At 33.8% G+C, this 144,179-nt stretch overlaps 2 protein-coding genes across 2 annotated transcripts; both read left to right on the top strand.

Annotated features, from left to right (window-relative positions):
• The first annotated feature begins 73,461 nt into the window (after positions 1 to 73,461).
• On the top strand, positions 73,462 to 121,010 carry LOC126776798 (leucine-rich repeat-containing protein 24-like). The gene is made up of 2 exons (XM_050499582.1): positions 73,462 to 73,590; positions 118,715 to 121,010. The coding sequence occupies exon 2, from the start codon at positions 118,750 to 118,752 to the stop codon at positions 120,505 to 120,507; it is 1,758 nt and encodes a 585-aa protein (XP_050355539.1). The 5' UTR covers positions 73,462 to 73,590; positions 118,715 to 118,749; the 3' UTR covers positions 120,508 to 121,010.
• A 13,090-nt stretch (positions 121,011 to 134,100) lies between these two features.
• LOC126776939 (uncharacterized) lies at positions 134,101 to 135,689 on the top strand. The gene is made up of 3 exons (XM_050499811.1): positions 134,101 to 134,262; positions 134,678 to 134,803; positions 135,600 to 135,689. The coding sequence occupies exons 1-3, from the start codon at positions 134,122 to 134,124 to the stop codon at positions 135,687 to 135,689; spliced, it is 357 nt and encodes a 118-aa protein (XP_050355768.1). The 5' UTR covers positions 134,101 to 134,121.
• The last annotated feature ends 8,490 nt before the right edge of the window (positions 135,690 to 144,179 follow it).

Raw genomic sequence — 144,179 nt, 5'->3', positions numbered from 1 at the left:
GTCTAAAAACTTCAATATATAAAAGCAGGAGTTAAACTCGATGTTTCCTAAACGGTCTTTAGAGATTGTAATTAAGAATTTCTCTTCGTTACCTTCATCTACTAAATCAGTAGATTTACAACTTGAATTATGGGAAAGGGTCCTTGTTTTTTTTTTTTTTTAAAAAAAGCTACCGAATTCTCTCTCTCGTATTTAATTTAAACTGGACCCTTATCTTGACGCTTTGAGAATTAACCTCACCTCTTTAAGGCGTTGACGTAAACTGAATAAAATTAAATAATTTCTAATAAATAGTACTTAAAAGTAAATAAATAGAAGTTAAAATGATATTTCGGTGTATGATATTATACAAGTTTTTCATTTAAATTAGAAGCGTTTTAAGCGATGCTATACAGATTTTAATGATTCTTTTGTTATTTGATACGTGTATGATAATGTGTATGATAATTATCGTCAAAGGACGCCCCATGTGATACATCGAGCTTTATGGCTATTGAAGTAATATATAATTACAGAAAACAAATAAATAAATATGAAGGAAAATAAATGAAATAAATTTTTTTAATAATAATTTATAGAAACGATGTACTTATATAGTATATACGCTACGCATACAAAAGGGAGTAGAGAGGGAGCATGACGTTGTTAGAAAAATTTAAGCCGTTCGGCGTCACGACATACGAGTCGTTCTTACTCCCAAGGCGTGCTAAAAAAATAAAAATAAAACAGTTGTGTTTTCTAGTTTTTTTCCCTCAAAGGTGGTAATAGTCCCTAGTAACTTAACAGTTTACTTGAATGAAATATATTTTAATTAATTATAAAAGTAATGATGATAAACATAAAATTACAACAATTTATTAGCCGTCGATTAAATTGAGTCACAGAAACAGGTGCATTTAACTGAATGCAATAAACCGCCTCGGACGTATTAATGTAATTGTTGTATCGAAATTGAGGCTTCGACGTAATGTGTATCGATAAACAGCATACGTTTGATTTGAATTTTTTCATGTGTCTAACAGCCGGGTTCCATTTAGGCAAAGATTTCTATTTTAATTCCTTAATTTTTTTTATATGAAAGGTCAGTGAGCTTATATTAGTAGCGTATTAGCTACAACCGATTGATGACAAGGTAGTAACAGTATGTATTCTGTGAAATTCTTGTAGTGTCATTCACAACGAACTGACAGTGTAGACAATATTGACACACCTGTCAATATTTCAGTTTCTTTTCCATTTCTACAATTATTGTTATTTTCAATCTGTTTCTTAAATATATCTTTAAAATGTTTTTTTTTTTTATTTTATAATTGAATTGAATATTAGTAATTATTAGTTTCATTTATTTAATCATCTCTATGTATGATTTGGACTGCCTTGTTAGTCTAGTGGCTTGATGTAAGGCCGGAGTACAGTGTGTACACTCCCGTGCCTCGGAGAGCACGTAAAGCAGTTGGTCCTGCGCCTGAACTCTTTTCAGTCGTGTCGGATAGCCGTCCCATCGGATTATGAGAGTTAGGGAATAGAGAGTGCACCTGTGTTTGCGCACACACTTGTGCACTGTAATATCTCTTGCATAGTTGGCTAATCTCTCTTGAGATCGGCCGCCGTGACCGAAATCGATCCGGAGGACATTATGTATGATTTTTACATTTTTTAGTTAATTTTATAAATAATATATCCGTAATAAATTCACAAAGTCAATTCACGTTTCGTTATTTATTTAAAATTTCTTCTTTTTAAAGTATGTCCAATCAATGTTTATTATCTAACAATTGTTTGAAAGTTTATATATAGAGCAATATTACGCGACATTTCGTTGTTATTGTGGACGCATTAATCTGAATAATTTATAACAATGGCTGACAATCTCATTAATATTCACGGTCAATATAACACAATAATAACTATTCTCTCTGCTCAGTTGTTCCAAGTGTAATTTATCACAATTAGCCATTATTATAATCTGTATCTAATTTATGATATCTCTATTTTGAATACATCTGTATTTTATTTTTAGGTTACTGTGGGTAACTTAAAAAATAAATATATTTCACTTCATTTCACTTCAACTCCCAGTTTTCGCCATCAGGTGCTTGGCAGTGAAGGAACACATCGTGGGAAATGATAAACTTCAACATGCTTATACTCGCATTAGAAAAGCGTGCTCCAAACCTTCTCAAAAGAAGAGGCAGGCCCAGTAGGCTCGGTGGGACATTTATAGTACTACTGGTGGTAGGGCTTTGTGCAAGCTCGTCTGGGTAGGTACCACCCACTCATCAGATATTCTACCGCAAAACAGCAATACTTGATATTGTTGTGTTCTAGTTTGAAGGGTGAGTGAGCCAGTGTAATTACAGGCACAAGGGACATAAAATCTTAGTTCCCAAGGTTGGTGGCGCATTGGCTATAAGCGATGGTTGACATTTCTTATAATGTCAATGCCTAAGGGCGTTTGGTGACCACTTACCATCAGGTGGCCCATATGCTCGTCCAACTTCCTATTTTTAAAAAAAAAAAATTGTCTCTTGCTTTACTTCTATATAAAGCGTTAAAGATAACCTACCAAATTTCAATTGAGTTCAATTTATTCAAACGTGGCATCCTCAATTCATTTCAGCGACTCGTTATAACGGTATCATATGTAATTGTCGCTTGATCTTTATTCGGGGTAAAATAATACGTATACTGGAATATAAGTTTACAAAACTGGAAATTCCATTACGTCGCTTTGAAATGTAAATGATGTGTGATGGACCGCTGACAAAAGCTGAGACGTTCGCATTCATAACGATATACTGATGACGTAAATGTTTAACGGTTTGTATTTTAAAATATTAAAATTGTTTCCCTTAGAGCTGTATTCCGTACAGTTTTGATTACATTATTCATAGACGACAGTATGTAATCAATTTGACCTCAAGAGTGACTAGCTAACTGCGCAAACTTGTGAGCAAACACAGGTGCACTCTCTATTTCCACACTCGTATCCGGCCACGGCATTTTGATACGTGTGTCCTTTAAATGTCATTATTATTACAGCCAATGTTGCATAACATTTTCTGTCATATCACGATAGTCGTCTGCGTTTTGGAATAGTTCTATTATTCAGGGCGATTAGTGATTCCATTTTCAAAAATTAGAAGACATAATAAGGGCTGCAAATATATTTATTTATATATTTTTATTTGTATATACAATTTAAACATATTAATTCGTACACGTACATAGATGTTTATATTTATTTTATACATATCATGTATGTATCGTAATAAAGCCTAATGACATGTGACCACACAATTTAGTACAGCGACAGTGATTTACAATGAGTTCATAATTAATTCAATTTAATTAAACATACAGTTATGTAGGACTGACAATCAGTTGTACGTGATTATTTTCGTTATAAATTGAAACGTTACGTTTTATTTTCGTTTTTTAATGTAATCTGTCCGGAAATTTTATTAATTTTTAGATAGTTTTTTAAATTCTTGCTTTAATGTCGTGAAAAGACGAAATTTAGATTTAATTTTTATAGTTGTCCACATTTTTTTTAGAAAAACATGAGGCTTACTAAAATATCTGATCACCTATTTATCCATTGATTAAAAACATAATTGCTGGTTCTTCTTTAACTTTGTTATAAAATTTATTTTAAAACAAGCGTCATATTGGATAATTTCAAACTAATCGGAACTGTGAACTGATAAGACCCTTTTATCGAGTAGTAAACGAGCTGATGATTCACACGCCTGAATAAATCTTCATGATTCATAGCTAAGAACCATCTCGACCACATCAGGTTCAAACATCAAACAGAAAAAAAACTAAGATGCCACAGACTCACAGATATAAACATAAACTTATAACACCCTTTTGTTTGTCGGGGGTTGTAAATACTTATCTGTCTGATTATAGGTATCCATGAAATTATATGAAGGTTAGTATTATAAGTGACATAACAAGATAAATTGATAAGTATATTAGAATCAAACATGTGGGACCTTCAAGATAATATTATATTAGCATAGGTACAAGCGGGTAGAATATGATAAATTACTCAGTCATTTACTTAGTTTTAAATTCAATTAAGTGATTAGTATGCTCCTACAAATAGTAGCGTACAATTACCACAATTAACTTAATAGGTTACTTAGATAGTTTTTACTTGTGGTAGGGCTTTGTGCAAGCTCGTCTGGGTAGGTACCACCCACTCATCAGATATTCTACCGCAAAACAGCAATACTTGATATTGTTGTGTTCCGGTTTGAAGGGTGAGTGAGCCAGAGTAATTACAGGCACAAGGGACATAAAATCTTAGTTCCCAAGGTTGGTGGCGCATTGGATATGTAAGCGATGGTTGACATTTCTTACAATGCCAATGTCTAAGAGCGTTGGTGACCACTTACCATCAGGTGGCCCATATGCTCGTCCGCCTTCCTATTCTATATAAAAAAAAAGACTGATTAATAATAATAATGCACATTATTTAAATTACAGGTAAAACAGCTTTCTCGGCTCATCCTAGCTTACCGTAACTTCTAGCCTGAACTAAAAATGTTTCTTTTTATTTATTTATGACTAAAACAATAAGTAAAATGCCCAGAAATTACAAAAATAACTCAATTGAGTTTTTTAATAAAAGTTCGTACAAAACTATCTGAAGCCGTTGCCAAAAAATAACAACAAAACATTTTTAGAAAACGTAACACTTAGGTAGCTATATATTTTGAGATATTGAGAATTAGTCATTAAAACTAAACTCAAAAACAACGTTACAGACACACACGAAACACGGATCAGATTTATTAAACACAGTAAACCAAAAAGCATGAAGATAAATATATAGCCATCTATACAAACTTATGTTAATAAGGGCGGTTCATGCAGCACCTGCCGCTTACGGCATATTTACATAAATATTGCAGCACGGCCATTTCGTGCGTTGTTCCACTCGGTTCTCGTCCACAGGTATTTAGAATAAATTTCACTGGCTTGTGTAATTTGAACATAGAGTATATTTGATGTAGAAAAATCATGATATTAGGAATTCTAATCGGAGCAACTTATATAGTGTTCTATATTAATATCATAAATGCGAAAATATCTCTGTTTGTCTATAACGCTTTCACGACAGAACCATTGAATCGATTACGATGAAGCTTGAACCCAAGGAAGGACATTTTATTACAATAATAATGTACTCCGGACCGATTTCGGCCACGGCGGCCAATCTCAAGAGAGATTAGACAACTGCGCAATAGATATTATAGTGCACAAGTGTGCGCGCAAACACAAGTGCACTCTCTATTGCCTAACTCTCAAAATCCGATAGGACGGCAGTCCGATACGACCGGAAATAGATAGGTGCAGGACCACCGCATTTATGTGCTTTTCGAAGCACGGGAGTGTATACACTTCCAACTTCCGGACTCCAGGCTGCTACTGAGAATTTTCGAGAGAAAAACCCATGAAGTTTTTGTTGGCCCAACCTGGAATTTATTATACTTAATACCTAAACCAAAAACCATGGATGAAGTCACGGGTGGAAACTAGTAATATTATATTTTGAAACGTTCTCCGTTATACTACTAATTTTATGTATAATGGCTTAGTAGTTTTTTTTTTGATAGGCATTAAAAAAACATCTTCTCATTTATTACTATAGATTTATCTGGTTCTTTTGGATAGCTTGTTTGTTTGTTGTTTAGTAGCAATACTTAGTATTGTTGTGTTCAGTTGGGAGGGGAGGGAAGTAGTATAACTTGGGTATAATGGACATAACATCCCGAGGTTGGTGGCACGTTGGTGGCCACTTAACATCAGATGAGGCATTTGTTCACTTATGTATTTTATAAAAAAACACAGGTTTGTGAGTTCAAACGCCAGGTGAGCGTAATAAAATATTTTAGGAATTATAAGTTAAAAAAATACAGTTTTTTTTAACACCGGGCGTGAAAAAAGGTGTTATGCTATTGGGATTGTCACACTCCCCACGGGCTCTATCTACGTTCTATAGGCTCCAACTCAAAAAAAAACATTGATATTTAGCATGATCTTTTAATTGTCGCATCGGATTGTCATTCTATGGGTAATCTTACTTGTGCTCTATCCAATTGCAAAGAGAACGTCACTCTTCGGCGCAGTTGGCTATTCCTTGAGATTTTATCACCGTGGTCAAAATAAATAGATATAGTATATTATGTATTTTGACCATATTTATTTATTTAATAAGCACACCAAAACTATATATTACACAATAAGACTCCCAAATACACATATAAACCGTTTCTGATATCTGTAATTATAAGTGAACATAACATTTATAGGTTATCTCGAAAACGTGATTTATAAAAAACAACACGAATTTAAAGTAATATTAAGTGGATCTATTTTAAACATTATTACCCATTATTTTGATGATGAACTCACCGACTTAAAATGATAGACGAGCGTTTTTTTTTAAAGTATTGTAACCGTCATGAATGATGTCAATGGCATGTTTACTTTTTGCCAATTCATTATGTTTGGCACATATATGCATTGTCGGAGCTAGCTTACCAAGACTAGTTTTCGTGATAGGAATATAGATCGGGGATATTTGTGGGAAACAGTTAAGGATATTCGATGAAGTTGGTCGCTGCACTTATCGTTGTTGTGTATAATTTTATGAAGAAAACCATAAAACCCAGAAACCTATATAACCCAGAACTACATAACCATGAAAATGATATGAAATTATCTATATTTTATATAAAAACCTTGTTTTAATTATTAGTTTATAAATTCTGACGAATCTATAAATATTTTACGTGATAAAACCGCAAAATAGCTTTCCCGCGATGGATGTATCTTAATATTGAATCCAAATATTTGTACCTTCAGATAAAAACATTATTTTCTTAGTATTAATATTAAATATTATGAATAAAAATACTCTTTATTCAAATAGGTTATTAAATACTTTTGAATTGTCATGTTACCGACTTAAATTTAATGTAAATCTGTTCAGTATTTTTGAAGTATATAGCCACTTAACATATGGTAAGGCATTTGCAAGTTCACCTATCTATTTTAAAAAAAAACACAGATTTAGATACTAACAAAACTTCGTTATATGTTTAATAAATTAAAGTAAGTTGGGATAAATCCTGCTGTCCTTTTTAAGAAAAAGATGCTTGGTCGCCAAAATTAAACCAACATTTGCGACATAGATTCGACGGTCAAATACTCAATTAAAAAAAATATATTGTTACAATATATAAATAAATAAATGTAAATCATAGTATGCTATACGTTATACGTCTATTTATTTACTTATGGATTTATATGTATGAAAAATTATATTAATAAATGTACTTGTATTAATAAATAATTTAGACCTTTCTTATATTTTTCTTCTCAATCCTTGAGATCGCCCTTTCAACGATAAAGCCGCATTTTGCACCGCAATTTCTATTTGATTTCTTCAAGCTGTGTATATTGAATTTAGTTCTTGCCCTTCACGCCGAAGGTTGTGTGCATGAACATGTCTGTTTCTCCTGTTTCTGGGTGTAATTACCTATATAAGTATGTATTTACAAAAGAAAGATAGTATATGTAGTATATCAGTTGTCTGGTTTCCATAGCACAAGCTCTGCTTAGTTTGGGATCAGATGGCCGTGTGTGAATAATATTATCCCAGGAATAATTAAAATATTATAAAAAAGCTCATATTGAATGCGTGGTTTTCACAGCTAAAACATTATTCGCTAACCCTTCTAAAATGTCTACTCTGTATAAAATATGATCTCGGCAGTATAATGCCTCTTGGACGTATTTCAAGGCGCCCACGTGCTTAAGATTCGCTCAATATTTCATCCCATGAGATTAATTAAACAGCGCCAAGTGGCTTTGCTGGCTAAGAAACCACTTCAGTGCTACAATTAAAATACATAGATACTATTTTTAGATTTGAAATAAGGAAATGGCTTATAAAGAAAAAATAAAAAAGTAAAATTGTCGCGGATGATTCACAATTGTAAGAACTTTTTTTCAATAATAAATTAATTATTAATATATTTTGTCAAGACATATAAATTGGGACTATATTATTTATATATATGTATATAAATAATACTTATGAATTATATTTTTTAACATGAAATTAAATTAATATTGACTATCTCTCCGTAACCGGTTGGCGTGGTTGGTGGATGCTTGCCTTTCACGCCGAAGGTTGTGGGTTCGATTTCCACCCAGGACAGATATTTGTGTGTATGAACATGTCTATTTGTCCAGAGTCTGGGTGTAATTATCTATATAAGTATGTATTTACAAAAAAAAATAGTATATCAGTTGTCTGGTTTCCATAGTACAAGCTCTGTACGAGCTTAATTTGGGATCAGATGGCCGTGTGTGAAAAATATTCCAGGATATTATTATTATTATAACTTACTTAGTAACTTGAGTAGTTACTATTTTAAATGTTGGCATAATCTATATATAATAAAATTAACGAATACAATAACTGTATATAAAACTATATTAAATATCGTGTAAAATACAAAGATAATATATACGACAACTTCTCAGTAAAGTTTCATCATGTGATAAAGTAAATTAAGTTTTAAAATATCAAAGATTCAACATAGTCGTAACTACGTGGAGCTTAATATTACATTAAATACCTTTGAAGCGTATAACATTATTCATTCTAATTTTAAAGATAAATTTTTATCTTTGAATTTATTTTGTTTTTTTTTTTTTATATGGTCGATTATAAGTTGAACATATGAGTACATAATATGTACAAAACAAAATAAAAAGCACGCATTGATTATCCCTTTTTGTAGAATCAACTCGATGTAGTTGAATATTTTAATGTTTTCATTAAATTTTAATATTTACATAATACGGTTTCGGTCACAAATTAGGTGCAAACCGAAAATTATTTAAAATTGTAATTTATTTAAAAAAAATATTTTACGTTAAACATAAAAATTAAATATATAATAATATAGCTTTCTTAGTCTATTTATTCAACCTGCTTTCAAGGCGTTCTAAGCCAACTGCATAAAATAAGACGGCGTCGTTTAAAAGAAAAAGTGATGAACTCCCTTCCAAAATTAATCAACCCTTAAGAAAAATCATGCAAATAATCCTTCACATTTCTTCGCTTCCTTTTTTAATTCGTTTAATTGGAACAATTTTTCTAAATTGAAATAATAATAAAATGTACATTTTAATGGGATGTACGTGGTGCATCCTGCCGATTAACAAACGAGGCTCTGGCGACTGACTAATGGCGGTATAACCATTCCATTAAGGTGTAGCTAAATCCTGCAGACCGGTGACGGGCAGCAGCGTCATCTGTACGATGAGCTACGCTCTGCGATCACCAACCCGCCTGCCCAGCGTAGTGATTACGGGCAAAACCTTTTATTGCACACACCTATACGCAACGGCCCCTAGTTCTCGGTCGCCCCGCTGTTCCTGGCCAAGGCGGTGGTCATGGTAAGGGTGGCGCATGGGGGTGCTAAGAATCCCCAGGTTACGGTAGGCCGCCAACACCGACTGACCCGGCTACGTATAACGGACGCACGCTACGGCTCGACGAACACCTGGCACAGCTCGAAAAAGAGCTGAGGAACATAGGGTGGCATATTTTGGGGCTATGTGAAATCCGAAGAAAGGGAGAGGATACCATAGCCTTAGAATCAGGCCATCTTATGTACTTCAGAGAGGGAGACCAACCATCCCAAGGTGGCGTCGGGTTCTTGATCCACAAGGCTCTCTCTGACAACATCTTAGAAATCTCCAGTGGGTCGGCAAGGGTAGCGTATCTTGTGATCAGACTCACCAAGAGATATAGCCTCAAGGTTATCCAAGTATACATATCCAAGTATAGCACCAACTTTGACACACTCGGACGATGAAGTGGAAGAAATGTACGAAGACATTTCTAAGCACACCACCCAAAAGGCTCACTTCAATGTTGTCATGGGGGACTTCAACGCTAAAATGAGAGTACATACTAGCAACGAATCGGTAGTAGGACAACACGGATTTGAAAGCAGGAATCATAGGGGGCAAATGCTCGTCAACTTTTTGAAGAAAGAGGGTCTGTTCTTGATGAACTCTTTCTTTAAGAAACAGCCTCAACGTAAGTGGACGTGGCGAAGCCCAGACGCTATGATTAGAAACGAGATTGACTTTATTATGACGGACAAGAGGCGAATATTTAGATATGTCTCTGTGATCACAAGGTTCAATACCGGAAGTGATCACCGACTTGTACGAGGCACTCTAAATATTGACTACAAGCTCAAGCGCGCCCGTCTAATGAGGTCTACAGTCCGACAAAAAGGCCGGATTTCGAAGAGGATACGGAAACATAGACCACATTTACACAGTGCGGCAGATTATACAGAAGACCGAAGAGTATAATCAGCCCCTGTGCTTAGCATTTGTGGACTATGACTCTTTTGAGCTTTTGACTCTATTGAGACCTGGTCTGTTCTGGAGTCCTTACAATGGTGCCAAATCGATTGGCGATACATCCAAGTGCTGAAAAGCCTGCATGACGCTGCTGTTATGACCGTCAAAGTACAGAATCAGCAGTCTGACCCTATCCTCTTGCATCGAGGAGTGAGACAAGGGGATGTCATTTCACCGAAATTGTTCACTAATGCATTAGAGGATATGTTCAAGACGCTGCACTGGGAGGGGCGGGGCATAAACATAAACGGCGAGTACCTTTCGCACTTGAGATTTGCAGACGATATCGTCATAGTGGCAGAAACCGTGCAGGACATGCAATATATGCTGAGCAGCCTGGCTGATTCTTCTGCTCGAATTGGTCTCCGGATGAACTTGGAAAAAACCAAGATAATGTTCAACGAACACGTCAGTCCGGAACCAATAGCTCTTAACGGAGTTCCTCTCGAAGTTGTTCAGGAGTATGTGTACCTTGGGCAAAATTTGCAGTTGGATCGAAACAACTTCGAGGGGGAAGCACGAAGAAGAGTACAGCTGGGCTGGGCAGCGTATAGAAAACTCGGTCAAGTCTTTTCGTCACGAATACCGCAATGCTTGAAGACAAAAGTCTTCAACGAATGCGTCTTACCGGTTATGACCTACGGAGCCGAGACGTGGACACTGACAGTGCGTTTGGTCCACCATTTTAAGAAGGTCGCTCAGCGAGCTATGGAGAGCGCTATGCTCGGAGTTTCTCTGAAGGATCGAATCCCAAATGTGGTGATCCGACAGAGAACCAAGGTTATCGACATAGCCCAAAGAATTAGTCAGCTGAAGTGGCAGTGGGCTGGACACATATGTCGCAGAACCGACGACCGTTGGAGTAGACGCGTTCTGGAGTGGAGACCACGCCTTGGCAAACGTAGCGTAGGACGCCCTCCAGCTAGGTGGAGTGACGATATACGTAAGGTGGCTGGCAGCGGTTGGAGATTAAGAGCTGAAAATCGAGCTCAGTGGCGTGCCATTGGAGAGACCTATGTCCAGCAGTGGACGCGAAAAGGGTGATGATGATGATGATGACTTTTTAATGTTTTTTTAGTTTTATTTAGGTTGTCTGTCTGTCTGTATACCGAAACTGCTGAACAGATTTTTGTGCGGTTTTCACAGAAACTTTAAGCTCAGCTTGGAGCAAAGTCAAAGTTAAAAATCTTTATTCAATATAGAAGATATATAGAAGCGTTGCACTTACTTATTGATTGTTATAAATCTACCGCCGGTTCGGAAATAAACACCTCAAACCTGAGAAAAACCGGCAAAAGAAATTCAGCGGGATTTTATTTTTATATCTTATACTTTACAATTACAAGTGGTATACAACAATAGCAGAATAATAAATATATATATTTAATTTGAAATACACTGGAGGCGATCGTTTCATTCCCAAGGTGTGCAATCATATAAAAAGTCATTTGTTGTGTAATATCCTTTAGCACACAAGCAACATGTAGGATTGTTTCAATGAAATTGGATGACAGTGGAAATAGTTGTCCTTATTTAAAGATGATTTTACATTTGTATAGAAGTTATACATATAAAAAAAACATGAGCAATATTAACAAAATTTATCAAAAACGAGTGTGGACTATAAAAACAGAGTAGTCAGAACACGAAAATGCATTTTTTTTAACTGTAATAAAACTCACTTTCAACCCGACGAAGTCGTGGACTCTAGCTAGTTGTTTTATAATCGTCATGTATGACGACATTGGGACTTGCTTTTTCATTACACGGTGAAGAGAATAATATTAGAGTTAAGAGAAGAAGGACGAATTTAGTGCTGTCAATTGCAGGTTCTGTTCGTGACCAATACGTGTTGAAACGTTGGACAAAAAAAAACAGAAATGGTCGCATTTTGGAGGGTGAGTGAGCCAGTGTAAGTACATGCACAAGAACATAACATCTTCGTCCCCTAGTTTGGAGGCGCATTGGCGATATAAGGAATGGTTAATATTTCTTACATCGCCAATGTCTACAGGCGGTGGTGACCACTTAACATCAGGTGGCCCATTTGCCCCTCCGCCTACGTATAACATAAAAAAGTAAGAATGATTTACTGATCTATTTTTATACGAAGTTTATTCAACGTTGATGTATTTATTTGTTTTCGTTGTTTGAACGTATTTCATCGAATTTTATGACCGATTTTTAGCTTTTGTTTATTTACAAATATGAACCTTACCTTTATGATAATATATAGTATTATCCATTGAATGTATTATTAAAGCCCGTCAGATAAAAGAACGCGGTAAAAATAAATAAAAGGAATTTCCAATATTATGCCCGGACGTGATATCAACGGTTGATAGTGAGAATTCACTACAATCGCGGCCACATAAAATATAAAGCTCTTTTTTATAATTTGCAGTTTAAAAATGGTATAGAATAAAATGAACAAATCCTTCTTTCTTAAATCATTATTAAATTTATATAATTTATCCCTTTTGCTTGTCTCTATTGGTATTTAAAACCATAAATATTTCTGACTGAACAAATTTAGAAGAATGACGTCAATAGTATAAGTTTACTTGTGGTTGGGCTTTGTGCAAGCTCGTCTGGGTAGGTCCCATCCACTCATCAGATATTCTACCGCAAAACAGAAATACTTTGTATTGCTGTGTTCCGGTTTGAAGAGTGAGTAAGCCAGTGTAATTAGAGGCACAAGGGACATAACATCTTAGTTCCCAAGCTTGGTAGCGCATTGGCGATGTAAGCTATGGTTAACATTTCTTACATTGCCAATGTCTATGTGCATTGGTGACCACTGACCATCAGGTGGCCCATTTGTTCGTCCACCTACCTATACTATAAAAAAAAAATAGTAAGCATAAATTCAAGCCAAGCAATCAAATGACAAATCGTGCATGACGCACGCCACATGCAAATCACCGATTGACACAGAGGTAAAATACATATAATAATTTTTTATTGACTTAAAATAGGAAAGAATAATATAATCTTTCAGTTGGATCTAAGTTATTATGTTCATTGAATTTATATTTAATTATAAGGCTCGTTTATCCCTTCGGCTGGAATAAATTCGGTTTAAAGGATGGTATATTTTGTGGACGCAATATAATTTCTAATATTTTAGTTAAATTAAAAAAAAAATGTGTGTGTATAGCCCCAGTTCATATAAAATTTTCTCACATTTTATATTATGGAGGGCCTTATAAACGAACCATGGAGCCATAGAGTTGTCTCATTTGTTCCGACATAACATATTAGTTAAATTTTTGACTTCCTGGTGATTTAGATACTTGAAATTTTGAATATATCAAAATGGAATGCAAGAAAAGAAGATACATACTGTTACTCCTTAAAAGACGGCAATGCGCCTGCAAACTCCTATTTGTTTATTTATTTATTGATATAAGAAACACCACAAATAAACATATTCACAAATATAATAACAAAATATTACGATACTAGGCTAGTACAGTGTGATACACCATTACAGGCATTTAAAACAACCCTTCGATCTTAACTTATGATATGTCTTATTACATAAAAAATCTACTAAATAACTCATAAATATCTCATCTATTTTTGAAATGTAGAAAATGATATACTATTTTGATGATTTCATCCTTTATTTCTCTACGCGACATTCGCTTGAACATCAAGCGAATGTCGCGTAGAGAAATAGCCCGGCGTCCGACGTATGTGAGTATGCTAGTAGTATATATATATATATATGTATATTTTAAAATCAGAAGGTAGGATACTAAAACCAATACGGACGCATCTAACTAACACAACGGTTTAACTAATATAAAAGGAACTATCTAACGACCGCAGCTAACAACTACCGCCAAAAAGTGAGGCTGAAGATGTCATGATCACTCTGACGTAGCTTCTTTCTTCGACCCGACACTTGTCAAACTTTGAAAAACAAATGGAGGGTAGAAAATGTTCAAATGTTCTCTAAGAATATATTTGTACTCTTAGTAAAGGGTCATCTTTTATTCATCATTTATTTTTTCTTGTTCTCACTGCAATATTAGAAGTCTCGTTATGAAATAAAGTTTGCGATTACTATTAAGATTTTAAAGTTTCTCCAATTTTCCTGTCTCGAAGTATAAGATCACCTTTTAGCTTAAGAGCAATTTTCATAAAGGGCAACGTAAAGGTTTTCATCGGAAATTAGGACGTGTTCTAGCACCTGTTTACTTAAACATACCTAAAAAAATATAGGTAACAAAAATTTCGAACATTTTTCAACTTTGTAAGTTAGTTCTTAAAGTTTAAAAAATCAGTGTTCCTATTTCAACTGTATATTATGTGTGTGTATTGAAATGTCACTTGAAGTTATCGCCGGGACTAGGGGGGTTCTCAGTACTCTGGTAATCCCCCCAGAGAATTGAGGCCTACATAAGCAGGCCGTCCGTCAGAGCGTCGCGTTAGCATGCGCAAGCGATCCCGTGGTGTTCCTCGTCAAGACGGAAAGGGTACCGATGTTCGGGGCGCACTCGGCGCCTCGCACATCGGCGAGCAAACTGTTTCCGTGGGGGAAACACGTAAAGCGTTTTTCCAGGGGTAAAAAAAAACATGTTACAAGATCATTTCTTACATTATCTGATAGGATTCAAATAAATTGAGTAACTTTATATACTATATCCATACATATGCCATTTTATAATAATATGTATAAAATTTGTCCAGTCGGATTACAAGTAAGAAGGAACAGAGACTACACTTGTTCTTGCTTATAATATTATAATTTATATTGCACATATGCACACGCAGTTGGCTAGTCCCCTATTAAAACAGTCAGATTAAATATTTCTGTTATTCTAAAATAAAAACCATACGGAACTAAAGTGATACATTTTACTTTTATGTCAAAGTCGGTGTCTACAAAGCCGCGATACTTGTGCTGAATAAAAGTTTAGTGAAAATCGCTGAGCGTGTTTCATAACGAGGCTGCTTATTTGTTGAATTAGTTTTATGTTTTTCATACTTTAACAAGAAACGTGGGAAATTCGAAACGCAGACAATGTATAGGTTAACTGGATGGGGAATTAGGTGGCGTGGTGAAGTAAATTACTACATATTTTTTATATTTTATGTTTAATTAATATTATCTATTATAATTATGAGAATAATATTTTGATAATATTTAGTTTTTTTTTTATTTACAGACGAGTTTGTATCATATTGACCTAAAGAAAAATGTACTGTTAGAATAAATCCAGCAGCGGAACGTGTACAGCTATTAGTAACTTTATTAATCAAATACACTTGTGAGTATCTATATTTTTGGTATTATGGTAGGCAGTCTGACAGGTAGGCCAAGTGATTGTTAGTGGTCATGACCGCCCATAGATATTGACATTGTAAGAAATCTTAACAATCCCTTACATCAACCACCAATCTTGGGAACTAAGATGTTATGTCTCTCGTTCATGTTATTCTGGCTCATTCTCTTTTTAAACCGGAACACAACAATAATAAGATGGACTTGCACATAGCACCAAGTATTCAATTATCACTTAATATTGAAGCTCACTTTTTGGTATTTAATTACAAAAAAAAAACTGGTCAAACATGAGAAGATCCGACTAAACAAAATAGAGGTTTTATTCTATTTTTTTAACTAGATCCGTGAGTACCTTAAAAAAGTTTTTTTCTTTTAACTACTTTTCGTAACGTAATTATAATATTGTCATTACTCATTATTCTATTTATATTTATTTGTGTAAAAGTAAAATCTGTGTTTTTTTATCATGATGGTAAAAAATTGTACGATCGCTTACCATCAACATAATTCGCCATTATAAACGCGACGACTGAGTTAAATTCTAAATGAATGTAAACAATTATGATAATTATGAGGTCCTCCTAATCGATTTCGGCCACGGCGGCTAAATTGTAGTGCTTACCTAAGTGTACGCAAACACAGGAGCACTTTCTCTTCCCCCACTTTTATAAGCCGATGAGTCGGTAATCCAATAGGACCGGAAAGAGTTCAGTCGCAGGATCAACAACTTTACGTGTTTTCCGAGGCACGAGAGTGTATGAATTTCCAACTTCTAGACTCCGTTGCTACTGAAAATCTTGAACAGAAAAACCCAAATACTTTTTATTGACATAACCTGAGGTTAAAACCCTGTCATGTTTGAAGCTATGTTAACAATAGAGAATGTCCAAATCATCAAATATTGTTGCCTCAATATGAATTGGACTGTATAGACTTTATTGAATTGTAATCAAAATACATCGCATTCCAACGCATTTAATTGTACGTACATATATATATTCAATAGCTTCGTAATTATACGCTTGTTTGAGTATAAGCTCTCCTAGATCTGTTCAGTTTAATATGGCAAATATCTAACAACTATCGAATGGCTTAAGCTACTTAAATATTTGCTACTTATATACCTGTTCGTTTGTAGAGATGATGATTTCGATTAAGCGTTTGATTATTGCAAATAATCAGGTACGCTTATTTGTTGGTAAAGCTGTTAGGTTGAAAGGCTGTAAGTTCTGAATAACGGTTGAAATCGCAAATCGGTTTAGTGAAATCTAGTTGGATCATTTCGAACCCGGAGTTCAGGGCAGTGATACACTGTCATGTCTCGGAGAACACGTAAAGTTGTTGGAGTGCTTGATCATAAGCCTTACTCAGGTTACACTTACGACAATTTTATGACATAGATCTCGTTAAGCGAGGATTTAATCTGAATTATATATTCAGTCGGAAAATTAATTTAAATAATATTATGAACATTCAAGTCTCATTTGTTAAAGAGAAATTTATTATAACAAGAGATAATCTTAATGAAACCTAATTTGTACTCAACAGCTAGTGCATTCTAGCTTTGTAAACAAACTAAGCCCCGCAGTCAGGAGAGGTAAACATTTGCATTACCCCACTATCAGATCCACCATATGCAGAACATTTGCGTCACACCACTTTTGCCTCAGCATTAACTACTGATCAAATTAAACTTTTGCCTAGAAATTACACAGATTCATCTCGTGTTAGTTACAGTTGGGTGTAATTGTTTATTTATTTGGACATACCTAAAGATCGGCTGTGGCTTAAAATTAGTATAAAATTTCTGTACGTTGTGTTGCTTTTAGAATTACTATTTCTAATATTTAGCAAAATAATAAATATTTGAACTGATTCATACTTTATCTACAAAGGAAATAAAAGATCTAAGTTAGAAATTTTCGAAATTCTTTATTGTTTCTTTAGACTTTCGTCTTCAACCAATGCGTCTTACCTGCCATGACATACGGTGCCGAAACGTGGACACTAACTGCGGGACTAGTACACAAATTCAAAGTCGCTCAGCTTGCTATGGAGCGAGCTATGCTCGGAGTATCTTTGAAGGATAAGATCAGAAATGAGATTATCCGGAAAAGAACCGGAGTCATCGACATAGCTTGCAAAATTAGCAGGCTGAAGTGGCAGTGGGCTGGTCACGTATGTCGTAGGACCGATGGCCGTTGGAGCAGACGAGTCCTAGAGTGGAGACCGCGGATCGGCAAGCGCAGCGTAGAGTGCCTTACAGCCAGGTGGACCGATGACCTTAAGAAGGTGGTGGGCACCAACTGGATGCGGAAGGAGGACAGGGAGCTTTGGCACACCTTGGGAGAGGCCTATGTTCAGCAGTGGACAATGATTGGCTGTTGATTGATTGATTACATAACATCCAAACAATGTCATATTTAAGTTAATAAAAAAAGATATATTTTACAAATTAAAGGGAAAATGACACCGACTTAAAAACATTGCTTAAATTATCGCTTTAAATAATTTAAACATTATTAATTGAAACCTTTATTTAAGACATGCTCAAATACTTTTTTAAAGTGAAAACTTTATTGATGTATTTAATTCAGCAATTCAATACGTATAATATGTATATTATAATTTAAATAAAATCTAAATATATATATTAAAATGAAGTAGACATGTTGTTTTATTTTATTTTTAAAATATTTATCTATATATAAATATCTTGGAATAATCTTATTTAAAGAAATTATTGAGTATGGAGAAGTCTAAAACTATTATAAGTAAATAAATTGTTCTAATCAGGTATTGTTGTGTTCCGGTTTGACGGGCGAGTGAGCCAGTGTAATTACAGACCTTACCTATACTATAAAAAAAAGATAGATTAGCCAACTTTTTTTTTTTTTTTTTTCTCGCTGCGAAAACACATTTATTTGTTTTCCCTACATGAGGTGGGGGGGTATGTGGGACTCGCCGGCGCTGAAAGTGCCGGAATACCCTCTAAAAAACCAGCGGTACCTACTCTATCTTGTCGGGGGACGTCACGGGATCGCTTGCGCATACTACCGTGCCGTAGATTAGCCAACTGCGCAGGACATTATAGTACGCAAGTGTGTGCGCAAAGTTTGTTCCTGTATGATATATTTTATTTATTTTATTCTATTAATAGGATCTCTCAAAAAGGAATACGCATGACAAGTTTTAAATACATTATGCGAGTTATAAGTCGTCTGTGCTCCCTCAGTTACAGGAAACCACAGCATCCATTGCATATCCAGCTATCATTCAATTCATACATTTTTGTCAGACATATAAATACCAAAAAAACGTAATCACGTTTTATCGGCTCGACCAGGGTTCAACTCCGAACCTCGGGATTTCCTATATTACAACAAGACCGATGAGGTAGCACCGTATTATACACAAAACACGCAACCAAAGAAAGTAAACGTCTAGTTCGTTTTATTAACACTCAAACGAAGTCGCAGTTCGCAAACACTTAAAACAGAAACAAACTAAACGTGTCATACATCTGGGAAAGTAAATGTTTGTTCTAGACTTTACTTTGCAGCTGGATGTTGCCTGTTTTTTCTATTTGTTTTTTTTTTCGTCTGAAGTTCTCCAGTCATTCGTCTAGGGATAGTTTAAAGAAATTGTACACTTAACTCTTGTGATGTTTTCATCACTTTTATATATTTTATTCTTCTTTAGTTTTTTTTTTTACTAAGCCTTTTTTTTTTTTTGTTATGGTTTGTAGAGAAATATCATGAAATAATTTGTTGCATTCAAATAACATACGTACATGAAAACGGGATTGGAGGCCTGGTGTCTTGTAGAATAGGTTTTCCTATTGTAAGCACCTTATTTAATTGGTAGCTAGTAATTCACATTATTTAATTGGTAGCTAAACATTTATTTAATTGGTAACTGTAACATGTCATTGTGTAAGCTTTCTGTAAAGAAATTAAATAAAATTATTTAATTATTATTCGAGTTTTAACAGCATTATATTTTACTAGCTCATCATCATCATTATCATCATCATCGTCCTTTTGTCATCCACTGCTGGACATAGGCCTCTCCAATGGCACGACACTGAGCTCGATCTTCAGCTCTCAATCTCCATCCGCTGTCAGCCACCTTGCGTATATCGTCACTCCACCTAGCTGGATGATCATGATACAGTAATTCATCTTAGTGAGCGTCTACGTCGTGAAAGGAGTAACTGTTCTAAATTTAAAGTCAATCATCAATATTTTCGATGATATCGTGATGAGAAAAAAGGTGTGTGATGTCTTTAGGTTTTATGTATGTATATATGTGAGTTTCTTTATGCCACCATTACTTTAAATGCCTGAACGATTTGGATGTATTTACACTAACCTTATTTTTATTACTTTTAAGTTCATTTTTTATTTAATTTTTGCCCTCGTCAGAATCATGTAACTTATAAATATTTATTTATTTTTTAGTTTGTTTATATCAAATCTTTCTGTATTAGATGCACTTCCTGTCATTGTTGAAATTGTACATGTTGGTTCAGTAAGCATGACATCTTTGACAAAGACGACAGAACTCCACAACAGTGAACAGCATAGACGCGAAATTTTGTATATAAAGCTTGTTTTTTTATTTATTTATTTTTACTATTTATTTTACTCGAAATTTCGAGAAAATTGTTACGACTATCACGATAATGAACTGACTGGAAGCTACTGTTCTCCGACGTCATTTTCTAAAAACAAACGTGTACTAAATATAAAAATAAAGAAGCTTAAAAAAAGTCAATTAAAACTCGAAGTTGATATCATTTTATTTCGAGTGTTATTTTATGTTTGTATTTTGTTTTTCTACAAAGCGTAATTCAAAAGAGTCCCAATAAATAAAATTTTCTTAGATAATATGGAATGACATTTTATGTGGTATTATTTCTTCATATTTAATAATAATAATAATAATAATAAAACTTTTTATTTCAGGACTAGCCCATATAGTGTTAGTAAAACATATTTTTTAACTTTACAAATTTTAAAATACAATACAATAATAAAAAATAATTACATTTTTTTTTTAGATAATAATATTTATCAATAACAATTTAATTTAAATAGTTTTTTAACATTATATTTAATATATTTTTTTTATTATTATAATTTAATATAAAATTTTTAATCAAGCAGTTATTTAATTTTAAACAAAAAAACCATAAATAAAAATATAAAAATAAAAACGGAAATTTAAACGGAAAGTACATATACTTCCCAAACAAAAAAAAAAAACAAATTTCATTTCATGAATGACTGAGGTCTGAGGTAAGAAACATAAGAAAAATATAACCAAATTGAAAACCATCCGCATTGCTTTTAGTTGGTTAAAAACGTTTCGTTTGTTTCGAAATCAAGTATATGACGTAAAACGTTATATTATAGTTACTCTTAAGTAAATAATAGGTTACTAATGTACAATAATGATTCGTACAATAAATAAATGAATTAGTATATCTCACAAAAAAAGCAACTTTTTAATCTATACGAATAAATAAAATTGAAGTATCTGTCTGTGATTCATTGAGTTAATATGCGAGTCCCCAAAACCAAAACAGTGTTTTTTTTGTCTGTTCATCTGTCTATTTGTCAATGGTAATCTTCAAAACTACTAATAATTATGACGGCTTAATTATTATAAGGAGTATTCCAAGGTACCCTTTATTTCATTTTGTGTATAAAGCTTGTTTTTTGCCTTTATTGAATCAAAATCAGTTGAGTATATAAAAATTACAACTTTTAGTTTACATACGTAACTTTGTTGTCAGTAACAGCCTGTTAATATCCCACTGCTGGACTAAGGCCTACTCTCCCTTTTGAGGAGCAGGCTTGGAGCTTATTCCACCACGCTGCTCCAATGCGGGTTGGTAGAACACACATGTGGCAAAATTTCAATGAAATTAGACACATGCAACTTTCCTCACGATTTTTTCCTTCACCGTCAAGCACGAGATGAATTATAAACACAAATTAAGCATATGTAAATTCAGTGGTGCTTGCCCGGGTTTGAACCCACGTTCATCAGTTAAGATTCACGCTTTCTAATCATTAGGTCATCTCTGCTTTTTCTTTCTTTGTTGTCTACAATTTTATAATTTATATGGCTATTTCCGAGTTACTAGCCTTTTGAATATATTATTATCAATAATTCAAAGATGCATTATGTAAGTACGTTATAATTACATATTTAACATTATGTATGTAGTAATAATGGCAGAATTTACGACAAGAATTTACGAAACTGAATTCCACGCTCGTGAAGTCGCGGGTTTTGCTAATATGATATATAATAATAATAGTCTTTATTTAACAATCTTATATAACACATTTTTTTTCAATTTTTTTTTGATACCAGTTTCGCCAAAATTGTCTTGCTTCCCAGCATAAGCCTCTCTTAAGCTTGCGACAAAGCACGTTCTTGCTGATATGACATATAACTGCGACTACATTCTAACAGGATTATTTTTCTTGTAATATCTTCAATGACGTTACGTATTTGATCCATTCTCAATTTAGCAATATTAAATTTGCATAGCGGTATGAACGAGTTACTTTTTTCCCGCTATCTCATTTTTTACGATGATAAGAAACGGAATTACTTTCTTACCCCTCTTTATTTTGTGAGGTCATAAAACCGGCTTCGAACACGAGAATGTTTACTCGACTCATGCCAACAAAATGCCTATGGTGTAATTTCTGTTCTAAGCTCATTTCCTCATATCGTTCATGGGGCTGACTTATTTTGTGGCATAAAAAATTGATCGAGAAAGTACTCAACTTGAGCCAAGTAACTGCAAATGATGTGTGATTTCTGTTCTTAGTGCGTTTTTTTGTAAGCTTTACATTCAGCTTTTCGACAGCCTCATTGGTCTTACGGCTAGATAAAAGGCTGCAGATTTCGAGTTCCCGGGTTCAAATCTAGATTGGCCAGATAAAAAGTTACTTGGTTTTTCTGTCGAAGATTTAAAATAGTACGGCGTCTGGAATTTGAAAGTGTTTACTCTCCCATGCTTCGGAAAGCACGTAAAGCCTATGCCTGCACTCTTTCCGGTAGTGTCACATTGGCATTCCATCGAATTATGAGAGTAAGGGAATAGAGTGTGCACCTGTGTTTGCGCACACACTGTGCAGTTGGTTAATCTCAATGAGATGGGCCGCCATGGCCGAAATCGATCGAGAACATCATCATATTCAGCATTATTAAGTCAAGTTTATCTTTTAATCATGTTATATTTTTCAAGTCTTTAATAAAGGTAAGGAAATTGATGTAGCTGAAGCGCTTCAAATATATTTGATAATCATTTTATTAAATTTATACTGCCGCTTGAAATTTATGAGCGAAATAAAAATGTAAGTTAGCAGGGATGAAAAATATATTAAGCAGCTAAAGTTTATTTAATTTAGTAAAACATATGACTTTATAAAAGCAACCTTCATTTAAAAAATACGTATTGAGATTTTTACTCAAGTTGTATAATCCATAGAAAAAGTTAAAGCGTGTGTAACAAATCGGATGAACACTGAAGTGTCTGGTTACTTCACAAATACATAAATCTATCAGCCTTTCCTTCCTGTGTCATAAAATTGAAGGCGGTAATATTTAGGTAGAAACTTTGTTCCTCTCTGAAAATGAAATCTAGTGAACATTTTCATATGCGTGCCAAAATTTTAGTGCGTCGACTTTTTTTCCGACTGTCATTTAAATATTCCCTTTTGTATCTGATTCGCTTGACATACGACGTAATTATTCATATACTTCAGTGCAGATTCGTAGGGGTTATTATTTATCAGTTATATGAACATAAATGCTTTATATACCAAGTGACTTAATAACAAGGATGTAGGAGGACCTGGATTAAAATCCAGGGTCAGACCAATAATTTTATAATAATAATAATTTCCTCCAGACCATTTTCGGCCACTTCGGACTCCTGCGTAGTTGGCTAATCTCAAGAGAGATTAGCCAACTACGCAGGAGATATTATAGCGCACAAGTGTGTGCACAAACACAGGTGCACTCTCTATTCCCTAACTCTCATAATCCGATGGGACGGCAATCCGACACGACCGGAAAGAGTTCAGGCGCAGAACCAACGGCTTTACGTGCTTTCCGAGTCACACACACTTCTAACTTCCAGACTCCGGGTTGCTCTGAGAATTTTCTGACAGAAAAACTTTATATTGGCTCGACCTAGGAATTGAACCCAGGACCTCCGGGTCTGCGGCCTTACATCAAGCCACTAGACCAACGAGGCAGTCAATATTATATAATAATTTTGTCAGTGAGATCTTATATGCCCACTGTCGAAATGGAAACGCAAATGTTCAGCTCTCTACCAAAACAACAGTGCTTGGTATTGTTGTATTTCGGTTGGAAGGGTAAGTGAGCCAGCGTAATTACAGCACATGGGACAGAACATCTTAGTTTCCATGGTTGGTGGCGCATTGGCGATGTAGACATCGGCATTATAAATTAAACGTAAAGTTGTGTTAGGAGTGGGGATTGAACCTGCGACTTTTACATCGCTAAGCGCTATTAACGCTTCAATTAAAACAACCCGTAATCAGTACTAACTAATAACAATATGATCAAAATTGTGTCTTTTTTTTACTTCAATTAAACCGTATGTATCACTTTCGTGAGTTCTCATTAAATTGGTTGATAGTATAATTAAATCAATATTTTTTAATTATCTCGATTCCCTTTTGGGTTAACATGTTGTACTTCAGTTGTTTAATAGACTTTTAAATCGATCTTTATACCGTCCAGTTTGTTAAGCCTCATAAAGCCAGCTTATTCATCGGGATTCAGGACTCTTACATGCCCATTTTGTGTTTGATACATTTTTTATAGTTTCTTCCAAAATTCCTTGGTGATAAAGCCATTTATTTCTAAATAGATTGACGTGTTTTATATGAAAAAAAACCGTCTAATAGAAATACCACCGAATAGATTACCACACGGTCGCGGTTCCATACCTATGTCGTATTATCTAGTATTAGTCGACGAGCTGGTTGGCGTAGTTGGTAGGGCTTTGTGCAAGCTCGTCTGGGTAGGTACCACCCACTCATCAGATATTCTACCGCAAAACAGCAATACATGATATTGTTGTGTTCCGGTTTGAAGGGTGAGTGAGCCAGTGTAATTACAGGCACAAGGGACATAAAATCTTAGTTCCCAAGGTTGGTGGCGCATTGGATATGTAAGCGATGGTTGACATTTCTTACAATGCCAATGTCTAAGAGCGTTGGTGACCACTTACCATCAGGTGGCCCATATGCTCGTCCGCCTTCCTATTCTATAAAAAAAAAAAAAAACTTGCCTTTCACGCCGAAGGTTGTGAGTTCGATTCCCACTCAGAACAGACATTTGTGTGCATGTCTGTTTGTCCTGAGTTTTACTGGTGGTAGAGCTTTGTGCAAGCTCGTCTGGGTAGGTACCACCCACTTATCGAATATTGTACCGCAAAACAGCAGTACTTATTATTGTTGTGTTCCGGTTTGAAGGGTGAGTGAGCCAGTGTAATTACAGGCACAAGGGACATAAAATCTTAGTTCCCAAGGTTGGTGGCGCATTGGCTATGTAAGCGATGGTTGACATTTCTTACAATGCCAATGTCTAAGGGCGTTTGGTGACCACTTACCATCAGGTGGCCCATATGCTCGTCCGTCTTCCTATTTTATAAAAAAAAAAGTCTAGGTGTAATTATCTATATGAGTATGTATTCACAAAAGAAAAGTAGTATATGTAGTATATCAGTTGTCTGGTTTCCATAGCACAAGCTTTGTATAAGCTTAATTTGGGCTCATTGGCTGTGTGCGAAAAATGTCCCAGGATGTTATTATTATCTCTTTAACCATTCGTCAAATTATATGCAGTAGAAGAGAAAAGTCTTTTGTTTTAAACACTTGAGACGATAAGTTTACTTATTTTGATAATAAATCATAATTTTTGATAATATTACCTAACGATTTAAATTATTTTTTTAATAAAAAAAACTACTTTTTGTGACTTTAATGTTAAAGTTAGACATATGCTGTTGCTAACTTTTTTTGTAGGCATTATCAAGCTCTACAATTTTTCTCTAGAACTCAATCATATGTCTCTCATAGTAAAGGCAGCGTTTGTGAGAAACGTTTTCGTTCGACAGTTTTTTCTCCAACTTACTTTGCAAATCCGACTACCACGAAAGTCTTTTCATTTTATGGGTTAATATATAGCCTATGACACTCAAAAATGATATGGCTTTCTATTTGTAAAATAATTTTCAAAATCGGTTAAGTAGATCCAGAGATTACCCCCTACAACCTCACAAACTTTACCTCTTTATAACATTAGTATAGATATTAACAAATAAACATGACTCAAATCTTAGAATAAATTTAGCATTAAAAAAGGTGTTAGATATTTTGTAATAACTTCTCATTAAATAGTCCACATAAACCAGTGACTTTCTATTTAAAGCGATAAATCGTGGGGGAAAATGAAGGCTGTGACTCGTTAGCCAGTGTTTTCGCCGCGACAACCTATGAATCAAAAATAAAATAGAAATGATATGCGTGTCTAATTTGATTTAAAGTATTCGTAAGTCATCCGTTTTTAAAAAATTGAACGTTCTTATATCGTGAGCATTTGTTAGGTACAGTAACAGCCTGTAAATATCCCACTGCTGGGCTAAAGCCTCTTCTTCCTTTTTGAGGAGAAGGTTTTGGAGCTTATTCCACTACGCTGCTCTAATGCAGGTTGGTGGAATACACATGTGGCAGAATTTCGATGAAATTAGACACATGCAAGTTTTCTCACGATGTTTTCCTTCACCGAAAAGCACGAGATGAATTATAACAGAAATTAAGCACATGAAAATTTAGAGGTGCTTGCCCGGGTTTGAACCCACGTTCATCGGTTAAGATTCACGCGTTCTTACCACTGGGCCATCACGACTTTGTTTTTTTGTTAGGTATACAAAAGTATATATGCCTTTCAAACTTGCTTCATAACAAATTTTATCAAAATCAATTCAGTTGTTTATTCGTGTAAGCGTTAAAAGTTACTTTAGTATTTATAATGTTCGTATAGATTACTCGGCTTAAATGTTTGTAAAATTCTAGCTTAAAATATTTAATCCAATTATTTGCTTACTACAATTATATATATCGGCGCAAAACTGATAACCTACTATAAAACAAGAATAATTGATTTGATTACTTTAAAAATATTATAATCTTCATTTTTGTAAAACAGCATATCTCTTATTGTAACATTTGTCTTATTTCAATACTTAATTTATTAACACGTGCGAAACAACGAACCATGTAAATACGGCCGCACTGTCGACACAGGGGCACTATTGCTCGAGCCGTTGAACAGTACGGACCTCTATGGAACATTGTTACGTTGCACGTAAAATATACGAAGCTCTACTAGTACTTGTGTTTTTCTTTATTTCAACGAACCAAATATGAGCAGTCGTGAAAAAGTTAACATTTGTGACGAAAGCATTGCTGACGTTACTCTTTTTAAAAACACTATGAGGTTCACATTAAGTTATTTATATTTCTAAAAAGGTAACTGTAATTTCCCTAAACAAGGCTAAGGCATCCTCTTCTCTAGAGTATAAGATGTTTGCGCTGCTAACCTCTAGAACTTTTCCTCTTATACTCGTAATTCCAAAGGCCGGAGACCAAAGTAGAAAGTGAATAATTAAAGGGTATTGTGGAAGCGAATCCATCACAACGCACTTCAGAGATAGCTGCAGGCTTCGGGGTAAGTGATAAAACTGTATTAATCCACTTGAAGCAAATCGGGAAAGTAATAAAACTTGAACGATGGGCACCTCATGAATTGAGTGAATCGAACTTGCAAACACGCGTCGACTGCTTTGTTACTTTGCTCAACCGACACAATAATAAAGGGATTTTAAATCGAATCATTACTTGTGATGAAAAGTGGTTACTGTACGATAATCGGAAGCGCTCGTCGCAATGGCTGAACCCTGGAGACCCAGCCAAATCTTGCCCTAAACGAAAATGGACTCAGAAAAAGTTACTTGTTAGTGTTTGGTGGACTAGCGCCGGTGTCGTTCTCTACAGCTTTCTAAAATCTGGCCAAATGATTACGGCAGATATCTATTTTCAGCAACTGCAAGCCATGAAGGAAGAACTAGCTGCTAAACAACCGAGATTGGTCAATCGCTCTAGGCCACTGCTGCTTCACGACAACGCAAGACCACATACTGCACAACAAACAACCACTAAATTAGATGAGCTACAATTGGAATGTCTGTGACATCCATCGTACTCCCCGGACCTTGCTCCAACAGATTATCATTTTTTCCGGAATTTGGACAACCTCATACAAGGAAAACAATTCAACTCCGATACGGCAGTCCAAACCGTCTTCAAAGAGTTTATTGATTCTCGCCCCCATGGTTTTTTTAGTAAAGGGATCAATGAACTACCTATGAGATGGTAAAAGTACATAAATGACAACGGTGCATACTTTGATTAATTAAATATATTTTACAAAAAAGAAATTGACTTTATATTCCTCCCGTACAAAACGCCAATTTCATATGTAAGGACCTTATACTTTGTCTATTTAGACTTGCCATTTCTATACAAACTATACTCTGTATAAACGTATAAATTACCATTTTATTCAAGTCAACGCCTTTGCACCGAATACGCTTATTAATAGAAAATTTATACGCTAAATTAACTCAGCTCATGGTGTTATATGAATGCTGGAGAGCTTCTGTACCCGGTACTTTGTTCTCGTTGCCTTTTTTATTTAAAGTAGAATAGCAGACACGCAAATAGCCAATTTGCCTGTCTGCTTTATCAAGGAGGCAAGCGACCTCTGGCATTCGAATATTGGTCGTAATTTGATTTAAAATAAACCAATACATAGTATTTTGAAATGATTAGTGCTTGTGTACTAAAGAATATTACGCAACTAATGACTTTTCAAATTTTTTCACACCTTGGGAATGAAATGTTTGCCTCTAGGTTATTTCAAATTAAAAATATATGGATATATTATTTTGCTATTGTAGTATATTATAATATATATGTAATTGTAAAGGATGAGATATATAAAAAAAACCGCTGATTTTCTTTCTCCGATTCTTCTCAAATCTGAGGTGTTTATTCCCGAACCGGTGGTAGATTTATGGCAATCAATAAGTAAGTGTAACGCTTCTATATTGAATAAAGATTTTTGACTTTGATATAATGATCGATGAATGGAATAACTATAATAATAATAACAATAATGTCCTCCAGACCGATTTCAAGAGAGACTACTACGCAGGAGATGTGCGCAAACACAGGTGCATTCTCTATTCTCTAACTCTCATTATCCGATGGGACGGCAATCTGTCACGACCGGAAAGAGTTCAGGCGCAGGACCAACGGCTTTACGTGCGTTCCGAGGCACGGTAGTGTACACACTTCCAACTTCCAGACTCCGGACTGCTACTGAGAATTTTCTGACAGAAAACTCCTATAACTTTTTACTGGCCCGACCTGGGAATTGAACCCAGAATCTCCGGGTCTGCAGCCTTACATCAAGCCACTAGATCAACGAGGCAGTCAATAAGTTTTCGATCTGCTGAAAGGTAGATCAACAATTGACAGTTATCTTGCTATGTCTATGGACAGAGATGACTATCAATTAGCATTTGCCTTAGAATATAAAATAATACCTAATAAAAACTGTACATGAAATTAATATTTTTATATAAATGGAACCTTAAATTGTATTCAATTATGGTTGAACTTTTTTTAGTCTAATTAACGTAAGTCAAGTGTCGTGGTTTTAATTTATGTTTTGTGTAAGATTTTAGAAAATAAAAATCAAGCGTAAAATAAAATGTATTTTTAAATTCAAAGGAAGTCGTTATACAGTCTCTTAGAAAAAATATTACAAATAATATATCCACTATATATTATATATAGTTATTCCATTCATCGATCATTATATCAAAGTCAAAAATCTTTATTCAATATAGAAGCGTTACACTTACTTATTGATTGCCATAAATCTACCACCGGTTCGGGAATAAACACCTCAGATTTGAGAAGAATCGGAGAAAGAAAATCAGCGGTTTTTTTTATATATCTCATCCTTTACAATTACATATATATTATAATATACTACAATAGCAAAATAATATATCCATATATTTTTAATTTGAAATAACCTAGAGGCAAACATTTCATTCCCAAGGTGTGAAAAAATTTGAAAAGTCATTAGTTGCGTAATATTCTTTAGTACACAAGCACTAATCATTTCAAAATACTATGTATTGGTTTATTTTAAATCAAATTACGACCAATATTCGAATGCCAGAGGTCGCTTGCCTCCTTGATAAAGCAGACAGGCAAATTGGCTATTTGCGTGTCTGCTATTCTACTTTAAATAAAAAAGGCAACGAGAACAAAGTACCGGGTACAGAAGCTCTCCAGCATTCATATAACACCATGAGCTGAGTTAATTTAGCGTATAAATTTTCTATTAATAAGCGTATTCGGTGCAAAGGCGTTGACTTGAATAAAATGGTAATTTATACGTTTATACAGAGTATAGTTTGTATAGAAATGGCAAGTCTAAATAGACAAAGTATAAGGTCCTTACATATGAAATTGGCGTTTTGTACGGGAGGAATATAAAGTCAATTTCTTTTTTGTAAAATATATTTAATTAATCAAAGTATGCACCGTTGTCATTTATGTACTTTTACCATCTCATAGGTAGTTCATTGATCCCTTTACTAAAAAAACCATGGGGGCGAGAATCAATAAACTCTTTGAAGACGGTTTGGACTGCCGTATCGGAGTTGAATTGTTTTCCTTGTATGAGGTTGTCCAAATTCCGGAAAAAATGATAATCTGTTGGAGCAAGGTCCGGGGAGTACGATGGATGTCACAGACATTCCAATTGTAGCTCATCTAATTTAGTGGTTGTTTGTTGTGCAGTATGTGGTCTTGCGTTGTCGTGAAGCAGCAGTGGCCTAGAGCGATTGACCAATCTCGGTTGTTTAGCAGCTAGTTCTTCCTTCATGGCTTGCAGTTGCTGAAAATAGATATCTGCCGTAATCATTTGGCCAGATTTTAGAAAGCTGTAGAGAACGACACCGGCGCTAGTCCACCAAACACTAACAAGTAACTTTTTCTGAGTCCATTTTCGTTTAGGGCAAGATTTGGCTGGGTCTCCAGGGTTCAGCCATTGCGACGAGCGCTTCCGATTATCGTACAGTAACCACTTTTCATCACAAGTAATGATTCGATTTAAAATCCCTTTATTATTGTGTCGGTTGAGCAAAGTAACAAAGCAGTCGACGCGTGTTTGCAAGTTCGATTCACTCAATTCATGAGGTGCCCATCGTTCAAGTTTTATTACTTTCCCGATTTGCTTCAAGTGGATTAATACAGTTTTATCACTTACCCCGAAGCCTGCAGCTATCTCTGAAGTGCGTTGTGATGGATTCGCTTCCACAATACCCTTTAATTATTCACTTTCTACTTTGGTCTCCGGCCTTTGGAATTACGAGTATAAGAGGAAAAGTTCTAGAGGTTAGCAGCGCAAACATCTTATACTCTAGAGAAGAGGATGCCTTAGCCTTGTTTAGGGAAATTACAGTTACCTTTTTAGAAATATAAATAACTTAATGTGAACCTCATAGTGTTTTTAAAAAGAGTAACGTCAGCAATGCTTTCGTCACAAATGTTAACTTTTTCACGACTGCTCATATTTGGTTCGTTGAAATAAAGAAAAACACAAGTACTAGTAGAGCTTCGTATATTTTACGTGCAACGTAACAATGTTCCATAGAGGTCCGTACTGTTCAACGGCTCGAGCAATAGTGCCCCTGTGTCGACAGTGCGGCCGTATTTACATGGTTCGTTGTTTCGCACGTGTTAATAAATTAAGTATTGAAATAAGACAAATGTTACAATAAGAGATATGCTGTTTTACAAAAATGAAGATTATAATATTTTTAAAGTAATCAAATCAATTATTCTTGTTTTATAGTAGGTTATCAGTTTTGCGCCGATATATATAATTGTAGTAAGCAAATAATTGGATTAAATATTTTAAGCTAGAATTTTACAAACATTTAAGCCGAGTAATCTATACGAACATTATAAATACTAAAGTAACTTTTAACGCTTACACGAATAAACAACTGAATTGATTTTGATAAAATTTGTTATGAAGCAAGTTTGAAAGGCATATATACTTTTGTATACCTAACAAAAAAACAAAGTCGTGATGGCCCAGTGGTAAGAACGCGTGAATCTTAACCGATGAACGTGGGTTCAAACCCGGGCAAGCACCTCTAAATTTTCATGTGCTTAATTTCTGTTATAATTCATCTCGTGCTTTTCGGTGAAGGAAAACATCGTGAGAAAACTTGCATGTGTCTAATTTCATCGAAATTCTGCCACATGTGTATTCCACCAACCTGCATTAGAGCAGCGTAGTGGAATAAGCTCCAAAACCTTCTCCTCAAAAAGGAAGAAGAGGCTTTAGCCCAGCAGTGGGATATTTACAGGCTGTTACTGTACCTAACAAATGCTCACGATATAAGAACGTTCAATTTTTTAAAAACGGATGACTTACGAATACTTTAAATCAAATTAGACACGCATATCATTTCTATTTTATTTTTGATTCATAGGTTGTCGCGGCGAAAACACTGGCTAACGAGTCACAGCCTTCATTTTCCCCCACGATTTATCGCTTTAAATAGAAAGTCACTGGTTTATGTGGACTATTTAATGAGAAGTTATTACAAAATATCTAACACCTTTTTTAATGCTAAATTTATTCTAAGATTTGAGTCATGTTTATTTGTTAATATCTATACTAATGTTATAAAGAGGTAAAGTTTGTGAGGTTGTAGGGGGTAATCTCTGGATCTACTTAACCGATTTTGAAAATTATTTTACAAATAGAAAGCCATATCATTTTTGAGTGTCATAGGCTATATATTAACCCATAAAATGAAAAGACTTTCGTGGTAGTCGGATTTGCAAAGTAAGTTGGAGAAAAAACTGTCGAACGAAAACGTTTCTCACAAACGCTGCCTTTACTATGAGAGACATATGATTGAGTTCTAGAGAAAAATTGTAGAGCTTGATAATGCCTACAAAAAAAGTTAGCAACAGCATATGTCTAACTTTAACATTAAAGTCACAAAAAGTAGTTTTTTTTATTAAAAAAATAATTTAAATCGTTAGGTAATATTATCAAAAATTATGATTTATTATCAAAATAAGTAAACTTATCGTCTCAAGTGTTTAAAACAAAAGACTTTTCTCTTCTACTGCATATAATTTGACGAATGGTTAAAGAGATAATAATAACATCCTGGGACATTTTTCGCACACAGCCAATGAGCCCAAATTAAGCTTATACAAAGCTTGTGCTATGGAAACCAGACAACTGATATACTACATATACTACTTTTCTTTTGTGAATACATACTCATATAGATAATTACACCCAGTAAAATGTATTTTTAAATTCAAAGGAAGTCGTTATACAGTCTCTTAGAAAAAATATTACAAATAATATAGTGGATATATTATTTGTAATATTTTTTCTAAGCTACTGTATCCACTGTTTATTAAGTCTGTTCCTTGTTATTGTACCCTGGAGGGTATTTAGTATTATTAGGTATTTCTAATGTCTTTATTTTTCATGGCGTTAATTAGATTTTATTCTTATAATAACTTACATTATGTATTGAAATGAGATCCGATTTATTTTTTCTTATCAATATGTTTGTGTATATGTCGGGTAGAGTATGGTTATCGTTATTGGAAATTTTGCGGCGAGTGCCCGCATCGCCCTATTTTCGAGCATGCAAAAGTCAAATAAAAAATTATTTTTAATTACAATAACTATTATTAAAATGAATAAATGTATGACAGTTCCTAGCGTTGATGATATTAGGCGATAGTGCTGCCAAAACTTCGGATTCAAGCCGCGCTTCATTTTGCGACGATATATATAATAATATATATATATATAATGTAGTATAGTTATATTAATTGTATATAATATAAAGTATAGTTCCCAGTGGTTAGAATATGTGAATTTTCATGTGCCTAATTTGTTTTTATTATTTATCACGTGCTCGGCGGTGACGGAATACATTTTGTGTATATGTACAGTACAGTTTGTAGCCTGTGCTGTATGTGTGCTCCTATCATTCTCGTCAAAAGGAAATGAGGCTTTAGGCTACTTTGACTTATTTAACTATTAACTTATAAGCTAGGTTTTTTTAAGCTTGTATATATTTATTTATTTAATTATAAAAAACACTAGCATTAACAATTTTCTCTTATATTAATTTTGTTTCGATACGCAGACGATACTGGATTAACCGAGAATAGAAAAACGTATATGGTTTTTTTAATTTTATTTCTTTTTGATTTCTTCAAGGGACATCTTTTTTTAGACGGAAAGACGGACCGATTGTTCTAAATCTTAATATTAATTTGGCAAATTCTAAGGATTCCAGCAGCTTATCGTTTCCAATGTAAATGGTTGTAACTTTTAACATTTTCATAATGAAACGCGATACCGCACGACCTTCCAGTGGTCGTGTAACGGTAATTTAACTACATATTACTATTAGCACTTGAGCTACGTGAGCTAAGTTAGTTTAGTGAGTTTTAAAACTGCTTCCAGAAATTTTCTACGTGCACAATTTATTTGCAATTTCCAGCTAATGTTTGACAGAAAAGCATGCACAAAGTTCTCAATGCTAGTGGCGCGTTGGCGATGTAAGGGTTAATATTTTTAACAGTGTAAATGTATGTGGTAGGTGGTGACCACTTACCATCAGAAGACCAATTTATCAGTCTGGTTACCTATTTCAAATAAATTAAAGAATTACTAATATTTCCATTTTCTTTTTGAGTTAATTATGATGGATCTTGCTTTAAAAGAAATAATATAGAAAATTATTATACCTCTATGAACTTGCGGCTTGCATATAAATGTGTTCTTTATACCATTGAGCTATTAAGGCCTTATTTAATTTGATTATGAGAACAAAAGCAACTGACTATTGTGGCTCTTGATTACCTAATCGTATGATTTATTTTGCATGCTAATTGAAGCTCGTTGAATCTATCAAAACCATTTGCAGATTGTTGATGTTTCCTAATTAATTAAATCTAAATTTAATAATAGAATAGAATAAAATATATATATTTAATAAGCTTACAACAATTTACTAACAAACCATAAATATTCCTAACCAGGATCATAAAAAAATACCAGCAATTTATTCATTCAAATACTTTTAAAATTCCAAATAATACTATGAATACTTAACAAAACACAATTCGCGCCAATAACGACTGTTCTGAAGTCAAAAAACAAATTGGTGTTTCTGCGGACAAAGAAATCTCCTATATATATATATATATGTTACTGTTTTAAAAAAATTGTAAAAGCTATTTAAATATTCCATTGCTGGGCTAAAGTTACTATTATTCAACCAGATTTTCGGAGCGTATTCCACAACGCTGTTAGCAGATTTTCATTAGAGACATTGAGGCGATGTTTTCCTTGATCGCCAAGCACATGAATAATAATAATAATAATCTTTATTTGTCACAGAAATGGGTGTATATGTGTTCTTACGAGCTCACCATCTCGACTGAATGCTCTATTCACTCTTACATCTTTTTGATATGTTTTTTAGTCAAAAATCGAGAAATAATCGATTCGAAGACATATTCAATATCTTTTCAAAATCTTGTCGATAGTATTCATTGATTTTCATACTGGATACATCAAATTTGTGGTGGTGGGAATAATTAACTAAGCCACCCAATATTTTTTTAAGTATAATATAGTAAGCATATGTATGCATTGCCAATGTGTCACCGACCTTAAAAACTAAGATTTTATGTCCTCTGTACCTGTAAAACTAGCCTCACATCCTTAAAACGAAACACAATAATAACAAGCATTGCTGTTTGGCGGCAAAATATCTGACAAGTGTATATATACTACATACCCCGACAGGCTTGCACAAGGGAGATCTACTACCAAGAATGGTTTGCAGAACCCACTTAATTTTACAAAGCTTAAACTTAGAACTTATTAAGATACTCTTTTTTCTCTTCTTATTCCGCAATACCAGATAAATTATCCTTACAATACCCATGTCAAGTCACATAAGATAATTATTAAGCGTAATTCGTTCGGTAGTCGGTGAACCTTACCACGATAGTGGTTGTCAGTTCTCGCTTGATTAGAATAGAGGGCGTACAAAACCTGCCATCAATTCCATTTCAGTTCACTGGCCTCGGTTAGAAGCTCATCGGATCATAATTCCTACGCTCATTTGTTATTCCGATGGAACTTTGGAACATTAGTCTCCGTATTGGATTAATTTAAGATTTATACAATAAGTAATAATCTGTTAATTACAAGATAAATTCATCTCTTCATATGTTTGAAGAATCATAAAAGGCTTGATCGACTATACATGTCTGCAAAGACTATGTCAAATGAATGTAACTACAGGCACAAGGGACGTAACATCATAGTTCCCGGAGGTACATAAGTAAGTAATCTTAAATATGAACAATATTTAATATTTCTTAACCATGTCATAAAAAACTACTCATAAAATTCGATAGATGTTATCAGGAGTCGGAAACATAGGGTACCTAACACCTGACTTTAACATCCTAAAAAGCGGAAGAATCTGAAAGCGGAAACTAATTTAGTTTAAGGAAGATTGATTTTTAAGGCAAACGTCAAAGCTTATACCAGTACACGAACTCGGCTCTCACGTGTGGGTTGAATGTTTTCTACGTTGCATTTGTAAAAATGGTAGACTTCCTGGCATACTAACGTAATTTTTTACGATAATTTCTGCGGCTAAATAATTTTAGCTCGGTGTTGCCAAGTTTTGGAATGGATGTAAATGTAAATTGCTATGTGGTGATACGCTGAATAGGAAGTTATTTTCTCATTTTGCGTTAGTAAGCTGTTTTAAAATGGACTTGGTGGCAGTATATCAACTTGTTTTACAATTATGAGTCTTATTCTGATGCAGGAAGTGAAAATATTTCGGTTCATGTGACCCTGGTACGGTGACGATCGTTAAACATTTTTTTATTTATTTTAATTTTATCTCCATTTGTGTACGTGACATTTTTCGAACGTTATTTTTTATGTTTTGAATTGTACATAGATCTCCATATTACATATATGGTTTGTTGTTAAAGCCCAATATTTAATGAGATGTTATTTAGATACAATTATTTGAACCAAACGTTAGCTCGATGCAAACGTTTTTTTTTCTATACAAAGTAATTAATCAATAATTGCTTAACTTCGCCATAATCCAATATACCAATAAGTGAGAAAAAAATAAACGAGTTTACATTTTAAGCACCCACAACCATTTATAACGATAAATAAGCAATTTATAAAAAGAACAATAAAGTCAAATTTCGAATTGTTGAAATGTTATTTATTTTGAGTAATCAGATTCATTATATGCGTTCGAAAATTAAATTTTTAAATGGATCGAGTGAAAAACGATTTATATGTCCCGTTTCCAGCCCGTATCGGTCAGGGAGCGTTTAAATATTAAATGCGACGAAATTCGAATTTCGTTTTCAATCACATCAACCTATGTAAAAAGTTTGTTATATATATTTATTCTTTTTTAAGAAATTCACCTTTTTTTAAATATTTTAAAACCACCAAATTCTTTGGAGAAATATTGGATTCAAATGGTAGGCTCAGTCCCGCGGTCTAAAATATAGCGACACTGTCAGAATCGTTTGTTTCAGTTATTTCCATAGTATTATGTCATACTCTATCCTTGTTTGGGGTAAAGCTGCTGATATTGATATGTTTTTCATAAAAGAGTTATAACGGCGATTACTAATTTAAATTGAATGAATTAAATGAAATGATTTAAAAATCTTCAATGAATCGACCGATATCGTAAATAAAAAAAATGTCTGTTTGCTACACTCGGAGACATTTTACATGTATATGTATATACTATAATATATTTGTAGTTAGATATAAGGCCGCAGATTCCAAGATCATGGGTTCAAACCCCAGGTCAGGATTTTTGGGTTATTCCATCGAAAAATTCCCAGCAGTCCGGAATCTAGCAGTTAAAAGCCAACACTATTCCTTGATTAAATAAATAAATGTTTTGTAAAATCGTGTATTAACTACACCATATCCTACACATACTCAATTATGTAATAAAGTCAGTGAACTAGCATCATTCCAAGCTCACGGTACGTTAGCAGCGTATCAGCCATGTCAAAGATTTATCCATTGCCTGTAACATTTTCAAATTCTTAATCGAAGTTAATGGGTAAGGGAACTGTGAAATTTCATTTATTTAAATTCGTGTTTTAAATTCGTAGGAACCTACATGTCATATCATGTCGGATGCAAATCTGTAGCGTGGTGGTATACTCTCCAAGTCCTTTCCTCAAAAGAAAACCTTAGTCATTTACTGGTCCTTAATTTTAGGTATAACCACATAATAAAATCAGTTTTTAACATATTCACTATTAGAATTCATTCTCATAATTACGTACGTGTTTTAAGAAGAAATAAATCATTTATACACAAACTTATTTATACACATTATTTTTCTCAATAACCGCAATAGAGTACGGTTCAATGAACTCTGAATCCCTTGCTTAAAAGAACAGACTAGTTTTGCCTAGCAATGGTATATTTACAAGCTGTACCTATCTTAATTCTTTACATACTCATATTTATATATGTTTATCTTTCATTTTAAGATTATAAGACATCATTTATTATTAAAATTAAAAACTACTCTTTTTAAAGCGTACTGTCAAAACCTATACACGTGCAGCTTTTTGCTAAAGTATACGCGAGGGCCTTCAATGCGCTGCGCGTTCAATATAACAATGCATTCAGGATACTGTTGGGATTGCCGTGCTTTTGTAGTGCATCACTGATGTTTGCTGAAGCCCGTGTGGATGACTTCTATGCCATCATTAGAAAGGGAGCAGCGTCTATAATGGCTAGGTTGCACGGAGTTTCTAACGGTATCCTGAATACATTGATGCTGAAAATGGATAATCCATTTGTTAAACATTGGGGGAACTTCATGTGTCAACTCGTTCTTTTAGACCCCTTATGTATGCTAAATAATAGTTAATATATCTACTAACATCGTTTTTAAGCTTGTAACTAACACTATCAATATTTATCTGTAAACATTTATTATTATTATTATTCGATATCTTTTTTCAACATAAATATTTACTATTTACTTGTTACTTATTACAGAGACATCCTGCATAGATATACTCATTTTTGGCCTTGTGTAATTATAGATATTAACAATAATAATAATAATAATATCCTTGGACATTATTCACACACAGCCATCTGATACCAAACTAAGCAGAACTCGTACTTTGGAAGCCAGACAACTGTTATATACCATATATTACTTTTCTTTTGTAAATACACACTTATATAGATAATAACACCCAGACTCAGGACAAATAGACATGTTCATGCACACAAATGTCTGTCCTGGGTGGGAATCGAACCCACAACCGTCAGCGTGAAAGAAAAGTATCTACCAACCACAAAAACCGTGACAAAGTCAATAGATAATTTAGTACTTTTTAATGATTTGACATATTCCTAAAATTTAATATTAAGGAATTTACGCATACAAACATTTAAAATAAGGCATATAAAAGTTTTATACAGATTAGATAAAAGACAAGTCTAGAAAATAAACACCGTACAAAGAATTGTTTTCTAGCATTTACTTATGTATTTATAACTATTTATAAATTAATCAGTCGTTTAGATTACTTTTATTTTATTTTTTATAAAATAGGTAGGCGGACAGGCTGTTCTACTGATATAAGTGTTCAGAACTGCGCATAGATATTGGCGTCGTAAGAAATATTAACTATTCCTTACATTACCAATGCACCAACAACCTTGGGAACTAAGAAATATCCCTTGTGCCCACTGGTTCACTCACCCTTCTAACTGGATTAAAACAATACTAAGTATTGCTGTTTGGCGGTAGAATGTGTGATGTTTTAGTGGTACCAACCTAGACGGGGTTGCACAAAGCTCTACGAACAAGTAAACACATCTATGTAATATATCAAGTACATTATTCACTGGTGGTAGGGCTTTGTGCAAGCTCGTCTGGGTAGGTACCACCCACTCATCAGATATTCTACCGCAAAACAGCAATACTTGATATTGTTGTGTTCCGGTTTGAAGGGTGAGTGAGCCAGTGTAATTACAGGCACAAGGGACATAAAATCTTAGTTCCCAAGGTTGGTGGCGCATTGGATATGTAAGCGATGGTTGACATTTCTTACAATGCCAATGTCTAAGAGCGTTGGTGACCACTTACCATCAGGTGGCCCATATGCTCGTCCGCCTTCCTATTCTATAAAAAAAAAAAAATTATGTATGTATTATATAAAAATATCATTTCACTTTGTTGGTATCATCTATTTTTCGATACCATTCATCCATCCATTACTTCTATAGAAGGAACTTTTATATTATATTAAAGATCTGCAGTTCTTTTTTCATTTAATAATGAATACTCATTTATTTTATTATTACTTTTCATTTAATCATTTAATTTAAATATTAGTTAAATAAACAATATTTTATAAAATATTATATTATGCTACGAGTAACAAGATGTAGATGTAGATGTGGCTGAGTAAGCCAAAATGGCCCAGTGGTAAGTACGCGTGAATCTTAATCAATGCTTTATTTGTGATTACTTTTATATATAATTCGTTTCGTGCTTATCGGTGAGGAAACCTGCATGAGTCTAATTTTACTGAAATTCTGCCACATGTGTATTCCACTAACCCGCATTAGAGGAGCGTGGTGGAATAATAGTCAAGTAAAAGTACAGTAAAATTCAGTAGTGCTTGCCCGGGTTTGAATCCACGATCATCGGTTAAGATTCACGCGTTCTAACTACTTGGCCATCTCGGCAACCATTAACATAGTAAATTTAATACAATTAAAAGTTTTGATATTTTGTGCAATTGTTATATTTTGGAACAGTTATAATGTTGTTCTGTATAACCAGCATAGTTAGATCGACAGAGAAAATCCGCTTTAAATCGCTCGCAATGAGCGCAATTTCGCATAATATTGAATTGAAATCACATTAAATGATTTCAATAAAGCACTAATTGATTAGAATTGTCGAATAAATTTGTCAAATACTGTATTATTCAATCGGCTTTCGATGGAGATTTTCGTTATGAATCGTGATTGAAAATACACAAATTGATCATTATTATTTTGGTAATAGTTTTGTTTGGATTATAACACTCGCTGGACCAGGTTAACACTTTTATTCGGAGATGAGCCAAGATAGCTTATCGAAGATTATTTTGCTGGTGGTAGGATTTGTGCAAGGTCGTTTGGGTAGGTACCACCCGAATATCAGATATTCTACCGCAAAACAGCAGTAATTGTTATTTTTATGTTCCAGCTTGAGCCAGTGTAATTACAGGCACAAGGGTCATAACATATTCCCAAGGTTGGTTGTGCATTGGCGATGTAAGCGATGGTTAAAACTTCTTACAATGCTAATGTCTATGGGCGTTGGTGACCACTTACCATCAGGTAGCCTATATGCTCGTCCGCCTACCTATTCAACCATCGCTATATTTCGCTGTGTTCGCTTTACCTATTCAATAAAAATAAAAAATAATATATTGTAGGAATATAGGAGGGTAGTAGTGGGAGGAAGTGTATTTAAAGGAGGGTGGACGGTGGACAGGTCTCTTTTTGCTATCGTGTGTTCGGTCGATTGGTGTCATACTGTGTTATTTTTGGTAATCCATTGCGATTAAGTTTGTTAGTGTCGTGTTGCTAGGGTTAGTTTTGAATTAAATTAGGAGAATTGTTGTTACATAAATTCATTAGTAAAAATTGTCGAATAGTTTGTGATTTTGTAAAATTGATTAAATTTATTATCTAGTTTTCTGTAATTTTGTTTTTTAAAAAAAATCCCTTCTGATCTGGTTTCTAAGAATATATATATGAGGATCAATTTAAAAAAAATATATGTAGGTTCAAATAATTTTAATGTGCTCCTTTTATTTTTTCACGTAATAAGCCGAGATGGCCCGGTGGTAAGAACGCGTGAATCTTAGTCGATGATCGTGGGTTCAAACCCGGGCAAGCACCACTGAATTTTCATGTGCTTAATTTGTGATTATAATTCATCTCGTGCTTTACGGTGAAGGAAAACATCGTGAGGAAACCTGCATGTGTCTAATTTCACTGAAATTCTGCCACATGTGAATTCTACCAACCCGCATTGGAGCAGCGTGGTGGAATAATAAGCTCCAAACCTTCTCCTCAAAAAGAGGAGAGGAGGCCTTTAGCCCAGCAGTGGGACATTCACAGGCTGTTACAGTTACAGTTAATTTTTGTAACTCTTATCGGAAACCTACATGTGAACAATCAGAATTCAGTAGCGTGGTGAGATAAATTCCAAAAGCATATCAAGAGGAGCTAGCTGCCTTAGCACAACAGACATTAATAGGCTGTTCATTTACGAAAAGTAATTTTGTACAAGCGATGTTAATATAGACGAAATGAAGCCATTTCAAAAACATCTACCTTAAAATTCTCGTTACCGTCTCATTCGTCAACTACCGCAGGTTTTAATAAAGTCGGCGTGAAAAATTGATTCAAAATGGAAAATCGGCGAAGATATATTAGTCTCATACTTCTACGACAGACGGAATAGATTCAATATCTATGGAGCTCTGAAATTAGGATTTCTAGGAAGAAAATTCAGAACATTCCTATTATATGCCATCCGTGTTCTATATTTGAAACATCTGGACTTTACGACCTTCGAAATTTATTTTCTATACATGCTTATTGTATATTTACTATTATATATATTATTCATAGTTTTACACTCACCTATACATGTTTATCAGGGGTGATTATTTAAGGTTTTTCTTCTTCTTTCAATGCCAAATTAATTATTAACTATTAGAGAAATTAATATTTAACTAAACACATAATTTTAAAAATGCCGCTAGTTTTTAATCATATTTTTTCACGTAATGTTTACTATATTACCTGTTTTAATTTAATTGTCCTATTTCAAGCCCCTTAAGTTGTGTGGAAGAGATCGCTTCTTAGCGATACGATAACATTATATAAAAATATAGCCATTTACACTGTTAAATTTATGTTTATATACTTTGTAGCAATATGTGTAATAATTTGTACATCAATATTAAGATGATTAAATATACTATTTAAATTAAACAATTAATTCCAAATTACTAAAAGAAATGTGTTTGCGAATTATTTATTTATAAACTTTATTGCACATAAACAAAATATTCACACATCGATATCTACATCGTCGTAGTACAGGGTTGATTATTTGATGTTCTCTCTAAATAATTTATATTTTATCAACTACGTATAATGCTTCTATGAAATAAATTGTAAACAGATATTCGATACAGCTCACGCCATCTATTGTTCATTGATAACATGACAGGAAACTTCATGAAAATGCGAAGAACTGTGCAAAGTTTCATCGCAAGCCAATGAACGATACGAACGTATAGAATTCGAACAAACTCAAGAATTATATTTATCTATCTAAGAATTATATTATATAAATTTGAAGAGTTGTTTGTTACAAATCGCTAATCTGAAAGTCTATTAGATTGATTTGAATATATATTTTAGCGTTAAATAGCCTACTTATTGAAAAAGGTATTGACTATAATATGACATCACGCTACTATGCATGGAGCCAACAATATAATCTTTCATTTGTATGTATAATTAATTTTTATATAAATAAGATATATCAACAATTACTGTCTCGTTAGTCTAGTGGCTAATTATAAGGTATATTTTGAGGTGACGGGTTCAAACCTCAGGTCAGGGCAATAAAAAGTTGGGTTTTTCTATCAAAAAATTGTTAGTAGCAGCCCGGAGACTAGATTTTTTTTTATAGAATAGGAAGGCGGACGAGCATATGGACCACCTGATGGTAAGTGGTCACCAAACGCCCTTAGACATTGGCATTGTAAGAAATGTCAACCATCGCTTACATAGCCAATGCGCCACCTACCTTGGGAACTATGTCCCTTGTGCCTGTAATTACACTGGCTCACTCACCCTTCAAACCGGAACACAACAATATCAAGTATTGCTGTTTTGCGGTAGAATATCTGATAAGTGGGTGGTACCTACCCAGGCGAGCTTGTACAAAGCCCTACCACCAGTAAATTATTATTAATTAGTGGCTACGTGCCTCGGAAAACACGTACAGACGTTGGCTTTGTGCCTATACGATTTCTGGTTATGTCAGAATGTCCATCAGATTATGTGAGTGAGGGAATAGAGTGCACCAATGTGTACTTGTGCACTATCCGAGTATGTCCTGCGCAATTAGTCAATCTTCCTTGAGATTAGCCGCCGTGGCCAAAATCTGACAGTAAGACATCATATCAACAAACTCGATAGGTTCTGTTTTGATAAAAATATAATCATAATATAATCTAACTAACAATATTGCTTAATCAATAAATAGGATCGGCCCAATGGGTAATTGATATTCATATATTCAACCAGCTAAGCTTCGGCTGTCGGAAGGCGATTCCATTAAAACTATGAAACCGTCTTAATAATAATATTTACATATTTTATTTTATGATTTATTTTATAATATGTACAATACAAGACAATACAAATATTCTTTGTTATAAATCGTAGAATAAAATAATTTACAGATATAAAATTAATGTTAAGAAAGAGTTATCGCTTAAAGACCGATTCCAGACAACCGCACTGTAGAGCACTGAAGCTTAATAGCCATGGGGAGTCGTGTACATTTTCTTTTTAAATACATACACAGAATATAGTCATATATAGACAAAATAAAAAAAAAAACAATAAAAACACAAATGAGTACAGATAATCATATAGCTAAATAATTTAGAATAAATATACTTTTTATCAATCACTGGGCTATATCATGTAGGGCTATTCTGTAAACTTAAACTGCGTAAACTCGAAACTCATCGCAGAAAACAGTCGTAAAATGTCATGAGTCATCACTTATAAGTCGGTTGTCAATATTTCACGGATGAGTAATGAAGTAAGTTCTTGATGAATAGCATTGATGGTCACCTTCACCCATAGACAAAAGCACTGTAAGAAACATAAACCAATTTTAAAATGCCAGTATTATAAGCCACCGATCATGATATAAGTAACCAAGTTTTTTGTGTAATATTAATTTTCGATTACTTTGGTAAAAACTATTATTATAGATGGTGTATGTAATTTGTGTTTAATAAACATGATATAAAAATTTAAAGATTGCCTTGCCTGCGTTTGAACCCGTTATCATCGGTTAAGACTTAGTGGTTCTAACCATTGTGTCGTCCCAGTGTTATTTTCCGTTAATCACTAAAAAATCCCTTTTTTTGGCAGATTAAAGATTTTTATATTAGAATGAGTAAAAATTAGCGATCTATTTTACGCGCTACGAATATTCACAGAGTTGAGGACTTTGCTAATTAGTTAATTGACTTTATTAATGCGATGAATACTTCTATCACGTCGCGAAATAATAATATGCGTTCAAAATTAAGAGTCACTTCAGGCTGTTATAAAATTACTCAATCTGCTCCCATTGTGGATGATTTTCATTTGGGTTAATTAGTCATTAAAAGTTACGCCGTGTTCTTAATTTTAGTCGGCTATAATTATTTATTTTTTACGCGATTGTTGTGAGTGTATTTGATATTAAGATAGATTTCGTGGGGATTATTGTCAGTATAATGTTGGGTTAGACATACCGTGATGAACGACATGACGCTCTTATATATCGTCATGACCTCTCTATATTGACTTTCTTGTACGTGGCATGTTTAGTATATACTTATTTGTTATGTATTGTTTTAGTAATAAGAAAAGTGCTACGTTGTCATAAAAAGCTCCATTACCTAACAACCCATATATTACTAAGACCTATCAGATAACAAAAGATTGTCTTACTTAATTAAAAATCATCTATTGATTTCTGAATATATATGCGCATCAAAGAGATTAACTTGTAGAAAGGCTTATTATACGTGCTGTGGTTGATATTATTATGTAAAATATTACTTTATTATTATAATTATAGCGTGCAGCTTATACTTGACAGAAGTGATGTCACAAATGTTCTATCTTGAAACGATGCATGTAATAACAGTAAGTACAGTAACAGCCTGTTAATGTCCCACTGCTGGGCTAAGGCCGCCTCTCCATTTTGAGGAGAAAGTTACAGCTTATTCCACCACGCTGCTCCAATGCGAGCTGGTTGAATACACATGTGGCAGAATTTCAATGAAATTAGACACATGCAGGTCTCCTCACGATGTTTTTCTTCACCGTCAAGCACGAGATGAATTATAAACACAAATTAAGCACATGAATATTCAGTGGTGCTTGCCCGGGTTCGAACCCACGATCATCGGTTAAGATTCACGCGTTCTTACCACTAGGCCATCTCGGCTTCATGTAATAACGTTACTTTAAAAAACAAACATTTATTTTTTTACTTTGGTAAAAACGATTATTATGAAAATAATTTTATTTATTTAATAGTCAATACTCTTGCATCGTCAGTAACCGATGATGATCTCCTAACCTCCTCAAATAGAGAACTTAGCCCAGGAGTGCGACTTCTTTTTCATTTCCTTTCTTTTAAATTAAAGCTTCCTGATATAATGCCCTTTATCATAAATTGTTCAAATGGATTCCTAAAGATCTAGTTATTAATAATATAAATATTTGTCGGTTATTGTGCCCACGTTTTTGAGGAGTAAAGAAAATCTTAACATTATATTATCATCATATTATTTTAATAAAATTATTCAAAAAAGATAAATAAATAACGCTTAGTATTATTTAAAATAGCAATCCCTAATATGTTTTAAATAAGACGTTATAAACATTCTACATAAACATTTTTATTAAAATGACGAGATTAAGTCTGTCGTCAGGCTTTCACCTGCTTCAAATTTTTCACTGTATTACGCGCCGTCAGAGGATTTGAGCGGATTTGTTTGCATATCCTACGGTTTTTTGCCCAAGCCCCGTCCCATTGTAAAGGAATAAAGGAGGAAGACTTCGCAACCTCCTTATCCCGTATCTTTATGGCATTGAAATAATGCAAGTTAATAAAACGCCCGCAGACAAGGACAAAACATCTTTTGTATGAGACGTTTTATTAAAATGATTTAACGAAATTTACAATCTCCGAATCTATTATTCTTTCCAACATAACGTTCTGAATTTAATTTGATATTTTATTAAGATTGTAACATTTAAATAATGTTTTTTTTTAGTTTTATAATAAGCACTTAACGATTGCGTCTTCTTCACAATATTTTAAATGTGAAACTTCGAGCGTTTGTTGGTTTCACGTAGCAATGTGTAGCTTATGGAATCGACACGAGAGCGAACTTGATAAGCTTAAATCCAAGCACCAAGTTAAAGGTATTTTTATAATTATTATAGGATTTATTGATTAATTGTGTCTTAATAGAAATGTAGTTAAAGGATATTCGATGGCCCATTGTATAGAGTTTGACGAGCCGGTTGGCGTAGTTGGTAGAACACTTGCCTTTCACGCCGAAGGTTGTGGGTTCGATTCCCACCCAGGACAGACATTTGTGTGCATGAACATGTATGTTTGTCCTGAGTCTGGGTGTATTATCTATATAAGTATGTGTTTACAAAAAAAAAGTAGTATATGTAGTATATCAGTTGTCTGGTTTCCATAGCACAAGCTTTGTACAAGCTTAATTTGGGATCAGATGGCCGTGTGTGAAAAATGTCCCAGAAAAAAAAAAAAAAAAAAAATAGAGTTCGTGGATCATTGCGGTTCAAATCCAGGCAAGCACTACTGAGGTTTTACTTACCGAAACCGAACCGAAACAGCCTGTGAATGTCCCACTGCTGGGCTAAAGGCCTCCTCTCCTCATTTTGAGGAGAAGGTTTAGAGCTTATTCCACCACGCTGCTCCAATGCGGGTTGGTGGAATACACATGTGGCAGAATTTCAGTGAAATTAGACACATGCAGGTTTCCTCACGATGTTTTCCTTCACCGTAAAGCACGAGATGAATTATAATCACAAATTAAGCACATGAAAATTCAGTGGTGCTTGCCCGGGTTTGAACCCACGATCATAGGTTAAGATTCACGCGTTCTTACCACTGGGCCATCTCGAAGGTTTTACTTACTCAAGTTTAATTTCGTGCTTTGCTTTGAGGAAAAACACCGTGAAACCTTCACGTATTCAATAAAAAGGAATGGGTCCACACCTCAAGTGAATACGACTACCTAAAAAGGACTGCAAAGAGCACTTTTACTGGTAGACAACTTCTGTTAATCTTTACATTATAAAACAAAGACCACGACAGCGTCTTTTTGTCTGTCTGTCTGTACGCAATAAGTTCAGCAACTACCGAATTTCATTGAGGCTTTCACCAATGGACGGAGAGATTCATGAGGGAGGTTTAGGTGTATAATTTATGAAGGTTTTGTGTAAATTGACTGAAGATGTCGGAGAAAATCATGCTGACAGGGAGCTTTACTGGCGTGTGCCGCGTAAACCATTCAAGTTATATGTATGTTTTGCGATATAAGCGTTCTATGTAGTTATTTATTACGTCCGTGTGAAGTCGGGACAAATAGGTAGTACTTATAAAAAAACAAATTAAAATAACCAAAGATATACGTTGTAAGCATTAAGAATTCATAAAGTTATAGACATTTGTTTTTTTTTTCAAGTGTTAGATTTTATAATTATAAAGAACCAGTTAATCGCGAGTTAGACTTTCACACTTGGTTCCGTGAACGCTTTTTGTTTGAATTTTTATTGCTTTTAACCACTTAACCTTTAAATTACAATATAAAATAATGCTGTGTAACGTTAGAATAGTTAATGGGTCGGTTGTACCCAAGTGAGCTTGCAAAAAGCCCAAGGACAATTTCCTATTTTCAATATACATACATTTAGGACACATAATTTTTATCATGTTTAATTTCATTAGTAATATGTATATTGTATTAAGTTGCTAATAAACTAGTATATGGGATTCTAAGCCCTTTTGCGGCGTTAATATGATGCTCGGTGACCTCAAACGGGTCGGACTGTATCATGAGGTCACATACGTATCAAGCTCAGTGATAATTTATGTTTTACAGCTCGAACAAACAGATAGATAGACAACAGCCATTTTAACCTTAAAAGAGGCAGTTATTTTGAAATCACAGAAAGATACTTCAATTTTATTTATTTGTATAGATATGCAAGTCGTAATCATGTTCAAACATAGTTCGATCACATTGAATACAAGAAGATAGGATAATACAATTTTACATTGAAATAATCTCTCCTCCCTGGGGGATTACCACGTGACATGTGTCAAGATAATATGGTCGTATATCCAAAAAAAAATAGAACCGATATTGGTTGTTCGTCGGATTACGTAAATATTCCCTTTGTAACGTTACCCTTATCAAGGGGTTGGTAGTTAATATGTAAATACGACACAAAAGTCAGCTTTCGTCATATTGTATTAGTTTGGCTTACGTCTTTTTTCTTGTAATTTATTTTTCGTTTGAAGTCATATATAATATTTTTATTAAAATTAGAGCATTCAGATATATTTATTGATCAATCTGCCTCTGTATAATAGTATTTCATTAAAATATAAGTTTTGTTTTATAATATAGGAAGGCAGACGGGCAAATGAGCCACCTGATTGTAAGTGGTCACCACCGTCCATATGGCAATGTAAGAAATATTAAGCACTCCTTACATCGCTTGCACGTAAAGCCGTCTTGCGCCTGAAATCTATCCGATCGTATCGTGTTGCCGTTCCGTCAGATTATGAGAGTGCATCTGTGCTTGTTCACACACACGAGCTCTATAATATTTCTTACGTAGTTAGCTCCGCTGAGAATAACCGGCTTGCAGAACATCGGACAGATATCATTACACCATTCCTTCATAATCTGATGGGTTTGTATTGTTATGAATTTCCTCACTCCAGGCCTAGTGAAAATATCTTGATTTAAATATCCAGAATTTAAAGCTTCAAAATATGTCTTAGAAGCTAGTCGCTAGACGAACTATGCGTTTAAAATATAAGTTCAATACACATCAATCTACACAAACAATATTGGTTTAATATATTTTCATCCGAGATGAAATAAATTTTATAAGAAAATCTAGTGACGTCATATCCGTGAATGTTTTCGTTAAAGCATTAGACACGTGGTAGTAAATATTCTTGACTTGTTTCCACTTTACTTCGCAAGTAGGTTGATCGATATTTATCACTGCGGTGTATTTTATACGTTGAAATATACAATGCTAGAGACATCAAAACACTTCTTGCATTTAAAACTAAGTTTTATAGAAATACATTTTCAACGATAAATAAGGTTCGATTGGTATCATTTGGGATAATTATATTGAAGGTTCGGAGGGATATGCACGAAGACTTTGTAAATGGAGATCGTATCTTCTAACGAAGATTTGTCAGACAAGCCATACGTAATACATTAACTTGCGTGATTATTATTGAATTCAGTAAATACTTATAATAAAATATATAATTCAACTAATATGAAAAGACAAAGCTGGACCAAATTATAAAATATCAATAATTGAAATACCGTTGCAATAACCGTTCATCATAATGTGTATTTATGATTTTGCTAGAATAATACATCTATTCTCATAAGAACACTTTATGCCGACGAATAAAAATTAAATACCAATCCAGAATTCTCACATATTACATAATCAAAATATATTTTATTTAAGTTGGTGAATAAAGGCACATGTAGGTTTCCTCACGATATTTTCTTTCTCTGTCAAGCAGGAGATGAATTATAAACACAAATTTCTTTATTTACTGAAATTCTGCCACATGTGTATTCCACCAACCCGCATTAGAGCAGCGTGGTGGAATAAGCTCCAAAACCTTTTCCTTAAAAAAAGGAGAGGATGCCCAGCAGTGGGACATCCACTGGCTGTTACTATGTATTTAAAGGTTATTTAAAGCTTTTTTCAATCGTCATTTTACGATGTTATATATTTTATCAAAGTCTGACGGATTTATATTATGTGATAAGACCACATCTGACGGCACAATTTCACTCAGAGGGGTCGCTCGTACTCACAGATAAATAGAACAAAGTAAAATGATATTTAACATCATTTTGTTTACCGACATAACACGAGAGGTCTGTACGCTGCGCCAGCTTTAGCAAGAATAAGCAGAGTTCTGTCAAAATATTAATACCGAACTAAAGTTTTAAAGTAACCACAATAGTTTCGTATTAAATGATTTGTATGTTTTCAATGTCACTTAACTTAGGCTATAAATACAGTTAGTTACTAACGATAAATAAAATTCCTTTTTACGAATATTAAATTAAGACGAAATTATGAGAAAATTTCCGAAAAAGATATTCAGAAGAACAAACCTCGGATTATGTAACTTATATGCTATTTCTTACTTAACGGAATACATAAGGAAACTAAAATTTTAACTTCGTACAGAAACAAAGTTTTACTTACACGGAAATTTCTTCAAATACATAATTATCATGCATATTAAAACTACTGGCACCATGTCTGGCAAGTTTTTGGAAGTGTTACTTTTTTTAAGTAAAATTCAATATTGAACATGATTGCAACGTTTCGAAATAGGACTTATTCTTGGTGGTAGCTTACAGCCTGTCTGGATGGGTACCACCTACTCATTCTACCACATAATTGTAATACCTACGGTTCCGGTTTGAAAGGTGAGTAAGCCTGTGTAACTACAGGCACAAGGGATTCTTTCTTAGTTTCTAAAGTTGGCGGTGGATTAGCAATAATTAATAATTCTTACATTAGCAAGATTTATGTGGTCGTGACTATTTAGCATTAAGTGTCAGTCTACCTGGATTTTTTTTTGCACATAGACGACGCCTTTTCTACGTTCTTCTTCGGCGAAGCGGGTCAGTGAAGGTTTTTCCACACTCTCGCTCCGCGGCCTGACTAATAATAATATTGACATAATTATTTTTTTCGCTGGAAAATCGCATTATGCATTTCCCCCTCGGAAACAGTGGGGTGGTATGTGGGGCTCGCCGATGTCCGAGGCGTCGAGTGTGCCCCGAACATCGGAATACCCACTAAAAATCAGCGAAACCCTTTCTGCCCTAAAGAGCAGCGCCACGGGATTGCTGGCGCATGCTACCGCAACGCTCTGACGGACGGCCTGCCTATACAGGACTCCATTCTCTAGGGGGATTACCAGGGTACTGAGAACCTCCCTATTCCCGGCGACGCCTATTGCGGTGGAGAGAAGGTTTGCGTAGCGCATTGACATAAAATTGCTATTTTTTATTTTGACGTCTTGACAAAAGAACTCAATAGCTTTTTATTGGCTCGACTTGGGGTTTGAACGCAGGATTTGTAGCCTTATTTATAAACTAAGCAAGTCACAGCTATATTAACAGTGTTACAAAAAAAACAAGGATTTCATGTTAAAATATATATGTCAGTGAATATTGAAAATCTTGGAAATTGGTACAACATCTGAATACAAATGTTATTGTCGACTTTCGTAGTTATTTTTTTCCCCTAGTCCATTTCCTTTATATATAGGTTACATAATATTACGATGCTACTTGAATAAGAATCGTTATTTAGCAGAGTCTTAGCATTCTTAAACAGCTAAACGGATTTTACTCGTTTTGTAGATCTGAAATTAATATCTAATTTTATAATTTAATGATGCAGATATTTTTACTTATAAGAAATAAAATTTTATTTACTGCAGACGATATATAATACGAAAAAGTGTTAAAATAAGTACGAAAATGGAAACAAAAAAATACTTATATAATTGATTTTTTTTATGTTAGAGGTTATAGGTAGGCGGAAGGGCAAATGGGTCACCTGATGTTAAGTGGTCATCACCGCCCATAGAAATATTAACCATTTCTTACATTGTCAGTGCGCCACCAACATTTGACCGAAGATGTTATATTCCTTGAGCCTGTAGTTACACTGGCTCTGAGTGAGCCAGTGTAACTTTCAAATCGGATAGCAACAAAGTAATAAAGTAAAAAAAGGTAAAGTATAGTAAAGTAAAAAATGTATAGTAAATAAAGTGTAAAAGTATATAGACTGGGTTGTACCTACTCAGATAAGCGTACACAAAGCCCTACGATCAAGAAACGAGAATCAACTAAACTAAACAAATTAATAATTAAAAATAAACCGAAATAATAAAAGGAAAAAAGAAAAATAATAATTTATTATCGTCCGATAAATTGGCGTGATCCAATTGGTGTGCGCACCGAATTGTATTTCAGTTGTTGTGGTTGTGGCTGACAGTGTGAATAAATATCAGAAAATAAATAAGAAATAAAAGGAAAATAATTTAAATAATAATAATATATTTAATTGAACAAAACATTTACAGTAAAAACAAAACAAAATAAATGATCTCAACAAAGCCAATCTCAACGGCAAAGAGCGATGTCTTCCAGTCATACAATAACTTTAAATTTTTTGGATCTAATGCAGATAATGCACTAAAAAGGCTTTGGACTGTCTTCTAAAACGAAAAAGGAGCCTTTACTTTTTTTTTCTCGTTGAAAAAACGTGTTTACGCGTTTCCTCCACATCAGGTATGTGGGACTCGCCGGCGCTGAAGATACCCACTAAAAAACCAGTGGTACACTCACCGTCTCTCAGGGGGCGTCACGGGATCGCTTGCGCATTCTACCATGATGCCCTGACAGAGGAGGCATTACCCCATCAGTGAGACATTTACAGACTGTCACTTTTAACTTTTAGTTGTAATACCAATACATTATTAAAATAACTCTCCTTTAACACAATAATAGATAAAGGATTACTATGTTGATTAAGGGTAATGAAGTTTATGTATAAATAACAATTATAGATTCAATTTGCAACTCTGCGAAAGTGGGCGTTTTTATTTAAACAACACGATTGTTTAGAAATAGTCTATAGGCGAAGTTCGATAGTTATTTTTTTCTTGGTAAGTCGAATGATCGTGAAACCGTAGGGACTTAAAATATATTCGGAATTTTGATACTCGATGCGTAAACGAAATAAGGGTTTTCATTAAAATATTATTCCCAAATGTCAAAGGTATTTTAATATATAGTGCTTATAAATTGTATTTACGAAATAAATCAAAGAACTCGATGTATAACGTTTACTCAGACACTAATAACTTGTCAAACGCACTATTTAAAACAATTCTTTTTTTTTTTAAGAATAATATCCTGGGACATTATTCACACACTGCCATCTGATCCCAAACTAAGCAGAGCTTGTACTATGAAAACCAGCCAATTAATATAGTACATTTACTACTTTTTTACGATCAAGAAACGAGAATCAACTAAACTAAACAAATTAATAATTAAAAATAAATCGAAATCTTAAAAGGAAAAAAGAAAAATAATAATTTATTATCATCCGATAAATTGGCGTGATCCAACCCAATTAATATACTACATTTACTACTTTTCTTTTGTAAATACATACTTATATAGATAATTACACCCAGACTCGGGACAAACAGACATTTTTAAATAAGGACCCCGTTATAAATACTATATAAGTATAATATATTTTAGAGCAATATTGCTGTTTTTTTTTTTCAATGCAAAATAGATATCATGTCACGAGATTTTCTCGCATATATAATTTTCATTTCGTATACCGTAAAAAGAAAATATATGGTTGAATGAAATAATCTAATATTACGTTTTGAATTGTAGTTCTATATTTAAATGAAAATATACAGGAATAATTTACAAAAAAAATTAACACGCTTGTTTTTGTTTACACTTGAAACAAACTATACGATTGCTAGCTGTTGAAGAGTCCTCCGAAAAGATAGATGTCTTTTGTGTGATCTTGTTTATTTACTTTGTCTTAAAATACGCTAGATCGGTTCTTCAAATTAGGATTAAGCGACTTAAAATTCGTATTAAAATATTCATTGGTAAAATATTCTGATGAAAAATAAAACTAAGATTTTGCACCCATTCTTATGTTTGTTTCGACTGAACAAAAACATACATAAACTGTACATAGCGGTAAATGACCCTTATGGTTATAACTATTTAGTATTAATTCAAATTTGTTATAAATCAATCTGTTATAAATATTTTATATTTTTAAACATATATGTGTTATGTATGTCTTTTTATATTCGTGATTCTGAATTTATTTTTTATCATTATTATTAGATATTAAGTTCTCAATGAATGTCAATCTCGAATTCACAATAAGTCAAAACCTTATCTTTGTATTCAGTATTATCCAATAAGCCACAGGGATTGCCATAATCAGGATATTAAATTACCCAATTGGGTCAAAGTTCTTAAGCCTCTTGACTCATTTAATTATCTGAGATAAAATAAGGTCATATTAAAAGAAATGTAATTTTACCTCCAATACGAATTATAATAAAGTTAATTTTATAATTATTTTGAACAGAATAAATTTGGAATGTACTTTAGAGAAAAGATTGGGGGGAGGTTTTAGAGGATTTGAAAGTATTCTGAATGTATTTATATCTTAATAACAATTTAAAGAGTCTGAATAATGAAGGATAAAAGTGTTTTTTGTCTAGTATAAAAATTTAATTTCTATATGTATCATTTATATCATGAATAGTATTTTCGTAAGAGAAATATTTATTATATATTCCCGAACATAAAACCGAAATTATATAAGGTTCTTAATCACTAACACTCCTGTGTTTTATCGGAACTCCACTAGCGTAATATAGTATTTAGTATTCGGTCAAGTAATGTAATTTGGATTTGTTCATTAAACATATTGATGTTTTCCTGTATTCAAGAGCTTAGAGAGAATTTAAAAATGAAAATGATTCAAATAAAAAAAATACTCTAAATTATTGTCACAAGGTTATACAATGCCACCTCCTGCAGCGCAGGAGAAATAGTTTTTGGCTGTTACTTAATTTGTTTGAACATTAAAAAAGTGTATGTAAAATCAAGGAGTACATGAAAAAAAAGTGGACTCTTGTACAAAAATGCTAATTAATTATTATTTTAAGAATATTTAAGAGACACCTCGGTATGACGCTACCTTCTCATTATGTAAGTAGGCCACAGCCTTAGGGTATACGACAAACAATGTATATTCATTGGATAGTTGGTATGTCTTTACATTTGGGTGTAATCATTAAATGGGCTGGAAAAGGTCCTTCGACTTTTGACCGACTTTCTTACTTGCTTCTCTTAGGCTAAGTACTCGACATTTATCGATGTTTTGGAGAAGTGGATATTACATCATACTTATTCGTATATAATGCGCAAAAGTGTGTATTATTATTTTATGCTTTCTATTTATGATGATATCGTAACCATAATTATAATTATGGTGTGTTAGAAGAACTCTCCTTAAGTGATAAAATTAATTTTAAAATAGAATATATTATATTTTTAAAGTAAACAACCGACACATGGAATTAAAATGTTATTGTTAATTGCCAAGCAATATAGGCCAATAAAGAGGTTATAGGCTAATTAATTCTCGGGCAGCTTGAAACGGTTTTAATCTCTTCATTTGCATTTAAAAAGAGTGCTGAAATTTGCACCAATTTACATTACGAAAATAAGGTTATTCAAAAAACGTGAGAAGTATATATTTTATATAATTATTTTGTTTAGATTTATGAAATATAATAATAATATTCTTATTTTAATTCGTAGCTTTACGTAATTTTAAAAAGTAAATAATATAATTTTTTTAAATGGTGTATTTTACTGGTGATTGGGCTTTGTACAAGCTCGTCTGGGTAGGTACCACTCATCAGATATTCTATCGCAAAACATCAGTACATGGTATTGTTGTGTTCCTGTTTGGAGGGTAAGTGAGCCAGTTTAATTACAGACACAAGGGACATAACATCTTAGCTCCCAAGGTCGGTGGCGCATTGGCGATGTAAGCTATGGTTTAGTTATATATTTCTTAGAATGCCAATGACTATGGACGTTGATGACCACTTACAATCAAGTGGAATAGTATAGTATGGAAAAGTAGTACCAATTCTATAAAAAAAATATGTAATTTGCACATTATTTTTATGAAATCTAAAATTCACGAAGCAAAAAAAACATTAAAACCATTTCCACGTTTCCGAGAATTAATAAACTGACAAACCATATATGGCTTTGTTTATTACGTGAGTGCAAACATTTGAATGATTAATATATTATTTCTTTTTACGATTTTCATTTTCAAACATGTATAGCAACGATGTTAAATCATGAAAAACAGTTACTCGCTGGGTTCTTCGTAATAATATATATAAAGGAAAATGAATTCATGATCATCAAAAGTTAGATATCACGCTCTATGGGCTGGAATATTTTTAAATGTTAAATAAGTAAAAGCAATGTAAGCAGCGGTCAGTGAATCCCACGGCTGAGCAAGAGCTCTCCTCTCGAGGATTCAGTCAATTGCCTCGCAATGTTTTCCTTCGCCACAGAGCATTGAATTATAATCACATTAAGTAATGCCAGGGAATGAAAAATGATTATTATCCGACAGTGATTTATGTAAGTTTATGTGTGTATGTTTATATGTCGCGGATTCAAATGGATTGCCATTTTAATGGCCGCCATTGTCGTCCAATATGTTGATTTTATTAAATCAGTCAGTGCGCACGTCCGGCGCTGGCGCTGTCCTGAGAGCAAGAGACCAAGAGACCAAGGGGGTCGCTCGACAAAATGATCACACGCGGTATATTTCCATCAGTCGGCTACATAATAAAATAGGCACCCATCTTATGTTTTTCACACTTGACGTCTGACAACCGACCAACCTACATGACATACATCACGTAGTGTGGTGTTGCTATTCTAATAAGTGACGTCGTATACCCGCTTAAATTTATTATATATATATTTGACGAGCCGGTTGGCGTGATACTTGCCTTTCACGCGTCGTGGGTCCGATTCCCACCCGAGACAGATATTTGTGTGTTGTGTGACAGATGTCTGTTTGTCCTGAGTCTGGGTGTAATTATCTAATATATATCTACAGTGCCAATGTGAACAGGACCATTAACCATTTAATTATCCGCCTGCCGAATATTTTAAAAAAATACTAACCGTGATGCAATCAATATCTTTTTTTAAATATTAAATATCAAAATATTAAAAGGAAATTAAAAAGTGCTATTACTTGTAAGGTATTATATGACTAAAGTGAATTATTAGCTTATATTATATTAATTTTCTTATTGATAGCCACATTCGTTAACTTCCATTATTAAGAACCTTTTTTACCAGACAGTCTTTAGGTTATATAAAATGTTTCATGTATTCTCTAGAAATGTGGTAGAACAAAGATATTTTATTCTGACTATGTAAGGAATGTAATGATAGCTACAAATCTTTATGAAGCTGCTCCAAGCTTCTGTGTTCTCAACGTGCGGTTTTTAATTACTTTATAATGTCAATAGGATGTGATACAATGTTGTGTGATTGTTTGTGATTTTTTTGTAGAATTGGAAGCAGTGATTGCCGACTATATCAGAGAAAAAACGTAATAACAGAATTTGTAGTAAAATTTTTACCAAATATAATTTTGCACTTTATGACAAACATGGCTATTGGAAAGCTATGATGCGATCTGGAGTATGCTTGCTTAGAAAATACCTATTTACTCTTCGTTTGAAGGCCCAGTAGTAACAAATTAAAGTTAAACTTTCAAAGTCATTGAAGACGAACATTCGAAAACTTGCCTTTTTAATTAGTATAATGGAAACTGCACTAGTTTTTCATTATGAATCAATTTTCATTATTTATTTAAATTTTAAAGCGAAAAATTAGTGCCCAGTTTTTTATACAAGTGCGAAAACAATTTTGGGATTAAGGAAGATTATAAGCGTATATTACATACAAACCTGGCATAGTTATATCTTTGGCTCTAAAATTTTTTTTTTATTTTAGGATTCGAAACAAGGACATCAGTATCTGCCAGCAGAGCAATGTATATATATGTAATAATAATTTATACCCCTTAATATATTACAATGTAGATTACTTCCAAAATATAAACTAACAATTGGTTTTCAATTTCTAATTCTACCTTCTACACAGAATATCTTCTAAAGTTCTTAACTAACGGGTCTAAATGGGATAGTAAGTTTTAACAAGAATCAATTTGGTGTGGTCTCAGTGTGGCCAATCGTAAAACGGACTAAACACAATTAATCCGCAATTCTAACTTCAAATTAATCCCCGATCTTAAGGGTTTTTCACACGCTTACTCACCAAGCTTTAGAATATTACAGACTTAGCTATTTGGGCTTGTTTCTGCTGTCTGAACTATTAAGGTAATAAAAAAATTAACTTTAAAATTATTGAAGAGTCTATGCAGAAAATGTCAGTGTGTAAGTGCCAATATAACTACAGGCACATAGGATGTTATATTTTTTTAGTTCCGTAGGGTTGGTAGCGCATTGGTGATGTAAGGAATTGTTAATATTTCTTACGCCATCAATGTCTGATGGTGGTGGGCACTAACCATCAGGTGGTCAATATCCTTTACATAACACGATCACGGATGATACAACAAGATTCCTGTTAAAGAGTCTCACTGCTGGGCTAGAGCCTTCCCTTCTGCTTAGGTGAAGCTTATCCCGCTACGTTGCACCAATGCGGCGGCTATACTACATATGTGGCAGAATTTTAAGCGACACATGCAGGTTTTACATAACACGTGAGCCATTACCTTAAAGTTGCGGTTGGAAACTAGTTCTCTAAATGAATATATCATCTTCTTTAAAATCAATTTAATATAATGGTTGTCTCTCAACCTATTCAAATATATATAATAAATTAAATTCAATATTTACATTTGTAAGGACTGTTATTGTAAATTAGGCTCGACTTAGTAACTAGGTCTCTGTAAAATGACTATTACAAATGAAGAATGGGCTCTGAATACTTGGATTGTTCCGAAAACTTGGACCATCTCGGATATTTGATGAATATTTATCTCCGCAGCTTTCACTCGGTAATAATTCTAAAATTATAACTTAAACTAAACTAAAACGTGTTATAATAAATTACAAGCTAGTAATTTTCTCACTGCTTAGCAAAAGCCTCTTCTACTCCACACTGCTTCTGGGAGAGTTGGCAAAGATACACATGTAGTGGAATATTATCTGAAATTTTATTCGCGATGTTGTTCTTTTCCGCCAAGCACTAGATAAATTATATAAAGATAAATTAAGTACATAAAAACTCAATGGTGCTTAAACGATATTCGGTTATGGTATAGGTCTAGCTACTGGTCCGTTAATGACCTTTGAATGTTGTATGTAACCCTAATCTGTAGTTCCGCTTACTTTTTCGAAACCACGTAGCAGATTGTAATACAATTGTCACTAACAGAAAGAGCGATAAACGATAAAGGTTTTTGTGTATAATTTTTAAAGAATATATTGTACAAAATGGCTAATCTACGACGTTATTTATTTTATAAATATTTTTTTATTTTTCTTTATTTTTTTTGGTTAATTATAATTTATTTCAATAACCATCAATTTCAATATATCACATCTACCTGGCATTTCAAGACGGTTATTGTTTTATTATTAAAATGCAAAGGAATTAGATATTATTAAATGAGAACATTTACATAAAATTATTTAAGTAATGCTTTTAAACTAGCGAATGGTAAAGGTATTCTTAAAGGCATTTAGTTTGGACAGTATATATTATGATGATAATCTAAAACTAAGCTTGGTTAGTAATGTACTTACTAAGTGAAGCAAATTCCACTATACTGCCTTTTATTGCTGGCTATTTGAACGGGATGCCCCGAAACTAGCGTATAAATATCATTTGTATTTTATTCATGTAAATGAGAATATTTAGAGTCAGCTGTTTATTGAAGAGCTCGATAAAACTGAATCGTCTGGTTAGTATCGACCTTATAAAATACCTATTTTTGTATTATTTTTTATGTAATTTATTGAAGTTATATAGTATCACAATTTCAGAAAGGTTTTGCTTTGTATAGCCGTAAATGTTAATTTTTTGGACAATGGCATCGTCTACTCCTAAGAAGGTTCGGTGAACAACAAAAATAATATTAGTATTTTGTTAAACATTAGTAATTTGTTTTAATGACAATAGTAATAATCAATCAATCAACAGCCAATCGTTGTCCACAGCTGAACATAGGCCTCTCCCAAGGTCGCCAAAGCTCCTTGTCCTCCGCCTTCCACATCCAGTTGGTGCCCGCCACCTTCTTAAGGTCGCCGGTCTACCTGGCTGGAGGGCGCCCTATGCTGCGCTTGCCGATTCGCGGTCTCCACTCTAGGACTCGTCTGCTCCAACGGCCATCGGTAGTACGACATACGTGACCAGGCCACTGCCACTTCAGCCTGCTAATTTTGCAAGCTATGTCGGTGACTCCGGTTCTTTTCCGGATAATCTCATTTCTGATCTTATCCTTCAAAGATACTCCGAGCATAGCTCGCTCCATAGCACGCTGAGCAAATTTAAATTTGTGGACTAGTCCCGCAGTTAGTGTCCACGTTTCGGCACCGTATGTCATGGCAGGTAAGACGCATTGGTTGAAGACGCCGTTTACATTGACTCCATACCCAGTCTAATCCAGCGTCTTGAAAACGTCTTCCAACGTGTTGGTGAACAGTTTCGGGGATATTACATCCCCCTGTCTCACCCCTCTGCGAAGTTGGAACGCCTTCGTCTTACAGTCCTGGATGTGGACAGTCATTGTAGCGGCGTTGTACAGACATCTCAGTACCTCGATATATCTCCATTCGATATGACATCTCTGCAATGAGTCGAGCACTGCCCAGGTTTCAATGGAGTCGAAGGCTTTCTCGTAGTTCACAAATGCCATACACAGCGTCTAATTGTACTCTTCGGTCTTCTGCACAATCTGCCGAACAGTATGGATGTGGTCCACGGTGCTGTAGCCTGATCGAAAGCCGGCTTGCTCTGGGGGCTGGAACTCGTCAACTCGTCTGGCGAGACGGTTCGTGACGACTCTTGAGAACAGCTTATACACGTGACTCAGGAGGGAGATTGGTCTGTAGTTTTTAAGATGACGGAATTAAAGAAGCTTGCTAGCTCTTTCAGGACCGGAGTCCCGCCTGCCTTAAGCAACTCTGTTGTGATTCCGTCATCTCCCGGAGCTTTGTTGTTTAAAGCTGTTCTAGAGCCGCCCTAATCTCTCCTTGGTCAACGACCGGGAGCTCCTCGGAGTAATGGCGCATAAGAGGGGCGCGCTGGTCATCAATACTGATTTCCACGGGTTTATCCGATCTTGAAGAGAACAACTGCCCATAAAACCTCTCTACTTCTCCGACAATCTCAGGCCTAGAGGTAACGACCCCACCATTTTCAGTTTTAAGTTTTGTCAGACGCGGCCTCCCAAACTTGCGAGCGAACACTTTCTATCCTCGATTTTGCTCAATCGCAGCCTTGATGGCACGGGTATTGGAGCGTCGGAGATCGCGTCGCGTCAGCGTTTTTATTGTTCGGTTTAAGGCCTTATCTGACTAAAACGATAGTATTTCTCGTCGTTTTCTCATGAGCTCGAGTGTCTCAGCAGCTTGGAGCATGGTAGGTCGGAGAGTAGACCTCATCATTCTCGATCTTTCGGCTTTGAAGTCGATATTTAGTGTGCCTCAAACCAAGCGGTGATCACTTCCGGTATTAAACCTGTTGATCACTAAAACATCTCTAAAAATGTGCCTTATATTCGAAACAGTATAGTTAGTAATATAGTTTTATTCGAATTAGAATAGTTATAAGGTTTATACATAATAATAAATTGTAATTGTATATAATATTAGCATGTGATATGCAAAACAAGAAGAGACTTATTATTGTAATATGACCGTAATTATGTTGGTAGGGCTTTGTGCAAGCTCGGCTGGGTAGATACCACCCACTCATCAGATATTCTACGGCAAAACAGCAGTACTTGGTATTGTTATGTTCTGATTTGAAGGGTGAGTGAGTGTAATTACAGGCACAAGGGACATAACATTTTAATTCCCGGTTGGTGGCGCATTGACGATGTAAGTGTTATTTAAATAAATATTATTATTATTATCAACATTAACGAGTTCAATTTGTACTTGCAGCGTGGTCGAATAAGCTCCAAAACCTTCTTCTCAAAAAGGGACAGGAGGCCTTAGCCCAGCAGTGGGACATTCAAAGGCTGTTACTGTATGTAATTTAAATATAAGCTATAGATAGTAGGAAAAACTTATTGTCAAACTCATTCAATTGTGAGAAGAATAATTTGAGCACAGCTTACATTTAATTTATATGTTAAAAATATATTTGTTTTAAAATAAAATGAGAGTTTCACGTTATCGCATTATCGAAATTGAATAAATAAAAATCTATGCACAATGATTAGAAGTAATAAATAAATAAAGAACACCTTATGAATGAAGTGTTTCTATATATATAAAAGAATGACTGACCGACATTTCAAGGCACAACCCAAACTACTAGCACCGTGAAAGTTTGTATTAAAATACTTAATTTTTTAAGAAAGAGCTATGTAAATTGTTATTTCTCAATTTAGAATTATAACTCGAACGAAACCGCGGGTAAAGTTTTAATTTATATATTTCGTTATATATTCAAATATAAAAGCTTCCACATTATTTCCATTGTACAATTACGACACAATAAGTACATTTAAACAAACGATTAGCCGAATTAAGTTAGCTATTTCGTGGCCTCGTTTAAAGTGTAAGAGTTCCAAGGACTTTTAATTACGTTAAAGACCACGTACTCCAACATTGGGTCAACTTCTAATCTGACCTTATTGGTTCTATTGGTTTCCGGATATTTATTATCCAAAATAAGCTTGTTTGCTAATTTATTTTATATAGAGGTAAGTGGAGGGACAAACGGAACAACTGATATTAAATCGTCAGTATTTATTTATTTGAATAGGCCTTTTCAATAATTATTAATATTTTAATATTTTAGTAACATCAACCTAATATAATTATAGATATGCACAGCACTGACAAGGTAAGTAATACGTGCTAATACTGTCTAGTTGCTTGATTTTTTTTTATTAACATACAATTTTAACTTTTCTAACTAAAAAAATGATAAATTTATGCTAAAAAAATAACAATTACAAGCCACAACAATTACAGTACCTCCCATAGACATTGACATCGTTAAATTTATTAAACATTCCTTACGTCACCATGTGCCATCTTCCTTGGGAACTGCTGTTACACTGGACCACTTAACCTTCCAATCCGAATACAATAATACCAAGTATTGTCTACCTACCACCAAGCGAATAATTATATCTTTCTGACTGAATTTCGGCAGTCAACGGCACGAGACAGTGTGTAAGCAACCAAGGTAATCTTCCGTTCTAATTTTACCTCCTTGGATTATGGAAGTTAGGGTATAATAAGTATATTAGTTGAAAAGATTACCTACTAAGTTTCTTGTCGGTTCTTCCCAGTAGAATCTACACTCCGGTGGTAGCTTAACATTTAATTGCATACTGTAACATGATAATACAAAAGTTTTCATGCGTGCTACATGAATAAAGGAAATATTGATTTTGATATTGAAGGGATGGCGCTTACATAATACACTTATGCACTATATTTTTTTCTGCAAAGTTGGTCAGTTATAATGTTTTTTTTTACCCTTATGCCGTCCACTGCTGGACAGAAGCTCCATAGAACGCCAATTATCCCGATTTTAAGCAGTCCGCATACATCCTGCCACCATTTTAAATTATTATTATTATATTCCCAAATTATGATTCAGTATTTAAAAAATCGTGTATACAAAATATATTAACTACTATTTGTCGCCCGCGGCTTCGTCTGCGTATTGGGGGGAGGCCTACGTACTTGAAACGTGAACTTTGGGGTTCCAGCTTGCTTTATGACAAATTTAATTTAACTTGTTTTAGTGATTTAGCCGTGAAATCGTAAACGGCAGACAGAGTTACTTCGCATTTGTAATATTAATACGGTTATTGTCATTACCGGTAAAACATCAAATAAAACATCTGTTCTTTTATGTTAAGTGAAGAAACATATCTGTTTTTTTTTATGAAATAGGTAGGCGCCTTGGAAAATGATGGTAAGTAGTCAACCGCCCATATACATTGGCGATGTAAGAAATATCAACCATTCCTTACATTGCTTCCCAATATACTTCCCAGGGTTGGGAAGTTATGTCTCTTGTACCTGTTACACTGGCTCACTCACCCTTCAAACTGGAACACAACAATACTGAATATTTCTTTTTGCGGTAGAATATCTGATGAGTGGGTGGTACATACCCAGACGGGCTTGTATAAAGGCCTACTACCAAATAAAATGCATAATGATATTACATTTAACATTTATGCTTAAAATGTTTTTAGCAATTTCGGCTAATTATAATAGCTGCGTTTTAAACTCTTACGTTTATTGGCATGTAAGAGAATAATTTAAGGGATTTCGCTGAACATATAAATTGAATATAATCGAAAATTGTACACCCTAATTTGAACTTTATCACATAGATGTATGTACGAAATTTCGTTGTAGCCTTAATTTTATTAAGTGACAAACTGTGACCTATACTAGGTCTTGTATGGAACGTATCGTAAAATTTCATATTTTGTTTTCATATTTTAGGTATATTTTTGTTAGTTTTTCTTTTGTCAAAATGTTTGTGTGATGCAACATTATCATTTCATTTACTTTTATTTTAAGATATGTCTGTTTATATTTATTTAAATTAGAGAAATCAAAAGAAATATTTCATAGCCATTAATTAAATTCTCGGGTTCAAATACGGTCAAGCGCCATTGACTTTTCATAAGCTTAATTTCTGCTTGTAATTATTTTCGTGCTCAGCGATGAAGGAAATCGTTCGAGGAAACCTGCCTGTGACGGATGGAATTTGGTCATATGTATCCGGCGTGTATACACCGAGAAGAGTGGTGGAAATATATAATAGTTTTCATAGCGCGACACGTTTGTTTAATCCTAAAAACGTCCCTTTTTTCTATGACATACTCTTAATCACAATTATAACTGGTGATATTTCCTGATGCGGATTAAGATGGAACGCCTATATGGAAGTTACCTGGATAATATTGCTGTATATAATAATACGAAAATACACACATTGAGCTAGTTACGTAAAGAATAAAGAAGCACAAAAGTTCTTTCGAATGGATGGAATTTGTTTGTGACAATATTTGTTTGACTTGCTGTTCTAAAAAATATGACACTTAACGGTCCAATAGAATGAATTGGACAGTAAAAAGTGCAATGCTCCTTTAAAAACAAAATATCAGAAAATAATTCTTTATATAAATAACAAAACAAAGGTTTTAACCATTTCTATATATAGCAGTTTAGTGAATGTGTTGATGACTAGTAGGATAGGATAGATCGGTGGAAGGTGTGCTGCTCTTGAAGAAGCGGGAGATAAGCCTACTAGTGTTTATACTTCGTGGTAGGATAGGTACCACTTTACATATTATAGCACCAAACAACAATGCATTGTAATATTCTTTCAGTTTCACGAGTGAGTTAAGCTGTGTATTTACAGGCACAAAAGACATAACACCTTAGTCTTGGATACATTGAGATATTTAAAAAAAAACAACTCTTCTTCCGTTTTCTAGCATTACCAGTCATAATTCCCGTCTCTGTTCGCGTCTATTTTCCAATTGACTCCATTTTTGTCTTGGCGTTATTTTATTAATTAATTTGCAAACAAAATGATAATAAAAACTTTTTAGTAAATTTACAATGCGTTATTATTAAATAATTGCAATTACCTAATAAATATTTATAAACATTATTATTCAAATATACATATTTCTTACAATTATTAAAATAAATATTTAAAAACCGTCGTTTGATATGAATATTTGTATCTTATTGGATAACAATTAATAAATTAACCTAACATTAGTTCCAAGTAAGGAATTAGCAGTAGTGTTTACCATCAAGTAGCCCATTTGTCAGACTACCATTAATAAATTAAAAACAGAAACAGCTAGTTGTTTGTTACTTAATTTCTGCTAAACAATCTATCTAAACAATCATATCTCAAAACCCACCTGAATATTAGACAGACAATGGGTTTATTGACCTCTTTATGCCTTGTTATCCACTGAGATAATAAAATAAAAAATATATGATTTCAAGCTTTCCACAAACCAAACACAGCCACTTATAAAGGGCTAGTAATATAACGTGAAAACGATGGAGTAAACGAACCATCAATATATATACTGGTGGCATTCATAAAATATATATAGTTCGATAATAATAAAAATGAGTTTTTTATTCAACAGAAGGTCGGACGTTAAACCATTGTCGGCAAATATCAAAACGGAATTGGCATTTCTCCAGCCGTAAATACGACTAAAGATTTAGATTGTACGGAACGAAAATAACTTATTTTCATAGCTCTGAGTATTATACGGTATCGACTGGAGAGTTTTAAAAAAACATAGAAATTAGTAGCATTATATTTTAAATTTATATGTAATATAATGTGATTTCTGGTATAATTCCCACCTCGCTGGGGCGTGAGGCTTTGGAGCTTACTTCCTATTGACGTAGGAAAAGCGATCGCTAAAAAGTAATTTGAGTACAAGGTTAAAAGTCTATTTCTCATGCTGTAACGTACATAGCAACCTCTGTATTGAACACGATTTCTTGTATCATTTAGTTTGCTTTAGTTGTGAATATATGTCTGTATGTATGTATGTATGTGTGCGAATTAAACACACACAATACGTTATAGTACAGTAACAGCCTGTAAATGTCCCACTGCTGGGCTAAAGGCCTCCTCTCCTCTTTTTTTTTTTTGAGGAGAAGGTTTGGAGCTTATTCTACCACGCTGCTCCAATGCGGGTTGGTAGAATACACATGTGGCCGAATTTCAATGAAATTAGACACATGCAGGTTTCCTCACGATGTTTTCCTTCATTGTTAAGTACGAGATGAATTTTAAACACAAATTAAGCACATGAAAATTCAGTGGTGCTTGCCCGGGTTTGAACCCACGATCATTGGTTAAGATTCACGCGTTCTAATCACTAGGCCATCTCGACTCTTAGACACACACACACGTAAATAAATAAAATTATTCTTAAAAAATCGTATCACAAAAGGCTTTACATAAATTAATACAATAAATCCAATACAAAAATCACACAGATCTGCTTTGAAGCGGTTCGGTGTTACGTCACAATGCAACTAATGGTTGAATTTAGCATTTCATATGTCACGTACAAGTACGGAACTGACGTTGTATCTGTAGGTATTTGATTGTAATCCGATGTTTGAAACTAAATACAAGCTTGCTGAATTTCGTTAAGAGTTAAATATTACAAATTAGAAGAATATACCGTAACACCAAGAAAATTCAACTCAATTTTCTTTGCAATGACATTGTGGTTCTAATCAAACTTATTGACTAAATTATTAACATTTTATTTTGAGTCGAATCGCCTTTTCTATTTCGATCTACTTGAAGGCTTATTCATCACACTCTTATCACCTTTGTTCGCGGAAAACACTTAGAAGTAATTCCCTATATTTGAATTCGTTCAGTTCGTAGACATGATTGTTAAACTTTTACTGGTGGTATAGCTTTCTCGTCTGGGTAGGTACCACCCACTCATCAGATATTTTACCGCAAAACAGCAGTACTTGGTATCGTTGTGTTCCGGTTTGAAGGGTGAGTGAGCCAGTTTAATTACAGGCACAACGGACATTAGGCACATATATATAACACATACATATATATAACATCTATACTATAAAAAATACTGGAATATATGATATAAAAATGTTTTTTTTTTTTTTTTATCATTATTTTTTTAATGAATACTCGATGGATTTGTGCAACCCATAGCAAACCAACCACTCATAAGATATTCTACTGCCAAACAGCAACACTTAGTATTGTTGTGTTCCGGTCTGAAGTATGAGTAAGTCAGTATGTCTGCAGGCACATGGGATATTATAACTTTTTAGTTTCGTAAGGTTGGTAACGTAGTCCATTTGCCTGTCCGGCTACATACTTTGTACATAAAAAAAAACTTCTAAATTAGAAAAAAAAAAACGTAATTTCAATATAACAATTTATTTATTATTATAATTAAGTCATTAAAATGTAATAATTAATGATTTTATTGAAAATCTAATTACATAATTTATGAAATCAAATTATTTATTCAACGATTATTTTATTATTAATTCAACATTACACGAAGAGACTGCGAGTTGTAAATTATATTGTATACTAAAACAAAGTATATCAGTAACCTAAAAACCAAAACACGAACTATTCGGTTTGAACTAAACCGGTTTAAACTGGTTTCGCTGTCCTTTGATGTTGATTCAAATTAAAATGTAAAGGAAATACAAGACATATGTATCACTGTTTGACTGTTTGTAGCTCTGCTCACAAAATACACTATTAATAGACTGGTGTCGTATAATTAGATTAGAGCATTATAAAAAAATCAAAACGCGAAGATGACGTCGTATTAACATCAGAGAACCCCGATTTCTTCTCATCCTATATTGAGTTTTAGTTAATTAAATTCGATTTTCAAACTAATTGGTTTTTTTTTATTCTATTAAGCTGTCTATTCGCATTTATATTAAATTTTAATTTAACGTCTATATTTTTTAAGTCTCGGCCTTTGTTATAATTTTGTCTCTTTTTTATTACCCGGCTCCCTTAGGGGATGAACTGGGTTATGTGGGATTCTTGTCCACTAAAACCACTGCGATAGCCGTCCTCGGCTCGGATCAGAGAGGCTGCGGGATCGTGTAAATATAACGCATCCGTGGCCCCTCCCGTTTTACGTTAATATTATATTTATATATATTTAATTGGCCTGTCCCAAGATCCGAACTTTGATCTCTTAATCTGTTCCTGTAAAAGCGAGGCATAAGAACAACTACCTCATATCTTGCCCAGTGGTTAGAATACGTAAATTTTAACCGAATATTGCGAGTTCAATCCCGGGCAAGCACTGAATTTTCAGGAGCTTATTGTCTCCGTCATTAAGTATTGCACGTCGTCCTTTGAAAAGTATCAATTGGCTAATTTCGAGCGTTATCTGTGTCGCACGAAACACTAACAGCCCAGTTTCTATTAGGTGTTGTTAAAACAATTATGAGTTTCCGTGTAATTGAATAAAATACAACAATTATTTCTTTAGTAGAACGTGAACGTAACAAACAAACTCACTTTCACATTTATAACTCTAACAATATAATAACATCCTGGGACATTTTTCACACACGGAAATCTGATCCCAAATTAAGCTTGTATAGAGCTTGTGCTATGGAAACCAGACAACTGATATACTACATATACTATTTTTCTTTTGTAAATACATACTTATATAGATAATTACAACCAGACTCAGGACAAACAGATATGTTCATGCACACAAATATCTGTCCTGGGTGGGAATCGAACCCACAACCTTCGGCGTGAAAGGCAAGCGTCTACCAACCACGCCAACCGGCTCGTCACAATCGTCGTCTAATAAGATTTAAAATATATAAATAAATGTTAATATGTCTGTTTAATATAAAAGACAGATACCGTTCGTGATCTGTTTGTGATCAATCAACATTAAAGTTTCTTACTAATAGTTTCTTAATAATAAAGTTTTATACTATTCACTTGTAACTCACGTCTACGTAGCGCTGTAGCACATTTACTTATGTGCTGTGCAATTAATCGCCAATTTATATACTTATTTATTTATTTGGCCTACTAAAAATCACTTACAATAAAAAATAAACACAAATATAAAAAAAGTTTAGTGATAAAAAAGCTAAATTGAGCGATTATTGTTTACAGTAACAGCCTGTTAATGTCCCATTGCTGGGCTAAGGCCTCCTCTCCCTTTTGAGGAGAAGGTTTGGAGCTTATTCCACTACGCTGCTCCAGTGCGGGTTGGTAGAATACACACGTGACAGAATTTCAATGAAATCAGACACATGCAGGTATCTAAGGAAAACGATGTTTTCCTTCACCGTCAAGCACGAAATGAATTATAAACACAAATTAAGCACATGAAAATTCAACGATGCTTGCCCGGTTTGAACCCACGATCATCGGTTAAGATTCACGCGTTCTGACTACAAGGCCATCTCAGCTATTATTTATTACATTAATGTTTGCTTTTTCATATACATTTATGTATGTATATATATAGATTAAAATATAAGATTTTTAATATTATTATTATTGTACACGCTGTGTTCTTATTTAAGTAATTGTGACATTTAGAATTAGTATTAACTTTAGTTATATTATATAAATAATGTAATAATCGGTGTACAGATTGTTAAAGAATCTAATAAATAAAATTATCAATTATAAGTAAACGATGTGTTTACTTATATACTGATGTGTATACTTTTTTTTTATAGAATAGGAAGGTGGACGAGCATATGGGCCACCTGATGGTAAGTGGTCACCAAACGCCCTTAGACATTGGCATTGTAAGAAATGTCAACCATCGCTTATAGTCAATGCGCCACCAACCTTGGGAACTAAGATTTTATGTCCCTTGTGCCTGTAATTACACTGGCTCACTCACCCTTTAAACCGGAACACAACAATATCAAGTATTGCTGTTTTGCGGTAGAATATCTGATGAGTGGGTGGTACCTACCCAGACGAGCCTGCACAAAGCCCTACCACCAGTAAAAACTACTTATGCTAAAATATTAATGACAACATGTAAAATAATAATGATTATTAATATTAATAAAATAAAAACAAAATTTAAATAATATTGATAAGATAAAAGATTTTTTTATTTACCCTCTGACTGTAAGAAAGAGTGTTAAATATATAAGCAAAATATCACTGACTGACACATCATTAGATCTACAGTTTGATTGACATGAAATTAAGCACAGTTACTCTACTACTATCACGACGTAGACACTAAGAACGGATTTTACGCATATCATATCCAAAAAAAATATTTCTCTCACATTTGGAATAAAAATTAGTTTACAACTTTTTTTTACTGGTGGTAGGGCTTTGTGCAAGCTCGTCTGGGTTAGGTACCACCCACTCATTAGATATTCTACCGCAAACCAGCAGTACTTGTTGTTGTTGTGTTCCAGTTTGAAGAGTGATAAGCAAGTGTAATTACAGGCACAATGGATATCTTAGTTCCCAAGGTTGGTGGCGCATTGGCGATGTAGGCGATGGTTAACATTTCTTACAATGTCAATGTCTATGGGCGTTGGTGACCACTTACCATCGGGTGGTCCACATGCTCGTCCTCCTTCGTACACAACTAAAAATAATAAAAAAAACTAAATAAAAAACATAAAGTGGCTTATATGAAATTTTACCCGTACGAAGTATGGACTTGAAAGCTAGTCATAATATAATCTTGCTTCAAATATTGGTTGACGTGTGTGGGATGGTAAGGGATGTCTAGACGGTGTAAATGAAATCATCTGAAGGCAGCATTGACAGGCAATTACTAGATGTATTTTATCGATAAGCTATTGACGTTTTACTGTATTAAAAGCGCCTGGAGCCATCAAAATTTTAGATTTCACCCGCGCGACCCTTAGACGCTCTCGGTGTTTGATCTATGCTTCTTCAATCTAAAATGACCGCTGGCATTTAATTGTTCATATTACATATGTTTTAAAAATTACACTGAAGAAAATGGTGTAACTTTAAATACAACATTATAATTATTACGTAGTTCTCTCGTCTCAACAGCGCCGTTTATTTACATTTAAGAAACAATAGATGTGGCTTTTCGCGGAATGAAAATGTAGTAAGTGCCAAAAAAAATTTATCTTTATAAAAATAAAACGGTTTGTATGGTGGTAGTGCTTTGTGAAGGTGATATAAGGTGTAAGTGTGATATTCAGTATTGTTGCGTTCCGGTTTGAAGGGTGAGTGAGCCAGTGTAACTATTAGTAGGTAGGTGGCGCATTGGTGATGTAAGGAAATGTTAACATTGCTAACATCGCCCATGCGCCACCAACCTTGGGAACTTAGGTACTATGTCCCTTGTTCCTGTAATTACACTTTATTATTTATATTTCTTCAAATTATTTACTATTTACTTATAGACGTTCATTAGCGGATATTTAATTAAACATTGATTTTTCTCTTTTAGTCATAATTTTTCATTCGAAAGAAAAAATACATTTACGAGTACATGCAAAGCTGTAATTGTTCAGAAAATCTGAATCAATTTCTTAAAAATCGTGATACGTGGTACGTTTACGTTGTATGCAGTACATACATGCATTGCGCAATAGTGAAGAGAAATATTATGGGATAGCCATGGCGCCGGGATGCGGGGTGGGGGGAGCTATCCCGGCATCCATAAGCTTTGCAGCCGCCGCGACGCCCGAGCGTGTCTCGCGCTCCGGGATTCGTATACCTAGTGATGTTTTGTGAAGAGTGACGTATTGGACGAATGTGATGTGTTGTGACTTTTTATAGGAATCACCGGTTCCGCACATGGTGAGTAAAAGTCTATTTTTATTTTATTTTTTTAACTAGGGTAATTTTCAAATTTTTTTACATAAAAAAATCAGATTTAAAAATATATATTAAAAAACAACCCTAAGCAAATAAATATGTTAAAATATAAACTTTTATATTTTGATATTATTTTTATATTTGTTACGTTTTAAAACACTTTTATATTAACTTTTAAACTATGATAACTCTAAAACGAATTAGAATAAAATTAATTAATAAAATAACTTTAAAAATTTACATAATTTTCAGAAACTAATTTGTAATAAAAAGGGAGTTTTCTTAAATTACTTATATATTTTATAATATATTTTTAAATTATTTAAAAAAACATTTAATTATACAAAATTTAAAGTATGTAAATTGATGTATTATATTACCATGATTTATTTTTATATTATATATAAGCATTTTTCCATCAAAAGATAATCAGATTATATTCTTATAAATTCTACATAACTTTGTACAAAAAAGTTACAAAATTAATACACAAAGCATACGCTTTTGAAGACTAAGAGCAAGCTTATCAATATTGTATATATTTAAATTAAGCGAAGAATAATCAGACTCGTCATTATATTAATAAATTTAAATATAACATAAAATATAATATTAATAGCATATCTATAAAATAATTAAATAAATTGAAGTTTATAGACAGTAAACTTACTTTTTTCTTAACATAAATAATAATAATAAAACATCAAAGTAATAAAAAAACCTCCTATATATTTCATCTTTACATTTAAGCGTTATAAATCTCAAGTATATTTAAAAGAAAACCGAATAAAAATCGACATAAAATGTTTATTATCACATAAACACCGAACAACGCGACTTAGGTTTGAGATTAGCTTCACTTAGGTTTAAAGCTAACATTAAAGTCACTGAAACTTGGAGCAAGTTATTCTTAAAATCGCCGTTACGTAAGATATATTGAAGTTTCAGAGTAAGATAGGAGATTTTATTATTGTTTGCTTTTAGTCGAGTACGTATTATGGTTGTATGTGAGTATGTAAATTACTGAGTTTTAAAACCAGTTCTACCTAACCGATCCATCTAAAGTTTTTAAACGATAGAACTTACATTTATTGTTTTATAATTAAGTCTACTGTATTAAATATTATGTATGTTAGATTAATTTCAATTTCAATCACAGTTAATTTTTAAGTATTTTTTTAATCGTTTACTCTGTACGTGGTTAAGGTCTATTTTAATAATAAAATGATTGAAGGTAAAACTATATATAGGTTAATAAAACAGTAATCATCGCGTTATTCACATGGTGGCAGGGCTTTGTGCAAACCCATCTAGGTAGGACCGCCCACGCAACAGATATTTTATAGCAATAATATAGCAAGGTTGGTGGCGAATTGGCGATGTGTGGATCGGTTAATATTTCCACCCACCCATTTGCTCATATGCTTCATACTTATTTTATATAAAAAAGGTATATAAGTAATGTATAAGAATAAGAACTTTTTTTATAATAATAAAATATAAGACTGTGTAATAAAATTTAATAGTATTGCTGTTTATTGAAAAATTATATGATATGTTTAGTTGAACTTTAATCGACTTTTGTAGCATAATATATACTGGGAACAGAGAATCAAAGTAACGATTCAACGGAGAAATGTTGCTAGCATTCTTGCCACCATTCCATGCGGTCGGAATTTGTACTGTAGCTATTTTAAGCTTTGATATACTTATTTAAATCACTAATATTTAATATTTTTATACATTCGTGTTTATTTAATATATATTTTGTATTTAATTTTTATTATATTTTATTATTACCTTAGTTTTATTGAATATTCTTCTTTGTTATTGGAGAAGCAGTCGTAAGTAAGTCGATGTTAAATATTGTCAATATATTATTTCTATATTGGGTGGGTGGATGACAAGAGGCCTGACCTTAATTTGTGTTTATAATTCATTACAAGCTCGGATGTTAAGGAAACATATGTCGAATGAATGCTGTCAAAGGAGAAAAGAGGAGTGAGCCCATTCTTGTCCAGGCCTTTTTCACATTTACAGGCGCTTATTTTACTTTCGTATGTATTGTTGAACTGTCATTATATAAATGAACTAATATGAGAGCAAATATTTTTTACGTTTTTCGAAAACTTTTTAAACGCATTTAAAATTTTGGATTACAATGTAAACATATTTTCAACTGTTTTGTGTTAATATTATCACCTAGTAACTTACATGTTTAGTATTTATATGGAAAAAAAATATGTTTGTTTGTTGCCTCATTTAAAAACTACTAACCCGATTGATAATCATTTCTTTTCAACTTTAAATAATATAAAATATAATTAATTGTTTTCACAATCTTTATTACTGAATCGGACTATTGTCGAAAACAACTAGGTTAAATATTTACGATTTTTTATTTATTCGTTTTCAGAAAAAAAACCTAAAGTATTAAGAAATCTTAAGATAAAATGGTCTTTAATTTTCACAAGAGTAACTAAGTTTCTTGCCGGTTGTTCTTGATAGAGTCAAAATTTTAAATCAGTTGTACTTTCACGTCCAATTGCTTAATCCCTTTAAATTACTTTAAAGTCCTTGAAATAATCTTCATGAATAAACTTTATTTACATTGATTGATAATATATGATAAAAGTAAAATGAACCTTTCATTTAAAGTAGAAAGTAACAACCTGCATATGCCCCACAGCTGGGCTAAGACCTCGTCACCTTTGCGAGAATATTTGGTGCTCACTCCATTACACTGCTCTAATGCGGGGTTTCCTTACGTGTTCTCCTTCGCTGACGAGCATTAAACACTTGAAATTTCAGTAATGCTTGTCCCGGTTTGAACTCAGAATTATAGGTATGATTCTAACCACCGTTTCATCACGGCTCTTTCACTTTTCATTTAATATGATATAACAATCTATAACATAGATTAATCGTGAAGTTACCTTAAGTATATTACTTAACTTAACTTGAGGCCCTTTTGAGCCCAGTAGTGGGATAATTATCGATTGTTACTAAATGATTTTAAAAAATTCCGAGACGTTAAGTTTCAAGGCGCAACCAATGAACGGCTTAGCAAAAGGCCATTGTGATTAGTCATATGTACCACGTGCCTTTATTTCCTTATCATAATATCTCCAATCTATGAACTCAATCACTTAAATAGTGGCCTATAAAGACTCTCTAAGATAATCATCACTCACATCGTCAACGTATTACCAAACTTGGGAACTACTTCTTTGTTACACTGGCTCACTCGATCTTCAAACTGGAACACAACAGTGCAGTATTGAACAGTGCTATTTGGCGATAGAATACAGTGCACCGTAAAATAAATTAATAAATCTTAAAAGAAACACAAGAATATTCTTACCAAAGGAAATATGACGAGCAAGCTTGGAATTCCACTTAGCTGAGGAGCTCAGCGCTTCGTTTCAGACAGTTAAATGTCACATGGCGAATAAAGCCGACAGCGGCACTAGATAGCTGATTAATATTTTAATGACACAAAATCTATAAATTATTAAGTAAATATTTAAAATTCTCGAAATTTTCTTAGACGGCATCGTAAAAAACACCATTCATATAATTGTTCAAATTCCGACTACTGAATACGCTATACTGGTGATAATGGCACAATATATTTTTATTTTTACGTTTTTATTAATTTATTCATCCTTATATAATATATTTCATATATTTCATCAATAGATGGCGTCAGTTGTGTTTTAAATCGCGCTATCGTCGCGCTGTCTGTATAATATAAGGTAATAAATGTTTTTATTATATGAATTTCAAGCAATATATTCAAGTTGTAGTATATTACGGGTTTTCTTTTGTACCCTGTGAATAATTCTACGGTGTTTTATGGTTTGAGCAATAATGAACGAATATTAAACGAAACAAAGTAGTAGTATTTAAGTTTATGCTTAGGTGATAAACACACATACGTATACCAAAATATATAAAGTAGCGTATTAGTACATCCAATAATATTAGGACAGCAAATACTAAATATGGCTAAGTTTAATGAACATGAAAATTCCTAGTTTAGATCTTTGGGATGGCCGAGTTATCGTATATTATTAACTGCAAAGTGTAGTTTTTAACAGCTGTAATTCAGTTTGAAGGATGAGTGAGCTAGTGTAATTATAATAACAAAGGACGTCATATCTGAAATACCATGAAGAGATAAAACATGATCTGAAATAAAATAATCAATTGAAAAACACAGTCACAAAAGTAAATTCAATTAAATACCCAAAACTATTGATATATCTTTTAACTTAAATTTCGAAAATAAAACAATAAAAATAAAATCAAATAGTGAAAAAAAAACCTATTTCGTATTCATTCTAAGAGAACGTAATACACTCTCGAAAAAAAACAGGCGTACAAATAACATTTCAATAAATGGTTCCAACATCCAATTTATCCCAATAGTCTTCAAAACCCGTTCCTCTTTAAATTACTTTAACCATTCAACGCTTGTATTACGAAAACCGCTAAAGTATTGACGCGCAATATCTCATTGCTCATGATCGCGCAAAGTGGCGCTATACATTCCAATGAACGCACATCCCAATCAATTAGTAGTTAAGGGTTAAAAAATCCACCGGTTATGATATAGAAAGGATTTTATCCTACAGTTTTCATTTCAAACATATCTCACTTTGATTCAACGTTGAGTGATTTCGTTATACCGCTTTGCCGCGTCTCGATTTGATTTTTTGTGTGAAATTGTTTTTGATCCACCGCATTTATTCGTTTGTATGTGTTTAAGAGATGACTGTAGCTTTGTGACTAATATTATAAATGCAAAAGTGAGTTCGTTTGTTACGCTTTCACGTCTAAACTACACGATCATTATAAAATTTTGCATACGTCATCAGGGCAACAGATGAAGACAAAAAGTACTTAACAGTTGCCCCCCTTCACACGCGGACGAAGCTGCGTGTTGAAACTAGTTTTATATAAATTGTAACTGATTTAAATGTTGCGTTGGTTATTTATTTTAAAATCTAATGATGATAATGAAATCCTGATTTTGGTTACGACGACCACTCTCAACGGAAGTTACATTTGACTTTTAATTTTGCCATATATAATTTGAGCCACTTCAAGAGAACGCCATCCAAGCAAGAAAACTCGTACTTAGTCCTCATTTATATATTTTAATAGCCATGTTGCAAAGTGTAATTCTAATAAAACGTTAAAAATTATTTTGTCGACAATGTTAAATGTGTAATTTCGATTATAAGGTTTCAGAAGCCTTTGTGTATAAAAGGGTTGATAATCAGGCATTTAATCTGATCAACTACTGTTTTCTATGAAATCTGTTATGTTAATTGGCATTGTATCTGTTAAAAATTATTTATCTATATTTTATGGAAAATCATTATCACTAATTATCAAACAGACGAAAATGTTTTAACATTTATTATATAATTAATGTTTAATTATTTTTTATACATTTATTTTTACTGGTGGTAGTGCTTTGTGCAAGCTCGTCTAGGTAGGTACCACCCACTCATCAGATATTCTACAGTAAAACAGCAGTACTTGGTATTGTTGTGTGCCGGTTTGAAGGATGAGTGAACCAGTCTAATTACAGGCACAATGGACATAACATCTTAGCTCCCAAGGTTGGTGGCGCATTGGCGATGTAAGCGATGGTTAACATTTCTTACAATGCCAATGTCTATGGGCGTTGGTGACCACTTACCATCGGGTGGCCCACATGCTCGTCCTCCTTCGTATACAATAAAATAATAAATAAAAAAAACTGTATTGTGATCGTTGAATGAAATCCAATCCAAAAAATTTCATATAATCCATCTTGTGCTCAGTGGTCAAGCTAAGCATCGCAAGTACCCTGCTTTTGTACCGGATGGACTACTGCTACAAATATATCCAACACAAAAACAGCTTAGAAGAATAAACTCAAAAATGAATATAAATGAGTCACCTAGCAATAGATCACTGACTGACTGTTACTTTATATTTTTTACGAATTAAATCAATTTAATATTAGAATTTGTATTATATACTTATTTAAATATGCATTTTTATTATAGATACATATGGTTATTACGTCAATCTCAAAAAACTGAAGTGATCCAACAAATTAAAAATAACGTTTCCTAATCGTTACTTGCAAAACTCAATTATCATTGCAAAACGATATAGAAATTTATTTGCTACGTACAGCACCATCTAGCGGCGAATTAGAGGAAAGTGGATTGAATAAAAATTTTCAATTTAAAAAAATAATTATAGATATATATTTCTACAATCAAGGCAATCGATCAAACAGTGTCGAAGCTAATTAATATCAAAACAATATGCAACAAATCATTTTTATATATAAGATTTAAAACTATAATATACATATTTATACATAGCCTTAATATATTAAGCCGTACTAAAAATGTTATTATCGATAAACGTTTAAGCGCAGGGCTATATTTTATAGAAGCAGGCCACCTTTTTGCATACCTTGCTCCATTAGCAGCGAAGTTTTCAACCTCCCGTCACACACACTAATGGCTAAAACATATTGCAATGTTTTATATCGATTTAATAGTGACGCTATTTTTAGATACTGTTCGATTTTTAAACGTTTTAAAATGAAAATAAATAGCAAGATTAACGCTTTGTGAATGTATTATGTATATTTCAATGGTAAAAGGAAAGGAGATGAGCAAATCTTAGGGTTACAGTAACCAGTATCAGTAACAGCCTGTGAATGTCCCACTGCTGGGCTATGGCCTCCTCTCCCTTTTTGAGGAGAAGGTCTTTGTAGCTTATTTCACCACGCTGCTCCAATGCTGGTTGGTAGAATACACATGTGGCAGATTTCCAGTGAAACATGCACATGCAGGTTTCCTCATGATGTTTTCCTTCGCCGTCAAGCACGAGATGAATTATAATCACAAATTAAGCACATGAAATTTCAGTGGTGCTTGCCCGGGCTTGAACTCACGATCATCGGTTAAGATTCACGCGTTATTACCACTGGGCCATCTCGGTTTATTTAGATTCATATAATCATGCGATTTGCTAATAGCTCTTCTTTATTATGTACTGCAAACACTTATTAATTAATATATCATTTATAATATCACACGATTACAATACCTAACATATAATGTTCACTTTAATTTTACTTTCAAAAATCCGATAACAACTTCACACTTCCTTTATTCCATTCCGCTATCGAATAAGTAAAATTCTCGCACTAGACACAAGGATATTTACCAGTTTCGTAGTATACTGACAGAAATTTTACTCAAATATAATAATGTCTAAGCCTGATGAATATCTGTTTAAAGGTATTTATAAAATAAAATAAAATCTAGTTTTGAATATATTTATTAAAAATATATATCTATAATTATTTTTTCAAATTGAAAATTTTTATTAGAAATTAATATTTATTTATTTATTTATTTATTTATTTGGTAATCCAACAGTTTTTATACATAAGTTGATATATTGACTATTATATAACATATAATTAAAACCAAAATAGGACAGGTAACTTAAACATATTAATAACTAGAAGACGGTAGTAAAAGTAAAACTGTTTACGGGTGGGAATCCAATATGTGCGTGTATGTGTGTGAGTGTGAGTGTGTGTGTGTGGTGTGTGTGTGTGTGTGTGTGTGTTATAATGAATTATCTTTTTTAATTATAGCTTTTTTAAAAGCTAGTTTTGACATGCTGAACAGATCTATTTCTGAGTATTTTGAATTATATGTGTGGACCATGCGATTAAGGACAGAGTTGTGTGCATAATTAGTGTTTAGCTCAGGCGTGTGGAATAGTGCTGTGTGACGTGTGCGGCGATTAGGAACTCTTAAATACAAAACGCTCAATAAATCGTTGCAATCTATATCTCCGGTTATTATTGCATGTAGCATATACATATCGTAATGTCGTCGTCTCGTTTCTAATGTTTCAATATTATATTGTTTACATATATATTGTCGAAATAAAAATTTAAGACAAAATATTTTGAGTTATATTGTGTAAATTAGACACGAACTACACACAGCGACTTTTTGTTGTACCAAAGTTTAAATTTGTTTATTAATTTTGAACAATTTATACATATCATAAACAATATATTTGATAGATATTAACTACAATAGTATTAAACTGTGTTGTAGCGACTAACGCTCTCCAATTCGACACCACATTTGTTTATTATTTGTTCAATGCAAACATAAAATAGAATATAATTTAATTTAAAAAAATATAATATATATACCTAAATATAATTTATAAAGTATATAATAAGGAAGAGATGGGGTAGGAAAATAAGTTATTTACATCTAAACGTAAAAATAAATTATATTTTAATCGAATTTAAAATGGTTGTGTTGGAGTATCGAATTAGTCTTTGCGAGCATTGTTTGAAAGTAAATGAAGTCATGATATTATGGTTACACGTTTCTAACAACTAACAGCCTGCAATAAAAAGGGGTTCGAAAACACGCACGATACAAATATCAACATTCGCACACTGTTACATGAATATCCCTTGATAATATGTATATTCTATAAATTAGCCACTAAAATATATATAATACACGAATAATAATAAAGTCCTCCAAACCGCTTTCGGCTACGGCGGCCAATCTCAAGAGAGATTAGCCAACTACGCAGGAGATATTATAGTGCCCAAGTGTATGCGCAAACACAGGTGCACTCTCTATTCCCTAGCTCTCATAATCCGATGGGACGGCAATCCGACACGACTGGAAAGAGTTCAGGTGCAGGACCAACGGATTTAAGTGCTTTCCGAGGCACAGAACTGTACACATGTCCAACTTCCAGACGCCGGGATGCTACTGAGAATTTTCTGACAGAAAAACCGAATAATTTTTATTATTGACCTTAATTGCACTCAGGACCTCCAGATCTGCAGCCTTACATTAAGCCTCTTTTTTTTACGCAGTGCCTTCAGATAGGTACCTAATTTCCATGGTGGAGGAACTGGGTTATGTGGGATTCTTACCCACTAAAACCACTGCGATGGCCGTCCTCGGCACGGATTGGAGAGGCTGCGAGATCGTGTTGATATAACGCAAAAGCGGGCTCTCCCGTGCATTGCTTCGCTCGTGGCTCGTGGAGCTCTCATCAAGGGGCGAATCTCGCCCTCCGTACTCCTCACTAGTGCGTACGGCAGCGCGAGGCCATCCCAGCTGCCGTCCTCCACATGACCGTCTGAAACACCTCACGCATCCACGGCACCAGGTTTACGCCCTATCTTTTAAGCCCCGGGAGTCAGGGCTATGGGAGGGCCGAGACGACGCCGTCGTCGTCTCCACCGAGTAGGATCGGCCCTTTTCCGTTCCCGCTCCGCCCCCTCCTTCTGGACCATGACGGTCTCACAGAAGGAGGCTACGGCCCTCCATGCCGATTCCCTGCGAAGCATCAGGACAGGTCCGCTTTCAGCGTATGGTGAGCGATGTCCCGGTCCGCATACATCAAGCTACTAGCAACGAGGCAGTCAATAGTTAATATACACGAATATACATCAATCCGTGACCAAGCCTAATAAATGCAATACTTACAGTGTCATGTACTATTTGATAACGACTTTTTATTGCTTTGTAAATAGCTATATGATATTAATAATCAGTGCCTACTTACATACGTTTATTATTATTATTATTAATTGTACAAAAAACCATATGGGAAGTTTATTTCCGAACCAGTGGTATTGAATTAAGTTTTTTAATTAATGAAAAATACGTCTTTTATTAAGTGGTATGAGTTTTACGAGATGAATTATACAGACAATTTAAACACATGGAAACTCACTGGTTCTTCAACGTTTTTTTTTATATTTAATATTTTTTTAAATATAATATCACAACCGTTCTGTCATATTACCTAAAACGTTGGATATTAATATCAACAAGTCCTTGAAACTTCCCTTTTAAAAAGATACGCAGAGTATAATCAATTAAGTCGAGCATTATAATTTGCGGTAATAAAACACATGTTCTGAGGTATTCCATGATTAATTACAAAAGTTGGTTTGTGCTGACGTTACTGTCGTCGACAACACAGTAATTATCACTGAACCGTTTGCATACAAAGGGGTTTTATTTTCTAATACATTTGTTTGATAATGAATATTTATGCGGTTTTTTATATATATTAGGTTTATTTTTTTATAGAATAGGAAGGCGGACGAGCATATGGGCCACCTGATGGTAAGTGGTCACCAACGCCCATAGACATTGGCATTGTAAGAAATGTTAACCATCGCTCACCAATGCGCCACCAACCTTGGGAACTAAGATGTTATGTCCCTTGTGCCTGTAATTACACTGGCTCACTCACCCTTCAAACCGTAAAACAACAATACCAAGTACTGCCGTTTTGTAGTAGAATATCTGATGAGTGGGTGGTATCTACCCAGACGAGCTTGCACAAAGCTCTACCACCAGTATTTTACGATTTAGATTAGGTTTATTTTAATGTCTCTCTGGTCGGCGCGCATATGCGGCTTCAGATCATAAAGCCTTGGTTTGGAATCATAGTTCAAGGCCCTTGACTAACAATATAAGTGTGAAGTGATAGTCCTAAAAAAAATATAGCGTATTTTTTATTTAATAAAAATAGACTTTACGTGGAGTAAATAATAGTGGTCATAAGCCCATAGATATTGCCGCTGTTAAAATAATTAAACGTCTCTTTCATCAATGAACCGACAACCTTGGAAACCAAGATGTGATGTCCCTTGTTCCTGTAGTTACCCTGGGTCTTCAAACCGGTACATATCAATACTAAGTATTGCTGCTGATTGTTGGGGGTAGATTATGTGATGAAAGTCTGATATTGTATGTAATTTATACTATAGGCATTTATATGACATTTGCATTTTTTTTTTTTTTTTTATAGAATAGGAAGGCGGACGAGCATATGGGCCACCTGATGGTAAGTGGTCACCAACGCTCTTAGACATTGGCATTGTAAGAAATGTCAACCATCGCTTACATATCCAATGCGCCACCAACCTTGGGAACTAAGATTTTTTGTCCCTTGTGCCTGTAATTACACTGGCTCACTCACCCTTCAAACCGGAACACAACAATATCAAGTATTGCTGTTTTGCGGTAGAATATCTGATGAGTGAGTGGTACCTACCCAGACGAGCTTGCACAAAGCCCTACCACCAGAAAAATACCATCTTATGGTTGTTGCGGCGGGATTTTAATGATTGTAACGTCAAAAATGAATGACGCGCTATGTATAACTATATAATGCGTTATCTAGCTATTTTTTTACTGGATGTATAGGCTTTATAACTCGTATGTTTTCATGTCAAACATATGAGTAATGTGTTTATTTTGTATGTTATTTTTCGATTAACTTTATTACTACAGTGAAACAAGAAAAAGTTGAGATAAAATTTTGGCTTATTATTATTATTAGATGTAGACATTAAAAAAGCCGAGATGGTCCAGTGGTTAGAGTGCGTGAATCTTAACCGATGATCGTGGTTTTAAGCCCGGGCCACTCAATTTTTTAAGTGCTTGATTTCTGATTATAATTCATCTCGTGCTTTACGGTGAAGGAAAACATCGTGAGGAAATCTGCATGTGTCTAATTCCACTGAAATTCTGCCACATGTGTATTCCACCAACCCCCATTGGAGCAGCGTGGTGGTATAAGCTCCAAAACCTTCTCCCTAAAAAGGGAGAGGATCCCAGCAGTTGGATATTCACATGCTGTTACTTTTTAACTGTTACTGTAGACATTAATTAGAGTTATTAATAAGACAGTGGTTATTGATCGTAAAAGATAGATTTGAAGAAATTGATACTCCTTCATACTATACAATAAATTTATATTTAAGGGATGGTGGAAATGGTCACCTGATGGTAAGTGACACTGGAAATGTTAGATAACAAAAGAAGCATGTGATATAGGATATTATGATCCTATTTCCTCTACTGCATTGGATCATTTGCAGTTGGAACGTGGTGGTACCATTACTGATACATGGATGATAGGTCTTATGAAATGTATAAGAGAATAACATTATTGTTAGACTTCGATTTAAAGTAAGAAAAATATTTTAATAAATGAATAAAATTGTGAATATCATAAACGACGATTAAAAATAAAACCGAAATACTGTTATTGTTTTAAAACAAAACAAACAAATAGAGATATTTCTCATGTGTCAAAAATGAGTTATATCAACCTTTCAAAGATATATTATAATTTCCGTTCATAGCTTCACACGAAATACCACGTAGACGTATGAATCCGTTTTTTCGTCAAGCCTTTATTAAATTCCAATGTGACGATACAAAGAAACAATTTAAAAAATAAAGGAATTTTCAATATTGACATCCGACTTGGGACAAATTGAGGTTTGTCCTATATTTACCGTGGTTATACAGACATATATTTCGTTGCAAAATTAGTTCATTTTGAACTAGAAAGATATTTATATACCTAAAACATATGTATACAAATAAATAAAATTGAAGTGCCTGTCTGTTATTTCAAAATAACTGCCTCTAGTATCATGTCTGTAAAAAATATTTCATTTGCTTGTGCTTCAAATTTATACAAAAAATTAAAGATATTTTTCATTATAAAATCGGACGGAAAAGACTTTAACTTAGCAACACAACAATGAAATATGCTTTACTTTTTAAGTTATTCTTACACAGTTTTCATTTCAAGCGTAATATTTTTCAATGAAACTGAACAGGATTTACTTTCCCTCTAAAATATTGCCTCATGTTGCATTTTATACGGAGCTTATAATTTAATTCATTAACGAAATTGTAATGTCACTCCCGAGCGATTGCTACGGCGGCCATTTTCAAGAGATTAGCTAATTGCGCTAGAGATTTACTGCTTAAGTATGTGCACAATGCTAGTACACTATTTTTTTTAAAATAGGCAGTCGGACGGGCAAATGGACCACCTTCTTGTTAATGGTTACCATCATTTAGACACATTGGCGTTATAAGAAATATTAACCATTTCTTACATCGCCAATGCACGACCAAGAGTGAGAATTAAGAACTAACTCGCGCCTGATGTTTCACTGACTCACTCACTCTTCCAACCGGAACACAATATTCGATGAGTGTATGGTACCTACCCAGACGGCTTGCACAAATCCCTACCACTAATGATTGACCATCACCGTACTCCGTAGTGTAGCCACTGCCAAATCCGGCTTGAAGGACCAAAACGTAAACTCAACGTTTCTTGGATGAGTGGATCGTGAATTTGATTGAGATTTATCAGCACTACGTGATAATTGAACCAAAACAAAACGTTCCTAAAATGCCAATTCTATATTCGAAAAGTCGAGACCCTATATATATTGCGGTGAACCAAAGGTTAGCGTGATTCCGAGCCTTGTTTTTCCATGTTGCATGAAAATATCGACTAACCGTTACTTATACTAATAAACACATCAATCAAGAATATTTCAAACAAAACATATGGCATTTCCGACCTAGTTTCGTTAATAAATCCTTTGTTAGCATAACGCATCCATAATATTATACGTCATATGTTTATACGTCCGTCTGTTACTCATATCCCGTCCACAATAAATCTCTTTTAATAGCCGCAGTAAATTATTTCATGTGTAATTATTTCTCTGGTGTTTTAATCATTGGATCCGACGTTTTCCCTTATCAAATAAATACCTCAATCAAACAATGTTAGACGTTTAATTTCTTGAGGTTTTATTTATAATATTTAGGTTAAAATAATTGTCTACATTTCACAAGCATTGAAATATAGAGCTAGATTAAAGTTTTTATATATTACATAAGACTATAATGTGGATAACCAATAACTTTACATGTATGTAATTGATATACCAATGTAAATTGGTGGAAAATAGTAACTACTTTGTCTGACAAAAATGCGTGGATTGAATGATTGCTGGATTTTGTGGAGGAAATAAGTATGTAATTTATGTAAATTTATATTTAAAATAAAAAGAGTAACTACTGACTTTCTTGCCGGTGCTTATCGGTAGAATCCACATTCCGAAACGGTGGTAGCGCTTGAAGATTCATAAGTACTTTTAAAAGTTTATTTGAATAAAAATAATTTGATTTGATTATTTTCATATCGGTTCTTGGTAGAATCTATATTCCGATCCAGTGGTAACATTACATTTATTTCAATATTGTCAAGACGATAAAATTGCTCTTATGAATATTCTTGAATAAAAGATATTTTGATTTTTGATTTTACAGATATCTGACGTGATGGGCGTTAAAACTGTTTTAATAAAATTTATATAATCGTCACATTGTCTGAGTTTTTTTGTGAACAGGAAAGCGATGAATGAAATTGAATGTTTCGTTATTGTGATTAATCTCCTTTTTAATTGGATCGAATTCCTTTTTATTGCTCGAGATAAAAATATTAGATTATCTTTTTTGCAATATTATTTTTAATCGTAAAAAAAGCTTCATTGGTCTAGTGGCTTGCTTATAAAGCTGCAGGTCTGAAGGTTCTGAGTTCAAGCTTCAGGCCATGCTATTGTCGAGCCAGTTATCGCATTTTCTGTCAAGGGATTCTAAGTAATAGTATTGAATTGTTACCGTTGTTTGCACATCCATGCCTCGGAAAAGACGAACGGCCAATATTGGACTTGCGTTTCATCTACTTATGAGAAGAAATAAAGTACACATTTCTTTGCACACATATTTGTGCCCAATTATATCTCCTGAACTCAGATTATCTCGTATATTGTCCGACATTTCTGAAATTCAGTTCTATTGTTATGTGTTGTTTTGATTTATTGCTAAATAGTTTCATATGTATGAATAAAATGTAATCAACTAAATTACGTGACTTCTTACAGGTAAAATTAGTGACCTTAATGTTATTTTATTTTTATTTTATCAAATAGGAAGCTAGCGTTATATATTACAAATATCATTGTCTTATTGCTTATATAACAATATAAACCAATTTTAGGCTAACTTAACATTCAAATAAAAAAAACAAAACTTGACGAAAATCCAAAAAAAAAAAATCTTTAACTTAAATTTAAAAAAAAAACTGAATTCTAATATAAACTAGTGAAATGCAATTTTAATGTAAATTTGAATCTACAGATCAAAAGTTAAAAAAAATGATAAATGTACTGTAAATACAAACTAAAATTAAAATTTTAAAAAGTAAATAATACGCTATAACATTAAAAAATTAAATCTTGTGACCTATTCTTCAGTTATCTAGACTCAGTAGCTTTCAATGTCCATTGTCAGTCACTCGGGACAATATAGAAGTATACATGATTATTTTAATCGGAATCATTCAAAAATATCCCTGAACCAAAATTTTACCGCGGATTCAATCTAAACAATACTTAATACGTTTAAAATAACCCGGAAAGTGGGTCACGGCTGTGTGTGACGTGAAAACTTCTTGGATTCTTAAGACAGGTGTTTTGTTCAGGATCACGTAATTAAAAAGCTACACAAATTTGTAATATTAAGATCAATGAAACTTTAGACATGGTTTTTATTTTAACGTTTAAGTCTTAACGTGCTGAAGACACGAAAGCAATTAACAATTTTTAATTGAATGTTCCTTATTTTTTTTAATTAATATAATATTATTACTACGTTATTATATATATTACGGTAAATTTTAAATTTACCAAAATGTTTTAAAAACAAATAGCGTCAGATGAAACGTATTGTGGCGAACATTGCATAATATATAATAAAGCAGCAATAACAGTCTGTACATTGAGTGCATTTGCTCCATCACACTGTTTCAATGCGGATTGACGGATAGACGTAGCAGATTTTCATCCACCACATGCAGGTTTCCTCACGACGTTTTCCTTCACCAGCAAGCACGAGAGGAATTATAAAAACACATTAAGCACATAAAAATTCAGTAGCGCTTGTCCGGTTTTGAACTGGGAATCATTTGTTAAGATTCACGTCATCTAACCATTGGGCCATCGCGGCTCAATTTACGATTTGGTAGTCGATAAATAAAAAGATACAGCACAAAATGTTAAAGTAAAAACAAGCTATTTATGAAACATGACAACTACAAAGAGCTGATAAAACGCATTCTTTAACAAATTATATATTGAAAAGCAAGCATCTAGTTCGTTTAAACAGCTCTAGATTGTTCTTAGCATTTTAATTAAATTGTTAAAGTGGTGCTTGAATATACAAAATATATTGATTTTACCAATTATGAAGATCGTATTTGTGTTTATAAATTAATAAAGACGTTACCTGTTTTAACATATTCAACAAATAAATAATCAGACAAGTAATATTACATATAAAATGATGAGGTTATAATATATAAAATTAGTACATAATTGTTATATAATCGCAAAACCCTACATAACTGTGCAAACATGTTTTGCTCAAGTGCGAATTTTGCAGCACAGAAGCAAAGCTGGTACATTTATTTTTGGCACATTCCATGTTTAAAATTAACGTATTTTTAACCTCTATTAGAAAAGTGTTAAAAGAATATAATCGTTTGTGGGAAACATTGTAAAGAGTTCAATCAGCGAACGAGATGAAAAATGCCTATAAAATGTTACTTCCCCTCCAATATCAGATTCCACCCTAATTGAGTGAAACGTGGGTGAAGCGAACGTAACAGGCCAACCGCAGGGGTTGGTTCAAGTGATAAATGCTGCCAGAGCCATGAAAAATGTTGCCGTTACAATTATTTGGGTATTTTTTTGGTCATGATTCGATTTATAAAATTTCTTCAAGAACTTTCTTGAATGTAGTAATTATAGTCATGTTTATTTAATATGATTTCATTTATGAAAATTACTCCGTAATAGCATTTAATTTTAAAGTACTTTATAATGTTTTAAACGTTAATACATAAAATACGATAGACGTACTTACAAATAAAAAGTATTTTTTATACATATAGCTCAGTGGCTGAAACACGTGAGTCTTAAGCCGAGATTGCTGATTCAAATCTCGGATAAACACCAATAAGGTTTTATGTCCACCAACCCGCATTGGAGCAGCGTGGTGGAATAAGCTCCAAACCTTCTCCTCAAAAAGAGGTGCGGAGGCCTTTAGCCCAGCAGTGGGACATTCACAGGCTGTTACGGTGCTTACTTTGTGAGGAAATCTGGATATTACGAATGAAACTCCGCCGCATGCCTACCAACCATTAAAGCATCGTGGTGGAATAAGCTCTAAGCTTCAAGAGGAACATACCCAAAGTCTGAAGAAACCTCGGTAAGACCACTAAGTAAAGATTAAAGCGATAAGTCTGTAACTTGATGCGCAATGTAAAATGAAAGTAGCTCAATTAAGTAAATAACAGCATTTTTAACAGCAATTTAGAAACCAATTTGTTAAATTAAAATTTACACGCGTGTAATTTGAACTGAAGTGGAGAGAATTTGTTTAACGTCGGTATAAATAAATTATCAAATGAAACAACTGGATTGGAAAATTGTTTTTTTTTTTAATACAGACGAAGGAGGTTAAGTCTCCCATAAAACAGAGTAACAGAAATCCCAGGGTAAATGGAAATCGCGGGCCTGTGTATGGATGTGTACGAGTTTTTTTTAAATTAATTTTTCAATAACTATTGTGTTCGCGCCATTTTGTTTCGCTCCGTTTATTGCAAATTTCTAATAACTTATATACACATTATATTTACATACTATAATAGACTCTAGGTCTAATGTCATTCTTATATTTACACAATATATTATAATTATTTTACTTGCGAATCCCGGAACGCAGAGTAATATTTTTAAGTACCGTAACCCTATGTTATCTTTGTTTTTTTTTTAAATTACGATGTCTTTGTTTTTTAGCTTGGTGTATCAGTTTTATTTCTACAATACATATTAAGGGTTGATAGGTTGAAAATATCTGAAACGCTGATCAAATCGCAACTAACTTATTTACCTTTAATACCAATCCGACTAAATCATTGGTGGATGGCAGCCCATGACGTAATCAATGACCAATGGGCGTTCAGCATTTAATTAGATTCGTTACTCTGACGTTATCTACGTTTAAGAATCTATAGTTTATTATTCTGAAAAAGAACTAATGTTAATTAATATCTTAGACGAAATACCATAGATTATTAATTAAAATTATATTTTAATATTAAATTTATACTCAGTTAATTAACTTGTATATTTATAAGTTGGGCTTATAATGTCTGAGTTTATTAATTTGTCGCCAATTAAGATTTATCATCTGTATCTTATATCTTACTTATTAATATATAATTTTCCATCTTTATAATTTAATATTTTTCCATTTTTATATATATATATATACTTGATAGTTATATCATAACAGTAAAGTAAAAACCTGTTAAATATATCTAATAGCTGGGCTAACACTGGGCGTTTGATTTTTTATTGGAATTATATTATTTTTAATTCTGCGTAGAAAACCTTAAACAGTTTCAAATAAAGTGTTAAATTATTTGATATATTAATTATTATAAATGTGATTAATATTGGTTTTAATTTTTTTTTTATTCATTATTAAATTGAAATCAAGAATTATATATCATTCTCGATTTGAATTAATATAACACTATTTCTAATGTATTCTAAGGAAAAGCTGAACCAAAACTCTTCTTTCGACTCGCACTCGCTGCTTTAATGGTTAACATATAACAGAATGTCAACTGACATAAGCATGTCTTCTCACTATGCTTTCTTTCATCATCGAGCATAAAATGAATTATAAGCACAATTGACATGAACACATTTTAACTGGTGGTAGGACTTTGTGCAAGCTCGTCTGGGTAGGTACCACCCACTCATCATATATTCTACCGCAAAACAGCATTGGTATTGTTGTGTTCCGGTTTAAAGGGTAAGTAAGACGATGTAATTACAGGCACAATGGACATAACATCTTGGTTGGTGGCGCATTGGCGATAGCGTATTAAAATATTGTAAACTCTTGCTTATTACCTACGATATATTATAAATTTAGACTCAGGTGGTGGCACTTTTCGTTAAAACGTCATTTAGAAAAGAGTTTTCAACTGAGTTAGGATCAGAGGTTGCACCATTAAAAAAACTATATTGTTTTTCTGTCAAGAATCGAAAGCGACTCAAAAGCGGCGTTGAAAATTTGTCAGTGTGTATATTTCTATAACTCAGAATGTATAGTTGCTCATTCGTCTGATCTTTCTCCTGCCTAGTCTGATTGCCGTTCCATGGCATTATAAAAAAAACTGTAAATGTTCCACTGCTAGGCAAATTCCTCCCAGTTTTTGGGGAGAATGTAAGGAGCTCATTTCGCCACGCTGCTCCAATATGGACATGTAGCAGTTTGTCATCTGACACATGCAAGTTTTCTCACGATGTTTTCACAACACAGATGTGTTGTAAACACAAATTAAATACATGAAAATTGATACAAATACAAGAAATGCTACGACATCAGCAGAGAGCAAAGAAGGTATTTATGCGTCCATTGCTCAATCATTAATGACGAATCTACAATCATGACAACTCAACGATTTCATATTTGTTCACCCAATTGTCAATCTTCTATTTTTGTTTCTTGTTCTTTATTTAAATATTTTTATTTTCTGTTTTTTATTCTATTTTTGACTTGTATATTTTGTAATTGTGTTTGTGAATGGTGTGTTCTCCTGTAATTGGTTGTGCATAGTTAGTTTTAAGTTAATGTAAAAAGTGATTTGAATGTGTGTTATGTACAACTGTTGGAGATCCAAATAAATAAATAAATCTTTATGACATTTGACGTACGGCTAGACCTCTGTCAATCTAATGCCACATTCATTCATTGGTTAAAACTCAAATGTTCTAACCACTTGTTCACCTCTGTTGTTTATTATAAAACCGAGGTAATAAAGAGAGCGCACTACTTCAATATAATCCATCCATATCTGAAAAAAACGTTTTTTCAAGTTTCAAGAGCACGTCATGTTCACATTACAGGATATCAAATCCTCTTTTTATATAAAACCATATAAATAAGCTTAAGCTGAATACATAAGCAATGTTGCGCAAGATATTGCATAACCCACTTCGAATCTACGTGTATCACGGTAAAAACAGCTGTATCAAGTTTTTATTTAAGTTATCACTAGGAGTCTTTAGCCAAAATAACCGCAATATAATGTGGTAGGTATTAGGAAGTCCATCTGGGTAACATTCACTCGCCATTTCTATCGTTAAACAACAATGCTTTGTATTCTTATGGTAAAGTGTTAAGGCAAAGTGAGCCATTGTAATTACTGGACATATTTGTTGATTACATGACCAAAAAAGAAGTGGTTTAATCCTCTTATATTTATTTACTATCACAGGCCCCTTATCTTACTAAAATAAATTAAAATTATAGCTTACCACTCAGATGAAGTTTTTTTTTCATTGATAAGTAGGTAGACGAGCTTATGGGCCACGTGATGGTAAGTGGTCACTAACGCCCATACATATGAGCATTGTAAGAAATATTTAAGCTCGCTTACATCGCCAATGAGCCACCACCATTGGGAACTAAGTTTTTATGTCCCTTGTGCCTGTATTTACACTGGCTCACTCACCTTTCAAACCGGACCACAACAATTATACCAAGTACTGCTGTTTTGCGGTAGAATATCAGATGAGTGGGTGGTTCCTATCCAGACGAGCTTGCACAGAGCCTTACCATCAGTAAACGTTAGTCACGGCTATCATTTAGTATTTAACAAACATAATCAGTACACAATTTAATTGTTTAATCTTTGAACGAGAAAACACTAATTTTACCCCCAAAAATATTTAAACACCAAACTTAACAGAACTTAGAAGTTCATATTCGAATTTTTGAGTTAAGCTTTCAAACCAAATTAATTTAAAATATTAAATAAACTATCCTAACTTTTACACAGGCCAATAGGATCAAATGTTCAATGAAAATTTCTCCGAAAAACTGCCTTTAAAAAGTCTGGCTCGGGACCAACCGATCGTATCTAATAGGGTCAAGATAAGAAGCCGCCAATAAAACTGCTAGCAAGGACGGCTGTAATCTTTAAACATTAGCGAAAATGTTACCTAGGATACATCTATATTTTACGCACGAAAAATCAGAAGTAACGCGTTTTTTACGCTAAACGGATAAAGGACGTAATAAAATTTATACTTACAAGAAATATATTGGGTATGTAAGAGCCAGATACATAGTTTAAGCCGTAATATTAGAATTACACGGAATTTCGTCCATGGCGTCTGGGTGGGTACCACTTATCATATATTCGACCACCAAATATTTAAAAACCAATACTTAGTTTTGTTGTGTTTCAGTTAAAGGGTGAAAGAACCAATGTAATTACACAACTTGCGCACAGGCACAATGTCTTTGGGCGTTGGTGACCACTTACCATCCGTAACAGCCTGTGAATGTCCCACTGCTGGGCTAAAGGCCTCCTCTCCTCTTTTTGAGGAGAAGGTTTGGAGCTTATTCCACCACGCTGCTCCAATGCGGGTTGGTAGAATTCACATGTGGCAGAATTTCAGTGAAATTAGACACATGCAGGTTTCCTCATGATGTTTTCCTTCACCGTAAAGCACGAGATGAATTATAATCACAAATTAAGCACATGAAAATTCAGTGGTGCTTGCCCGGGTTTGAACCCACGATCATCGGTTAAGATTCACGCGTTCTTACCACAGGGCCATCTCGGCTTCACTTACCATCAGGTGGCCCAATTGCTCGTCCACCTACCGATAGCAAATATATATATATTTAAAAGTATGTAAAACGCAATGTCATTTTTATAGAAATAAAATGAGGTCAGAGGAAACAACTGAACGCAATGAGGATATTCATGATAGCGAAATGTCATCGAATAACATGAACGAAAAAATGTAATTGATATTGTCTACAAACAAACAGATTACACTATTATAAGAGAGAGGAAAACAGTGATTCCCTTGCGATTGTGATCCGGATAAAGTGGGTATTAGCGAAATTCGTTAGCGATTTTTCTGTTCTTATTTCCATTCATTAATCTTCTATCTTCGATTTCATAGCGAAGAGTAAAAATCAATTATTTTTTAATTCCATATCAATTGATAAACCCTATTTTTTTACAATATTAGTATATATTTTAATCTGATGTTAAAAAATGATGGGTACGTTTCAAAAGACGATTTACTAGGACCGGAACTGTGAGCACTGCCAACTTCCAGACTACCGGTTGCTACTGAGAATTTTTTGACAAGCCCAAAAATTTATTAATTGACTCGACCCGGGGATTGAACCTAGGACATTGCGGTTGGCCTTATACTCTAGCCACTGGAATAACGAGACAGTCAATAATAAAATTGATTCGATCAAGAATTATGCGTAAGTCAAATCATTTGCTTTTCAAGATTTGAGACTCACAAAACAACACATTCCATATTTAAACACTACACAAACAGTTTGCTGAACAAACTCATGATTTAATTAGTAATCTAAGTTATTAAGACCGGAAGAAATAAATTTTGTCAAACGTCTTATTTAGAATAAGTTCAAACATTTCATTTGTTTCTTACTTCGTATTAGTTTTTTTTAATAAGTATTGATAAAAGCTTTATATTATAATCCTAATATCTTATTCGACATTGACAAAATCATTGTTAAACGATGTCTCAAATCTGAGTGAACTAATTTAATCATTCAAATTTTACGAAATATTTATCCAACATTTCTAAGGACGTCCATCAAACAATTTTATATACAATGAAGTACCTTATATTCGAAGATCGCGTTATTTAATTTTACAATCAATAATTTAGCGTAGATAGTTTTCTTTAAAAAACAACAACGTGACGTACATTTTTTTATGCTTGAATAGAATCGGCAGAGTCAGAGGTTGATTTTTTTCTGTCAGTGGTTGTAACAGCGGGTAAATATTATCTGTGGCATTAGATTGACAGAGGTCTAGCCGTACGTCAAATGTCATAAAGATTGACAATTGAGTGAACAAATATGAAATCATTGAGTGGCTATGATTGTGGATTCGTCATTAACGATTGAGCAATGGACGAATAAACCCGTTCTTTGCTCTCCGCTGATGTCGTAGCGTTTCTTGTATTTGTATCAATATACATAAGATCGATCCATCGATATTGATAATTAAGGAGACGAAATTATCTGCAACTTGCGATGGCGTACTTCCTCTTTCGTCATTTTTTTTCATAATATTATGTAAGTAATTATGGCATGTTCACGTGTTTGAAAGAACCTCACGTCATCTTCTAATGGCCTTAAGAACAAGGGTATAAATCTGAGCTAGCATCCTTGAATGTATCCTTATTTTTATATTTATTTCACGCTCAGTTAGAAGAAAAACATGACAAGAAGAAAAGAAGCTGCGTGATAATATAACCTTCTTAAGATCGACCTTCACTCAACTACAGTAAGCTAATACAAATGCCCAAGCACAAAATGAGTTCTGAATATATGTTCACAACACGATGGAAATAATATTTTGTTAATATTATTGGTTATATAAAAAGATAGTCCTTCACTTGTTTTCAGTATTACGTGAACAAATTGTTAGTTTTTATCGCGTTTAATTCCTAAAAGGGACTAACTCAGGTTTTTTTTTCTGAGAATTAAACTCTAATTTCTTTTTTCAATATAGATGCATTCATATACTCTTTGATAGTCAAAATAGTATGAAAGATACATTTTTTTTTTCAAAGATTATGTATCTTTGAAAAAATTTTTTTTTTGGGGATTTGACTGTCGCTCCGGGTCCCATTTGGCACAAAGGTTGTCCATTGCCATACAGCGTGGAAATGCGGCCTGCATTATGGGCAGCTTTGTGTCGGGTGGGAATCGGGAGGGACTATTTAAATTTGACTAAAATAATAAAAATTAATAATGTAAATTTAAATCAAATCCTATTTAATGATCACTACTAGCATGTATCTATATAAATTAAATTAAACTGATGTAATTAATAAAAAAAAATACAATTTTTTTTTTCATAATTATTTACAATTATTATTCATAATAGAAATAGCTAGAAGGCAATCCTTATATTTCTAATTAAATTATTTCCTAAATTTCACCCTTCCACTGGGTATTTTTTAAATATAAAAATATAATAATATGTTCTAAATTAAGAGGGCAATAACATTTTTGATCAAATTGTAACACATGACGGACACGCCTAAAAATCATGTCATTTAACCCAACAGTGAAAAATTTATGAGCTATTCCTTTTTAATTAAGATTTTATTCTTCTAAGGCTACCAAGTACGACTAAGAATACGAACATATCCCTTCAGCTTAGTCGTGATCAAGAAAGTTTATTATATATAGCTTAACCGTAATATACATAAATACATTCGCGATATATTATAATAATGTATACATTTTATATATTAATATAATATTCAGTTCGTGTTTTGATCGCGATCATAACTTTTCCAATATTCTGCCTGACGTTTCGACAAAGGTGCACTCCACATTTAAGTCGTGTTCACGAGGTGAACTCTGCTCGTTCTCCGACGTAAGCAGTACGAGTTTTCTTCATCTATCTCCATCCAATACTGACTGTTATATCTTATTGTATATTTTTAATAAGCAGAGATGGCCTAGTGGTAGAATCTTAACCGATGATCGTGGGTTCAAGCCCGGGCAAGCACCACTGAATATTCATGTGCTTAATTTGTGTTTATAATTCATCTCGTGCTTGATGGAGAAGGAAAACATCGTGAGGAAACCTGCATGTGTCTAATTTCATTGAAATTCTGCCACATGTGTATTCTACCAACCTGCAGTGTGGTGAAATAAGCTCCAAACCTTCTCCTCAAAATGGAGAGGAGGCTTTAGCCCAGCAGTGGGACATTAACAGGCTGTTACTGTTATATATTCTACTACCTACCCGTCCCAGCATCTTATTATAATTATAATAAGGACATATAAAACGTTTATATCGTATATAATATCACATGTATTACGATATAATTTATTGGTTTACGCGAAGCACACCACTAAAGCTCCCAGTTGGCATGTTTTTTTTCCGGCGTCTTTAACAATCATCGTCATGTTTCAACCAATTTTCACAAAACCTTCATGTATTATACATCTAAAAGTTCCTCAGGAGAGACAGATAAACAGACAGACGCGGCGCGGAAACATTTTTTTATAATATGTAGTGATTCTACTAATACTGCAAAAAGTTACAATACCATCGAACAACGCTTAAAAATAAATCTCAATCAAAAGCCAAAAAAAATAACTTTTAAGAACTTTTTATTTTTATTACATTGTAATTTTTCAAAATAAAAAAAGAACCTTATTCTCTACTGCTTAAGATATAAAATACATTTTTAATACAATATTTAACAAACATATGAAACACCAAATTGTCGTAAAAACTTATGAAAAGGCAAATTCTTTAGATCATTTAGGTCCCCCTAAAGGTCCTTTGTGATTTTTTTTTTGCTTTGCAACTTGAATTTTGAACTGAAACTGTGAACGAACAAAGGAACGACTCGTTTAAATAAGTAGTCACTGAATTAAAAATATTTTTTTTCATACAATAAATGTTTAAAAGGTTGGAAGTAATGCAAATATCATATAGAAAACTGAATTTATTCTGTGACTTTTAAAGCGAATTGAAACTTATAAAACATAATTGAATAGACATTTGAATGTTAAATTCGTAATGATATTATTTTTTTTTTTATTTTTTTTTTATATTCGTCGGGATGACTCTACTCCACCAGATGGTAAGTGGTAGTAGAGTCCAAACGCGACGACGGCCAGTACAGACGGGAAAAACGTTCTGCACTAGCCGCCTTCGCCTTGCCGGCCCGCAAGATGCCTCTTCACGCCTCGTTTGAAGGAACCCGGGTTGTAAGAGGAGGGGAACACGTGAGCTGGTAAGGAATTCCATTTTTTGGAAGTGCGACAAAGAAAGGAGTTGCCAAATTTCTTTGTTCGCGATGGAATTGATGTCACAGTTAGGCGGTGACATCGAGAACCAGCTCGCGTGGACTTAAGAAGGAAGGGGGAAGCGGGAATTAGAGAGAATAATTCCTCAGAGCACTCGCAGTGATACAGTCGATAGAAAGCGCTCAGTGCTGCTGTCTCACGACGCAATTGTAAAGGTTCAAGGGTGTTTGTGACCTTTACGTCGCCAATAATGCGTACGGCGTGTCACTGCAACCGGTCCAAGGCCTCAAGTAGGTACTTAGCGGAGCCATCCCAAAGGTGCGAGCAATATTCCACGCAAGACCGTACCTGTGTTTTGTACAGCAGGCACAGTTGTTGTGGCGTGAAAAAGCGCCACACCTTGTTCAGAACTCCGAGTTTCCGTGAAGCTGTTTTTATAACAGCCTCGATGTAATCCCTTGGACTAAGGTCGCAGCGAACGTCAATCCCCAGCATGGCGATTTTGCTTTGCATCACCAGCGGAGTACCACAGAGGGAGGGAAGAGGGGAAAATGTTGACTTTTTCGCCGTGAGAGCGCATACCTGTGTTTTCTTGGCATTAAACTCAACAAGATTATCAGAGCCCCATTTGGCGATGAGCTCTAACGTCCTATCGAGTTCAATGACAAGATACTTCCGCCTCTCCTCAATTTCCGCTCGCCCAGCCACTGCGCGTCCGTGGTATCCACCATGCACTGTACTATCGTCTGCATAGCAATGTATGTTCCCAAGAGAGAGCATATCATTGATATGCAAAAGAAAGAGTGTGGGAGATAGCACAGATCCCTGGGGGATTCACTACATAGAATTGTGAAGCGCAACCATCAACTAAAACACGAAGGCTACGCTTGTGTAGGAAGCTGGCAATCCAGGTGCATAGCTGAGCAGGCAGACCATATGCCGGCAGCTTGGAGAGAAGACTTCTGTGCCAGACCCTGTCGAAAGCCTTGGAGATATCGAGGCTGACAGCCAACGATTCTCCATGCTGATATTAAATGTTTTGAAATAAAAAATTATTCAAGTTTAATTTTTTACGTAATTTTGGTAAAATGTGCCGAGGTGGATTAGTTAAAACGTCTGTTAAATGATGGTTGTGGGTTCAAAGCCAGGCAAGCACCACTTAATTTTCACGGTTTTTCATTGATGGTGAAGGATATTAAGGACACCGGCGTAACTAATTCCACTAAAATTCTGTCACATGTGTATCCTATTGGAGCAACGTGGTGGAATAAGCTCCAATCCTTCTTATTATAGGAGAACAGGCCCAGCTGTGGGATACTTACAGGCTATTAATATTTATGTACCTACTTTATTCACTATAAATTCACATTATATAATATTATATTTACTTAAACTTATTCACTTCGCTTGACTATATATATAGTCAAGCGTATATATATGCCTCACAGAGTCACACTATGACTCTTCTGTAATTATCATTAAATTAACATTTTGTTCAATAGAAATTTCCTACAGCAATAAAAAAAAAAACATCTGTGATGTAAGCTTCTATTTCATTTATTTAATAAGTAAATAATAATTCTCGTTGAAATCATTTCGAAGCCAATTGGATTAAGAAGCATAATTCACGTGGAAGATTTTGTTTTCATGACGTTGCTACGCAAGAGCCAATACAATATCTTAGTTTAATTGAGTATATTATATATTTATTATAAAATGTTGGCAGACTGGCAAATGGTCTACCTGATAAGTAATCGTCACCGCCGCATATACATTGGCACTATAAGAAATACTAACCATGCCTACAAAACCAATGTACAATGTTAGAAACTAAGATGTTTTTCAGTCTATTGTGCCTGTAGTTACACTGCCTCACGCATCCTTCAAACTGGAACACAACATTACTAAGTATTGCTATGATGAGTGGATGGTAGTTACCCAGACGGGCTTGTGCAAAGCCCTACCACCAAGTATAATATTTATAAAAAGTATTAATTAGTGACTACTAGTATTATAAAGTAAAGAGTATGTATGTATGTACATAAACGATTGGCTATCTTGGATAGCCAATGGTTTATGCACCTGCATGGGTCAAAGAACAATCTACCGTTATCCTTGCAGTGGAATATTTACAGACTATTACCAGTGTCGAAGGCAAATGTGATTTAACCATCACGTTGATCACTCACTTATATAGCTGCAAAAGCAAAAAACAAAAAGGTTTAATTTTTGATACCACAATTTTTCAGACTTCTCCAAGACAGAAAACTGAAAACTACAGTAACAGTAACACCCTGTGAATGACCCACTGCTGGGCTAAGGCTTCCTCTATCTTTTTGAGGAGAAGGTTTAGAGCTTATTCCACCACGCTGCTCCAATGCGGGTGGTGCTCCAATGTTGGTGGAATACACATGTGGCAGAATTTCAATGAAATTAGACACATGCAGGTTTCTTCACGATGTTTTCCTTCACCGTCAAGCACGAGATGAATTATAATCACAAATTAAGCACTTGAAAATTCAGTGGTGCTTACCCGGGCTTGAACCCACGATCGTCGGTTAATATTCACGCGTTATTACCACTGGGCCATCTCGGCTTTTTGATGCATGATGATGTATGAAAAATTATTTAAACATAGAACAAACTATGTTCAATATATTAAAACCAATACACAATGTTAGATTCAACTCATAACTAATTCCACATGGACGTTACAATGGGCTATAACTATTCTAGCAATAAAGTGGTCATAATACACTTTACAGCTCGTCGTTTTGGAAATATGACATTTCCAAAATGTCTCGTGCACGTCGTAACAATAACTCATCGTATATACTTATCATAAAGGTTTAATATACCTATGAGCGTAATAGACTGGCGGTTGTATCGTTGTATCGCCTTTGGGACATAGTCAGTTTTGGTAAGGTAAATGTTATAATATTATATTGTTTTAAGGTAAGTTTGAAATGTATTAAGTACCCAATTAGGATGACGTCATGTTAAAATTTAGTGATTTTACTTTCCAAAAAGTTCCAATACCGAATCGCGCTCCTAAAAGGTTTGTATTCCCAATTCCCTGGAGTGTCAGCACTTCCAAGCTTAAAGTGATTATTGTTTTGGAAAGCTAATGAAGCTGTTGGTTCTGCGATTAAACAATCAATCTGATAGTGAAATGGAGGAATAGAAAATTCACCCGTGCTTGTGCACGCAAACGCCCAGAAAGACAATGAAAGAAATCGGTCAAGAGGACATCATATGACGCTTGGAATTTGGCAAGAGCTCACTAGAGTTACTAGAACTCCTTTAGAAATAAATCAAACTGTCGAAAACCTTATTAATATTATCCATATATACTAAAGTATCTTCGAGATTCGATCGAGATTAGAAATTATATTATTTATACTATTTCTAATTATATTATCGAATAATATAATTTAAAGCTTTTATAATTCCCTGTTAAAAATATCTCATTTATTTATCGAATCAAAACGAAAAGAATAATTTTAAATTTATAAGAAATAAATGTAATAAAATATAAAAGATAATACAAATAACTTTGAAATGGGAGCTCACCTTACGTTGGTTTTCAATAAAAGTGATTTTTGTTATATCTCTGAATTCCGTATCACCGTAGCGAGATAATACTTAATTACATACGCGCTTTTAAATTTTTTTATTTAAGTTTACTTTTTAGTAAGTATGATTCAACAGAAGCTTAAACCAATCCCAAACCAGTTTAAATCCAAAAATATAAACAGTTTTTACAAAGATATAATATGATACTAGCTAATGTGTGTGGGTTGTGAAGCAAAATTGAAATCTTACAAATATAAATTTCCATTTCACAAAATCTTTTAATGGCTTGTGTTATATAAGTAAACCAAAAATACATTATTGTAAATAAAAAAAAATACAATATGACTACGCTGCAGCTGAAACAAAAGAAAAACAGTGAAGCAATATTGAGGAAATAACTCAAAGCCTGTTATTTATTAAAGACCTAAGCTCGAAACAATGTGACGCGGTAGACAGAGAGATAAATATAATAACACTGTAGAGTGAGTGGGTAAGAAACATCTTTTGACAAAGCCATGTAATTATGTCTGGGGCGAAAAGTTTTGAAACAGTAATTACCTTTTAAATGTATTGTGAAATTCATGGACTTTGCAAATTTATTATCACTTCAAACCGCTTAATTGTTTTTCAGTTATATTTTTTTTAAAATTGCAACTGATTTCAAATATGTTATGTATATTATTCTATGAAACTGGTCCACACTTCTGGTGACCCAAGAGCTGGCGCTTATTTATCCCAAAGGCTGAGTCTAGCGGTGCAGAGAGGCAATAGTGCCAGCGTACAGCGTACGTCTTGGGTACAATGCCACAGGACAATCTTTTAGACGGCGTGTTTCTGCTTTAAATTTGTAATGTATATTTTTTTCTTTTTATTTTAATTTTTTATTTTATAAAAATGTCTGTACATAATTATAATAAATTATGATAACAATGATATATATATATATATATATAAATATATATATATATATATATATAAATATATATATATATATATATATATATATATATATATATATATATTTGATATATATATTTTTATGTGCATAATGACACGAAGATGTTCCTCAATTTTCATCGTTAATTTTTTCAGAACCAGGTTTACCAGGTACGATTTGTAAGCGTCCCTTAATGACAATTAATATTAAGTATAGAAAACCCATCCCTTATTTTTTTAACAATCCATTTGACACTTACCTTTTATGTCAGTATTAAAGCTTGAGCTGTGCGTTAATAATAATTAACCGGTCAATCGTATGCCTTTTATATTTATATACATAGTGGACTATACAAATGAGATAGTAAAATGTAGTTCTTTTGCATAACATACTCTTTCATCTGAGTATTTATTAAATATGTATTTATACCAAAATCTATACTTATATAGAAACAAAAGTAATTCTTTCTGTTTCTTACGCTTTCACGGCTAAACCATTCATCAGATTTTGATGAAATTTGGTTGAAGTAAGCTTAAACATCAAGGAAATAATATACCACCAATACGCGGTCAAATCCACAAATTCAAATTATTTATTTGCAAAGTTGTAGGTATCCACTGGCGGGACGCTCGTACCGTGGTGTGCGAGGAAAGTTCCGCACACACGGCACCTCTGCGACGGAAACGTTTGACTGGTTGGTGAATTATTTCCCCAACCAGGCGAACACGTCCCACCAATTATGCCCCCTCGCTCTGTAACAGATGACAATGCGGCTCCACCACACGCTACGGAGCGAGAGATGGAGATGGCCCTTGATCGATTGAGGGCCAGAACCACAGCGCTGGGTCCAGACGAGGTTCCAGGGCGTGTTCTGCGTGACGCCCTGGAACATCTAGGTGGGAGGCTTCGGCAACTGTTTGATGAATGTCTTTCCAGTGGGCAGTTTCCGAAGCTGTGGAAGGAGGGAAAGTTGGTTCTGTTGCCGAAGGAGGAGCGTCCACTCGATTCTCCTTCGGCATATAGGCCAATTGTGCTGCTGAATGAGACGGGCAAGCTCTTCGAGAAGATCCTCGCTGCCCGTCTTATTCAGCACCTTAACAAGGTGGGGCCGGCTCTTTCAGAGGCTCAGTACGGGTTCAGGGAGGGTCGATCAACCATTGACGCCCTGGACGCCCTAAAGACCTGGACCACCGAGGCGGTGGCCCGAGGAGACGTAATCCTGGCGGTATCGCTAGACGTAGCGAACGCCTTTAACAGTCTTCCCTTCGAGACTATAAGGGAGTCACTCCGATACCACGGGGTGCCTTCCTACCTCAGAAGGCTGTTGGGGGTATACCTCCGGGACCGAGTGGTCCTCTGGGAGGGGGGCGATGGGCGACTTGTCCGACGTTGGTTAGGCTGCGGCGTTCCACAGGGGTCGGTACTCGGCCCAATCCTGTGGAATGTCGGATTCGATTGGCTCCTTAGGGCCCCCATCCTTCCCAGAATGAGGGTGTTGTGCTACGCGGATGACACCCTCATCACGGCGACGGGGCAGACCTTTCAGGAGGCGGCCCGCCTGGCCGAGGTCGGAGTATCGCTCACGATGGACTGGGCCTGATCCTGGACGGAAGATGGAGCTTCAGGCAGCATTTTGTCCAACTCGGCCCGAAGCTCATAAGCGCTGCTGCTGCCCTAGGCCGCCTCCTACCCAATGTAGGAGGGCCGGAAACACCATGTCGGCGGTTATACGCTGGCGTGATACGCTCCATAGCGTTGTACGGCAGACCCATTTGGGTGGATGCTCTCACCGCTCGTAACAGAGCTTTTCTGCGGAGGCCGCAAAGAGTCATAGCGGTGAGATCGATACGTGGGTATCGTACGGTGTCATGGACGGCAGCGATACTTCTCGCGAGCGATCCGCCCTGGGAACTCCAGGCAGAGGTGCTTGTGGAAGTGCACCGGTTCCGGGTGGAAACGAGGTCAAGCGGCGTCCGTCCAGGGTCGGCAGAGTTTGAGCGAGTCAGGGCCCTAGCCCAGCGAGCCTTGATTCGTAGGTGGGAGGAGGACCTGAGGTCCCCCTCGGCAGGCTTAGTGACAGTGGGAGCGGTCCACCCCCCCTTGAGTGCTGGGTGGAACGGAGTCACGGCACACTCACATTCAGGCTGACGCAGGTACTTACCGGACACGGTTGTTTCGGTAAGTACCTGCACCGGATAGCGAGGCGGGAGGTGACAACCCCCTGCCATGAGTGTGGTGCGCCTTCGGACACAGCGTGCCACACTCTGGTGGAGTGTTCCGCTTGGGGACCTCAGCGCCTGTCCCTGGCGGCCTTAGTCGGTGAAGACCTCTCGCTGCCGAGTGTGATAAATGCCATGCTTGGTAGCGAGAGGTGCTGGTTAGAGACGGTCTCCTTCTGCGAAAATGTCATGTCGCAGAAGGAGGCAGCGGGGCGGGAGCGTGAGGAGAGGGCCTCCGCTGACTCGCTTCGCCGAAGAAGACCGGGGAGAAGGCGTCGGCGCTATGCGCATCTTCTCCTCCCGCCCTAAGTGTTGGCGGCGTTAGGGGGTCTTTGTACCCTGAGAACCCCCTGGGATTTGGATGCCTGCAGAGGCGGGCCACCCGTCGGGGCATCACGGTCCTCGAAAAGGCGGTGTAGGTACCGCTGGTTTTTTCGTAGGTATTCCGGCGCATACTCGGCGCTGGCGAGTCCCACATACCCCCCACTTCAAGTGGGGGAAACGCGTAAACGCGTTTTTCCAGCGAAAAAAAAAATGTATCCACTGGCATATACTAGTAGTCTATATATGTAACGAATTGCTTCAATATTTTCGGGGACGTCAAATAACCCATATAGTGCACAGTTGTGTAATTTCTATTGTGTTATTACAATATCACATAAAAAACATGATGATCTTAAGAGAGGATATGAATTGCTGTCTGTGTAACTGCTCCAACTATTTTATGTCTGATTCAAATATGAAGACAACGTGAAGTCGCTAACCAATTTCCCTCCACCGATTCCACCATTTCAGGTTTTTGTAAGTCGACGTCATGAAATCGTTTACTCTGCTAATTTCATCAAGGTGTTAACATTTATGTTTCTTATTAAACGGTTTTATTTAGCTTGCCCTGTTTGTTGGTTTATTTATTTGGGTCAAATTTAGTCATTGAAATTTGACCCCTGTTGACAGATTGATCTGAAATTTGTACACACCTTTAGTTCTGACGGTAATTCAATGTATGTCTTTATCATTTTAAATCTAAAATGGCCGCCGCTATAATATAGCGGATTACATATTTTTTTACAACTAGCTCAATACGGATATCAAATGAAAGGGCTTGACTAATAGAATAGAGTTCTCTATGAAAAAAATGAAAATCCAATATGGCCGGCAAAAAAATTGCGGATTAAGTACATCTTTTTTACAACCCCTTCAATATGGGTATCAAATGAAAGGGCTTGACTAGTAGAATGCTGTACACTATGACAAATTTCAAATCTAAGGTAGCTGCTGGCACAAAATTAAAAACTTAAAATTACATTAATTGATTAATTACTAAAGACAAAAATCGTATTTTAGAAATGCTACAGTATGATCTCAGTTTTAAGCCAAACAAAAATATATTTAAATTAATTAGTTAAAATAAAATATATTTACCAAAACACAACAATAAACGAATTAAATTATTATTATAATTAAAACTATCATTAATTCACGTTGCTTAAATTCAAATTATAATTAATTCTTATAATTCAAAATATTTTATTATAATTGTAAAAGTATTTACAAATACATTAAAGTATTAATATTTTAAATAATTTAAATGAATATCGAACGCCAACTTGGCTTGAACTCTGGTAACCTTTGTGTGTTACTTTACAATAATTCCGGTAAATATTATATTAATTATTATTTATCTGGAGTTTCGCAGTAGCAAAAAATTATATGATTAATTAAGAAATTCAATGCTGCTTACCTAGGACACAAGTATAGTATTACTGTACAAATAAAAGTAACTACAATAGAAACGGTATAGTATTGTAAATAATTAACAAATAGAGATTGAGAGCTAATGAATTGATAGAGCCACTGTAACCCAGTGGATAAATCATGTCGATCGTAATTGACAGGAGCGATTTCAAAACCGAGCTAGCGTCACTGAGTTTGTAAATGGTTAATTTGTTTTTATAATTCATCTCGTTTGTGGTAGTGAAGGAAAACATCGTGAAGAACCCGGAATGCGTTGTATGAAGTTCTGCTAAATGCATACATAAATACAAAACCAAGTCCAGCAGTAATGTGAAATATATATTAGCGCGTAATACTCCCCATAACACCGACTCGTATACCGTGACGGCAAACGGTATGATGCTTCCTTTCCATCGCCTCTACTCTCTTTTGTGTGAGGCGTAGGCTATATACGTGTATCATATATATATTCATTGCTATGTATTATTTTAATTATAAGAAATATATACTTATTTCATTATCAAAACCCTTTGTTTCTATTTATTTTACTCTGTACTTATTTAATGAATTTCTTTTATCATAAATTCTTCTAAAACCATCGATTTCGTTGTTGCAATCTGCCGCACGTATAGTGACGATCACATTTTTACTCTCAGCATACTGTAATAAAAATGGCATAAAACGCGTTCAGAAACGTTCAAAAGAAAAAAAAAACAATGTGTAGGCACAATGCCCTTCAACTTACGCGTTAGAGACGGTTGAAAAAATAAAACTGCATAACGTACAGCGAAATATTTCGCACGCTTAACGTGCATTGTTTTCATGTAAGATGAAACAGTAAAGGGGTCATCGCCCGGAATAACTGGTGGCAGACTGCCAACAGAACTAATTCTATGCATTACAAATTACGCAACGTATGAACGTGGTATGCGGAAATCATTGAATCTTGTCAATGTACAAAATAAGTGTCACGTTACTGTCTGGATGCTGGAATTGACAGGTGATGGTGGATTATATCTGATCGGCATGATGAAATGTAAACAACAGTAAAACGCAGCAAGCTCACTATTATAGTTTTATATGGATTTATGTCTTACAGTATAGTAACAGCCGGTTAATGTCCCACTGCTGGGCTAAGGCCTCCTCTCCTTTTTGAGGAGAAGATTTGGAGCTTAATCCACCACGCTGCTCCAATGCGGGTTGGTAGAATACACATGTGGCATAACTTCAATGAAATTAGATACATGCAGGTTCCCTCACGATGTTTTCCTTTACCGTCAAGCACGAGATGAATTATAATCATAAATTAAGCACATGAAAATTCAGTGGTGCTTGCCCGGGTTTGAACCCACGATCGTCGGTTAAGATTCGCGCGTTCTAACCACTAAACCATCTCGGCTTTTTTTATGTCTTATTATATTATATTTAACTAAATTTAAAAATACTCGTTCATTATCCACTTCGTTTAGCTGTTAAAAAGTCCAACTGAAAACCAGTGTTTTCGACTCGGTTAATACTGAGCTGTCCCTTTTGTCCCGAAACATTTTATGTTGAATATAAATTGTTATCGTTTGATAGTTCTCTAGTGTATCGCAAAATAAATTAGTAAAATCATTCTTTAATATGTAACCGTTATATATAAAGACATTAATTTATTAAAATTTGTGTTAATCGTTGTTCTAAATATATTTTTAACTAGCATAAAAAATGAACAGACTCATTTGGTTGTATCTTATTTGATATATTCGGCTTTTATAAAAATACTCTTATTTTACCCAATCGGCTTTACTTCGAATTTCCAAAATTATTTTACCTCTAGGGCGAAATATGTGGTAGCAACATTTTACCATCAAATGTGTAATATAGTTTGAGACTTGTCACTCTTTGTGTGTTTTGTTATTTTACTAACTACAGACACTGACTCACCCTTCAAACCGTAACGCAACATTACTAAGTATTGCTCTTTGATGAATATCTGATGAGTTGGTGGATCTTGCACAAAGCCCTACTACCAGCATTTCAAAATATAATACAATAATAAAATAACTTCAATTCTCTTTACATATAAAAATTATAACAAAAGTAAATCATAAATCCCATTACTACAAATCTCACAAAAGTATCTTTCTTGGCCCATCAAATTACCCTTTTCACTCACAAAGTGGAATATTAAGTAATTTTTTATTTCATGAGATATCTTTGATCTACAATGTAATGATAACGAGAAAGGGCCGCGGATTATATCGTACATTCTACATCTCCGCGAGAAATAAAACGGAATAAAGAAATAGTGTAAATAAATAATTGTAATATCTACATTTATCTAAAAGGTTTTTATTTTTATTCGGTACTAGCTACCCGACCTGGCTTCGCACGGGTAGAACGAGAATTAACATAAAATGTTTATGTCGTGATATATAATATAACTCTAATGGGTTGCGCGGCACACGACACTAAGCTCCCAGTTGACATGATTTCTTACGATATTTTGACCATTTATCATTCTATTTCAGGCAATTTACAAAAAAACTTATGAAATTTTACACCTAAACTTTTATTATTTATCAATCAATCCCATCAAAAACATAAATGTAAAATTAGAGCCAAGTTCGATATTATGATATATGCCTTGGTTGTTGTCTTCAACGACAAAAGAAGTCAGATCTAAATGGGTGCTAAGTTCAATGGTTGGTCCTGAAATTTATTTATAACAACATAAAATATTTTATAACAATTTAAAATATCATTTATTCTTAAAACTTAGGATAATATATTGAAGCCTAAGGTCTTACTTGGCTAGTTCTCATATACGGATTATTATTAAGTACCTACTAAAATAGTCATAGAAAGCCCTATGTTTGATGGCTAGTTTCTACCAGAAAGCCAAATTTTTGGAAGAATATTATAAGAACATACAGCTTTAAAACTTGCGAAGGCTATAATATAATCAAAAATAATATAATAAAATCGTTGAAGTCGTTGAAGTCAACAACCAAGGCATATATCATAATATTGAACATGGCTCTCGTTATATCATTTTTGTTTTTTATAGGATATCATTACTTTTTCTACAGTAATTATCTAGTTTTTTTTTAAATAAATTAATAATTATTTATAAGTGTAAGTCTTACACTATTGATTTGCGCTAAATATTGAAATAATAATTAATACAAAATCCCAGTTATTAACGCAATAAATACGAAAGTTTACTATACACTTAGCTATAAGTGTTGAAACTGATATGTTTGGATTAAAAAAATTAACGGTGATATTCCTATTATAATCGTGATATCTTTATGTGAACCTTAAAATCCACATAAAGACCGGCTGTCATCAATTTTGATAGCTATTTCTTACATTACAGGTAGTATAAGTAAGTTTTCTAATAGAATCTATTAATTGAAAAATTATAATAAAATGATAAAAATTTACTACTTTATGATTTATTCCTTTGTATTCACTCAACTACCTATTCGTATACCAATTTTGAACTTTCTAGGTTATCTGGAACTGGGTTAGAGTTTTGATCAGTCTGGTCAGTCAGGTCAGTGATAAAAATGACGATTTTTGGACGTTAATATCTAAATAATCGTTTGAGGTGTGTTTATGAAATTTTGAGCATATATGTATTTTCCAAGTTTCAATATATGAGCTAAATTTGACACGTTTTTGTGAAATACTTTTTGAGTTACGAGAGAGTCAAAAGTGGCTCCAAATGGTTCGTAATTCCATATTATTAATTAACCGTAACATATATGTAGATGATATACGACAAAGTGCGAAATTTTTAGGTATTTTAAGCTTTACAACTTTTCTATAGAAATATGTCTTCTCTAAAGATCTTTTCATGTTGGCAGGTTTATAAGAAAGGCAAGCGTTTAACCGATTTTTCTAGTTATGTTGCAAAAATATTCTTAATGAAAGAAACTTTATTTTAACGGGAGTTTATGTGGCACTGAAGCTGCATTCTAATAATTGGTGGAGGTTTTATTAAATCCGATGAGTAATATCTAATATAAATACTATCCAAGTTTACAAACTTTACATTTTATAACATAGAATATAAGTTTCCGCTGCTTCACAAAGGTGTGAAGAGGGATCAAATGTATTTATTCCTTTTTCTGTACTCCTAACAATGTGTATGCAAAATTTCATAATGATCGGTTGAATAGCTAAGACGTGAAACCATAAAAATCAATCAAACAAATAAACTAACTCATTTTCTCATTTATAATATCAGTTAGGCTGACTAATGATAAATTATTATTCGTATTTACTTACGAATTTAGATTTATTTAATCGTGTTCTGAATTTAAATATTTTGATAATTTTGACAAGGAAACGTAAAGTTTACGTAAAATACAGTCAGTATTTGACACTTCAAAAATAGGTAGTATGAAGGTTTGTTTTGCAAAGTAATTATCATTACAAACAGAATGTCCAACTTCAATGGGTTACTAGCGCGCTGATCAGCAAATCTTTGCGATACTCTCGAAAACAGTCAAGTTCAGTCCCTTTTCTCCTTTCTCAAGTTATCAAATCTCAATAGAAGTGCTATTGGTGTATTTGTAGAGTTGTTTTGCTTTAAGTTATTTTAGTGCTTGTAAGTTTTGTTACAATTACAATCTAAATTTTAGGATTGATGATGATTTAGGTTCCAAGGTCGGGGGCGCATTGGTGATTGAAATTATAATCATTTCTTACATCGCCAATGTCTACCGACCGTGGTGACCACTTACCATCAGGTGTCTCATTTGCTCGTCCACCTGCTTATAACATAAAATAAAACTGCACGAGTGTGTACGCAAACACATTTGCGATTTCTGTTCCCTCGGGTCTACGATTTCGATTTGAACCTGAGACCTTGGGATCATAGATTCACACATACTACAAAAACGTTAAACCAATTTAAGGGATGCGAAAAACGTATACCACAGTAGTAACAGACTCGATTCCCGCATGATTAGGTATTGATTCCCTGAACTGAAGAGCCAGGTTGGCTATCACAAACATTTGATATTAACCATTAATCAAGATGAAATATAGGATAGCAAAGGTAGAGGTTAATCACTTCGCGTTAACGAATGAAATTCTCATTAATGAAAAATATTGAAACATAGCTTGTTTATAAAAGAAATGCATATATATACTACGTTTTTTTTTTTTTTAATTTTGTAAAGTTTTTTCACATTAGGTATTTTGCCAATACCTTAATCATAAAAAAATCTTGGAAACTAATAAATCATTTACACAATCTTATTCTAAAGCACCAATCTGCTCTGCAAAAGTTTTATTATTAAATATCCAATCAGTAATTGCATTGTTAATGATTAAACAATACTGAAATGAAAAGGATAAAAGCAATAGAAAAATTTAATTTAATTCCTAAAAGAATGCTGCGAAAGACGTCTAAAGATATAATTTAAGAGTTCTAAAGGAAACCGTCCGAAGAGAAATCCTTTTTCAATAAAGAAGAAAACTAAACGTTGCGTTTTAACAAGCAATCTTTGATATCACACAATTTATTCTTTTTATATCGAACTTATAGCTTACTGGAAATTCGAAACGCTTTTAAATCTCCGGTGAGATATTTTCTGAGAAGAATTAGAAAGAAAAACGTATATATTTGATATTAAAAATTGTGTACGTAATATTTTAGTCAAAAAATAATTGGTATGTATGGAATATGTGGATGACATATTATTTTTAGGAGAAGATTTGGATCAAATGCCATCATATTGCTCCAATGAAACCTACACTGTGGATGTTGGACACATGTGGCAGTTTATTTTTCTACATATAAAGATTTCTTCGTGACGTTTTCATTCACCATCGAACATGAGATGAATTACGAAGACACAATAAGCACATGAAAATAAGATTAACATCTTCATGGGTCTTCTTAAATAGTGAATTGTATTTCGAATCTTTTAAACATATGTATATAGTATCTCATTAAATCACGATACTAAATATAAAATAGAAACATATATTTTGTAAATGAAGTGATGGGTGTGTCTGGATGTGAAATTCTTTTTTTTCACTCTTAGACTTTGATAAATTGAATCGCACTTTAAAAGCAACTTAAGTACATTGCGTTTTAACATTCAGTTGAAGTAATGGTTCCGTCAGATATTCTGAGTAAATAATAAAATGTAGAATAGTAATACTGACTATATTCTTACAATTATTAAACTTGAATTTGGTTAATCTAAATTTATATGATATGACTGTTACATATAGGTCACAGTACCTTTCAGCTGTTTTCACTTTCGTTTCCCTACTTTTACAAAAAGGCTGAAAAAATAGACCAAAATAAAACAGTCGTTAGATGTAGAACATTAACTGAAGATTCCGGGTTCAAAACTGGGTAAGCTTCATTTAGTTTTTATGTGCTGAGCTTGTGTTTATATTTCCTATAGATTTATAGATTAATACATATTAATATCTGCTTCCCAGTTATTTCTGATGTTCTTTTTAACTACTTTATTATGGGTGAAGCCATTTGCGAAAGACCAGTTGTAGCGTAGTTTCGATAGAAAAACCTCAGAACTGCCATGAGATATGTTGGTAATCCTCTGAATATCTTTTGAATAGTACGTTGCGTTTACCCATTTATGCAGAATACACATAAGTATTCGCTTCCAGCCTAGTACAAATTTCGCTCTAAAAAAATATGATGTTACGTTATAAGTTTTACTACACCAAATACCGTCAGGTAGTATATTTGCCTATCCGTGTGTATTGCCCGTTTTTTTTTCATAACAAATAAAAACATGTTCTAGACACTGATTCATTTAGGCTCGTCATTCAGTTCAACTAGCAGAATAGTTAATATTTATAATAATGCTTTAGATAAAATATATGGATGATTGTTCATGTGCAGCACAGGTGAAATCAAAGAGGTTTTAATATATATTTTTAAATAAGGCTTGAGTATTGTGACTTTTTGAAGTCTTATTTATTCAATGTGGAAACTTTGCTCGATTCTCACCTACAGTGCCGCAAATTTCTAAACTTTCCGACTGCATCCAGTGAAGTGCTCGAGAATTCAACGTGTTAAAGTGTTTTCCATTTTGTTTAACTTGTTTTCTGTTTATTTCGCAAACGAGCACTTTTGTGTCACACGTCAATTGTATTTGTTTGTGTGGAATTAACTTCTTATTTTAAAATTCGAATGTGTTAATTAAAGTTGCAGATTTATTCAAGTTTTGAATGTATTTGGATTTTATCGTGTTTAGCGAAATTGAGTGAGCTCGGGGTAAATGATCTTGGTAATCTGTCTGGGGTCAGCGCACTGGCCTTTCAACCAAGAATCACGGATGGGATTTCATTTATTTTTTTCTATCTGTTTGTATTTTTAGCACTTTAATAATATTATTGTGAACAATTTTGTTTTTAATTGCTTTTATTTGTCAGACGAGTGATGAGTATGCTAATATACAATTATAAGGAATTTAGTCATTTATTTGCTTAATTTATTAAATACTTTACTGGTGGTAGAGCTTTGTGCAAGCTCGTCTGGGTAGGTACCACCCACTCATCAGATATTCTCCGCAAAACAGCAGTACTTAGTATTTTTGTGTTCCGCTTTGAAGGGTGAGTGAGCCAGTGTAATTACAGGCACAAGGGACATAACATTTTAGTTCCCAAGGTTGGTGGCGCATTGGTGATGCAAGCGATGGTTAAAATTTCTTACAATGCCAATGTCTAAGGGCGTTTGGTGACCACTTACCATCAGGTGGCCCATATGCTCGTCCGCCTTCCTATTCTATAAAAAAAATACACTTTAACAACAATAGAGAGTCAATAGTGCTTACTTAGCAAAGATATAACCTTGAAATAACCGATTTAATTTTTTTAGTTTTTCGTATGTCTTGACAAAAACTACCACAAATACATATTTCTGAATAGTATTTAATTTTTTTTTTCAAAAATCTATGGAGCATAAAGTAGCCTTACTGAAACGATATTTTTTTATACAAGTTGTTCAAGGCAGTTTTAACACGTACATATATATCGTAAAACGAGTAATAATTTCTACATCGTATTAAAATGTTATAGCTTTCATAACTTCAGTCTAATGATATTGAAGCTAAAAGCCTGTATAATTTTGTAATTCTATTTGAAGTAATTGAAAAAGATTTTTTATATTAAACTTTAACCTGTAATCTAAATGTTGTATGTTTTTCTGTTTATAAAATTATTTGGGTTTAATAAGAAAAGAAACGAAATTAAGCATATATAAGGGTGACAGCTGGGACAACTTTATCTTCTAAAATTACAGGATTTTAGGGGATACAGTTTGAAAATATTATTCAATACTTAATTGAATATAAAATTATTGGGACAAATCTTCTGAATAATGTCAAAAAATAAAACATCGAGATAATAATTAATCTTTTACTATACCCTAAGGGCGTAAAAGATAAGTAAAATAAATCTTCGTGAATTTTGTCTATCTAAAACTCTAATCTTTTGGGAATTGGTCGTCTGGATTTTGATGTTTGCGATAATTGAATATTTTTTTTAAAAGATAATGTCTTGGGAAGGGCATTTACATAAAATAAATTGCCTTCAAACCTAAAAAAAATAACTAATATACTTTTTTTAGTTCATTGATTGATTAATTGATAGACTAGGAAGTTCTATCAGATGGCAAATTGTTACATTTTAACTGTGCCTGTATTGGACTGACGTGCCTTTGTAGGACAAAAGTCCCTAAATTAATAAGAAAAAAAAAATTGTATCTGTGTAAATTTAACCAATTCTAACTTACGTCAATACATCGCAACCAGAAATTGTAATATGGAATGGCTTTAGAGCCGGCGATTACAATACACGCATGTGTCAAAGCAATACGAACTATTGATGTTTGGCAGTAGAATAACTCATGAGTACCCAGACGGATTATACAAAACCCTACCGCCGAGCTTATGAGAAATGGATCATGGATGACTTGACAAATAGCTTTGACTAAGCGATGCCTCACACGTAGAACTTAATGTTACTGGCTTGAACTATTTGAACTATATACTTCTTACAAACACGTATTAATATAAACTTTTCAAAGATAAATCTGATTGCAGACATGGTCACTATTGATTTGTAATTTGTTAAAATAATATTTACATAATACAATAAACATGTGAACGATTACATAAATTATAAAACGAGAATAAGGTTTACATTAAATTAAAAAAAAAAAACCTTTTTTTCGAATACTTCTTAGTAAGTAGTTTACAAAAAAATAAAAACAAAACTACTTAAAGCTTAGCGTTGCTTTATTAATATTAGGATATTGCAATGATGTAATACGAATTTTATTTTAGGTACCAATTGTTATTGAAAATATGCCATAGTTAGAAAACATCAATTTTGAGTGTCATGTGTTTCATTTGTACTTCTCTTTTTCTTTTTCTTTGGAATCTCGTGCTTGTGCAAATAAAACTACACTAAAAAAACCTCCATTTATTATTTGAAAATCTACTAAGCGCAATTTGCAATCTGCGTGGTTGTATATACACCATACCTTCTCCTTAAAAGGAGAAATCTTACATTTCTGGACTTCACCCCAGAAACAAGATTACGAGTTGTTTTATTAACTTTGCCTGTATATTAAGCTGAGTTATTTTTGAATAGTGTATTATCTATTCAAGCAGCAATAATTCTTGTGGAAAGAATGGATGAAATGCGGTTATATCTTACAAATATTTCCCGAATCGATCTGTGAGGCCGGAACCAACTGGACAAGACAAATAACCTATCCAAACCATTAATCCTTCTAATCTTGACAGAAAACCTCCGGACCGCATGGGGGCGATGCGGACGTTTATCAAAACATGCCAAATAGATCTTGAAATGTGCAGATAGAAAAAAAAATCCGTCATACTTTGTAAGACTATTTGTGTATGCAATGTTTGACAATTTTTTTTTATGATCTCAAATTAATAATAATTGCAGTTCCGTTAACTGTAGTCAATTTGTATAATGGTTAGGTTAACGTAATATTACGTTACGAATATAATGTTACGCATATTGTGTTCACATTTAAGTGGAATAGCATTTATAAACATATGTATATACTCGTATTTCTATACACTATTTATATCGTGATAGTGTAATATTATGTTGGGGGCAAATGCAAAAATTAGAAGTAAAAATTATTCCATAAATAATTTTTACCAATACACTTAGCAAATAATAGTAATAATTATTACCGTTTGATTACCAACTTATCACATATTTAACCAAAATAGGAATACCTATTTATACAGTAATGTTGTGTTCCAGTTTAAGGAATGAGTTAGCCAGTGTAACTACAGGTACAAGATATAATTTCTTAGTTTTGCTTTCCACCAACCTATGACAAATATAAAAAATACTGCCAGCATCTGAGAGATCGCGGATAGGTAATTTAGCTTTGAAATAATGTATATGATTAAAAAAAAAAATATTGTTTTTATATAACTTTGTATTAATTTTGCTATTGTTGCACAAAAAACACAGAAGCTCTCGCTGAAAGAACGTTTGGGTCCTTTTTCAAACGTATACCGTCGTTGTAAAAGTTACATAAGTGAATGGAAATATTTTTTTTTTTTACTAAACAAAGAATGGACATTTTTACATCTGGATTGTAATAAAATAATACTCAAAAATTAAAAAATCCTAATGACAAGAGTATTTTTTTTTAAATAGTTTGTTCTCTATTGTTGCAGGCATACGGCCGATGTAAGCACAAAGGCGAAATGAGATGAGTATGCGCGTGTCGTGGGCTAGGTGGTATTGGATAGTTATCTTCACGACGTGTACCGCGAGGACGGCCAGCGATTGGCTCGACTGCGCCCACATCGCGACCTGTCGTTGTAAGTGGTCCTCCGGCAAGAAAACCGCCACGTGTGCCTCCGGTGACCTACGCCGCCCTCCATCTCTCTCATCAGACATTCAAGTATTGGACCTGCACGATAACCCCTTAAGAAACCTCCCGCAAGAAGTTTTTCTAAACATCGGTCTTCTAAATTTACAACGGCTTAATTTACGAGCCACAAAACTTAGATCTATTCACGCAGACGCTTTTTTAGAATTAAGAATTTTAGTTGAAGTTGATTTGGCGGATAACGATTTGGCCATTCTTCCAAGAGATATATTTAGAGGAAACGAAAGATTGCGACTGGTAGTACTAAGTAATAACCCATTGACAATATTAATCTCGGATCAGTTTCCAACACTTCCGCATCTGCGAATGCTTCTGTTAGATGGTTGCAGGCTGAGAACGATACAAACAAATGCTCTGCGAAATTTAAAATCACTAGAGACTATAGACTTACGAAGAAATCAACTTACATTCCTACGTTTGATTACTTTTTCACTACCAGCCTTAAAGACTATGTCACTGTCGGGTAATCCATGGCGGTGTGATTGTCGTTTGCGTGAGTTCAAGGATTGGTTTTTAGAAAGTAAATTAGGGACGGAAGAATTAGTTTGCGTTGAACCTTCGACTCAGTCAGGAAATAAATGGCGCAATGTTCCAAGCGAGGACATGGCTTGTCCGCCAGAAATTAAATCAAGTACATTGGTTGTGAGAGCGGAAATTGGTTTGGCTGCTACATTTGGTTGTTGGGTCCACGGAGTTCCAAAACCCTCAGTAACATGGCTCCTAGATGGTGTAGAAATACGAAATAGTACAATTGACTGCGATATGGAAGAAACGGATACAGTAGTTGAAGACGATACTTCAGAAGACAAAGTCCCCGGTAGCGTTAGATGGGTGAACATAACATTATTAAATGTAACTTCGAGTGCAGCTGGAGAGTGGACTTGCGTAGCTAGAAGTATGGCTGGAGAATCCAGAGCTGTCATAAGTCTTGTGTTACCCAGATCTCAAACAGCCACAGCACGGACGGCTCCAGGGATACCTCAACTACTAGGAGTTGTTTTTGGAGCTTTAGGTGTACTAGCATGTCTAGGGTTTATTGCCGCTGTAGCTTGTTGGCAATTAAGGAGACGTACAGTGCCACCAAGTCGGAGTTTTACCGATCAAGAGAAACGTTTGATAGATGCTTCAGTAGTTGTGAGTTGTGATCGTTCAATTGCAGATATGGCTTCACCATGTGATTTCGAATTGACAGAAAGGTCTATCGACGATCAGCCAAGAGGATGTGGCTTTGATCCAGTCCACATAACTATTGAAGGCACACCAGGTGCATTTCCACCTCCACCTGCGGAGTTTGCAGTTCCAGTTCCTTACGGAAATATATTTATATCTGTCCAAGTGTCCGGTAGAGGTGAACCAGGAAAATACCCAGATTTACTTAGCGGTGGTGCAACTCTACCTCGGAGGAGTAGAACATGTTGTAACGCACCAGCATATGACAATATGGGCCCCAGAGTGACAGCAACTGGAAGCTCCAGTACTTGGTCACTTCCTGGAGCTAGCTCGGAGAATATAGAAATATCAGAGACCCCTGTGCTTACTCTACCGCCCCCGCCACCGGAGTTCGTCTCACTTTAGCCTAGGCCAATGGTACTAGATGCCGCCAATTTAAGGTGACCTGGTACCCAAAACTTTTTGAGTCAATTAGACTATTTCCCAATTTTATTGTATTTAAGATACGATAATTTTAAACGTGATTATTTAAAATTTGTAAATAGTGAGTGCGAGCGATGTGAGACATCTTGTGAGATTTAATAACTTAAGGTTGTTTGTTACCAATATTGAAAAAAAAAACTGCAAGATAAACATTTTATGTGGATCGGTTGTTCGTACGGAATGTTGGTATGTGAAAGTATTTAGTCTTTACCTATTCGTTTACTAGATGTTCCTTTTATGACTTCGCGTATGTGTCTTCCCAACTTTTGTAAATATTGTTTAGTCATGTTTACAAACTTCCCAAATATAAGACTGACCTATTTGTCTTATTTTCATCTCTCTTTTTAACTTACTTCTGTATAAAGCTATATACTTAAAATAGGCCAACTATAGCTTCTAAAAAAATTATTTGAAAGCGATTAATGTAAAAATAAACAGATCAAATTATAATAAATTATTTTGTTTCATTTAAATCCTATTTAGCTGTAATTTAGCAACTCAAGTGTCAGTGGAACTGACATTAAATGTCACCAGATGAATAGAGTTAGCAGTAGTACGAGCGAGCACAAAACAGTATCGAGAAATAATGTAAGTACAATTGTGTTAACATTTTAGTTGTTGTTCAATGTCTTTAGTGCACACAAATGATCATATAAGGAGATAGTTAATTACGTAAAAGGAAATGTACAAAGAGTCTACCTTTGTAGCATAGCAGTAAAAGATATCTTCTAGCTAACCTTTGAGGTACAGAAAGTACAAAGTTCAAATAATTATCAGTCTAAATTTTAAATCACACGACTCAGCTTTAATCTGCTATTTATTTACTTGGTGTTAAAGCTTTGTGCAAACTCACCTAGGTAGGTACCATCCAGTCATTACATATTCTACCGCCAAATAAAAATGTTTTATATGTTCCAGTTTCAAAGGTCAGGTCAAAGGTCAGTGAGCCAGTGTTAATACAGGTATAAGAGACATAACATCTTAGTTCCCACGGTTGGTGGCACATTGGCGAATACGGTATGATTAATATTCCTTACAGTGCCGATGTCTATAGGACCATTCACCATCAGATCGCCCATTTAGCCGTCCACCTACCTATTTTAATAAAAAGTGTATGAATTTATTAATACATAACCAACTATATTAAAAATGCGACCGATTCAAAATATGATGCATAATATAGTTTTGTTGTTTTTAATTAAAAAAACGTTCCCTTTGATATAAACATAGGTTACAATCAGAGTAGTTCAATCAGCAATCAAAGACTTAAATAAAATGGGCGTAAATTTATCACAAATTGTAGTCTAAAGGAAAATGGTATATAAAATCACTAAATATTAAAAAAGGACATTATCATATCTTGTTATAAAACATATTTTCATGTGTAACAGTTATATTATACTTAAATTCTCAAAATATTAATGCTAATTTAATCGAAATAGACTTTAAAAATGTTCATATGCCAAAAAACGTAGTAATAACCCATTCAAAAGTAACTTTAAACTCGTAGCTATAATTTAATGTGAAATCATTTGTTTCGATGCTGCCAAAACATTTTTATTTGAACACTCATGTATTATTTGACCCGTTTTGTGTGATTTATAAATTTCCCTATTAATTATCCCTTAACCCGGATTCAATTCAGTGTATATCGGTGCCTCTTTCAGTAATATTTCATTTTCTTTTGTCAGCTTAAAAGGTAAAATTAGAGGGTTGGATTTACTTGAGCTTTCTATTGTACTGGCTTATATAAATCTTAGTTTTCACTTATTTGATCATTTAAGCGAGCTAGTATTTTTTCATATACTTTGGTTTCTCTTATATAATGAAGTACTTAAGTACACTTATATTCAGTCACAGCCTGTGAATATCCCACTGCTGGGCTAAGGCCTCCTCTCCGTTTTTTGAGGAGAAGGTTTGGAGCTTATTCCACCACACTGCTCTAATGCGGGTTGGTAGAATACACATGTGGCATAATTTCAATGAAATTAGACACATGCAGGTTTCCTCATGATGTTTTCCTTCACCGTCAAGCACGAGATGAATTATAATCACAAATTAAGCACATGAAAATTCAGTGGTGCTTGCCCGGTTTTGAACCCACGATCGTCAGTTAAGATTCACGCGTTCTAACCACTAGGCCATCTCGGCTTTTTTATGAGATTATAGTTATCAATTATTATAAAAGGTTTTATTTGTATTGTCTAACAAAAAAAATCTACCAAGCCTATATACATGAAACTTTTACCAGATGATATAGCGCGTTTCGGATTTTTTTTTAGTATATAATATTATTATTATATAAATATTTGCGCTTCAGTTTTACCTTAAATTTGGACTATTGACTTAATAAGCAAATTTCATGTTTATACTACTACTAACTAAGCAAGTTTATAGCGTGAGTTAAGGTCTCATAAAGCGCACAGCTGAGACAATAACATTTACTTGCATTTTAATTAATGAATAGAACAAATTTATGGCTTTATTTATTGTTGCTCTTAAATTTTTAAATCAATGACAGCTCTAAATGAAGGCAAACAAAGAAATCAGCTACCTGATGTTAAATGGTCATCACCATAGTTAGAATAATTAACCCTTCTAGTTAACACAAAAATATTAACATAACTCCAGACCGATTCGGCGGTCAATCTCAAGAGAGCCAACTGCGCAGGACATATTATAGTGCACAAGTGTGTGCGCGCAGACACACTTGTGCACTATAATATTGTCTTGTACTCTCATAATCCGATAGGCCATCAATCCGATACGACCGGAAAGAGTTCAGGCGCTGGACCAACGGCTTTACGAGCTTTCCGAGGCACGGGAGTGTACACATTTCCAACTTTCAGACTCCGGGCTGCTACTGATAACTATCGTCAGGAAAACCCAAAAACTTTAATTGGTCCGACCTAGGAATTAAACCCAGGACCTCCGGGTCTGCGGCTTTACATAGCTACTAGACCAACGAAGTAGTCAAGTACCCTTCTACTTATCACAATATAGAAAAAAGTTTTCAAAATTATTAATTCTTAAAAACACATAACATCTGCATAAAGCATAAAATATGTATATATTTATAATATATTTTTCCGAACCAAAATGACATAGAAACCTTCGAGAAAACATCTACACTTTCCTTAAAGGCTGGCAACACACCTGCAAGCCCTCTGGTGTTGCAGGAAGTTGGTAGTCACTTTCAATCAGGTGAACCTGACGGTAGGGCTTTGTGTAAGCTCGTCTGGGTAGGTACCACCCACTCATCAGATTTTCTACCGCAAAACAACATTACATGGAATTGCTGTGTTCTGGTTTGAAGGGTGAGTGAGCCAGCGTAATTACAGGCACAAGAGACATAACATCTTAGTTCCCAAGTTTGGTGGTGCATTGGCTATGGAAACGACGGTTAACATTTCTTACAATTCCAATATCTATGAGCGTTGCTGACCACATTCCATCAGGTGGACGTCATATTTTATAAAAAAAAGTGCAACAAACTCATTAACTATATTATATTATATCATAATATAATATTTAACAATATTATACACAATTAAATTGTTACGTTCTGTTCAAATCAACGAATATGAACTAACTTCTATCATTTTCATATTTTTGTATTTTGTAAACTAAGAATGTAAATTTATTAATAAAAATATGCGGGAATTTATTATACAAACGAATATCTTCGTCGCAAAAGGATGTCTTAACTTTTCAGATAGGCTTCCACAAAGTTCAAGCACTCAGTTTAGTTATAAAAATAAAAATAAAACTTTGATAAGAATACGTCATTCTTACAGAAAAATTATTAAAGATTTCTATACACAGCTGTCCGAACTGTCACTAATTATTATTGGTTAAATAAATTTATGCAAAAGATAACCGTAACTGTTAGTGAGTTTCTGAATACGAAACTAATTATTGAAACCGTTATTAATTCAATTTGCGAATAGATGGGTCTTGTTAAGAAATAGTATCTCAAATTTATTTTATCATATTATTAACCGTTTGAGCCGAGATGACCCAGTAGGTGAAGTTCATGAATCTTAACCAAAGATTGCGGATTCAAACCCGGGCTAGCACCGCTGATTTTTCATATGTTTAGTTAATTAATTTCATGTTCGGTGAAGGAATACATCGTGAGGAAGCGCATCTGATGAAAAACTGCCACATATGTACCATCGACGTTCAGTAACCCAGTAGTGGGATATTCACAGGTATATATTTTTCTTTTATGAATACAGTTCTATTATTAAATTTTTTTTTCAAAGGACTAAGTTGTAAACTTATTTAGATTTATTCATTACGACGTTTGTTTATTATGAGCGTCAATTTCAAAGCACACAGCTGCATCGATGCGGATTCACACATCTGAATAAATGAAGACCGAATGAATGAATTTATTACTTCATTTATTTTTGCTATCAGCCAATGGCGTGCACTTCACGGAAATACTCAAATGACTTGTACGTTAAATTTTATTTATTTGTACGTTATCGGTATTTCATGTTTTATATACTGCTTATATATTACATTGGACATTATCAATAAGTGTTCGTAAACAATATTTTATTTATTTCTCAATAAAACACCTTAGACGACATTATTTGACAGTTTTATTTTAAATCCTTTTACGTAACTCGTCGATACATGTACGGACGGAGTTTTTATTATATTTTAGGAATGTTGCACTATTGTTAAAAGAATGACTGCCTCGCTGGTCTAGTGGCTGGATATAATGCCGCAGATCCTGAGAACCTAGGATGGATTCAAAATCCAGGACCTAGAAGTACTCTTACGGGGAGGGGCCCCGTACGTAAAGCCGTTTTTCCTGCTCCTGAACTCTTTCCAGACGTGTCGGACTTGAAATACTCTTCTCCTCTCCTCAGATTGAAAGTGTGGGAGAAGAGAGTACACCTGTGTTAGCACATACACTTGAGCACTATAATATATCCTGTGTAGTTCGCTAGTCTCCTTGAGATTGGTCGCCGTGGCCGAATCGGTCACAGCATCATCAGTATTACAAGAACATTGGCTCTTGTAATACTATGATGCCGTGATCGTTAAAAATAAAATTAAGATTAAAATTTATTATTCAATATATTAATTAAAATTCAATAATTATATTATAAAGAGATAAATCATGATCACGTTTCTCAATCGATATGCCTGGTCGAAAATCCACATGAGAATTATTCAATTTTTGCTGAGCTTGTATATGAAAATCAGTGCAAATGCAATTTTATTATATGTCACTATTTATTACATATGTTGGCTACATTCTAAAAAAATTGAGATACCTTTAATAAAGTAGGCAATTACCGAAACAAAAACCAATAAAAATTGATAATAGCCGTTTATATGATAATGTATTTACCTTTATTTATCCTATATATATTTTATGTAACTAGTTCAAGGTATATTTTTATAGAATCTTAAAAAAACAACTATTATAGTCCGGAAGGTAATAAAAAAGTAATTAGGTCAGCCCTATTTCAAGGCGCAGCCTTCACCGAAGACGGTATTAACTTTTTTTTCTATGTTTTATATAAAATTGAAGACAATGTTATTTTTACTAATATTACGAATCTTTGGTACGTCTGTGCTTGAGATTTAAAAAATGAATTCAGTTAAATGAATTAAGTTGTGGAAATAATTTATTTTTTATGAATAATCGTTAATGGCCTGTTAGGGACAATTGTAATCATATTTACCTCATTTTTTATAGTGACAATGGGTTTATAGCTATATTTGAATTAGTAAATGTAGGTTTCAATGTCAAATTCTGTATAAAAATGTGTTCGTAAACAAAACTATAACTAATATACTTTAAATCAATATCAAGCTTACAATTTTTGGTAGGCTGCATAGGAACAGGTCTGAATATATTATCAGATCTAAAATTTAATATTATTTAAATGTTTAAAGTCAAACAATATTAATAGTAAAACTTAATTTATATGAAATGATTGTTCTATGATTATCCGGTTTTATTTTTGTATTATGTAGGGCAACGGGCAAGAGGGCCACAAGTAATCAGCACCAGCCATAGTCATTGGCGATGTACGAAATATTAACCATTCCGTACATCGTCAACGCGCCACCATCTTTTTGAACTAAGATGTTCCCTTGTGCCTGTAGTTGGCTTAGTCACCCTTCAAACCGTAACACAACAATACTAAATATTGTTGTTTAGTGGTAGAATATCTGATGACTGAATGGCACCCGTAATGGACGAGCTCGCACAAAAAACAAACACCACAAAGTGTAGCATATGGGTATATTATATTATTGATTATAAATTTCAAAATTCAGTAGGAACAAAATAAATCAATCAATAGAAATAAATATTATAGTACAATGAATTTCTATCTATTTGCAACTCATCGATTTCCATTGAACGTTTGAATTATTACATCTCATTTTTGTTCAGACAGCTGGCGAACATATTCTGGATGTTTCGGAAACATTCTGAAACCAAAATTGTTCACATATTTTCTTAGTCTTAGAATATTTCACTGTGAATACTTTATTTTAATTTTATGTCGAAACTACCCTGAAGACGCATTTGTTGCAACTCATGGGAACAACTTCGAGAAAATATCTTCTTGAATTTAAATCAAGAAAATTTTATGAAAACAGGTACACTTATAAAACAAGTTCTGCGTATGTTATTCATATAGAGGTTAGGCGGTGTAGTTACAGTTTTCTCTTGAAATTGCAATCACAATCTCATTTTTTAAAGCATATAATTTTGTCAACATGTGGGAACATACATTGCTATGCAGATGATAGTACAGTGCATGGTGGATACCACGGACGCGCAGTGGCTGGGCGGGCGGAAACTGAGGAGAGGCGGGAAAATCTTGTCATTGAACTCGATAGGACGTTAGAGCTCATCGCCAAATGGGGCTCTGATAATCTTGTTGAGTTTAATGTCAAGAAAACACAGGTATGCGCTCTCACGGCGAAAAAGTCAACATTTTCCCCTCTTCCCTCCCTCTTGGTACTCCGCTGGTGATGCAAAGCAAAATCGCCATGCTGGGGATTGACGTTCGCTGCGACCTTAGTCCAAGGGATTACATCGAGGCTGTTATAAAAACAGCTTCACGGAAACTCGGAGTTCTGAACAAGGTGCGGCGCTTTTTCACGCCACAACAACTGTGCCTGCTGTACAAAACACAGGTACGGTCTTGCGTGGAATATTGCTCGCACCTTTGGGATGGCTCCGCTAAGTACCTACTTGAGGCCTTGGACCGGTTGCAGCGACGTGCCGTACGCATTATTGGCGACGTAAAGGTCACAAACACCCTTGAACCTTTACAATTGCGTCATGAGACAGCAGCACTGAGCGCTTTCTATCGACTGTATCACGGCGAGTGCTCTGAGGAATTATTCTCTCTAATTCCTGCTTCCCCCTTCCTTCTTAAGTCCACGCGAGCTGGTTCTCGATGTCACCACCTAACTGTGACATCAATTCCATCGCGAACAAAGAAATTTGGCAACTCCTTTCTTTGTCGCACTTCTAAAAAATTGAATTCCTTACCAGCTCACGTGTTCCCCTCCTCTTACAACCCGGGTTCCTTCAAACGAGGCGTGAAGAGGCATCTTGCGGGCCGGCAAGGCGAAGGCGGCTAGTGCAGAACGTTTATCCCGTCTGTACTGGCCGTCGTCGCGTTTGGACTCTACTACCACTTACCATCGGGTGGAGTAGAGTCATTTGCCCTCCCGGCGAATATAAAAAAAATCAATACGAACGCCTATACAACTTTTTATTTACACCAATAACTTCACATGTTAGTGTCGCTCAAATCGTGTAACTGAATTTTAAATAAGTTTCATTCGGATTAAGCTGTAATTTTTGTGTCAAAAACACAGTGTAATGTTCTAAAATTAAATTGATTTAATAAATATTATATGGATTAGTTTAAAAAAAATATTAAAGATCAACTTGTTTTTATTTTTGTATTCATTTAATAATATTACTCTACGAGATTAACTTTTCCCATTCTTGATTTGAAATTATAAATAATGATTTCAAAATATTAATCGAGCTAGTAATAAGTAATTTCACCTTCTTATTTCATTTATATATCCTATATTATTTTATTTAATATTCATATAACGAGTTAATACTTACTTAGCCGCGCGATATTTCTGCTCTTTATAACTGTTTCCGGCTCTTACTTGGCGCAAAGGTTGTCCATTGCCGTACAGCGTGGAAATGCAGCCTGTGTTATGGGCAGCTTTGCGTCGGGTAGGGATTGGGGGCTACTATTTTAAAATTCATTTAAAAAAATGTCATCAATCAAATTATTACTTTTAGGTATGTGAATTCAATAAATATATTATTAGTATCTATTTTTATAAACTTCATCTATATCTTGTCTGATCTGTTTTATCTACTTATGATCTATTAATAATAATATTTGAATTTATAAAGCGACAGAAGTGAAAAAATGTATTGAAAAAGTTTAGTTAAGAATTTTAAGGTGTCAAATTATTTCAAGATCCCAAATTGGTTTTGTAAAATAAATAACAATTTTTCTGTTGGAAAAATTCTTTCTTCATTTCATTTGAAATTTGTATATAAAAGAAGAATTTATACTATAATACTTTTTGGTTGGATTTCTATTACAATTAAGATTATGGAAATTGGACTTAAATACAAATAATAAAAAATATGATAACAGAGAATAAAAATAATTGAAGTTGGAAAAAGTTTTTGTATTTATACAGTTTCAGACAAGATGTTTCGTTCTACTTTAAGAATAATATATAAGAGTAACTGCTTATTCTATTTAGGTCTTTCATTTATTATATTTCTTTTGCAGCAAAAAAAAAACAAAACAAATGAGTAGCCGATTTTAAATGGTCCAAGTTCGAGAAGTTGTATAGCGAGAAATAACCATTCATATCATTGTAAATTAAAAAAAAAACTGAGATTTTTCAATATTTTAGGAAAGCAGATGACTAAATGGGCATCATGATAAATAATGACGTGTGTCCATATAAACTGATCCTGCAAGAAGTATAAACCAAGTAACATTTACGCTGGAAGAAATCATTATAAAAATTGTTTTATATTATTTATAGATTAAAGTTGACAGTAGAATCTTGCCTATTAACAATCAAGTATACTAGAGCAGCATTATAACCCCATGAAACACAAATGAAGACAAATTTAAACATTGAATTTAAAAATTAACTTTATTCGTTGGTTAAAATTATTAGGACAGAGTAATAAGAACTCAGTAACAGTAACAGCCTGTGAATGTCCCACAACTGGACTAAGGCCTCCTCTGCCTTTTTGAGGAAAAGGTTTGGAGCTTATTCCACCACGCTGCTCCAATGTGGGTTGGTGGAATACATATGTGGCAGAATTTCAGTGAAATTTGACACATGCAGGTTTCCTCACGATGTTTTACTTCAATATTAATAACAAATTTAGCTTATAAAAATTCAGTGAACATCGGTTAAGATTCACGAGTTCTTACCACTAGGCCATTTCGGCTTTCGGTAATAAAAAATATTTCCTTGAAAATAAAATATATCATTATATCGCTAGGGAAATATATAACGTGTAAAATCTCTTAGGTTTATCCCATTTCATAGGGGATTATCCAAAAGGATCACGTTTAAACTACCAGACGAAATGGAATGATCCAGTGCGGTTTTGAAGGTACAACCACACGTATGCGACGTTGTCTCTTTTGAAATGTATGATACAGTCTGGCTTAGTAGCACAGGTGTGCTTTCAAGTCACTTTTGTTCTTCTTGATGGCTTAAGCGTATTTGATCAGCTATAGACAATGATAAGAATAGTAATTCATATTTAGTGGAAACAGAAATTGCTTGATTTTTTTATTGAAAAACTTTGTGTATTTAGGAATATTTTGTTCAAATTGCTATTGATATTAAAGTGCAGAACTTTAACTTAATGTATCTTTAGGTACTAAATATTAAATAACGCCCAAAATAACATTTGTGAGAAACAAAAAGCTAACTATGAAAATTCTTTACAATGAAAAATCACTCGCACTCAACTTCACTAAGTTTTTTTTTTTTTTATATATAGGTATTTTTTTAATTGGTAAGTGGACGATCATATGGGCTATCTGATGATAAGTGGTGACCAACGCCAATAGACATTGGCATTGTAAGACATGATAACCATCACTTACATCGCCAATGCGCCACTAACCTTGGGATTATGATGTTATGTCCCTTGTGCCTGTAATTACACTGAATCACTCACCCTTCAAACCGAAACACAACAATACTAAGTACTGCTGCTTTGCGATAAAATATCTGATGAGTTGGTGGTACCTACCCAGACAAGCTCGTACAAATCCCTACCACCAGTGGCAGGTTCTGGTTTTTACACAGAACCATCCTTTTATAACCCAGTGATTCAACCGCGTCTTTTTGCGTGCCTCCAAACGATTCAACATAACCTTCACACTATAAACAACTTTCATAATAATTCTTATTATATGGTATAGTTTATTTAATATAAATAACTTTTTTGAATATTACATAACACGAAATGATTCATTTACACAAATAATATAAAAAAGTAATATAAAAATTGAACACAAACAGTGAGAGCTAGGGTTCCACCTGACTCGTAAAACCAGTCTGGGTACGGAGCTCGGGGTTCACCCCTTTACCCGGGCTATTTCCTCCCCGGCAAGTTGCCTTGCCGAGCCGTAAGTCTTCGCCCGAACGGCCAGGGTTATAACTGACCTATCCTAGGGTATTCTTCATATCCGGTGTTCTCCTTTATTTCTCCTTTATCCAATGGTTGTCGTCCTACCATTCGGGGTCCTGTTCGTCGCTACCATCGATGTCTGCAACAGGGTAGATGACAGGCGATAGTAGAAGTTCCCGATATAGAGGAGGCCCCTCAGATGGTTGTCCGCTCTTGCGAACATCTTGCGCGCGAGGTTTCGTAGAACACAACAAACGTTATTCTAATATAATTATGTAGTCTGTTAATAGATGACAGGCACTGCTAGTAGAATTCAAATGGAATTGAGTTTAATTTTTTTGTATAAAATAATTACATTAAATCAAAATAATGATATAAAATCCTGTAATATAAAATCTAAATATAAAATCCTGGGATGTAAATATCCCACTGCTGGGCCAAAGGCCTCCTCTCCCTTTTTGAGGAGAAGGTTTGGAGCTTATTCCACCACGCTGCTCTAATGTGGTGGTGGAATACAAATGTAGCAGAATTTCAGTGAAATTAGACGCATGCAGGTTTCCTCCCGATGTTTTTCTTCACCGTAAAGTACGAGATGAATAATAATCACAAATTAAGCACATGAAAATTCAAATTAAAAAAAAGCCCGGGCTTGAACCCACGATCATCGGTTAAGATTCACGCATACCCCTGGACCATCTCAGTTTTTTTAAATTTAAATACAATAAATTAAATAAAGCTATTAAGCTTGATAAATAATGGTCTTATATTTTCATATAACTATTGGAAAATAAAATATAATTAATTCAATGATAATTTAAAACAAAAAGATATTTGACAGTTATTGCCGAAATATATACGCCCATATGCACATACTACCATTTATAAAAATTGTTTTAATTTAATTTATTACAAGTGGGTACTAGTTTTTTTTTTCATAAATATACTATTTTAATGTATTCGCCTGCATGTAGCACTAGCTATCACAGCAAATCTGGTGTCAGATTTATTTTATAATATTATATTCATTGTCTATTTTAAAAGAATAATTTATTGTTCAATGTCTTAAGTGAATAGGTATATATTTTTTAATAACAAAAAATAAAAATAAAATCTTGTTATGTTGTAATATTAGCCTTACCAAAAGAATGAACATAATACCGTACAGTATACATACAATATAATACTTTAAAATACTTAAAAACATATTACAATAAATTGTTATTATAGCCATAATTTCGTCTAAGCTAGGGCTGTCACCACCTATGATACTTTTTATATTAATGATAATCATATAAACTAAAATTTCTCAGTAAAGTCTCAATGGATCAATGGTAATGGTAGACATTGTGAATAACAAGTTCAATTCTGGCAATTTGAGTTATTGACGTAACCACTCCTGGCGAAGATTATAATTTAGGAGACAATTGGAAGGGCTTAGTAATATAAGTTTGCTAGTATTAAAAAAAACTTTTTTGTTATAAATCTTGGGCAAGATATCAAACATGTGCAGTTGAGGTGAAAGAGCTTCGTAAATGACATAGTAAATAAGTCGGCCTGGTGAAGTCGCGCTAAAAGTTAACATCACTGACGTACGCCACCTGTAGTCACATCGCCTAATTAATAATAAATAAATAAATAGTTTTGTCTTACTTTATTACATACATACATTAAAATTTCAATAGCGCAACGGTTTATAGGCTGCCTGGTGATGTAAAAGTCGCAGGTTAGGCCCCTGGTCTATTGTCTTTCCAACACAAGCTGTACGCTTAATTCGAGGGGTAAGTATATTAGCAATTTTTTTTTATTAACTTTGCTAGTATTCTTTATAAAAACATAATATATTAAAGTAATATCAAATATTTGATTGAACTATTACAATTAATTTGAAAAAGGTACGCACCCTTTTAGCAAACTAATTTATGGAAGCAAATAACAAAATCATTAATTGTATACATAATATTACATCCATTCCTTCCCTCATTACAATATTATGATATAATTACGATTTTCTGTACGTCCATCCAAACGTGAAATGATATTTCCGTGGAGATTTTATCATCTGTGGACGGGATGTTGTCTTGATATTATTCCATCATTAATTTGGTACTATTTGATAATACAGAACGTTCAAAATGCTTAAATTTTTTATTTGCTTAATTTTGGTGTACTCTGTTACAGCACAGCTTGAAAAAGGTAAGATATCAGACACTTCTGCATAAAATTACCGGTGAATCATTTGTTTTTTTTTTATTTTTTATTGAGGAGGACATAACAATTACCATTCTTACTAATATTATACTTGAGAAAGTTAGTTTCTTTGTTCCTTAAGCTTTTATGGGTTGAACACTTTTCTAGGGGTACCTAAAAAGGATATAAGGTGCTTAACCCATGGGGTGTTACTACCCCCATTACTAGTAAATAAATAATGAAAACATTTAACCAATTAAGTCTACAAATATTATTAAAAACACACGCAAAAAAGCGGTGCTTGCTAAGGTTTGAATATTGAATTCCGGATTCAGTTGGGGTTCGCGGGTCGTCTCATTAAAAAAAATACAATATAAATTTTACAATAAAATTATATCAACTGATTACCTAAATGTTTCTTTATAATAATTTTAAATTATTTATTACAATATTATTTATATATTCGTTATATCTGATGTCGTCAAACAATAACAGGCTTTTTACTACCGTACATTCCCCTAAATCTACCACCTATTTGTGGTATCGGTTTTTTTTTTCATTTAGTTAACTCACTAAGACACGTGTTTAGTTAAAATTAATTGGTATACATTTTATTTTAAGACAATCCAATAGCAGCAATGGTTCATAAAACTTTGAGAGTCACGGCTCGTTCATGTATGGAAAAAATTAATGCTACGGAATCTGATCTGATGGATCTTCGCAAGGATCCACCATTCCCGCATAAGGCTGCATGTATCGTCACCTGTTTATTGGAAAAAGTAAGCTAACCGATTTGTTGATATCCCTTTTACCACTGGCTGACCCACCTTCAAAATAGAACACAGTATTAACAAAAATACAAAGTAATGCTATGTGGCGGTAGAGCAATTATCGAGTAAGTGATACTTACCCAGATGAGTAAAACTGAGGGTTTCTTTGTAAAAATAATAAAATCTTTATCCTAATTTATATATGTTACACAATATGAAACTTAGCACCACGATTGAAAAAATAAGCACCATCATTAAGTGTGTTGGAACTTCTGATTGAGAACAATATTCTTAATACTGGTGGGCTAAGACTTTCTCTACCTTGAGGAGATGAGTTTTATCAAACATTAATACATTCAAATTTTGACAATTTTTTATATAATATATATATATATATATATATATCTGATTTTATAATAAACAGATAGGTATCGTAAAGGACAAGAAATTCTCAAAATCTGGTTTCATGGTCATCATCACTCCGCTCGTCCTTCAAAATAAGAAGAAACTGGATCACATGAAGACTGTCTCCGAGAATTGTGACAAAGAGGTAAATGCTTAATCAAAATATAAAATATGATTATTTTCAATTTTCTTGTATATTTATATATCACCTGCTCTAATATATCACCACCCATAGACATTGACATAGTAAGAAATAGCCCTTGTGCATTTAGTTACACTGGTTCACTCTATTACGGTATTACGGTAGAGTTTGTGATAAGTGGGTGGTACCTACCCACTTATATTTATATATTTAACGTTCATTTTAAATCTTAACATAATTACGAATGATCAATAGTTTGTATTTATATACGATAATTCTAAAACTCTTTAGCATTTGATTTGCTTGAAAAAACCGCGAACAAAAAAATTCAGAAATTCATATCAGAAAATTTTCTCAACCAGAATGGTGATGTTTAAACGTGATTGATTGTCTAATGTATTTATATTCATATATAAGCGGAATAATCGTAAAATTTAGCTAATATTTAAAGCAGAGTTAAAACTGGAGATCAGATGAGATTCTTATTAACTCTAACATTTTGCTTTTTATGTTGTCATTGATAAAATATTCCATTGCCATGGAAAGCTTTCCACTTATTATTATTTCATCTTTAAGAAAGTTATTTTCACTTTGCTCTAGTAAAGATTGGATGCACATTTCGCAGAATTTCATCTGATGCATGCAAGTTTCTTTTACCACTGAGCACGAAATGCAAAGCCAAATAAAACATACGAAAACTTGTTCGTCCAGTTTCAAATTAACAAACTTTGACTAGGATACTTATTTGATGCCATACTTATTATAAACGCATTAATTAAATTAATTTTATTTTCCGCAGATAAAAGCCGATGACGATTCTTGTAAACTTGGTAATGAAATACCCCATTGCATTTTTAAGTACGCCCCCGAACTACATTTCAAGAGTTAATTGTGTTTAATAAATAATAAAATCTTTTAAACAATAATTTGTTATTTTATTTCTATATTTTATTATAGAAAAAAGTATAATTCAACAAATACAATACAATGTACATTATATTATTTATTTAAAAAAATCTAATACAACGTTACAACAATAACAACAAGATTTGCTAAATTTCCATTAATAACAGATACACCTAAAGAAACAAAGAAACAAACAAAAACAAAATATTTAATACTTTCACACAATTTCATTTTACAAAAATTAATGTATTTTTTTATATATGATTATAGGTAGGCGGACTAGCAAATTGGCCACCTGATGTCTGTGGGCGATGGTGACCATTTACCATCAGGTGACCCATCTATCCGTCCGCCTTTTTGTTTTATATATAAATATTTATATGGTTAGAAACCAATTTAATCTGAGATGCCATTAATATTTGTTTTAAATAATCTCATTCCGCATTCTATTTATTGTATGTTTACATGAATAAATAGATATAGTTGTATTTATTTATGGTGGTAGGGCTTTGTGCAAGCTCGTCTAGGTAGGTACCACCCACTCATCAGATATTCTACCGCAAAACAGCAGTACTTGGTATTGTTGTATTCCGGTTTGAAAGGTGAGTGAGCCAGTGTAATTACAGGCACAAGGGATATAACATCTTAGTAGTGGTGGCACATCGGCGATGTAAGCGATGATTAACATTTCTTACAATGCTAATAATGTCTATAGGCGTTGGTGACCACTTATACCATTAGGTGGCATATTTGCTAGTCCGCCTAGTAAAAATATAAAAATAAAATAATGAGTCAACTAAATTATAAACGTTAGATAAATATTTGATCCCGTAAATGTCTTGTTATCCTGAAATAAAACCATGACTATATACTAATATTATATTAAAATATAAATTTAATAATATATAATTTAATATAAATTTATAAATACCTATTTTGAAAATCTTTAAAATTAATTCCATTTAGACTTTCCATTCCATTTCATAATTTGCCGCCATTTTGATCCTGTGGCCCGGAGCTGAGCTTACAATTCGTTTACAAAATGCAGTTATTAAAATGCATTTCGCCGTTTTAAGCGTTATTACTAAATGCGAAATAATTGTATGACACATTTTATAAATATTAGGCTTGTGTTTGTTTAATGAAATTCAAGTCATATAAATGTAATAATAATAATATTCTTCAGACTGATTTCAGCCGCGGCGGCCAATCTCAAGGGAGAAGAGCCAACTACGCAGGAGATATTATAGCGCACAAGTGTGTGCGCCAACACAGGTGCACTCTCTATTCCCTAACTCTAATAATCCGATGGGACGGCAATCCGACACGACCAGAAAGAGTTCAGGGGCAGGACCAACGACTTTACATGCTTTCCGAGGCACCGGAGTGTACACACTTCCAACTTCCAGACTCCGGGCTGCTACTGAGAGTTTTCTGACAGAAAAACCCAATAACTTTTTATTGGCCCGACCTGGGAATTGAACCCAGGACCTCCAGGTTTGCGGCTTTACATCAAGCCACTAGACCAACGAGGCAGTTATATTATATAAATGTATTCATTATTCAGCCGAGATGGCCTAGTGGTTAGAACACGTGAATCTTAACCGACGATCGTGGGTTCAAACCCGGGCAAGCACCACTGAATTTTCATGTGCTTAATTTGTGATTTTAATTCATCTCGTGCTTGACGGTGAAGGAAAACATCGTGAGGAAACCTGCATGTGTCTAATTTCATTGAAATTATGTCACATGTGTATTCTACCAACCCGCATTGGAGCAGCGTGGTGGAATAAGCTCCAAACCTTCTCCTCAAAAGGGAGAGAGGAGGCCTTAGCCTAGCAGTGGGACATTAACAGGCTGTTACTAGAATGAATGAATTTATTATTCAAAAAATAAATCTAAAAGAAAAAATAATACTCTTTTACTTAAAATGATATTTACAACGGATATTTTAAGTGTGTGTATACTTTGGGAGATATTGAACCTATTTTTATTGAGTGCTGTCAGATCTATTTGTAATCTTGGAGCTCGAGATATCTTCGGGATCTTGTTAACGAAGTGGAATCTCTTAAAGTTGCTTTACAACAATATTATGTATTATTTCTTTAAAAGAAACCGCGACAATCACACTATAAATACGAGAAGTATTGATAAGCTTATAAACACCCGTTTCTCTTCGTTACGTCAATACATCATTTCTAGGGAATGGAATTCGTTTCTATAATAAATTCGGCAGATATTTTTAACTGGACCCATTAATAAAATTAAAACACATGTCAAAAATATTCGATAAAATGTATAAATGATAAAAAGGCGTTGAATTAGTAATCTCTCTATTTTGACTTGACATGTGTGATGAATACTAAATTTAACATACCTATGTAAATTGGTAGAAAATAGTAGCTACTGAATTTCTTATGGTTTGGCCAATCACTGTGAAGTTGGCACATATATGTGAATTTTCGTTTAATATTTTTATTGTATACGCTTTATTGTAAATCGCCAATAGATGGCGTTGCAACACATAAACTATAATACCGTTCAACAAATCGCCATGACAATTAGTATACATACACAGGCAGAAATCGTCGTCGGGTTTAGCTAGTACAGGATAGAGCATTACAATAAATGCGAAAGTAACTCTGTCGTCTGTTACGCTTTCTCGGCTAAGCTACTAAACCAATTTTGATAAAATTTGATATGAAACAAGCTTGAATCCCAAGGGAGGATAACCCTTTCTTTAAATTATCCTCTCCAAAATACGCGAGCGAATCTGCGGGAGAAAACTAGTATATAATAAAACCATTGTAAAGTTTGTTTATGCTGCTATTGTGAGAATACAAAGGATTAAACGATTTCAAATTAAATATAACAATAGACGTGTTAGTTATGGCGATCGAAACCATTTAAGCCTAAATAGCAAGCACCCTGTTTTCTTCTTTAAGCGCGTGGGCAATTTTCAAAAAGATACCTGGGCCGCTGACCGGAACCGGGCCGTGAGGAATTCTTATTTACTAATACCCTGCGATGACCGTCCCCAAAAGTTACCCGAGAAGCCATGCGATCATTGTCCCATAACCCATACCTAACACCCTGTATAAGTAAATACCGACACGCTAAATCTTGATGTATAAGAATCTTTTAATAAGACCCAATATCAAAACGTAAACAAACAACACGATCCGAAAAGAACTTAAGCGACAATCCAAGATATCGACAATCGCAACTAGATGAAAAGTCGTTCAGACGTTATGACATTGTTAGTAACGAACTTCCGCGTTACAAACGTGGAGTGGATTACGGGCTGTCAGCTTCGAATTCTGGAACAGTTTGTAGTTTCAGCATTGCATCAATTTGAAATTTTCGTTCCATTTATATCATCGCAAACATTGTTTAAATAACTTGAAAACTTTTCGCTCGACTTCACTGGTTATAACCGGTTAAATTGAGCTTTTTCTTACATGGAAACGTAAAGTATACAAATTGAAATTAAAATATTCTTCATTGCAAATGTAGAAGTTACTTTCTGAACATTTTTTCTTTTGAAATACTACCTATGATTATATATTATATACACTATAATCTGATACGCCCAGAAGGAATTCAGAATTAACACTAGAAATATAATTCCACAATTATTTTTATTATATATTTTAAGCTCCAATTGCGCGTAATTTTTAACTAAAGGATGACTCTCGAATGGCTGACAATCACATCAAGTAGTATCATCGAATATTGAATGAATGTAATGGGTGAATGATCGATTGATAGATGTATTTACAAATGACCGTAATATATGTGTATATACATTAAACAAGTCGGTATATAAACATTTGTTACACTATTTGGTGGTAGGCCTTTGTGCATTACCCACTTGTGTAAATTTGTGCATTCACTTCATTATCTATTCTAACGCCATTAGTACTGTCATCTTTAAGGGCCCGTGAGCCTCTGTGATTTCAGGCACAGGAGATATAATTTAAATCCCAAGGTTGGTGACGCGAGTGAGTATTTCTTACAGCGCCAATGTATTGTTAAAAGAAAGACTTAGAAAATTCTGTTAATTAAAATCATCTCAATCGCAATATTGTATTACATCTGGTGTATATGTTTTTTAGAAAAACGTTTATTTTATCTTCCTCTTTAATTGACATTTATTTTTTTCTAATTCCGATGTAATCACTGAAGCTTTGTTTATGTATTTACCATATATGTAAATATATCCAGATTTGCGAAAGAAATAAATTTATACAAAAAAAACTTGTACCCTAAATATGTTAAGAAGTGTCAAAAGTATGTGCGATTAGAATCGCAGAAAAAAAATTGTTAAAAGAAATTGTCATGTATGTACAAGTAAACTAATTTGTGGGCTTATTATGCAATCCTGTCAATTTATATAAGCTATGCAAAACACATAAATATCGAGAAACATAACATTATTATGTTATTTAATAACAATATTTACTTCATATATTTAAAATTATTTAAATTCTTAACACAAATAAATAATATTACAACACAAACGCTGTAAGCGAATATTAATCTTTAAAATTTATAAAAATTAATTAACGATAAATAAATAAAACTTTACTAATTAATCTTTGTAAATATTTTAGCCGATGTTATATAAATATATTTATAATTAGAAATGTTTAATTAATTAATTGTCAATCGTCTATTCTCTGTTTTTAAATCAATATAAGAAGTTATGTACTTACCGAGGTGGAACTTTGCTGTTGACCTTTATAAATGAAAATGACACGTGCCATCCCCTTGTACCTGTGCCTACTACGCCTTTGACGAAGTCACGTCATAGAATAGTTATTTAAAAAATTTTAAAGATATTTCACAAAAATAAGCTGAAGGTTTTCCAAATTTAGTCAAACCATATGAGTTTTTTTTTTTACTTGAATGTATAAATAACAATGCTCAAGATTTAACTGACTAGATCATTGATTCTCAAGCACTGTGCCGCGGCACTTTTGTGTGCCGCAAAATTCTAAAAGTGTGCCGCCAAGTTTTAGATATTATTATGTTAATATTATTAAATAATATGATTAAAAAAATCCTTTTAACAGGAATATATATTTAAATCCATAAAATTTGATTGGGTTCGTAATCCATTTCTCATAAAGGTATTTCTGTATTTGACTTAACTTTGAATGAAGAGGAAGAACTCATTTTGCTTTCCAATAATCGAGATTTAATTTTAAAACATTCAGAAGAATCAATTAATTCATTTTGGATTAACATTAGATGTGATTATCCAATAAAAGCCAAAAAGCTTTAAACATATTATTACAATTTTCCTTATCGGAATTCGGATTTTCAGCATTAACCAACATTAAAACTAAAAAAAAAAAAGATTGTTAAATGTAAAAGACGATGAGAGTAGCATTGTCATTTTTACAACCAAATATAAATGAAATTATCAAAAAACATCAAGTTCAAATTTCGCATTAAAAGTATTTTTATTATTAACTTGCAATTAATCCCTTAATAAACGTACTGTTATTTTTGTAAACTTATATTTTTCTTTGTGTACCGCCAAATTTTTGTTCCAACAAAAAAAAAAGTCGAGGATCACTGATCTGATAATAAAGATCTATAGAATTATATTATGCTTCTTAACAAATATATTATATATTTCTATCGCGAAAACTCGTCTTGGCCTTTGCTCCAATAGTATATGAGTAAACATAATAAATTGACAATAATTATACATGGCATTCATCAAAATAATGAGTAATAATGTTTAAAATAGATCCACTCCACAGATATTACTTTGAATTCGTGTTGTTATTTTTATATATCATGATTCTATGGATGGTTTGCACACTTATAATTGATATACATATAAGAAATTGTTAATATGTAATATTTATATTTTTTGTGTGGTAATTAAATAAATAAATATTCCCCGGGAATTATTAAATACATTGCATTATATAGTATGGGAGGTTTAATATTTCAGTTTATGTGTGCACTTGCGTTGGCTATTTCTTGAGATGTGGACGAAATTCTAATATATATAAGTCGCATCCGGCTCATGAGAACTGGCCGTAAACCACGCACAAACGTCTTAGTGTACAGAGTCTAAATTTGAAAAGAATGAAACAAAAGGGGGCTGCAGTCTGTATTTGCAGCACTTATCGTTCTGAATGCTATAAAAGGAATACAAGCCCAGAAACTGTAGTGTATATTGTAAAAAGCGTGTGTTTAATACATTTCTGTTTTATGAAGTGTAGACTGTATGTTGAAAAATTTATTTTTCGTCCATTTATTGCTGTCCCTGCTATTGTCCACAATGAGTAACCGCGAGGATATCGATCCTCCGATATATATTAAAAAACAAACAAATATAACAAATAAATAAAACTGTATCAAATTGCTCGTATCCGTGAACGATATCAGGTCTCCTCTAAAACAAATAAAAGCAATAGACGCTACAACGAATATCTATTTTTTAAATTAATCTTTTCGACTGTACGAATTGCCGCACTTTTAAAGTTACATAAAAACCGCAGCAGCAATAAAAGGGTGTTTTATAATGCTATTTTTCATTTATTATTACTCGACAACACGCAGTGCAGGGTTTGCGATAGAATGCCGCAAACAGTTAAAACTGAGCAGCTATGCCAGTTGTAAATAAAATAATATTTTAATATTGAATGCAATTCTTGTATATATTTTGTGTATCTCTGACGGATCTAACGATTTTTCTCAAACTTCATTTTTTTGTACTTGACCTGAAGTTAAGTAGTCACAACCACCTACAGACAATGAAACATAAGGAACGGTTATCCTTACATCGCCAACGTGCCATCAACCTTGGGAATTAAATTGTTATGTGTCATGTTATGTCAGTAGTTATACTGACTCACTCAACCTTTAAACCAGTACGCAACAACACTAAGTATAACTGCTGTTTGGAGGTAGAATATCTGATGAGTGGGTGGTACCTACCCAGACGGGCTTGCACAAAGCTCTACCGGCAGTAAAACACGTGATGAATGCTCGTCATCTTTCCGGAAGACTTTTTTATATTTAATAATATTTCAAGTATATTTTGTAACTGTCATATTTTTACAACCTCTTATTCATTAATTACTTTAACGCCAAGCAGTAACTTTTTATAGCTGTTTCAAGTATGAGTGAGCTAATGGAATTGCAGCCACAAGGGACATAACATTTCCCATAACTTGCGGCCCGTTGACTGTGTACGAAATGGTTAATAATTCTTACATGGTTAACATGATGGTGACCACTCACCATTTTGCATATTATAGAAAGCCGCTGAATTGACCGAATATTACTGACAAATTGATAAGCATTCATGAAATAGCTGCCTCGAAGCTGTGAGAGTTTACAAATAAAATTGGTATATTATAATACTAGTTTTCTTACTCAGTGCACTTGCGTGTAGGTAAGTGTTAGGTAACAGTTAAATTTCATAATAATTTGTTAAGTAGTTAACGACAAAGCTTAACAAGCAAATAAACAAACAAACTCACTCTCGCATATATAATATTAGTAAGGATGTGACAAATGTTCTTAATTAATTTTAATCTGAACATCATGCACCATTTATTAACAATTGCATATATTAGGATTAATATTTAAAAGTAATAATTTAAAATAGGTATATTTTTTTTTCCTTTTTTTAAGAATTTAATTGCATTTTAGAAATGTGACGTCATTGTAGCGTAAAATAACTTTACGCGCAATTTAAGTTGACCGGTCTGAAGTTAGGCTCTCTGACTCTAAATGTTGCAAAAATAACGTTGGTCGACTATATAAGTACTGGTATATGTGAAATACTGTATATTATTTTTTTCTAAATCTCCATATTTATTAAGTAATTTTTAAAATAATCGGTTTTAATTTCGGTTGTTATTAATTTTTAACGTTTGTTGCTTCAGGTCTCCATCATTTGTGAACAGATTCGGAAAATTATTCCGTTATTCGGGAGTGTATGTGTCCCGTTTGGTCCCATTTAAATTTGAAAAAAAAAATACCTAAGAATGAAGAAATTAATTTATTTATGGCTTCGAATATTATTTTAATTCTGTATATACTGTAACTAGCTATCTGCATAAAAGAATTCAGTATGCAAAATGCACATCTGTATTCTGTATTCCCTCACACTCGTAATCCTATAGAATAGCTATCCGATACGGCCCGAGAGATCAGGCAGCTTAACATGCTTTCCGAAGAACGGAAGTGTAATAATTCCAATTTCCAAAATCGGGGCTGCTACTGAGAATATCTTGACAGAAAAGACTAAAAGCGTTCTATTTGCCAGACCTGGGACTTGAATCAGAGACATTGGATTTTCTCTTAGGTATGTTACCATACCAACAAGTATAACATCGGTAACTTACTGTAACAGCCTGTGAATGTCCCACTGCTGGGCTAAGGCTTCCTCTCCCTTTTTGAGGAGAAGGTTTGGAGGTTATTCTACCACGCTGCT

The sequence above is a fragment of the Nymphalis io genome, chromosome 21 (assembly GCF_905147045.1).
Source record: "Nymphalis io chromosome 21, ilAglIoxx1.1, whole genome shotgun sequence".
NCBI lineage: Eukaryota > Metazoa > Arthropoda > Insecta > Lepidoptera > Nymphalidae > Nymphalis > Nymphalis io.
Note: the sequence above shows the minus strand (reverse complement) of the source record. Positions and strands in the feature narration are given on the sequence as shown.

Coding starts and splice junctions, on each gene's coding strand:
- LOC126776798 (XM_050499582.1), top strand. CDS start 118,750: ATGAGTATGCGCGTGTCGTGGGCTAGGTGGTATTGGATAGTTATCTTC.
- LOC126776939 (XM_050499811.1), top strand. CDS start 134,122: ATGGTTCATAAAACTTTGAGAGTCACGGCTCGTTCATGTATGGAAAAA. Junction 134,263..134,677: donor TCACCTGTTTATTGGAAAAA/GTAAGCTAACCG, acceptor TATAATAAACAG/ATAGGTATCGTAAAGGACAA. Junction 134,804..135,599: donor CCGAGAATTGTGACAAAGAG/GTAAATGCTTAA, acceptor TATTTTCCGCAG/ATAAAAGCCGATGACGATTC.